The 135,102-nt window shown below is 40.0% G+C and overlaps 3 protein-coding genes across 4 annotated transcripts; 1 reads left to right on the top strand and 2 right to left on the bottom strand.

Annotated features, from left to right (window-relative positions):
* Nucleotides 1-8,439: 8,439 nt before the first annotated feature.
* Nucleotides 8,440-15,838, bottom strand: DYNLT3 (dynein light chain Tctex-type 3). Its single transcript, XM_085049251.1, has 5 exons — nt 15,705-15,838; nt 14,714-14,755; nt 12,727-12,850; nt 11,723-11,800; nt 8,440-10,636 (listed from the first exon to the last, which is right to left on the bottom strand). The coding sequence occupies exons 1-5, from the start codon at nt 15,732-15,734 to the stop codon at nt 10,560-10,562; spliced, it is 351 nt and encodes a 116-aa protein (XP_084905377.1). The 5' UTR covers nt 15,735-15,838; the 3' UTR covers nt 8,440-10,559.
* Nucleotides 15,839-28,661: 12,823 nt separating this feature from the next.
* Nucleotides 28,662-103,366, top strand: SYTL5 (synaptotagmin like 5). The gene is made up of 18 exons (XM_085049238.1): nt 28,662-29,054; nt 53,196-53,694; nt 62,799-63,014; nt 70,957-71,069; nt 71,839-71,971; nt 73,733-73,858; nt 76,597-76,753; nt 78,084-78,213; nt 80,018-80,124; nt 83,988-84,080; nt 87,831-87,896; nt 88,861-89,039; nt 89,889-89,991; nt 92,083-92,244; nt 94,672-94,780; nt 96,390-96,525; nt 97,407-97,615; nt 98,223-103,366. The coding sequence occupies exons 2-18, from the start codon at nt 53,576-53,578 to the stop codon at nt 98,363-98,365; spliced, it is 2,301 nt and encodes a 766-aa protein (XP_084905364.1). The 5' UTR covers nt 28,662-29,054; nt 53,196-53,575; the 3' UTR covers nt 98,366-103,366.
* A 4,312-nt stretch (nt 103,367-107,678) lies between these two features.
* Nucleotides 107,679-128,333, bottom strand: SRPX (sushi repeat containing protein X-linked). Of its 2 annotated transcripts, XM_085049230.1 has the most exons (10): nt 128,176-128,333; nt 124,800-124,859; nt 119,086-119,277; nt 118,303-118,479; nt 115,675-115,801; nt 113,700-113,821; nt 112,860-113,039; nt 112,300-112,433; nt 110,881-111,002; nt 107,679-108,731 (listed from the first exon to the last, which is right to left on the bottom strand). In XM_085049230.1, exons 1-10 carry the CDS (start codon nt 128,243-128,245, stop codon nt 108,551-108,553), a joined length of 1,365 nt encoding a protein of 454 aa, XP_084905356.1. In that variant the 5' UTR covers nt 128,246-128,333; the 3' UTR covers nt 107,679-108,550. The 2 variants fall into 2 exon arrangements, with proteins under 2 accessions (XP_084905356.1, XP_084905358.1); XM_085049232.1 differs by lacking the exon at nt 124,800-124,859.
* Between the last annotated feature and the right edge of the window lie 6,769 nt (nt 128,334-135,102).

Here is a 135,102-nt window from a genome sequence, read left to right as displayed (position 1 = left end):
GAAACAAAAGGTGTTTTTGGAAAAGAAAAAAAATAGGGTCTCATATGGCACTTTTTCTGAGGACCTTGCTCTGTTTTGGAGTGCTCTTAGCAAGACAATATTGAATGCTTTTATTTTTTTATCTTTCAAAGAGTTCTTCGTAGAATTCAGAGCCAAATGTCCAAACACATAGTTATATCTGCTCAAAGGAATTTAGGAGCATACATGAAGATGCTATGGTTGCAAACCTTGGCAGGTTCAAGATCCTCATGCCTGACTGTGTGAAACAGTATCAGGTGCAAAGACACAAACCAGAGTATTTACTTGTCATGAACCAGACATTCACATTTGCATTTGGTACAGACCTTTACAACCAACCTAGCAGTCTCATTTACATTCACCACACACAAACCAGCTGAGACTAACAACAAAATTAATCATAGTGGAGAGGAAAAGTGTTGAAAGACTTGCTGAAAGATTACAAATGTTTTCCAGTCCCATTCTGGAACTCTACTGGCCCCATTTCCTCCCTTTCCACTGCTACTTTTCTGCCTGGCAAACTGGTGTCTTTCTGCCCAGCCAGCTATCACTGATTTCTCTCTGTCCAATTCTTCTAACAATTGCTGCTGCCCCAGCTTCACTCACCCCCTCCTTCCTCCTCCCAGGCTCTGCAAATTACCTGAAAATCTCTATCTCCCATGATCTATTTGCCAATGATGTGTTTGTGCCCAATGCAAGTTCAGGAAGAGGCACAAGGTCTTGGCTTTGAGCTCCAACCACTGAAATGCACATCTCACATCTCATGGTTCTGCTGCAGGCTCCCCTGTCACTACAAACAGACCAGGGCTGTACCCACCTCTGGATTGCCAAACCAGACTTCTTTGGACCACTCCAATAACATTTTCTCCTTCTGCTTAATGATTTTAATGTTAAATTCTACAATGAAAGAAATTTTATGAGCTGATCTTTTCTAGACTTTCAGCATGTGTGAGTCAAATTTTATACATTTATCCTGTTAAAAACCCAATTCATTTGACCTATATTTCATTTTCATTTCTCAGAAATGAGGAACATGGCCAAAACCCCCATCTTACTGCCCCTCAATATACCCAGCCACCTTGTAAAGCATTTTGGCACAGAAATTGTCCAATTTCATATCACAGACTCTTTGCCTCTGTAGACCAAGGAGTTTTCTACCCTGCAAAGCCATGGAGCCAGGGCATAAGTGAATATCCCTGCAGGATGACCCAAGGTTGGGCTAGTTCCCACGAGCAGTTAATGATGGCAATTGCTGCTGAGGTTTTATCACCCTCCCTGCTTTTTTCTCATACTTCCCTTTCATCTGAGGTAACAAATGCTAGCTTAAGCCTGCTTTCAGGTGGTGAATTCACTCAAGCACTCTGAGACCTTACCCTTATTCAGAGAGCAGAAAGGAAATAATCAGCAAAGACTGACAAACCAACTGTGAGAAATACTTTCTAAAGCAAATTCCCCTGAAGAGCAGAAAAAGAGCCCTGTAGGTTGTTAGCAGCCATCTTCTGACTCAAAATTATGAAAGTTCCTCTCAACAACTGTTAGAAATTCGTACAAATACTCTCACTGCAAATGGTTAAGTAAATATGTGGATCATTGTCCATCACTGTTGTTCATCTCACATGAATAAATTAAGGACTTGATAGCAAAGACCTCTTGCAACAAGCCAAAGGAAATGATGATAAAAATGGTGTGTAAAGGACAGCAACACAAGTTGCAGTAAAATTCTGCTTACAGAGGACTAACTGATGCTCAGTTTCCCAGTATCAACTTGTATTCTCTTTAGAGGAAACATCTGAAGATTATAGACTCTGCCACAGTTGTTGCTTTATCTGGAAGTGAGCCATTTCCCTGCCATTTCATGTCCTGTGAGGCAGGCAGCTAATCCTGTGTTGTGAACATAGCCAGGGAATCTTGCCTCAAGTTAGTAACTGTTTTTGGTAATTTAATGAATGACCCAATGCCTGTATTTGCATTAATCTGTCAGATGATCAGCTGGTGCCACTGTAAAAGCCATCATATTGAATGAACTATCTGGGGACTGCAGGTTGGTGTGTTGTGTGTCTTCACATCATTGCCTGAGGCATTCCAGCAGCTTTTCCCCAAGGAAGCACTCTCAACTCCCCAGCCACTCCTCCTGGGTAACCACAGGGATGTGAGTGCTGGCCTGAGCATTGCAGTACAGGGACAATACCTCAGTGTATTCATAGCATTTCTCACTGTTCTGTGTTTATAGCCTGCAAGAAGACAATATCCTTTCAAAAGCCTTTATGCACTGCTGCCCTCTCTAAGTGCTTGTATGCTCTAAAACCTCGCAGGGTGCTGGGGTGGTTAACTGTGAGTGAGCAGGGTACAGGTAGCAGGGACAGATTAGAGAGGAGATCTTAGTAGCAGCATTTGGGGAGGGATCTTGAAGTGAGATGATCATAGAATCAGAGAATGGTTTGGGTTGGAAGGGGACCTTGAAGATCATCTTGTTCCAATCCCCTGTCATGGACAAGCACAGTTTTCACTGGACCAAGTTGCTCAGAGTCCAGTCCAGCCTTGCCTTGAATACTTCCAGGGATGGAGCAGGCACAGCTTCCCTGGGCAACCTGTGCCTCACCACCCTCACAGTAAAGAATTTCTTCCTAATATCCATTCTAAACCTACTCATTGTCAGTTTGAAGTCATTTCCATTTTTCCTGTCACTCCACACTCTTGTAAATAGTCTTGCTCCATCTTTCTTGTCAGCTCCCTTCAAGTACTGGAAGGCCACAATTAGGTCACCCCAAAGCCTTATTTTCTCCAGGCTGAACAATCTCAGTTCTCTCAGCCTTTCCTCATAGCAGAGGTCTTCATCCTTCTGATCATCTTGGTGGCCTTCTCTGGGGTCTCTCCAAGGTCAGTGCTCTTCCTGTGCTGGAACCCTGGAGCTGATGCAGCACTGCAGGTGGGGTGTCACCAGAGCAGAGCAGAGCAGAGCAGAGCAGAGGGGTTGAATCCCCTCCCTCAGCCTGCCCACGGTGCTGCTGATGCAGCCCAGGATCTGTCTGACATGATGACAGACATTATAGGAGTCTTAGCTTGTGAGTCTGGGTAGAAAAAACCAACAACCTCCAACTGTTAACGCTGCGTAAAAAATCTGCATTTCTCAGGCTTAGTCAGGGGGTGATAGATACAGGCAACTGACTACTAGGAAAATTTACTGGGCACAGTTGCATTTATGTGAGCAACAGAAACCAACCCTAACCCAAGAAAATTGTGAAAGTCCTCATGTTACTTTCAAATCATTTGCAAAGACTAAGATGTAAACCATTAAGATGCCACTTCCCCTTTAGAAGTAACAGATGTTCCCTCCTTATTTAGGTAATGCCCACAGCCCTTTAATTTCTTTCAAGCTGCTGGGTCTTCCCCTACCAAAGGATGAAAACACTGTTCATTGCCAGCTAATGGGGACAGCTTTTGCATTTTCTAAGCACATAAAGAAGTGGTATTAGCACAGAAAACAATGGCAGGGCAAGCTGGTAAATAGCTGCCTTACATGCCAAGAAGGTATTTACCCCTCCTGAGGAAAGTAGTGATGGGAAAGGTTGCCCAGGACTTTGCATATCTTGTAAATGTCACACAAGCTGCAGAGAGAACCTCTCACCTCGTTGTCTTGTTCTCCACCCAACTCGAGAATGCTCTCATCTTTCAAAAATAGAAAAAATTCTTGCTAGTACAACTACCAACCTTGCTCCTCTTCCATCTATTCGTGAAAAAGTACTTTGCACTATTGTTGATTCTCCCATTTTCATGTTAAAATTTCTTCTGCTTTACTTGTAGCTCGGTGTGACTCCCAATGCTGTGAGTAAAGTCTCCAAGTAGGAAAGTCCCCTACCCCTCAGTTGTTGTTGCTCCCAAGAGTCACCACCAACATGCTCAGCAATGACCTTCCTCAGAAACCTTCACCTCTGTCCTCATCTTGGGACAACTGCTGGGCTCAAATTCCTTTCTCGGACCACTGAGTTTGGAGTGGCTGATGCTACTTCTTCCTGTTCCTAGGACTGCCTGTGTCCATCCATTTCAGTTTTCTCTCCACAGTCAAACTGAATGGTTTCGAGACTGTAGTTAGGATTTTCTTTTATGTTTGAATAACATCCAGCATAGCTGGGCATTGTTCCAAACTTAGTGCTTCTGGATGATACAAGAATAATACTGTGAGAATAACAACACTACTGCTACCTACTGCTGCTGTGGAATACCAGCGCCACACATTCCAGTGGCTACAGTTTGAGCAATTCTTAAGATCAGTTTCCAAGCTAGGTTTATTTGTTTAATCTGTTTTCCTAAAGGAATGAAACAGGAGTTGAGGGAATCAATGGATTAATGAAAAAGGGAGAGATGGAGACCAGGTTTTTGTAAATTCAGGGGCATTTTGGGATTGGCTTTATTAGTTGGGAGTGTGGAAAATAAAAAGTAAATTGGAAGCTCGATTCATTCTTCAGTTTCTGTTTCAGCTGTTGGTGTTTTCCATGCCCCTCCACACTCCTTCTCTGCTTTTCTTTTCTCGGTTTCAAGTTTGGCTTATAAAGAGGAAAACATGATGCAAGTTTTTATGAGATTGTACAGCCCCTTGACCAGCTGCAGTGGGTGAATGAAGGAGGTTGGTAATATGTAAACTCAACTTTATTTTTAATTCACCAATATCTCTTCCACATCAATAGATATCGTTACTGTTGTGGTCTAACACATGAATCACAGTCCTGTGTCTCTTCTCAAGGGAAGGCAATTAAAGTAGCTAAAATTAAAGTAGCAACATTGATATAAAAAGTATGTCATATCTGTAGTTAAGCATGTATACAAAAACTGAATTTCCTGGGACCAACAAGTAATACCAAAACATCCCAAGTCAGAAAATAGGTGACTGTCACACCCAGCTCACAGCTGCAGCTGCAGCCCTGACTTCAGAATTCCCAGTGGGGAAGTAGGAAGAGGATCTGTGGGGTATCTACCAGCCAGCACAGACAGACAGTTGGCAGCCTCGTGTTTCCTGGAGGCTGTGACAATTTCACAGAAAACATGGGTTTCAAGAGGAATGGCACAACCATAACTGCCCCTGGCTGTTGCTGTTGTGTAACAAATTTCTGTTACGTGCTATAACTGCGACTGCTAAGCCTGCAGCTGGGACATTTCCTCCTTGGCTGTCCCACACTGCCACCGTGTCCCCCTGCCCTCCTCTGGAGCTGTCCCTGCACCCACCAGCAGCAGGACTGCCTGTCCAGAGAGGTCTGGGTTTGCCTCATGTGGAGCAACCCATGGAGACCAAACTGGAAAGCATGCATTTTCCAGTTGTTACTCAAATGAAAGCTAAACTTTGCACAGACACACACACCCCTAAGGCAACTGTGTAAGTCGCTTGTGATGTCAAAGCAATGCTATGAGGAGATGAGCTTGGAAGATCTCAGCTCTGATCCCTAAGCCTCAGCTGATCCAGATACAAACCTTAAATGAAAGATACTCAATTCCTTCCTTTCCAAAGCCAGTTTTACAAAGATTTTCCTTACAAAAAAATCATTTCAACTATCGTTCAGAGGATCTGTAATGAGTGCAATGAAATAGGCAACTATAATTTGCCCACAACATCACCAGACCACCCAGCTATAACTGTGCTTACTGTTCAATTTCCTAAAACATTTAACACAGGCATGAATATTATACAACTTTTACAGCATTGATCTGTGAGGTCCTTACACAGTCTTGAAGACATTTCAGACTAACAAATGACATCACTTGAAACCCTGCAGTAGATTCTTGTGTGATTTGGCCAGACCACTTTCAGCAGCTGCAGTAGAAGCCCACACAGCAAAAAACCCCACAGAGTTATTGACTGAGGTTGGATAAAATCATGAATGCTTCAAGCAGGGTGCTGTGAGCACCAATATATGCAGCCACAGCCTTGCTGTCACCTCACCCTCTCACTTCTGCTGGCTAACATCTAAATGTTGAATTGTATCATCTCTAGACATTTTTGAGTCCTTGTTTAGATACCTTTTGCAAATATGCAAAAAGAGATGAAATTATAAATGAACAAAATTGCCTATGTTTGACTTGACATTGTTAGGGAAATGGATAAATTGAAAGGGATTAACATATCTAGAAATATATATATATGTGTGTATGAAAGTTCTATCGAAAGATCATACTACTTTTTGTCAAATAAGGACTTAATTTCATTCATCCCCTTTCCCCCAGCCTCTAACTTTACCCAGGTGATCATGAACAAACACTGAATGACAGCTGCCTCAAAAGCTGCGGTAAACTCTATGAAATCATAGAGCAAGGAACGTTGAATTCATTCCTAAGAAGATTACACATGTGGATGTTTTGCAGGCAGTATGATAATGTTTCATACTCTAGGAGGTGCTGTTCAGAAATTGTTTTTATTATATCCAACATAAGCCTGTGAGGAGGAGAACCTGCTGACTAGACAGAAGTTTAAATGTGTTGCACCTGAGCCAAGTCCATCTCTCCACCTTCCCCTCTGGATGGGGGATTTTAATGGCTTTGGTTCTAAACTCTGTGGTCTCTATGCTGTGAAACCACAAAAGCATAATTACAAACTCTATCATTAAGTTATAAATATGGTAAAACTGTCTATCTAAAATGGTAGTGCCACTACAAAATTTGCCTTCCATCTCTTTTGCTTCAAGTACTTGTGCTCTTCTACTTGACCCCACTAGATCCTTTGCATGAGAGTAACTCTAAGTGCCTGACACAAAGCATTATGACCAGTGAGGTGTTCCTGTGACTCTGATTCTCCTTTTCAAGTCATTTCAGGTCAGATGCAGGATGGGAGTTTCATGGTGTTTGCAGCTGTGACTCCAGCACGACCCTGTTTCTTTTTAGAAAACTTATGTAACAAATAAAGCTGCTGCCACATATGTTTCCTGTGTCTGAAAACAGATGCTTGGTGGAACATGTGAGCTAAAACCTCCACTTACTCAGTGGTGATTTGCATTCGTTGAAATAGAAAAGTCCCCCTCAGTGGGCATGTGGTGTTTGGCTGCAGCCTCCTTTGAGGAAGGGGGAGAGAGAAACCATTCCAGAGACACTCAGCTGGCAGAGACTCAGCAGGCAGAGCAGCCCACAGGCAACATAGTATAGATGTAACTGCACAGCTTTGGAGCCACAGTACCACTGGGTTTATTGCTGCATGTACAGGATAGCATATCTGAGCTTGGATACTCCCTGGGAGACAAACTGGTACTGGCTTTGAGCTGGGAATATCCTGCAGCACAGAGGCAGAACTTCCTGACTCAGGATATTCTGCTGAGGGTGTAGACTGGCTCTGTACTTGTATCACACCGTGACTGTGCTGAAAAATCCCTCTCCATATTAAATGGGAACAAAATGACCTGGTCAGACTGCACAGCAGGCAGCAAGGCACATCCCAATAAAGGTGAGAAGTGCTCATTACAGGATCTGCTCTCTGTATCAGAACAAAATCTGCATTTCTCTATATGGCAGCCACTGTACTGATGCATACAGGCTACCAGGAGCTAATATTCTCTTTTATTGTGTATTTAAAGTATCAGTGGGCTGACATTCATCTCCAACTCCTCATGGCCTAGCTACAAGCTGGGATTTCAGTAGTTTCTACGAAAAACAAATCTAATTTGAACACAGCAGCCTTTGTCCTCGTTTCACAGATCGGGTGTAACAGGATCACAGCCATCAGAAAGGTAACGAGTCACTGGCAGACACCTGGCAGACAATGAGAAGTGAAGTAACAAATCTGCTCCCTTACTTTCACACTTCATTTACAGTAACAAAACCTGCGTGGGAAGAACAGCAGGTGGCTTTCATCGTGAAATCATCCATGGGAACACACAGCTCCATATATGTGGCTGTACCTTAATACAAAATTTTCTGTCCCGTTAATAAGACCCTCATTGCTAACCATAACTCATACCCCTGATTCCAACAGCAAAGAAAATATGTACTCATAGAAAATACCAGTGAAATGTGGGCTTTCATACTCTGCAATTCTGAGATTTATCCTTGAAATCAACTACTTGGAAAAGCAGATAATGATGTTCAGCATTTGTTAGGAGAGTTAAAAGTAGCTCTTTGTACCCACAGAGGATGTGGAAAAGACGGGAAACAATTTCAGTTTACTAGGATATGATAGAGAATGAAAATACTTTTCCCAGAGTTTCAGAACAATCTTTCTGCAGTAAAAAAGCTTTAACTTGCATCATCAAGACTTGAAGTAGGGGGAAGAAGCTCAGTAGACCAGAGGTGTAAGAAATTAGGCCAAGTCTGGAATATAACTTTGACAAGATCCTGTCTCTAAAATGCAGCTTCAATGTATTCCCCAAGTTCTTACTATTGTATACAAGTGAAATAAGAGGAATATTTTTCTTAGTTAATTTTATATTGATCAAGAACACAAAGCAGAAATACAACTAAGGCAAAACTTTATTTTTTTGGTAGAAAGAAAAATGAAACAGTCATATAATTAAGCAGTATTTTCTACGGTTCTTCTGCACCAGGACCTTCACCAAGCCTCATTAAACTGATAGTCTTACTCAGTGCATCTTGATTTCAAGTAAAGCAAAAATACCAACTGAGATTACAAGTGGCCATGTGGAATATTTCTTCTGATCACCTGAATACCTATGAAAGGGACACAACAGCCACCACTGTTTTTACTCACCCACTTCTTTAACCATACCAATCATACCAAACCTTCTTCCAGCTGCTACCCCACACATTTTTTCACATTGCACAATCCCAAATATGAAACGAATGTGTTTTTGTCAGTTCCTCAATTTGGCTCTTGGATGCTGGAACCTAATTCAGAAATTTCTGTCCTAACCCAAATAATGCTTAATTATTCTACATTTGAAGGTCAGTACAACATACACACACATCTTCACACAACACTTGCCTTTGGCAAATGCAGTATTACAGTATTAATTTTACTTGCACTTCGGTAAAAGCAGAATTTTATTTGCCTGCAAAGCAAGATATTTTGAACAGTACTGTAAATTACACATACACAGGGCTCCTTCTGTAGTGTCACACTAGCTATACGGATACACAGTTTAAGCAGTAAAATATTCTTCAGCTTGCTCTTTGCACAGGACACTTGTTTCATATCCTAATAGTCAGTTATCTGAAAAACAACTCAAACCAAACAAAACTGCATAATAGTGCTTTTCTTAGAATTCAAAACAGCCCTACAGTAGCTGTTAGGTAGTTACCAGTCTCTTTCAAAGACATACAGTATAAACAAAAAATTCTATCCTTAAGCAGCATCTGAGAAAACAACTTAATGCAGCTGCCACTTAGTGGCAGCAATCGTTTAGGCATTTTTGGTATTGATACATCTCTTTATCATATAATTTGTGCATTTATCAACAAAAATGTAGGCCCCAATCCAGCAAATACTTGCAGGTGTGCAAATTATTTTCTTCCACGTGGAATATTTCAAGTTAAGACTCATCAGATGAGCAAAGTTAAGAACTTGCATAAATCTTTAAAGGAGGGGAATTCTTAGTGCTAAAATTTGACTGTTTTATTTCATAGGATTGAGATCCAATTCTAGACTTAGAGAACATAAGAAAAACCCTTATAAAGAACAGATATGTTACTTTGATAAACGGTTTCAAAGCTAACAAGAGCCTCTAGAAATGTGTGTGCCTTCTCATTGATCACTTTAATCCTACTTGGAGTAATGTGGGTGCAGTCATTTCCCTAGCTCCTGGCTACTGCATGAGGAATCAATAAAGTGCTTGTCACAAATTCTGTAATCATGGAATAATATCAAATTTAAGTACCTTTAGAATGTTTTCAGATTTATAAATGATGAATTAAGGGCTGGTGTCAGATCCCCAGCACGTTTCCCTGAATTGCTAACAAATATTATGCTCTTCATTTGAAGACAAATTAGAATTCTGCTAGGACTAGGTATATTGCACCTCTGTCCCAGAGAAGTCCTCCTCTGCCTCCAGGGGAAAAGCTTACCTGGTTTAGTGTCCATGTAAACGTTCATGCTTGACCAAAAAGTGATGCTCATGCAATTTCACAAGCACCAGCATTCAAAGGGAGAGTTTGCTTTGTTGAATCAAGCATGGAGAACCAGTATTGTTTACAGTATATCCACTCTGAATTGTGTTCATAATTTGTTCCCAAAGGCATCATAATGCTGAGAGGTCTTGCTTGCCCTTTGACATTTCCTTTGATTTGATGTTTTTCGCTCCTCTGGAATAAAATATCTTTGATATTAGCTTTGACATAAATTCTACTGATCTTTGTGGCACCTTCTCATTAATATACTTCTAAATATTTAAATTACTAAACTTTCTCTTTAGATAGATACATATATATATATTAAATTCTTTTGCTAGCTTTCAGATAACTAATCTATGAGAACTGGCTTAGACTGTATGCTCTCTGTAGAGAACTTCTGTATGCTCCTCATACAGAAACAAATAATAGTTCGAAATATTTAGCCATATGTTAGGATGATTTTTTTTTAAAGGCTTTGGTGTTGCTTTTATTTCTCTTCCAGTCAGCTACAGGATAATAGCAACAGCAAACACATTGACAATGCAGTTCATGGTTCGGTTTTCCCATCTCACTGTGCACGTTCCTGGAAGAGATTATTACAAAATTAAAATAAAATTCCACTGTCTTTACTACATTCACTTTATTGCAGCGTAAATTATGCCAGATTAGTATGAATATTTCAGTTGTGATTTAAGGGAAATAGGAGTATGTCATCTTGGCCTTTGAAAAGACTACACTCCTCAAAACATTTTCATCAACTTATACATTGTTTGCTACCTAACATGAGCCTTGTATGCCTAAGACAGTTAACAGGAAAACACCATTCCAGTATCTTTCTTTAAAAGCTGGACTTGCAAAAATTCCCATACTGAAACTGGCATAACAATCAGACAAGAAATCAGAAAAGGAAGGAACTGGATCAAATACATTCCAGTGAATTTACTTTCTGTAATTCTTCCTCTTCTGTTGTATCAATGTCTTACAAGCAAGGGAAATGTGAAGATTAAACTATATTTGTTTACTTAACTTCATATTATGATTTCTTTTTAAGCTTGGTTGACTTTTTGAGGTCCTCTCTGTTTTAAACTTAAACCTTGGCACCCTCTTCTCAAAAAAAAAAAAATACTGTATCTATGACAGACAACAGATTATTTTAATATTGTTTTCCTGTGATATTCTCAGCCTGTGAAAAAAAATTTATTTAGAACTAATTTTGAAGCAATACAATGCATCCAAAGCCTGGCTGACAGTTACACAGCTGAAACACATACTATTAGTCAAACTATTTCTATTTTTCACTAAGTTCTTTCTCCTCCAAAGTAGCTGTCCCCTCACAGCAGGCAGATATGTTTAGGGCTACCCACGTGTATTTACTGTGAGCAATGTCTTCTGCCTCTTCAGCTGAGATTAAATGTTTTGACTCTCATTTCAGAATGAAAGGCATTTCTATTCCTGCTTCTCACGATTTACAAAGGAACTGCTCTTAATGCAGGCACTTAATGTAGGCAGTTCTGAAGGTGCTTAATTCCGCTGGGATTGTAAACAAGCACGTAATCCTGAAAGTTACTGCTTCCACAGCTCCTCCTGAGAATGTTCAACACAACTACCACAACAGAGAGAAGTAACATTTCTCTAACTACAGATTTTCTGTTTGGATGGGGAAACTTACCATCAGTTGTGGTATCCCAGAAGCATGAGCTTGCTGTGTGGAGACCAGCTCCACTCCTCTGCATCACCGCACAGGTAACTGCAAGGTACAGCCAGAAAGTCAGGGAATTAATTATTAAAGCAGAAGAGGTGAATCATTCAGCACTTAGGAACTCAAGCCTGTATTACATTTTCAAACCCTTTTTGACAACCCCCTTGCACGCAGTATTTTCCTCAGGAATGTGTTACTCATTTCATCTTTATTTTTATACACATAAACACAACAGCTTTAACGAAATGCTTGCTAATAGGATTATGGTTTTTATCTTGTTAACTTCTTAGATATGGCTTGTGCCCCACAGAATGGGATTGCAGGTGCTGTCCTCACAGGCACAGCAGAAGTCACACCTGATGACAGTTGTTTCCCAAAAATACTTGCTGACTCCTCTCTGAAACTGCACTCCAGTAACATGCTGCTTTTCCTAGACTGACCTGCAATGGTCATAAAACCACTGACAACCTGAGCCCAAGACCTTCAAAATGGAACACAGTGCAAACACTTGCTGTCATCAGCACTCCACAAAAGGACCAAAGCAGGTTAAACTTTCTTATTTATCTTTTTCCTTCCACAGATATAGACATAAATATAATAGGACATGACTGTGTACAGGACTAAAGTCTTCCCAATGTTTTTATTTACAGGTAGCTTAATCCAACTGAAAGTTTTATTTAAGACATAAATTTTTTCCTGAACCAATACTAAAAGGTTGATATAATTGTCTTGATGTTGCTTAACAATCAGGAAAAACCACATAATATGTAATCTTCTGTGTCAAGTGTTGCCAGCATGCTCAGCCCTAAAGGGTAAAACTGCCACAGCTTTACCATGGGTATTACCAAAATTCTGTGCAACAGAAGAGTTCAGGTACCTGCTCTGCTTTATTTGCAGCATTCCCATGAACCTTTCAGCAATTATTTATTGTGACTACACATATATGTGCTACAAGTACAGCTGCTTGTACTTACCAATGTACTTATAGGTTTTCCCAAGTTTTACCAGATGTGTCAGCGACTGTTCTACTATAGCAGCAGTCCATTGGTTGACTTTGTTGTGATTATAATCTGCCTTGCCTAAAACACTTTCTATGCACTAAAACAGAGGGAAAAAATTAGTTACAATAAATATACTTCAAAATGTAGAATCTTAAAGTGTTTTGCATAATCTGGGGGATTTTTTCCTGGCAGTTAGATTAGTTTAAATCACTTGAGCTCATCAGGTATCAGTTGCAGAATGGGAAGTAAAATGACCTTTCTTGGAAACTTATTTTTAGTACATATTTACCACAATATTACAGGTATAAAAATGAGGGTCTGACTAAACATTTCTTGCAGGGAAAGACCTCAGCCATATGCTTTGGATACCAAGTGAATGGATCTATTTACCAATGAAAATCCTAACACTGTTCCTAATGACTGGCTGCTCAGTTTTCAAGTGCTCCTGTAATGAGGATGGCACTACTTAAATCAGTAGTATCAGCTTGGGCTGGACAACCTTTCAGAGCTTATAAGCAAGAATCCAAAACCTTCAGAGCTAGAGTGACAACAGCGGAATGCAGATCCCTGCTTAAAAGATGGGGAAGATATGAGAGATACTCAAGGGTCGTATCATGCAGCACAAGAAACATCTGAACTGCTTGAAAAATTGGATGCTCTCCCACAGCTACAGTTTGGCCAACCATTGCCTATGGGGTTTAAAATGATTGTGAAATCATGATTATGGTTTAAAATGATTGAACAAAAATCCTTTTCTCAAACTGTAGCTCTTAAAATGCTTTCTCTTCTCCCAAAATATTCAGAATTACGTGCTGATGGATACTTCTTAAAACTGAGGAATCCATTTAAGAAACACACACCTGGAAAAGGCAAGCAGAATAAAAGTGTGTTTTCCTCTGATCTAGTAAGATAGATCCTATGCACTAATCCCCCACTAACAGGCTGTGTAAGAGACCTGAGTCCCAGATTTTGAAAAGCCCGATCAGTTCTGATAACACTCTACAAAGCTGCCCAAAGGACTCAATGGAAACAAACATTCTCAAAACACAATAGAAGACAGAAGAGGGACAAAACCCCTCAGGATTTTGGTCCTTCCAGAAATGTACCCAGTGCTAGAGCTCCTTGGTCCTGGTTAAGCTTCCAATCAGATGCAGAAACACTTGGCTTTACTCCCAGTGTCTGGAGACTGTGTCACACCGTGTTTGGCTTTACAAGGCAGGGACAGTTACATAAAGGGCTGAATTGTTGTTTATCTGACATCCAAGAGCTCGCTGCTGTGTACTGGAGCAGCTTCAAAAGTGCAGGTGGGAAAGGACCTGCAGAGCACCTCTAGAAACTCCTGTCTCAAAACACTATTTCCTTGCACAACCTGAGAGCATCTATAAGCCACAGGCTTCTCATTAATCACTTTCTAGTTACTAGACATTTATTTTAGACTATCAGGCTACTCACTTTCAGCCTACTCTTTCTCTGCAAAAAATGTTTTTTAAAAGCTAGAACAAAGAGCTCATGTAGTGCAACCTCCTGCACATGCCAAGGCTAACTTCCAAGTCTGATAACATTGTTCAAGGCCTTGTCCAGTCAAGTTTTAAAAACCTCTAAGGACGGAGACTCCACAAGCTCTCCCTACAACCTCTCTAGTGATTAGATTCTCCCTAGCTGGAAAAAGGGGGAAAAAACTGGAGTGAATTTCCCTTGCAACTTGTGACTGTCAACCCTCCTCTTTCCACTGTAATGCAAATCTGGCTCTTCTCTCATCTGCCTTCTCCTCTTCACGTAGTTGAAGACAGCAATTAGATGAAGGTTAAAGCAGTTCCAAGTTAAACTCTGTCTTTATATAAATACTAATTCTATATAATTTTAGATTTATCCAGGATGCTCAGGGAAAATAACTGCTTTTACTATAGCACAAGGTATGGTAAAGCATTTTTTTGAACTACAGCTGTTAGTTAAAACCTACCTCCTTAACTATGTTGTGGGCTTCATCAGCATTGAAGATCATCTGCAATAGAAGTTATTATTATTATTTTGGTCAGAAAAGTAAACAAATGATAGTTTTACTCGCAGGAACATACAATGATTAGGCCTCATGTCTAATTATTAGCATCGTAGTCTGTCAGTAAAATTTTAAAACCTTACTCATTTTTCCCTGCTCCATACACATGTTATTTAGCATTGCTTTCCTAGTGACGTTTGACTGGGGCCAAAAAACCTTGGACCCCAGCAAACTTTGAAACACTTTACATTTTCTGTAAAGATTACATTCCACCACGTCTATGCTTATCAGGGAAATATTCTCCAGGAAAAACTAAATGACAAATCTTTTCCTCTGGGTCTTAATCGGTGTTTTTACCAGAGTCACAAACTTACTAACCCACAGGTTACATCTTACTTCCCGAGGGTAACACAGGGCTTTCCAAACCTAATATCAAACATGCTGGTTTGCACAGTCATTACCTTACCCAAATACCTTTCTCAAGCGCAGAAAAAGCCAGCAGGTTTTAATGCCTCCTATTTTCTACTGCTCCCTGCTCACGGGCTCTTGGCTCGGCTCCCAAAGGAATCACGGCAGGTTCCCTTGTGCCAACAACCTCCTCACAGCCACGAACCCAAATATTTGGGCAGGGGCAGAAACCTCGAGGGGATTATTTTTAAGTTATTTGGGGTCTTGGTTTATTTTTAAATGAAAACGGGTGGCCAGAGCCCAGACGCGGCGCCGGGGCAGCTACCGGCTGCTCCAGCCCGCGGGCTGACCGGGCCGGCACTTGAGGGGCTTTTCCCGTGGAAATGGGGATTTTTCCCAGGAAAAATGGCCGCGGGCTGCCAGCCCCGGCGGCAGCGCGGCTCCTTCCCAAGGAACACCACCCGCAGCCCGGGCAGCGCCGCTCGGCCCCAGCCCCTCGGGCGGGCGGAGGGTCCCGGGCACGGCGCCGGGCCGGGCGCGGCCCTACCTCGTCGTTGTGGGGGTGAAACTCCTCCATGGCCGCGGCGCGGGCGGCGGCGGTTCCGGCAGCGGCGGCGGCGAGTCCTGCGCGGCTCCTCCTCCGCCGGGCGGGCCGGGCCGGGCCGGGCGGGGCTGCCGCTGAGGGGCCGGAGCGGCCCTGCCCAGCCGGGGAGAGAGGGGAGGGAAGGGAAGGGGAGGATTGGAAAGGCTCCGGGTATAGCAGGGTCAGGGACCTGTTGGAGTGAGGCCAGAGGGCCACCAAGATGGTCAGAGGGATGGAGGAAAGGCTGCGAGACTTGGGATTGTTTAACCTCGAGGAGTGAAGGCTTTGGGGTGACTGAATTGCCGCCTTCAGGACCTGGAGGGAGCCTACAGGAAAGATGGAGCAAGACTATTTCCAAGAGCATGCAGTGACAGAACAAGGGGAAATGGGTTCAAACTGTCAGACAGGAGGTTTAGATTGGATATTAGGAAGGAATTCTTTCCTGTGAGGGTGGTGAGGTGTTGTCACAGGTTGCCCAGTGAAGCTGTGGCTGCTCCATCCCTGGCAGTGTCCAAGGCCAGGTTGGATGGGGCTCTGAGCAACCTGGGATAGTCGAAGCTGTCCCTGCCCATGACAGGGTGGATGGAAGAAGTTGGTGTTTAATGTCCCTTCCAAGAGCCGAGAATTCTTTGTAATGTTGCTACTGTGGGGAAGCACTTTGCTGGATGTTCAGAGCTCGCCCAGGAGCAGCTCATCCACCGGCGTCACACCCTTCTGCGTTCCTGTGTTCTCCTTCTTTCCCCCAGCTTGGAATGAGTTTGTGCCAGTGATCCGCAAAAAGTTACCTTTAGTTATCAATAAAATTGCCACCAAAGTTATGAAAATGGTAAATTTTTATTTCAGGTTCTTTAAATTCTACTTAATTAGAAAGAATTGATCCTGAGTTTTATTTCACTCAACACACACACACACATATATATAAATACATCAGATCTTTGCTGTCTTTCTGGAGTTGCCTGGGAAACAGGAAAGCACCTCATAACTGCAGAATTTTTAAAGGGTGGGGGTTTTGTTGGTTTCGTGTGTTTTTTTAATTATTACAATTCTTTTTATTAGGGCAGGGCACAGGCAGGATCTTGGAATCTTGTGTAGGTTTCTCTCCTGTGATTTCTCCTGCATTTTCTCCTGATTTCTCTTGTATTTCCAAACCAGATTAAACATGACAGGGAAGAGCAAGGCTTCTAGGTTCAGTATTACCTGAATATCTTTGGACATACAGACACCTACCTTACAAAAGGGTCTCTTGTTCCATCTCAATTGTACATTCATTGGAAAGACTGTGTTTGAAAAACATGAAAGTGCAGGGGGAAGTAAAACTAAGCATTTTTTCTTGCCCTGCTCTCAACATAGCTTTCATGTTTAGTATTTGCCAATAGCCATAGAAGGAGAAAACTGAAGATGAAGACTAAACCTCTTCAAAAGCAGATCTTTATGAGCAAGTGAAGATGGATGTGGTCATTGGAAAACACATGAAAGAAAATCTCCTGCAGTATAAAGATTTTTTTTTCTCCTGTGGCCTCTGCAGTATTTTTATGAGCTAAGCTAGAGATGAAATTGCATGCTGGTTTTTAAAGAAATAAAAGCTGGTGGAAGCATTTGTTGTATATGCATTGGCATCCTGTAGAAAAAGATAACAGTTCTTAAATAATGTGCCCTTGCATCCTGGGGATTTTTTTTTTTATCCTCTGTATCTTTCAGAGATCTCACATCTTTACATCTGTATCTTTAGTTGCAGTATAGTATCAAATGAAAATAGTTCCTCAGCTTTTTTTCAGTTCTGTTTAGAAATAAAATATTAGCAATAATTATATCACTGAATCACATGGAGAGTGAAGAGGGTTCCTGAATGACCAATGATTGTGTATGTGTGAGTGTGTGTAGGTTCTAAAGCAAAAAAATTGCTTATCCTTCCTTTCCAGCTACCCTTTGTAGATAGGAGGACAGCAGGAGGTCCAAGAAAATGCTGAGTCCATCAGGCTCAGCTCGACATCCAGAGAGCCATTAGAAAAGCAAAGAAGAAACAGAGCTATATTAACCCAGGAAATGTTTACAAGAAAACGCCCAGAATCACCCATGAGCATTCAACACAGCTATGTCAAGAGTATATGTCAAATAACCTGATTTTATTCCTTGGTAGGACAGTTGGTTTAATGGATGAAGAGGACATGCAGAGCAGGTGTGTTATTTTGTAGTAAATTTGTCTTTTTATTCTCCCCCACATAAGAATGTGTAATCTGGGGGAAAAACTAACCAATTATTCCTAATAAAGGTTTATAAAAGTAGGAGGAATAAATGCAAGAAGATGGATAGGTTTTTGCCCTTAGGGCTAATTAGTATTAGTCACAATAACTTGAATTGTGGAATAAAAAGAGTACTTATAAAAGCTTGTTATTGAAAGCATGTTGAAAGAAGCTGCTAGCATGCTGAATGACGGGATCAAAACTAAAAATACTGAGTAGGTTGGAGAAAACAACAACAAGAGATTTCATAAAAATTGTAAAGTACTGTCTGTAAAACCAGGACATCAAATGCACAACTACACAATGGGGCCTAATTGTCTAGGCAGCAGTGCTGCAGAGAAAAATATGTAATTACAATAACTAGGAACCCAAGTATGATGTTATAAACAACTAAATAAATTGAAGGATACCATGAAGGGCACAGAAAGCAGTTATTTTGCTCTTCTTGGTGTTTATCAGGCATTGAATGTAACTCTCAGCCCAGTGTGATGGTGGGACACACAAAGAGTAATTCTTCCTGAAGGCAGCACCACAAGGAAGCCTAGAAAATATGATTTGTGGAGGAACTGCATTTATTTTATCACCCTTGTCCAGACTTCTTTATAGATATCTCTGACTGCATAGTGATTTACTGGAAAAGGTAATTAATGAGCCAATGTGTGGTGAAAAGTAGGACCAGAAATAATGCCTTTAATTAGAATTCAGGGAGATTTATGTTAAATATTAAGAAAAAAAAATCTAAGGATAAGAATAATAAAGCACTGAAGCAGACCTGCTTTTGAAATCACCTTCTCTGGATCAATAACACATTGTTAACATCTGCCAAGCATCTAGGTAGCTTTTAGAGGGGAGGAAGTATTAAATAATCCTTGAGCTAATTTAAGACGTAGATTTATTCAACTTTCACAACTATTGAGGGGTTCTTTTCCTTTCTTTCCAGATAAATTCACTATTTTTATCTAATTTCAATAACCTAAATCACCATTATTTTCCCCTCTTTTTTTTTTTTTTTCCTGAGAATGACTAATGCTATTACAGATTTCACAAGAGCAATACTAAATTGTAACAAGGAGCCAGCACACTTCAGGAGGAGTTATCTGCTAACATTGCTTAATTCTTTATTACTCTACTGCAAATTGCAAACTGGAAAATGTAAATGGGCTGGCAGTATAATCAGTTCTGAGAACTGTGAGAGGAAATGTGAAAAGTGCTGAAAATAGTGGCTTAGAAATACAACCCTAAATGTGAAAGAACTGTAGGCTTTCATCTTTCAAATGCAGAACAGGAGCTTTTAACAAGAAAGAGAACAAACAGTGTTGCTGAAATTACTTGTGGATTAAAAAGCAAATATTTGAGGAGGATTTGGTGCACTGGAGAGGTGGCAGTCTGTGCAGGCTGTGCAGATCCTACGCTGCCTGAGCACAGCCAGGAAAAAATGAGAATACTGAAGCAGCTAAAATAGTCTGCCTCCTGTCTAGATTTATCCTTTGCATTATTGTGAACATTTTAAACCTCCACATCCACATTAAACTGTGGAATACAAAATCAGTACAGTTTGTTTAATTTTTCTGACAGTTTCTAAGCTACACATGGCTGGATGCTGGAGGAAGGATCAGTGTGTGCTGCTCTTGTTCTTGCTCTCTTCCAACAAACTCACTGCTCAGTACCACAGGGGTTGGATCAATGGATCAGATGGACTCTTAGGATAATCAATGTGGTCGCTCTTTTTCTGGCCAGATCAGCGATGCTTGGCCCCAGCAGAAGCTTTAATTATTTGTTTTTCTGAGGGTTTTGTTGTTGTTTTGGGGTTTTTTTGTTTTGTTTTTTGGGGTTTTTTTTGCTGAGAGTGGTTTTGATGTAACAGCAGTGACTTGCTAGAAGTTCTTTGAAGAGCTGAATGGCCACTCAACAATTGTATTAAAAATTCTTGGTTCTAACACAGCAAATCAGAAGAATTATTGCTATGCCACATGACTACTCAGAAACCACTGAGCTGGAAGGGGAGCAGAACATTGCCTCCTTCACTTCCTAAGCTTTTGCAAACTTCCTAAGCTTTCCTAAACAGGGGCTTGTCCTTGTGTCCAGGAAACTGCACAAACATATTGGGACACACAATATGTACAAAATCTTGGGATAAAATTGATTGGCATTTTAAATTTCTATTTCGTGGGAATTGCTGACATTTCAGATCTTAGAGAATTTTGAACTAAATGCCATTTGTGGGAACTGCTCATCTGCTCACTGAAGGTAAAATATTTGTTGTGGCTTTTAAGACAGGACAAAACAAGCCATGATGGAAACAACTTGATAAAACCAACTTGAACTCTTTCACACTGCATGCACTCACTGGAGCTAGAGCCACCGGCCAACAACAAGCAAATATGGCAATGAAGAAGAAAAAGTGTTTGATGAAGATAGGATGAAGCTCTAAGAAGCTGTAGAAAGAAATTGTCTAAAGAACTGATTGCTGCTGTGCATAGCAGTGATTAATTCGTGAAATGAACTACCACAGGAGAAGCTGTTGCTTGTCTTTAAGGACATTTTCAGGATTTTCATGTTCATATAAACTTCTAGCATCTCCAAAATTAAAGCTGGGGGGAAAAAAAAAACAAAAAGAGGTAAGGATATGAAGAAGAGCTGTCCTGGGAACCAGTTCTTCATTATTTACCTTGGCACCAAACAGAGGAAAAGTTAGTGACATAGCTAATTAAATGTTTCCAGTTTTTAAATATAAACATTTGTTTTAAAGAAGAGATAAAATGTCTTAGGCTTGTTGCTAATACCAGTGGTGGTCCTTGGGAACAGTTCTCTTTCAGGAAGTAGGCAAACTCATGCCTGCAGAGAACAACACACTTATTCCTTAACATAGGAATCTGACTTCCCACTTTGCTCCCTTCTGTGCTGGCACAGAGATCCCAAATAACTGCACAAACCTTCTGTGCTGAGTTTACATGGCACTGTGCTGGCAGTGGCTGAGGGGCTGCAGAGCAGGGCTGCAGACCAGCCAGACCAGGCTGGCAGCAGATTACAGCTCCCTCTGCACATCACAGCTGAAAGCAGCACTTTGCTCCAAGCTGCTGGCTGTCAGCATCATTTTATTCAGTAATACTCAGCAATTAGAGACACGGAAAGGCAGCAAGGTGACAGGTATTACTTGAAGGCCTTTGAATATCAACTTTCTCAGAGCATGAGAGGAAGATGCATTGTTTATCATTTGCTCCACTTCAGTCACTTTCCCCATTATGTGATAAATGCAGAACAGGAACAGCTCTGGAGCAGAATGGTGAAGGAAAAGCCCAGCATATATGACAAGACTAACAATTCTCCATCCTATAGCTTGGGGTTTTTTCTGAAAGTTATATCTTTGTTTCAGTAAGATAAAGAAATGAGAATATATCTAACCAGTCCAAGGCAAGGGACACTGTATTTTTGTTCTATTACTAGATTTTTACATCTGTGATGAAGAATTATAGTGTATTCACATTTTTTTGACAAATTATAGCTGTAACTTCAGGTTCAGAAATTCAATATATAATTGTGTAGGTGGAAAGACTTTATTTCCCAAGATCAAATGAGCACTATAGAATATATTTTACTTTTCCAAAGCCATTAGGAAAGCACTGTGCAAAGCAATTTAATGGGAATTTCTAGTGATCAAAATTTTAAAATAAATGCCTTAAATAAAATAAATTCCATGAGTGTATGGAATTTACACTTTTTTTCCCTTTTTTTTTTTTTTAAACCAGGAATTGGCTGATTTCAACTGAGAATGGCTGCAGATCTATTTGTTCAAAATGTATTCGAATACTTCCTCCTACAAATCAAAATTCCCCACAGATGGTTGAGGAACAATATGTGATCTCTGTATTGAAATCTCAGTTTATTTGATTTACTTAAATACAAGGGTAACCTTCCGAGTTAGAGAACCAGAAATAAGTCTTATTGATGCTATTCACATGACTATGGAGGCTCAGAAATTTGAATGATTTCTGAGACAACTGTTTTATTGGTCAAGATTTCTGTAAATAGTCATATGTGGTAAAGCAAGTGACCTTCAGTGACCTTATTTGTGCAAACATCAAACTGTACCAAGAATGCCTATTCACATGTTTATAACTGTTCATTTCCTTCTGGTAAAAAAAATATTAGATAATCTGTTAAAATACATGGAATACAGTGTTGTTTTAAATGTTATTCAAGCAGTCATCATAATGCTGTTGTAAGATTATAAATTTTGAGAGCTTGTGCCCAAATACTCCTACAACATGTGTGTTTGAGGATGACAGATTTTATGATGTATAAACATTTAAGTGAAAATAAGAACTGTTTTTAAAAGGTTTTGTTTAAAAACATCCAGCCCGTGAATTTTGTTATAATGTGCTGTACATAAAACCATCTTAATCTCAGCCTTAATCTCAGTCTTCTATAATTTAGAAATGCTGTAATATCAGCATTAAAAGCAGGCAAACTGCTATCCTTTTCTGGAATGCAAGACCTTAATTGCATGAAAGTTAAATAAAACATGTGGCTCTTTACCAGGACCAATGCAATTATCTTTTACACTATTATTTGCTCTACTGAGGTGAAAATAACCATTACAGGACTGGCATGCATTCCTGACATTTTTTTGATGTAACTGATACAAAATGCAGTACCATTAGACTTTGAATTACAAACTGGCAAGAACATTACACGGATGCACTTACATTGTGGTGATTTTATGTTTTTTTAGTGGTTTGGGAAAAACCACAAACACGTGTTATTTTTAAGGTGGAGCAAACACCACAAGGTAGCTGAGCTGATGTGGAGGCTCAGTGCCAACAGACAGAGTGATCCAGCCCCCATTCCCTGCCCTGTGCTGCTGGGGAGGGGAGGAGGTAGAGAAAATAGGAGTGAAGTTAAGCCCAGGAAGAAGGGAAAAACAGGAGGAAGATGTTTTTAAAGATTTGGGTTTATTTCTCATTACTCTGCTGTGATTTGGTTGCAAATAAATTGATTTCCCCAATTAGAGCCTGTTTTGCCTGTGACAGTAACTGTTGAGTGTTCTCTCCCTGTCCTCATCTCAACCCATGAGCCTTTTGTTGTATTTTCTCTCCCCTGTCCAGCTGAGGAGGGGAGTGACAGAGACCCTTTCATGTGTACCTGGAATTTCCTACAAGTGTTCAAGGCAACACTTTTGCGCTGTGCTTACAAGTCACTTAAACCACGTTGAAGAAGCACTTGATTCAAAATCATAGAATCACAGAATTATGGAATAGTTTGGGTTGGAAGGGGACCTTGAAGTTCATCCAGTTCCAACCCCCCTGCAGGGGACAGAGACACCTTCAACTAGACCAGGCTGCTCAGAGCTGCCTCTAAGCTTACAGCTTTTCTCTTAGCAGCAATCACCTCACAAGGCTACAGCTGTGAACAAGTGCATTGGGCAAATCATCTGCAAATGAAAGAAACACAAATTAGTGGCTTTTTCCATGTCACTGAGCTTTCTAAAAGGTGAAGAATTATTTTAGAAAATATATGGAAGTACTTTTTGCTGTGAAGATGTGAGTTTGTTACCATAGTCATTTTTCCAAACCCTGTTTTAAATTCAGAATGCAGCATCTCAGTTCCTAAGCAGTGTTTCTTGTCAAGGACAAGTTGAACCAATTTGTTTGAGCTAAAATGACCTTTCAGTTTCTCCCCAGAATGAGAAGCACTAGTGAATAAAGCGTGCCTTTAATGTTTGGTGCTGGTGTTAACAAGAACCTTTGCTTGCAGCAGGATAATTCTGTAGAAAGACAAATCTGAGGATCAACAAGTTGGCACATTATGTTAATCCAATAAAACCCTACAGTTTTATAAACTCATTTTCTGGTTGGCTTATACCAAAATATTGCAGGTGAGTCAGGATGATGCAAAGAAGGTGTGAAATATCTTGGCCTTAGAATAGCTCAGTGGCAGCAAACAGAGGAAAAGGAAGAGTTTTATCTGAAACCCCAGAAATTTCTGTAGTCCATATATTATTAAGAGGCTCTAAGGATCTGTGTATGCATTTTCAGCAAAGTAACTATGGTGACCTTCTAGAGTTTAAGGGAATTTTTTAAAAAATGGCATAAGTCTTCAAAGGTCCAGAAAAAATTTTGAGGTTAAGTGTAAAATAAAAAATTAAGGAGGTAGGAGAAGACTGTTTCTCTTCATTCTTTACTGTCTGAAATTTCAGGAGTGTTCTGGGGTTTTTTTTCTCTGCATCTTCTAAAAAGCCCTGATCTTGTCAACTGATAAGTCATTACAAGATAACAAACATTTACAATGTTTAATAAAGATTGAACTATATTCTTGATGAACCTTACAAATTTTATTTATAGGAAATCAATTGGTTTCATTAAACATTTCGGAATTTTGTAGATGCCTTTAAAATTATTTACAATAAAACATTTGTGGAAACCACAATTATTTTACCGTTCAATTTGCTAATTAATAAAATTGTAGCTAGCTATTTTGAAGTAAAATGAGAATTCTAAAAAGTGCTTTGATAAATTTAGAATGAAAATATATGTTTGAGTCCCAGTTTATGTTTTGCATCATAAATGTTCAGGTTCTTTCAATGGTTTTTTCAGTGTTGCCTGGAGAAATATTTTTCAGCATGGAACACCAGGTACCTGAATATTAACTGATCCTTCTTTATGCAGTATTTCATTCTACAGCCCTGACTCACTTTGCATAGTTCTTTCTTGTGCAAAAAATGGCATAGATGACACCAAAGTAACTGTCTAAATAAATACTACCCACAGTAATGGGGTTTGGAAGAGCATTTCCTTAGCTTGCATGAGTCCATTCTAGGCAGTAATTCAAATATTGGCTTAATATATCGTAGTGAGGCACCAATTAGTGCCTTCTCTTATTCTTCTTCTTTTAAATGTACTAAAGAAAAGCAGGAGAAATTAAATAGATACCTCATTTCATGATGTGAGGAAGGGAAACACAAATGTGTTGCTGCATTTGATATTTCTCTGAGTATGCTTTTAACTTCTCCTTCAAAAGGAGCAGGAGATGCTGTAATTACTCTGAAAAGCTTTTTGTAAATACCTGCTTTTCTGAATCTTTTCAGTGGTTGGAAAAGAAATGGCCTTGTCTCAGAAGAGCTAATGTCATAATGTTCTCCCTTTGTCATTTCTAAGTCTGTGACACATAATTCTTCTGTTGATGTAGTAACTAACACTAAGAAAAACCTCTTCAAAGGGTTGCCCTCTGGTACAAGAGGCTTCATTCTCCTTGTACAACATTTCCTGCATCTTGGTTTTGACAATGCTTGTTTAGTATGGAGAGGAAGAGATGGCTGAGATGACAGTGAATACCTGGAATGAAGCTTGGAAAATTCCACTTTTCTCTCAGAGGTAAGCTTGGATTTGTAATAAGAAAACCTCTCCATGTCACGTAAGTAAAAACAGTGGGGCAAGTAAGTTCAGGGACAAGAAGCTCTGACTTGCCATTGTTACAAAGACAAAATGTAAATCCTGAGAAAAGCAGGTTGGTCTGGATCCCATGGCTACTTGGTTACACTGATCTCATAAAGATTTATGATGTAAACTGAAAAAAAGAGTGTTGGGGCTATGACAAATTCCAAAAAACCCCATATGTCACACACCAAGCAGGAATTGTGAAGGAACTATCTCAAATGAGATTAAATGTATTTTTAAACAAAATTGAAACAGCAGGCATAACAACGTTGATTAAATAAAATTGGCTTTTTTCAAGAAGGAACTCTGAGTGAATGGATGAATGGTTTGAAGAAACATGGTGCTATTGCTCCTGAAAACGTTACTGTATTTCTTCTTGAAATGTTATCTTGCCTTTGTGTTCATTAGTTCATCAAACCAGGCATTTTTTCCAAACATAAATTTGATATTTTCTCCTGTTAGCTGGAAGTGGAAAGAAGCACATCAGTATCACAAGCCACATTAAAATTTTAACAGGGAGCCTTTTTAAAGAAATGCCAAAAAGTTCTTAATTTAAAATGCAGAACATGCAAGAGCTCAAATCACTGAAAAAAAAAACCCTCACAGAAATAGGACACTTTCATTGAAATGTCTTCCTTAAGTTTTTGACTGCTAGAGGGTACTTCTGAGGTCTCTGTTTTTTAATGAATACCTCCAGGAAGTGATAGCTCAAAACCTTGAGGATGGATTTGGCAAAAGGCACACTCCTCTCTCCATGATGAGTGCAATTATACATTTGGAAAATAGCCCAGGGAGTGTTCGGCTGGACAATGAGAACTTGTGTATCTCAGCTCCCTCAAAAAAAAAACAACCCTTTTTGTTTTTTTTTAATTTTGTTTTCAAAATCTGCTCCTAGCATATGTGTTATTCAGGAGAGTAATGTAACTAGTTATCCCAGAGCAGTTCTCACTGTGAAAAGCTCTGGGTGTTTATTGAAAATCTCTTTTCTATTTAATGGCACATGATCTTTCACCCAAAACCTTCAAGTTTAGAAAATTGCATCGATAGCCTATTTCTCTGATATTTATTATTTGATTAGATTGAGGTGAAGAGAACTAAAAGCTTGCAGAGCACTCAATGCTACCTGAAATGGAAGCAAATGAGGTTTTGTTTGTTAATGTTATTGAACTGACCTCTGTGTAATTTGCACAAGTTCTTCGTATTTGGAAGAATTTATGGCAGTGTGAACCAGGATATCAACAAATTGTTACTTTCCTTGATTTCTGGTGCATGGAGTTAGCCATTCTGTATCCAGAGAAGAAAACTGGCTGCAAAACTGCTGTCCCAGAGGACAAGAGAGTTGTCACAGCACTCTGGCAAAGGGCCACGAGCTCTGCAATTCATCCCTAATAAAGCTGCTAATTCTTTACAGCAAAGCAAGTGTTACTGATGGAGATTGGAGTCACCAAAGAAATAACAAGAACACTTGACCTTTGTTTTAAATAGGCCACAGATTTCTGTAATCCTGATTTACAAATCCCTCGGTTCATGTGGTCTCTTATGGATCACAAAGGGTGATTAATAAATATGAGCTGGTGTGGGCAGTGCTACCTGAATTATATGGGGCCTCCAGTCTCTGTGAGTGGCTGCTTTCTGTCCCAGGAGAACCACAAAAGGTCTGTGATGTTTCTCAGAAATTCTCCTTGTACTTGGGTATCTGGTTGCTAGTGCTGTACCTGAGCTCTTGATGTGCAAATGGCTGTCAGCCCTCCCTTTCACCAGCCCCCCAAACAACATTTATAAGATGAAACTGTGAAAAACCCCTCATGAATCTGGAGCTGTTGTTTTAATACTTTAAATTAAATCATGCATTACAGAATGTATTAACTTGTGAAGCTAATGATTCACACTGTTATAGAGAGCAATGTGTTATTCTGGTAATTGCAGGCAGAGGATGTACCTGAGCATTTAATTTAGAGCAGATACCTTCAATAGCTTTGCCTGAACAACCCAAAACCCAATGTTGTGAGTATAAAGTGTAGCAAACTCAAATAATCCTCCAAAGGTGGTGTATTTATATGCTAACCGAGTAAATATTGTACCTCCTAAGAATAAGATTTTTCCAACACACACGTTATTTGGAATAACACAAAACCAGCAATTTAAAAAAAATAGTTGGAAGGCAATGAGTAATGTTATATTTCTATTTTGCATATGCCGCAAATTTTGTGCTAAATTTTTTATGTGAAAGCTGAGCAGGAAATTTTGGTTGTATGCATCAGAATTTTTTAAAAGTGATAAAATTTCACAGCTGTGAAAAAGAAAGGTTCAAGTGTTTTCATAAACAGCCCTACCTCTGTTTATTACACCAATTTCAAAATAGTATTTTAAGATGTAAGGAAGCTCTGAATTAATTTCCTTATCTTTCTTAGGTGCCTGCTATGTGAGCTCTTCAGGTACCCGAGGGCGAATGAATCATTCAATTCATCTGGATGAACTGAGATGCTGTTTTCACTGTCTTACTTTTGAATTTTTGAATGTTTTGCGATACTTGCAAATACTTGTTTGATAAATCCATCTCACTTGAACCGCTGGAAGTGATGGTCAGAAAGCTTAAGAAGTGTTGCCTATAGGTGTAAGAAGGACAGCTATGACAAGTGCCTTTTATTATACCCTTAAGTACAGTTTTACCTTTCGGACACTTCCCTCACCCTGTGCAGATACAGCTGTTGTTTACTAAAGGTTGAAAAACCGTAAAACTTTAAAGTAAAAACCGGGTTTTTTCCCTTTCCAAACCCTTCCTGAGAAGTCACCGAATCGCCCCTTGAGCTGCCAGTTCCACACCACTAAACTCCCGCTGAAAACTAGGAGATGATACTAACGGGATGCACACCCTTCCCAACCCCCTCGGAAGGATGGGGTGACAACCTGGCGAGTTTGAGTCCCCACTGGTTCCCCCGATATGGGACAGAGGTGGCACATTGGGGAGGGCAGCGAAGGGGGAGCGGGAAGGGAGAGGAGAAGGAGGAGACGGGGAGTGGGGGAACAGGGGAGAAGGAGCAGAAGGGAGAAGGAAGAGAGGGGAGAAGGAGGAGAAGGGAAAGGTGCCGCTGCGGAGGCGCTCCGCCCCGCTCCCGGCAGGTCGGGACAGCAGCCCCAGCTCCCGGTCCGCATCTCCCCCCGCATCCCCGCCAGCATCCCATCCCCGCATCCCAGCCCCGCATCCCCGCCAGCATCCCATCCCCGCATCCCAGCCCCGCATCCCCGCCAGCATCCCGGCCGGCGAGAGGCGCTGCGGGAGCGCGGCCGCGGGCTCGGCTCGGCAGCGGGAGAGGTGCGGAGGGACGCGCTGGAGGAGGCTCTGCTCCCGGCGGGGACGGCTGGGCTGGAGCCACCCCCGGGAGCCCCGGGCTGCGGGAGGGGTGACAGGCTAGCTGTCGCAGGGCTGCACCCGCGGGAGTCCCTGCCAGCCTGCCGGTGCCCCGAGTGAGTGCGGGGCTGGCCGTGCTGTGCGCTCCGTGCCCGAGCCAGGAGCACAGCCGGCGACAGGGGGACATCACCTCCCGGCTCCGCCGGGCTGCGGAGTTGGCAGCAGCGAACCCTCGGCGGCGGCAGCGATGCTGCTGCTTGTACATGATTTTCCTCTCCCGCCGCTGTTCCTGGTGAGTCCGTCATTCTTAGCAGCAACTGGTTTGGGGGGTTGTTTTGGTTTTGTTCTCTTTTTTCCCCCTTTTCTTTCCGCCGAGAGAAGGACCCGAGGAGGGAGGCTGCGGCGCGGTCCCGATGGAGAGGAGATCCTCCCGCCAGCGCCCTGCCCGGAGACAGGGAGCTTTCGGTGTGAATAACCTGACAGAGGTGCCTGCATATTTGGTTAGGGCTTGTTTTTTAATGCTTTCTACAATGTGTTACTGGGAGAATCCGAGGTGGCGGATGTTGCCCGTCAGTGATGCCGTCTGGGGTTGCTTGTTCCCTGGGAGGGATGATAAAGAGCAGGAGCCGAGCAGGTGAGCAGATCTGTGGTGCTCAGGTGAAGATCAGCTCTTGCCGTGTACTGCCTAAATTTTTCTTCTATGTTTTCGCTTTAAAAGCTATAGTTACTTACTCTTAAATGCAGTAAAGTATAACTTCAATTTTATTTTATGGCTATACAAAGAAAAGAATAAATGATGGAGGCTGAGAACCATTTACACAGTAGTTTTGGATATTGATAGTTTCTGATGCAGCTAACCACCACTCATTTCAGTATTCCAAGTGTGGAGTCATAGCATGGGAACAGTTAGGGGTTCTGCACCCCGGAGTTAGTAATTCTTGGAAAGCCTTAGCAGGAAAGACTTTATGTGTCTGCCAGGGCAGTAGCCCTTTAAGTGCATGTGAGAAGATAGAGGAGCAGGTGGGACAATTACCTGTGGAGTGCACAAGTGTTAATGTTTTGCTATATGCCCTTCAGCTGGGAGATTTGCTCAAGGTGCAGCCCATTAAGCTTTTTAAAGCCCCTTGTGGTAAAGACGCTTGGAGCATTATTTTCAGTGGATCCAAAAGAAAGAAATGGTTGGATCATTGCCTAAAAAGGTTGAGGTGAGAAATGGCTTCTTTACTCAAGAAAGAAAGTGTCTAAGAACAGCCAGTGCTGGAAATTGAAGTTGGATATCCTGAGACTAGAGAGAGGGTGCAGTTTTTTAAAATAAAAGCATTCATTAGGCTAACAAGTCCTTAGAATTTTTCATCATTAAAAATCTTCAAACCAGAGATGCTTTTTCTCAAGGCAGGTTTATTTATAACAGGACTTAGTATGGGGAAATCTTATGGGCTACATGTAGGGGAGGACAGAACAAGTGATCATAATGAACCCTTATTGCCTCCATCAGGCACGTAATCAGGAAAGCTGCATCATCTCTGAGAGCACACTCTCCATGTATTCTCTCTTTCCTTTGCTTCCCCAACCTCCCTGAGGTAAAAGAGCTCAATAATATTGAGAGCAGCCCTGAGGAGAAGAACTTGAGGGTGTTGTTTGATGAGAATCTCAACATGACCCAGCCATGTGCCCTTGCATCCTACAAAGCCAAAGGTGTCCTGGGTTCCATCAACAGCACCAGGGGCAGCAGGGCCAGGGAGGGAATTCTGCCCCTCTGCTCTGGTCAGACCCCACATGTAGTGCTGCATCAGCTCTGGGGACCCCAGCCTGGGAAGGACATGGAGCTGCTGGAGTGACTGCAGAGGAGACCACAAGGATAATCAGTGGGCTGGAGCACCTCTGAAATGAGGAGAGCTTGAAAGGGTTGGGGTTGTTCAGACTGGAGAAGAGGCAGCCCTGGGGGGACCTGGTAGCACCTTCCAGTACCTAAAGGGGGCTACAAGAAACCTGGAGAGGGACTTTTGACAAGGACATGTAGTGATAGGATGAGGGGGAATGGCTTGAAGCTCAAAGAGGGTTGATTTGGGTTGAATGTTAGGAAGAAATTCTTCACCATAAGGCTGGTGAAGTACTGCAACAGGTTACCAGAGAAACTGTGAATGAGCCATTCCTGGAAGTGTTGAAGGCCAGCTTGGGTGGGGCTTTGAGCAACCTGATCTGGTGGAAACTCTCTGCCCATGGCAGGACGGATGGAACTGGATGAACTTTTAGGTCCCTTTCCACCCAGGCCATTCTGTGTTTCTGCAATATCAATGGTTAGCCTTTCACTGTATGCTTTTCTGTGTATCTGTAATGTAAATTGCTACTGCAATTAGATCCAGGGGTCTCCATGTTTTCTGTCAAAGCAGTTATAGGGAAGATTGGGGAGGTAAAAGTTGCAATGAGAATTTCTAGTCATAGATCTGAGTAAGGTTTGAGGAATGTGGTTTGTAAGGCTCAGGTGTGGGTGCAGACAATAATCAAAGTGTTTAAAGCTATTTAACATGTTAACATTTCAAAGCAGAATTCAGCACTATGTTTACCCTTAAGAAATACTTCCTAGCATGTTTGACTTTTATAGATTCTATGGTGGCTGAAATCTTAAGTTCTTCAGGGATGGAGAAATGCTTATTTAACCAAAATTCTATGTGAATTTTGGGTTGTAGCTGTTGTTTTACAATGGAAAGACAGCAGGGGCAAAGGATCTTACTGAGCAATTTTCAGTGTTATGGTGCAGTCATCTAGTTGTTTGCCTGTCTGCAAAACATATCCTTATTACATAATGTTCTAAATCTCCTTATCAAGAGAGATAAATTTTATATCTGATAATTAACTACCATCTATTAGTAAGACATTTGGTCTCGTGGGGTGGAGGGAGGAAGGGACTGTTTGCTGGAAAGGATGGCTGAGGACATCTGCAGTGCAGGACTGTGTTGTGACTGGGCATTGTTTCCCAGAGTTTTACTGCTCTTTGCCTTGCCTACATTTACTCTGCCTTCTAATCAGACTTCATTCCTACCAGAGATGAGCACTCTCGTGTGTTTGCTGTCCCAGAGCCTGGAAATACAGGAAAGCAGAACAGGCAAGCACAGTGGGAAGAGCAGACCTTGAAGACCAGTGTGGATTTGTTTCCAATGGTGGTAGGTAGGAGGTAATTTGTTGGCATAGGAAACTCTTACGTGGGTATTTCTTTGAATTTTACAGTAACTTTTCTCAATTCTTTATATTAAAGGAATGCATAAACAGATACATGCAATGTATGAAGATAAAGCTTTCTGCATTCTTTCTGTTCCAAACATCCTGGCTCTGCTGTAAAAAAAAGAAAAAGTCTTTTTTAAGCTTGTCTCAGTCTGTCCTGGGTGTGACAGAGTGACCCCATTTTGTGGGTCTTTCCATATGCTGGGGCTCAGCTTCAGAACAGAATCAATTGCTTAGGAACTGAATCTGTCTGCTTTGTTTGTTTTTAATCTTTCTCTGCCTGCACTGAAATTCCTTTATTATTCAATTACTCTAATCTGTACCTTTTTATTTTCTTCGTAACTTTTCCCTGGGTATGCTATTTGTATTGCTTAGAAACAGAAATGGAATCAGAAATGAAAGAAAATTCCATTGTGGTTTGAACTCTATTCCACAGATGAGTATTAAAACGAAGCTCCTTAAATGAGCATTTTATTTATTTTGAAGGGAGTTGCTCTGCATCTTCACTTAAATGCATCTCTGGAATATTTAAATTACCTGGGGCATCCCTCATGGTTGAAATACAACTTTTTTTTTTTTTGTGAGAGATTACCTTTCACCACAACCTAGAGATTACCTTTCACCACAGCCTGTGCTTTTTAGGAGTGGTTGCATTATATGTGTGGATGACTTGTGCTCTGCATGCAGCTGGACATAATTGTGTCTCTGCACTGGGATTCCAGTGACTTTTGGGTTACACTGCCACCTTTTACCTGTACAAACTGTGCCTGGCAAGCTGAGTGAGTAGCAGTGCATCCACAGATGGGAGGAAAACATGTTCACAGCATCAAGGTCTCCAAGTTTTTATATAATTTATAAAATATATACAGGGATGGAGACAATGTAGGAATTGTGTACAGCACCAGTGTATTTCCAGGGCTTGAACAGGAGAATGGAGCATGAAGGAGATGTTTGGGTTTTTTGGTTTTTTTTTTTTTTGTGTATGATACAAAAGTTGCAGGTGTTATCTGAATAATGTGGAATATAATGTCCATGACCACGGGAACATTGTTTCCAAGGATTCTGCTATTGAATATCTGGGGAAAAAGCAGTGTTTGAAAGCAAACCATTTGTCACTTGGAGACTGTATTTTTCATTTGCAGTTACTGCATTACAAACTGATGGCCTTTTGAGCAGCTGTATGTGCTTTGAATCTGAGCTTGCCTCCTTACTTCTGCAGCCATTGCAGAGCTCTATAGAAGGTCAGTCTTGGGAAGAGTTCTACTTGTTATTGGTTCCAAAACCTCATTCATTTTCCTCAATCTTTGCACAAAATCCCTGGTGCCTGGTGAGTCAGGGAAGAGAAAAAAATGGAGGAAATAAGGATCCAAATTCCCATTCCCACAATAGTACACCTGGTTAAGAAAATAAATAAAAAATGAGTAATGCCAAGATTACAGGTGCTTATACACACATGCAAATTTGGAAGGCTGCAGTTAAAATAAATATTCAATTAAATAAAGGTATGGTCTAGGAATCAGCATCCATTCACTGTAGGCATTAGTGCAGCAATGGCACCAACTGCACCATGGAGTGTTAACATTGACAGCCAAGAACATGAGATTTGTATGGGGAATGAGGAATCCTAATCCTGTTTGAAGTAACCCAGAAGACTGAAATACGAGGAAAGTGAGTGTTCTTGAAGGATTTAGACTTGAAATATATTTGGGTTTTGCACTGAAGATTAATAGTAAAAAATTAAAAGGCAGCACATCTGCCTGCAGGGAGATGTTGCATTTCAGAAGACACTTTTCTGACAGTGTTTTCTAAACTAGATATTTCTGTAACATTTTTCCCAGTTGCCAACTATAAAAAAGCTTCCTTGACTCTATTCATGCTCTGGAACAAAAGTGCAAGTATATTTGTCTCTCAAGGAGCATTTCTATCCCTTTTTTCTACAGATACACTTTAAACCTTTTAAATATTTTAAAAATCAGATGCTGCGGTAGTGAAAATGTCTTTTAGCTGTTGGCATCTCTATCCAGATTAGTGCTTTCTTTATTGTTACTATTAATGTGAAGTTTTAGAGGGGGAAAAATAATGAGTTTTTAATGGGAATGTAGTTCTTAACTCTGTCTAGCTTTGAAACCCTCACTGTCAGAACAATATGGATGAGTAGGAAGCAGTTAGGGGGAGAACAGCGATTAATGAACTGAAGAAAAACGATTTATTAGGTAAGACTGAAAATGAATAAGGGAGAAGGCTGTACCTCCTTGGTATTTCGTCTCTGCTGGGGAATTCTGGCAACAAAGAAAGGTGGAGAAGTGTGAGTAAGCTGTGCAAACACCAGCAGAGTCACCTGGCTGGTGCTGGGGAAAGCAAGGAGTGCCCTGGAGGAGGGCTGGGAATTCTGTGTGCCATGGTGTGTTTGTAAATCCTGTGCTTCCATTTGGGAATGTTTGTCTGGTTCTAGTCTTTCTAGATGCAGATGCAGAACCCAAATGGAGTTTATTCAGGCAAATTGAGCTGTTCAGCCTCCCAGTATCTGTAAGCATTTGGCACTAGAAATATTCCTTTGGATTTCCTGGTTTTCCTGAATGTCTTTAGGAAGGGGTTTGTTTCTGTTATGATTGTGAGAACTTTTAATGTCATTATTTACATGGTGTCATCCATGGCAAGGTAGAACCCTGTCTTGATCAAATTTTTACTTAAAAACTTTTTTTTGAGGCAACCTTTGATTCAGCAGGAATTTGTTGTTTTCCGTGAAATCTCTTTAAACCATGACCTTGCCAGTGACATTTCACTTCTGTTGTGGAAGAGAGCAGAAACATGTCAAAATGATTTGTGGTACACTAGTTTTGAAAGTGCAGATTCTCAATTAAGTGTCTAAATAATTAATGTCATAGTCTTTATATCTGAATTGAAATTATGAGCTCACTTCTGATTAATTTTGTGAAAATATTTTAGTGTCATTTTGCCCCACCATATTTCCAAATATGAAAAGACTGTGTTTGGAAGTAAAAGCAATCAAGAATTCAGCTTCAGGCTTTGGTGAAAGACTTGGATGATTGATACCTCTGAAAGTCCTCTCTCTGTACAAGTGCAGTCTTTATTCTGTCCCTTCCTGTGCCTGCTGAGATCATGAAGGTTCTGGATTCAGTCACTGAACCTCCACACTCAGTCACATCTTGGTTGCTGATGGGATTGTTCTGAGCCAGTTCTATTACTAGAGAAAGATTAATTTCATTAACTTCATTCTAAACATACTGCAGATTGATTCAGAGGACATTGAAATGCATAGCAATATCACAAATAATGCTTCTTTTTGTCTGACCTTTCTCCTTTTAATTGAGAAAGTAATGTTTAAAGAGCAATAACTGTTTCTGAACTTTAAATCTGGGCAATACCATATTTCATTAGATAGCAAAACCAGCCATCAGACAATATTGCATGGATGATTGTAAGTTTGTTGTAACCAGGTTGGAGGTTTTTACTGTGGCATTCAAGGAACAGAGGAATGGCAAGAGGGACAGAATAATGTATCATCATATGGCAACCTCACATAGATAGGAATGTGAGATGTTTAGGTTATTTTGTTTTGCTTGCTTGTTTGTTTGTTTGAAAGGTAATTCTAATAACAAAATAACCAGTTACAAGCCAGGGAATAAGCAGGAGGTCAGTGACAACTCAAACCTGTGTTTGAATCTGAGGTTTAGAAAGAATTTTTTTGTTCCCAGTGGGTTTCTGTTTAGTATTGAAAGACCTTGTATACCTAATCAGTTTGTGGTTCATTTTAAACACATGGACAGAAACTTGATCTTTTGGAAGAGTGCCTAAAAATAGCAGCAGAAAATACCTCTAATACTGAAGTGTACTCCCTGTGGTTTGATATTTTTTGTGTACCAGTGACTATGGATAGTGCAAAAAGAAAATGGGCCAAATGCACAGCAACCCTAAAAATGGGAATCTTTCAACTGGTCAGGCACAAGTCACAAATGCCTTTGAATTAGCCAAATGTCATTTCCTTTTGTACTATACAATGCCTGCATCCTTAATTTAAGGGACTATGACCGTATTTTTTTACTATTAATACATTAAAACATTTCTGTTCTTGTTTAAGGAATTCCACATCTTTGATCCACCCAACTTATTACTGCTGCATGTCCAGTTAATACCTGATGGAATGTGAGGATGTTGATTTGATAAATACACAGTATGGTACAGCATAATTTTGGCTTTCTGTCTGTGGGTTATTTCTTCAGTAGTAGAGGCTGACTTGTCCTATTATGTCTTGAAACCCTGACATAAAATGAAATGTAAATAGGTCAGCGTGGTCATGATGGTGTCATAACAAAATGCTATGTGGTACTTGAGAGGTTTTGGATTCCCTAGAAATAAATAGAAATTCTACAATTTATGCTTTTTTTGGATGAAAAGGTGTCCAGCGTTTCTACCAGAGGAAGATTATGCTTTGATGTGCTCAGGGGCTATTCTGGTTTATTACAGTTCCCTGGCTAGCTGAGACCTTTTGGTTTTTCTCTAACAATTGTAACACAACATTGTATTAAAAGTATTGCATGTGAGGGAAACTAAAAATGGAGCTGAACCTAACTGAACAATAAAATAATAATTCATTTTTCTTCAGCAGAGCTGTATGAGTTTATATTACCAGAGGAGATGGATCCCAGTATTTAAAGCAATTCAAAATGGGCTCTTTGTTCTCGTGCAGAATTCTGTCTAGAGTAATGGGTGGGGGAGTTTTTTCAGTGTCCTTCCAGACACAAACTTTAATGGTTCATTCCCTCACATGTGGGCATCCCTGCACATCTGGAATCTCTGGAGGCTGGGAGCAGAACTGGACACTGGTAGCTCTCAATCTTTGATGAACACCCAAATCCTGTGAAACTGAGATATGCATGTTCATGGGGGCAGATTTTAATGTCAGTCTTGAAAATCAAATTGGGCTTTCCAAGGTTTGTGGCAGTTCTGCATTGGGAAAACATCTAAACTGGATTGGTTTGAGTAGGTTTTAGTCCAGAGTGAGTTTGAACAGAATGATTGTTGCAGTCACAATGGCTGAAGCACAAAGGAATTAATATCTTTGAGCTCTAGCAAAACCAGATAGTTTTTCCCAGTTCTAATTATTTCACCCTTGGAGTCCCTTTTCCAACCCCTGGTACAATTGTTCTTCCCTCTTTTATTCCAGTACAGCACGAAGGACAGAGTGACTACTTTGCCAAAATACTGTTATACCTTCCCCACATTAAATAGCTTCAATTATTTATGTGTCTGGAGACCTCAAATAGGGTGGGGGTGAGAGAAGCTCTGACAAAATGAAAAAAAAGAATAAAAAGGGAAGAGCAGTCAGCCAAGTGGAAAACAGCAAAATAGTATTTAAGGCTTACAACCATTAACTGTGATGCATTGCAGTATTTCATGACCTGTGCTAGTGCAGCTTTTCTTGTTCTCTGAGACCAAAGAATGAGCATTCACATTATGCCAGAAAGTACAAAAGGAATGGAGCAAATACCAAGGGGTACTTTCATTTTCCTCCCCACAATTCTCCATAAATCAAAAATTCAATGGAACTGATGTCCCTGCGCTACCTTAGTTGGATTTGTGTCTGGACTGTTGCAATTAATAGACCTGATAGTCTAAAAATCAAAGCAATCTTTCTAAATTCTGTGAAACCTCCCAAATTGAGTTCTTTTTGTCCTGCTACTCCATGGTATCAGTCCTAGCATCCAGTGCCTTGTTCTCTCAGTCTACCAGTTTATTTAACTTTTGCACCATTTATAGTACTGGTTTAGATGAGCAAGTCACCAAATGAATTAATTGTTTTGGTGAGAGTAGTGTTACTTCTTTTAGCTAGGCAAATAATTTCAGCTGTTCCAGAAGTTTGAATTTCTTTGTTTAAGGGATGACAAAGATGGTTATAGAATTCTGGAAGGAACTTCCCTTCTGTTAAGAGTGAGAACAGGAGAACAGATGGAATCAATTGTTTTGGATATACTATAAGTGGCATAACCAGAAATTCTTATAGATCAGGTTGCCCACAATATCTTGCACATAGTATATTTTTCATTTTGTATTTATTTTATTTTGAGGTTGAGTTTGTGTTTTGTTTATTTGTTGGGTGTTTTTCCTTCACATTCCATTCCTAAAAAATCACCCAAATTTGACCATTGGGAAATTTCTGTCTTCACGTACTTGGTAGCATTTGCAAGCCTTTCTTGAACTTGTATGACCTATACCTTCCTCCACAAGCTTAAAGATTGGTTTTAACCGGACATAATTTAACAGCATCTGCAAAAAAATATTCTGACAGAAAATGTTTTCTATCCTTTTATGTCTGAAGTCTGTCCTACAGCTTGTATATGAATTTGTGAAAATGGAAATTAGGTACACCTACGACAAAGTAAAGTAATGTGGTGGTTTTATTTCCTTACTCTTTTCAGAAAATTTTCATCTAAAATATGCCCCAAAACACCAATGTGAATATAATTAAGAGCCCCATCTCTGATAGGTAACTTGGTGAAGTTATTAGTGAATTGACCTTGTACAATGGAAAAAAACCCAGTTTTTAATTGAGAGGCTTCCTGGCCTGCCTAATGTTATATACAAAGCAAGAAAGGAGGCATTCTATCTGCCACAGAAAATAAAAGGAGAATTTAACAATTTTATATAACGTGTGCATTTTAGGGAAATGTCTGGTATACTCACAGTGTCAGTGAGCCTTGTGGTCCTTGATGTGTTTTTCTTTGGCATAACTTCTTGCAGCAAGAGAAGGAGTTCCCCCTGCAAGCAGAAGCACAGAGAAGCTAAGAGATTTGCTGTGGTTTACATGTGTTGGGTGGCAATGATTTCCTTTTTGTACCAGCCTGCTGCTTCTCTTAGAGGATTATCCCTTTCCATATTTTCACATGGGTTTAGGGGGTCTCATAAGCAGTGGTGAACTGACAATTTGCATGCCAATATATCACAGAACAATATTCAAGAAAACAAAGAACACAGAAAAATATTCAAGAAACTTCCCTAGAATTTGGGGATTTTATAATAACTTACATGAAAATTACTTGTATAGATGGAACTTTTACTTTAGAAATCTCTGTAATAAATTACTGAGGAGACACAATCCAATTGAAGAGCTGGAGAGAGCCAAATAATACTAAACCTGTCTTTAAATGCCTTTAAATGAACTGCAGAAAGCTTTGCCTGCTACTACAGGAAAAGTGAATACCTGAAAAGCTGATGAAAATTCCAGAGAGCTCAAGGTGAGAAAGATGTCAGAGCAGGTAAATTGGTGCATGGATTTTGAGAATGGTTTAATGTGGTATTATATACATAAACACACATAAGATGAAATATCAGGTGTTCCCCAGAATTCTGCTGAACCTGGCAGTCTAAATCCTTCTTACCCAGTTCTGTGGCAGCAGGAGAATGAGCAGTCTGAGTAATCTGTGTCAAAGTGGTCAGCAAATCTTCCTTCTCCAGGCTGGAAGGAATGTTCCAGTGTCTAAAAGCATTCATGCACTTCATACTCAATCATATTTTCCCTTTGCCTCCACAGCAGGTCATGAGTAATCTTCTTGTCAACTGGTTTGTAACAGCAATAAGGCACTTAATGCATCTAGGAGCAATGAATTCATTTATTAAACCAGTTTTAGTCCACACCTGGAAATCTAATTGTGCCTCTCCTTTTGCCATCATGGGTAGGACAGCCCTGTTCCCAAACACTTGGACTGTGTATAAATAATTAAGATTTTTATTATTTATTTTATTATTTAAATAGAATATTTTTGAGTATCCTGGCTTACTCACTTCGCAAACAATGAGGAGAACATCCCACATGTGAGATCATCTCCCATACAGCTCCTCAGTGATTAGACAGAGACAGCCTTTCCTTTATCTGCCAAAAATCCCAGGGGGATACTAGTCTGGCCTGGTGAAAAAAATCAGATTTTGTTCACATGTGGGCAAGGTATCCTTGGCCTACACCACCTCCAAACCTCTCGTTTCTCTTGCTGGGTTGTGCAGCCTTGTATCCCTTGCTGTGTCACAGGAACACCTCTGCCCTGAGCTGTGGGATGGATGCTTCCTGTGCACTTTGGGTTGTTTGGAAGGGTTGGATCTGCACAGGGAATCTACACCTGGGGATTGAGCTCCCTGCTGAGCTATGGCCAGGAGAGATGTGTGGTGCAGCACAGTAGATTTAATCCTCCCCTGTTATCCAGATGTGTGGTGAGCTGGCCAGATGTTTGTTCACAACTGGGGAAAATCACTTGGGTTGCTGTGAGGGAGACTGAACAATAAAGGAGCTAAAGGTGGGAGCTGAGTGGATCTTATAGATGAGATTTGACAGCTCTGCATCTCTGATGGTAAAACTCTCCTTGAGACAGAAAAAAAATGGAAAGTTGAGAAATGAAGTAATTTCTATAAAGTGTGTCTGTTTATTGGTTTGCCAAATCTATTGAGTAACATAGCCAAAATAAATCAAAGTTAATCATGTCTTGGTTGGAAAATTCAATTATCTAAAGATTGATCCTTTCCATAGAAAAGCACATTTCAACCTCCAACCCTTTCCCCTGCTATGCCCCAAAAAGCAGTGCTCAAGCTCTAATTTAATTCAAGGAAAGCTTGAAATGTTGTTGTTATTAATGAAGTAGTGTTCCCTGCTTGAGCACCACGTTTCCTTATGGCAGAGGTCTTAGTGAGGATGTTGTGTGCAAACATCTCAGCATCCTGTGGGCTCTCTGTGGATGTCTGAGTTCCTGCTGTGCTTGACCTATGGGCTGGCAAAGCTGCTCTGCAGAGCTGTGCCATCAAACTGCTGCTAAACAACGCTGAGTTCAACCACAAAGTGCTTCCATCTGCCATTCTGAATTGTTTTGTAATGTACTGTGCTTTTCTTTTTAAGAGGCTATTCACTAATGCTACAGGTAGTTTATTTATAAATGTAAGAGTTGAAGGAATAGAGAGAGAGGCTGAGAACCTGAATAGATTTGTTAAAATGTGGTTTCAAGTTTTTAGGGTTCATTATTTGAGGAGAAGTAACTGCCCTTTCTAAGGGTGATCTGATGTATTATTTCAGAAAAGTCCTGTAGATTTCTCAGTAATGGATTAAAGTACTAAACACAATTTCATCTTCAGATATTATTTTGAACAAATATTTAAAAATTAGCCATACAGAGAGATTGAAGGTTGATAAAGAGATCAGGTTAGCCTCTGTTTTTTTCGTGTTGGTCTGTAGGTTTTTGGTTTAAGTTTGAAGCAGCTGAAAAGCTTCAATTATTTGTTTCCAAGTCAAGTCCCCTCATATTGGAGGAAGATATTTATTCGTTCAGTGTGCTCTTAATAGCCTGAGGTGTGTTGTTTACAGGGCTCTGCTTCTCATTCAGTAAATCATGTGAGGCAAAGACAAAGCTATGTTAGTTATGTTTAGCTCCTGGTTATATTTTCAGCCTTCAAACAGCAGTTTGAAACTGTAATGTAGACTTGACCTCCATTTTACTGCTTCTTCTTGTGCATTATACAGCCCTAATAATATTCTCTCTAACTTAAACTTTTTTTTGTTTGTTTTTTGCATCTTTTTAAAATCTTACATGTTTCTATAAGCTTTTCTTATGTGTCCTGTAATGTTTTCTAAGAAGATGCTATCTCACAGCTGGAAAAGCTGTTTAGCTTCTGTGACAGACTTTCTCATTGTCCCTTGCTATTCCTTTGTGTGGGAATTATTAGCTTTAGAATAGTGCTGATGCTTTTAAACGAATGTTTCAGAGAAGAGTTTCAGATTTCCAGTTGCTTTTAGATGCTCTGTTGAATATTAATATGGAAACATAGTCTTGCTACTTCTAACTGCTTTTCCATTTTATCACTTTTCCTAAAAACCAAAACAAAAACACCAACCACCACACAAAAATTACCAAAGTGTTTCCCTTCTTGTCCTGTCATTAACTTGTAGGATTTTGCTTTTCAAAATAAAAAATAATATATCAGAATTGCTATACATTGATCATAGTTTATAAGGTACTTGGATACATGTGCTAAAGTATGATAAAAAATGCTAAAGTCTTCTATTAATTCTGTATTCAGAGTGAGCAAATGTGCCACTAATGAGAGATGGGCTAAAGGCTGAATGGTGCAACTTGGAGGAAATTTTGGGCAGCTGCCTTTCCATTATCTTTCTTGGTTGTTGAATGGAACAGAAATACTGTGGAAAACAAGATTTTTGGTTGTGTATTTTTAAAATCTTTTCATAGTGCCAAGTGAGTGGAATAAAAATTGACACATTTTAATGGTGTTGAAGATTTGAAAGTCTGATGTAGCACTGAAAGCTGTGCCTAAGATTTCCTGATTTTCAGGTTTGGTTTATTTCCTGAAGAATTCCAGGAAAATTATTTACAATATAGCAACAATTGCTGTGGGGGATTGTGCTCACACACACAAACTTAATTGCTGAGGGTTAGAATATTACTGATACTCACAAGTGGTAAAGGTAGGAGTTATTATGGAATATTAACTTAGGATGATCAGAAAGTGTTTTTTTTAAAAAAAACTCTTTTTTTATTTGTGTTTATTTTCTCTGGTTTCCAAAAACATTCCTTTAGGGGCTTTGAACTAAAGAGGAAAAGTATGTTAGAGCTTGCTGGTTTGCAGTAATCATAAAGGAAAGAGTAAAGATGTAGATAGAGTCAAAACCATGGGCTTTTTTTAAACTGGGGAGGCTAATTCTTCTGTCATAAAAGAATCGATTTCCAGTCCTGATGGGTTCTTCCCCTGCAGTCTCTGAGGGGACCCAAATGATTGTCTGTCCCCAAAAGGCTGCAGGTAGGAGCACAGGGCACTATTCACTGCTGAGTGGTGCTCCAAACCAACAGACTGGAAAGATCCCTTGATCTACTATTGAAATAAATGACAAAAAAAAAATTAAAAATCAGCGTTTTTCTTTCCTTAGCCATCTCAATTTACCAAGTAAGGAGGCATTTTTTCCAGAGTATCTTGGAATATTATTCTGCCTCCAACCAGGTGCATTTATGAGCCCTTTTGAGAGTGCCTGCTAGGCTGAGCATGAGCTGTGTGCAACAGCAGGCTGATATACTGGTGTGGGGAAAATAACAAAACCTACCCCAAATCTCTGTGCTCTGAGTGAGTTAGTGATTGAATAGATAAATCTTATTAACCTTTCAACAGCCCCAAGCTCAAACTGTCCTTTTCACTCCTATGTACTCCCTGAAGGCATCTATTAAATTATAGTTGGTGCTTTTACATGATATGTAAGGAGAAATGCTCAGCTGTGGAACATGGGTATCTAGCATTTGATCACAGGAAAAAAGGCAGCTCTATTCACACTGAAAAATTATTAACCAGGCTTCCATAAATATATCCTCAGCTTTTAAAACCTGTACTGATAAAGGAGGAAGTTGGCTTTACAGTCAGGTTGTGAAGGGCTGACTGCTGTAGGGTAGCAAGAGGCAGCACCAGTGTCAGAGATGCCACTTTTGGCAGCTCCTGACTGCATCCCTGCCCTCTGGGAGGTGTTCTGTCCAGGTAAGGATATGGGGCTACAATCCTTTCCATGCTGCCAGACTTTGGTTGCCTACTCTGTGTACACTAGACCATCTCAGAGATGACTTGTCCTGTTCTGCAAGATTTTTCATAGATTTGCTACTGGAACTCTGCATCCACTGTGCTTTCTGTCTCAAACCCTGACCAGTGCGTAGTTTGATCCTCACATAATGATAAATTTTGCTATAATTTCGAGTGGCATAAGCTGTCCACATTGCAAATGCAATGAAAAGGCTGAAACACTTATTATGCAGCTAGCTGCAGTAAATCTTGGCCTAAAGGAAGCAGAAAGATGCTGCAGAAAGGTCAAGTTGTAATTAATATCCTGTGAATGCAGCTCTGTGCAGTCTTTCTCCTGAATAATTTCTCTTTTGCCATTTCACCTAAAAGCTGATGTCCCAGCAGTAGGTTGCTTGTGCCCAGCACTTGGTCTTCTGAAAATTTGCCCTAGGATGGGCAGACAGTCTGGAAGTTCGCTTGCAGGTTCTTCAACCCTTTTGCTTCTAGTGCCACTGGAATTACACATCTAGCTGGAAAGAGGGAGATGTGTATGGTATGGTAACAAGGGAAGCTGTAGTGAAGAGGCATGATGAGGGGTGTTTGTGTTGGAATAGGAGGTGCTTCTTGAGAGCTTCTGGATGTTCCTGCTGTTTGTACAACACCCTCTAGTATTATACCATGGAGCTACCTTGGCAGATCATGGTCAGAAGGGTAGATGAGAAAGCTTTTGATCATTTTCTTACAGTGAGCAAAAAGTATCATAATATAGTGTATATTAGATGCCATTTATGTTCAAAAAATTCAGATTGCTGACAAAGACTGGTCAAGGCCCCAGGTATTTCTGCAATGGACATCTGTATCTTCTGTCATGTTGTAGAAAGTCATTTTTAGCAGTTGCATCCACTTCCTGCCAGTTCTCTCTCACTGATCCAACTCTGCTTCTCAGTCATACTCGATGCAGAGCTGCTCCCCACAGACCATCTCCTGCCACTCTGAGCTCTTCTGGTTAGACATGAGGATACAAATCTCACCTTGGGAGGCAGAGAGAAGACTCCATGTATTCCACTACCTCCTCTGCCCCAGTGAAAGGGATTCCCAGGGCTCTGATGGCTGATGCACAACCCAGACTTCAGACAGACAGCAGTGCAACCTGTGAGATTACATTTTCTTACTAGATTTTTGTGGGGTTTTTTTTCCTGCCTGCCACAAGAATTTTGGAAACTAATATTCTTATATATGCAAACTTTCAGTGTTTGTTTTGAGGCAGATGCTCTGGAGCAACACAGTGATGCATTTCATGGAAGATCTAACAGTCCTGTTAGCTTTATTTGCTGTTTGTGGAGAAAAACATTGTAGCATTGTATTTAATGGAAAACAAAACAAGGCAACACTCCAAACTCATCCCCCTCTCTGATTAAACTGTTTATATCCTCTGGTAGGTTTCTGGATAAGTGGCCTAGTGAACATCTCATTTTATACCAGAAATGAGAAGTAGGACACATTTGCTCACATGTTTGCATGCTGGTGTTTGAGGTAGTCATGCTTCATCTCCTTCACAGTCAGTGGAGAGAAATGGATGCTACCAGACAGGGGCTCCTCTGACCTTTTTAAAGTGCTCCTGTGAAGATGAGTTGAGTCATGCCCTGGAAATGCCTGTTTCTCTCTGCAGTTTGTAGAGGCTGGAATGATTAGGTCAGAAGAAATAAGAGAAATCATGGAATAGACTCATGGCTTGAATCAGAAGGGACATTTAAGATTACCTAGTCCAAAATTCACAAACTCTCCTGACCTCCACCCCAGGCATGTACAGGTGAATCTCCTAAAGACTTTTCACACATCTATAGAGAGAAATCACATAATGTATGATTAGATACCTTTGGTAAGCATAGAGACCAAACTTAGTCCCTTCCATTAGAGTGTGAATCCAGTTGCTTTGTTAAATCAAATAGAAAGTTATTATCAATAATAATTGAAAATGAGTGTTACTACACCCCACTGCTGTGGCAGAAAGGCAAATCAAGCACTTGGCATCCAACAGGCTGAAATAATGGACGACTGGATTTCTCATCTCCTGCACACACACTGCCCAGGCACCTTTCCTCATTCAAAGCACTCACTCTCAAGGTCTGTGTTCCCTTCTCCCCAAGCCCAGAGTGAGTTTCACTGCCTTCATGGATTCCTTCCCAAATGGCTCCTCTTCTCTGGCTCTGCAGCAGTTCCTCAGCAGTCTTCTTGCAGTCCTCTTGCAGAGCTCAGAGAGGATTTAGTTTTGGTTTGTTCATGAAGAAAGCAAAGTCAATGACAGACTTTTTTCAAGTGGACTAAACCTCAGATGAGTCATGAGCTTTTGTGCAAAATGAAATGTTTGATGAAGTGAAGGCACTTCCTTTGGAGTACTCAGCAAATTAGTGAAAACATTTGAATTTGAAGATACAAATAGATTCCTATTGTGTGTTTGAAGAACCCTCATCCATTTCTGTGCAACATGTCAGCTCCTGTTTTCTGGTGAGAAGATTCTGCTGGGGAAAAAAAAATAAACTAAACCTGCTGACATTCCAGTCAACCACTTGCTGCAGTTAACAGAAAGAGAGCCTTTTTTATGAGGGAGTGTTGTTAAGTAATGGAAATGGTGCTCTTGTTCTACAATGCATTTTCTACTGAATATCAGATGAAGCTTCCTGTACCAATGCTGGACAGATCACTGCCCCAGGGGTCTCACAACACATGCTGGTGGATACTGCTTCAAGTCCCAGTGGAGAGGAGACAGGGAATTTAAGGCGGATGAATAAATGTTGTGACCACATCTGGCCAGTAAGGGAGATGAGAGTGGCTTTCAGGTATCCTCTGTGAGCTGCTGCCTTCCTGTGTATCCTGCTGTCAAATGCAATTATGCCATAACATAATATGTATCAATTTAACTTCTTCTAAACGGTGTTGATACTGTAAGAAATGCTAGTGGTTAGAAAGAATTAGGAATCTTGCTGGCATTGTACTTGCTTTCAATTTCTAAAAGAATTCAGTGCCAAGAACTGATTTCTTTCTCCCAAACTGCCATGACTATTTTAATGTGGGGAAAGGGTGCTAAATAACTTTAGAAGTAAAGAACAGATAAACTTCCTTCAACTTGTCTTAGCTAAATTTCATAACTGTGAATCTTAGTTAAATTCATAACTTATGCAGGTATAAAGCAAAATTTATAAGGTGAATACTAGAACTTGATCTACGACTGTGTATAAATCCATTCCGTTCTAGACCTCAATTCACTGCTTTTGTTTCAATTTTATTTCAGAAATTGTAGAGACACAGGGCTTAACTTAAATGTATCAAGGTAAAGTTCAGTGCTGAATGAATTGCTGCCTTCATACACACTGTGACTAAGCAATAAGACCGGGATGACTCAAGCCCTAACTCATATTTTTGTGGCTGATTGAACATTGCACAGATGTTATTTGCTTAACAATAGCAGAAATATTTTTCCTTCATTCATTCTTTGGTTCAGATCTGTTTGGTTTCTTCAGTTTCACAAACTGACACATTGAATTTTATTTCCATTCTTATCCTGAGATGTGTCTTCCTTTCTGGCTAAATGCTCAGCCAGAAAGGTGAACCATGTTTACCCAATGATGAGCAAAACAAAAGAAAAAGATTGCCACCTTATTATGTAATTCTTCCCACTCCTTGCCTCCTGTTTGTAAGTATATTACCTAAAACATGACATATTCCCCTGAATCTTCTCTTAATATAAATATTATTAGATATTATATTTGTTCATTCCAAAGCATCACTGAAGGGTTTAGATTCTTTCACTGTTTTGTAGGATCTCTGAGGAGGGTGGGCTTATGTTCCCAAGTGAATTGCATGGTGTACTCTCTGCCTCCGGTCTGTTCTGCACTTGATCCCTGCCTGAATGGCTGCTGCCTTTCCCCACTGTAAAGCACTTGAAAAATGAGCCACTCTGGTTGGGGTGGCAGCCAGCAGTGTCTCCATAGGGAGCTTTCTCTGGGCAGTGCTGTCCCCTATTCCTGAGATTTGTAACCTGACTGGGCAGCTGAGTAAGGCTACATTTCTACAGCAAGGAAACAGAAAATATAATTATTTTTTTTATGTGTTATTTAAACCTTTTTATCAGGGCTGAAAAACAAGTGGAGGGAGACCTGTAGAAGAAGCAATGTTTAATGAATACTCAGGCTGTCAGTGCTGAGCTTAGTCCTAGCTCTCTTATTTGTACAATCAGGCAAGTTAATTTATTGCTTTCTTACACAGCAAGGTCTACTTCATAGACTTAATGAGCTTTAACATTATGATTGCTTTAGTATTTAAACACTCATGATTTTGGTTTTGAAATATTATTACAGTAATTGCAGAAATTAGATGTAGCTTGCAGGCATTGACTGTGGTTGGAGGGAGATCAGCAGTCCTGTAGGTTGGTACACAACAGCTCTGCCAAGACATTTCCAGACAGCTGGAATTGTGCCCAACCTAAAAAATGAACTGCTGCTGAATCCATTGGGTTTGTTTGATTAACAAATCTGAGTTTTTCTAATTACTCTGAAGTCAAACACACTTGTACTACACTAGTTAGAAAGAAGTGGACTTAAGGAATCATATTTTCAGCTTTTCTCTCAGCCTGTATTCACTCCAGTGCAGTGATACCAGTTTGTATGTGCTTTAAATGACTCTTCAAACAATGCTGCTGTCACTCATATATGATCCTTTCTTTAATGCAATACATGACTTCCCAGTTCATAAATCTTCCAGCTCTTACATCTAAAGGTTTTGAAGTTTGTTCTTAACCAAAGAATCTGCTTACTGTTTGCTTTGTAATACTGATCAGAGCTCTCACTTGGTCTAATCCGTGTGCAATTAACAGAGATCACATTCAACAAGTGTGCTTTGGTTTTCCACTCCTGCCACTTGATTTCAGTGTCTTGACTCTCTCTTTCTCACCTTACAAATTTGTTGATTTTGTGCAACAAGCATTTCCTGGTGCTTCAGTGCCTGCTGACACTTGGTTTGCTCACGTGGGCGTGTGCCCTCTGCAAACACCCTGCTGGGAAGTGAAGCTGGTTTTTCTTGCTCCTGTTCATTGCATTCTGCAAGCAGCATGCTGAGGTGAGAGCAGGAGGAGAAGCCAAGCTGGCCACTAAAGTCTCAGCATGGTAAGCTTTGCATTCGTGCATTTTTATGTCTTTCTGCTGTTTTATTAGAATTGATGTGGGCAACCCTTCCTTTCCTTCCTCCATCATTGGCTTGCCTAGAGCTGTGGGCCTCAGAAAGGAGAAAAACAGCTCTGGATTATGGACCATGCTTTGGTGGCTGCCAGTTGATGCCCTCTTAGGCTTGAATTTGACTTCAGACCCCCATGTGAATCAACTCAGCATACATAGGATTCATATTTTAAGCAGCACATATATGAAATATGCCTTTTAAAAAAAATTTGAATGTCGAAGCTGTGTGCATTGGATTTAGATTCACCATGCTGTGATCTGCAGGGCAAGCACTGAGCTGGGTGGTGGAAACTGTGGCTCCCTGAAGCATGTGGAAGAGTCAGTAATGCCATTAATCCTGTTCCTGTGGAGTTTCCAGCTAGGCTGCTGTGCCTCCTGCAGCTTTGGTTCAAGCAGTGACTGATGCCTTTTCAAGAGATGATCTATCTCAGCTTCTTAAGTGGCAAAAGTCAATTACAGCCACCACACCACGCTGCAGTCAGCTACTCTTGTTATGAATTTCTTTACCAGTATGAAAATACAGTTTATGCCTATCCTAAATACACCCATGCTAATGAATATGTGTAGTGCAAACAGCATTTCTCTGCTGGCAAAGAATTTCCTGCCAGCAGTAGGTGGAGGCTCTATCACTCAAGCAATGTGAGGCAATGCTGTGGTTCCTGTACCAGTGCAGTCAGTGCACGTGGAAAATGTTGCCTCCGTTGCTGAGTCACTAAATTGTTTCATATCCTGGCTTCAGCTAAGTAAACATAATGGTTCAGCCGTGGGAGCAATTTCTTGCATCAGGCAATTTGATGACAGGGCCATTGAAGAAAAGAGGATAATTCCTCTCCCTTCATCTTGCTTCCTTTCAGCTTTGTCTCCAGAGAGCAGGATGCTTCTCCATCTTCCCAGGAAGGTGGGGGAGAGATGAAGCAGAAGGTTTTGGAGTGCAGATGGCTGTTGTCTTGCTGGGCTCAGGAGGATGCCCATGGCAGTAACATCTGTGGTCACTGCACCTGAGATGGCTGCAAATGCCACTGATTGCAGTGGATTCACCATAATTCCTGTGGCTCTGAACTAACATCCCTCATGGAGATTCAGTTTTGAGGGTGCTGTAATTGTCACAGGCAGCTCTGCTGCTAGAATTAATAAAAATAAATGGCACGTTTTTCCATACTGTAATGCTTTTTCTTCCCCTCCCTTTTTTGTGGGGTTTTTTTGTTAGTTTGTTTTTGATGTTGTTTGTTTTGGGTTTGGTTGTTGTTTTTGTTTGTTTTGTTGTTGTTTTTTGGTTTTTAGACAATCTTTAATAATTTCTTTTGTCTCGGGAGGATGAGCAAATGCCCTCTGGATAGACAGGGTACCGTTGTGCAGTGGATGCAGTTATATGCAGGATAAATCACACCTTTTTTATTCATTTTTGTCTAATTTTGCTGCCCTATGCTAGTAAGTGCCTGTTATTTCCAATGTATCTTCCCTCCACAATAGCTTCAGAGAGGAAAACTCTGTTCCAGAAATACATTTCTTTGGGGTTAAGAGAAGTGGGAAGAGCAGGGGGATACTGAGATTTTTTTTCTACCCTTCCCATAAGGCAAGGGAAAACCACCACATACTGGAGAGGCTCATTTATATACAGCCTTGGGATTGTGACACAGTGGAGGAGGAAGGTATGAAGTGGCTCCTTCCTCTCCAAATCCAATATCAGATCAATGCTTTACTGTGACTTAAGAAATTAATGCTCTGTCTATATACTGAATGTAGATTAGAACAAAGCCCATCCTTTTAGGGGAAGTTTGCATTTTTCCCAGCGTCCTAATTCACAATTTAGTGCTCCTCAAGTGCTGTATGGTGTGAAATCTTCACTCACTTAGCATGAAAACAACTGCATTTCCTAATCAGCCCCAGGGCTGCTTAATAAAACATCACAGGTCTGCTAAAAGGAGCATTGTCACTTCCTAAAGTGGCTGGTTTTGTTTTCAAATCCTAGGTTGATTCATGATTCAGCTCTTGTCAGCTAATCTATTCTGGACCATTTAGAGGGAGAGCAAAAGTAAAACAGGAAAGGAGAAGAGCAAATTTTCTTATTAAGTCTTAATTTGAAATACAAGTCTGGCCTCTAATAATGTGTTGTTTAAAGCAGGGAAGCTTTAAGTGGTAGATTATAAAAAACAGTATCTCTTTACCTATTAGACTCCTTTCCTATAGAGCAAGAGTTCCTGCAGGTTGTGCTGTCATTGTTCCCTTGTTTAACAACTTCGTGGACAACAGAAGTGCCCAGAACTTCCCACAAAAGGGCAGGAAGCCAAACCAGGTGGTGTCCTGCTCTGAGGGGATGTTTTGGTATATCTTGTACCAGCACAAGCCACAATGACAGCAGTGTCTTTAGAGTTTCAGCAAAGAATCTGCCAAATTAGGCAGCAGTGATGTAGGATGCAGGACAAAGGATTTTTTACTAGATCTGCTTCATGCGGGGTAAATATATCTGCAGTATCTTCAATCCTAAAAGTTAGCCTGGCAGGGGTAACATTGTCTAAGAATTATAAACGAATTGGGAAAACCTGGTTTATGCAAAGTTAACTGCTGCCTGTGCTTCAGCTAGCTTGGGGTACATTATATCCCCTAGGCAGAGATCATGAGTGTAAGATAGCTAGAAGGAAACCTGTCTGAGCAAAGAGCAGCTTCTCTTGAGGTATTTGCTGAAGCTTCAGCAGAGGGGGAGCATCTGGTTAGGAAATCTTATTTTTGAGTGGCAATTTCATAGAACAGAAGCAAATCCAGAAGGTGAGGTGAGTCTGAACCTTAATGTCAATTAGCTGGAAGGTGCACATGTGTTGGACAGGTGGCAGACAGGAAATCTGGGCTCTTTCAGCACCAGGACTGTTCCTGCAGCCTGAACACAAAACCTGTATTGCTGATGTGCTCAGTGTGCTGAGCCATTCCCCCACCAAAGCAATAAGGGAAATTGGAGAATGCTCCTTCTTCAGACTCTCACTGGTGGGGTTTATTGTGGTCTTGCTAATACTGAGTTTGAGATCATTAAACGAACGGCCATCCTGGTTCCTTAGGAGAATACTGTTGCTAGCTGACAATGTAGTTGAATCTACATAGAGCTGGTTGAACACATAAGCAGGTAGAATTGTATTTTCTGACACCTTCCAAGTCCCTCTGTTAGGTGATAAGGAGAGTTAAAATCCACAGGATTTTTCTCATAGATGGGACTGAAAGATAAATTCTCAGGAATGTTCAGTAAAAAATAGGAAGGAAGCCACACAAACCATTGTGACTAGAGTTCAACTTCAGTTTATTATAGTCATTCTATAAGAATAGAATCTACCACAAATATATTTCTTTTGATGTGGGTAACATGAATGTAATTTACATCTATCTGTCCATATGGTAAACTTCACAATGCTCTTCATTATTTTATTATTGCAAACTCTGACATAGTTTCTGTTGTCTTTACAAAAAAGACTGTAATGATTTCTATTCAAGATTCACACAGTTCACTACAATTCAGTTGTCAGCATGAGATACCAGAATTTTGGGTTTTTTTTTTTCCCAGTTAAAAATAATAAATGCCTTTCAGAATAATGCTTTGTGTCACCTGTGCTACTCCTGCAAGGAAAATCAGCAAACAGGAATTCAGAGCACCTTGACCAGACAAACAATGAGCTTATTTTATTCTCTGGCTGCAGGATGTGGCTCTGTGAGCTTTGTGCTGATGCTCCCTAGTCTGCTGGTGTTAGGATCTGGGCTGAAAATTAGGTTGGGTTGAAAATACTGCTTTCACCAGGCATTCTTCCAGGCAGTTCAAGAAGGAACATGACCTTGATAGTAACAAAGAACTGTTCACATGTTGGATTTCTTCCTTTTGCTTAAAAGTAACTTGGTCTTTATGGTATGAATAGAAACACTTCTTTCAAGAATTTAAGAACAAGCTTAATGGTCCAGTATTGGGGCTTTTGGGGGGAGTGTTGTTTTTCCTATTAAAATAAATGCAGATAATAGAAGTATATTTTTTTACATGTATGTTTTTATTACTTAGCTGTTGTATGTCTAAGACAGCAGTCTAAGCAGAAATAGTTGTTTCTGGTTTGCTTGTTTCCCAATTCTCAGTGATAGGAAACACATAATTGTCAATCCTGATTTGTATTTCTGCCTTGCATTGATTTGTTGTGTGATTCAGTTTGTGTATCACCTTCCTGTGCTATTGCCTGATAAAATGACACTGAGGGTTGGATCTGTATTGCAGAAACAGTGAGATTTGTTTCTCTTTTCTTAGGAAAAAAAAAAAGCAAATGCTTTTATGTCAGTTGTGTATAAGTAGCCACTGAGATAACCTGGTAAGTCTGCAGGTCATTCTTCAGTGGCTCCCTAATCATTACTAGATTAAACCTTTCCCAAATCAGACTCTGATGGTAATTCCAAAATCACCCAGACACGTTTGTTTTGACTTTCAGGTAGTCTGATATAAACACACCCTGCGATTTTGTGGCTCCAAACTACAATTATTCAGGAAGTTGATTCTGCAGCTGCTGTGGATGCAATCTGAAGGCCTGCAGTGAACATCAGCCAGGACCCATGGGCATTCTATAACCAGGAAAATGACTGTTTATCTCGAGGAAGAAACAAAGGAGAAACCTCTATTTCTTGTGTAGCTGCAAGGAAAAGCAATACAGTCTCCCCGCCTGGTTCATTTAAAGAAGCATTTTTCAAAATACCTCCTGACTGTGTGGATCTTATAACTCTGCCACAAACGTGCCTTTGGACTTGTGCAAATAAATCATTGGGAGAATTGTTTGGGCAAAGTGGTCATTGACAGAGGGACTGTTGAAGGATCATGACGAAGCACTTAGAGATCATCAATTTGTCATTTTTGTTGGAACACGAAAGAGAAACAATATTAGGAGTACTGAAGAGAGATGAGTACTTGAAGAAAGTTGAAGACAAAAGAATAAGGTAACTCCTTTTGTTACTGCTTTTAAAAATATGGCTGGTAGATAGTTTTGTGTGATAGTTTTAGAAAACCAGTGAAGGTTTTCTATAAGCTTCACACAAGGAGGATAACAGAGTTGGGAGATAAGAGAGTTAATTATAAATTCAAGTAAAGTCTGTTAAAAAGAAAATTGCTTGCTAGTGTGGCTCTCTAAACAAAAATAATCTCCATTGCTTCAAGACAAAAGTGTAAGAAAGATAAGAAGTGCTTTTAAATGTCATATTGTGTAGATTTAGTGCAGTTTGGCTGAATTTTCCCCTGTGAATGGAAAGCTTTAGTAAGGCTCTTGAACTCTCTTCCTCTGAGAGGAGCTGCCCATGGAATCTGCCTTCAGAGCTGACTGTGGGACAGTGTCTTGGAAGGTGTCAGAGGGAGAGAAATTTGGCATCTGCCTCTGTTCAGGACTCCCTATACATGGGGCAAATGCAGGGTGATGTCCTTTTTCTTCCTGTTGCAGTGCTTACAGAATAGGGAGGAGGGATGCCTTGTTTTTCAAATTATGTAGATTTAATAATAAATAAATAAAATTTAAAATCTGAGGTAGTTATCTCAAAAGTCACTGTTGGGAGAAGTAGAGTCTCAGGGTGTTAATAGAGTCCACGTGTTCTTTTCCTAGTCAGAAAAGTTAAAATCAAAATTCAGAGAACATTGTGTGGAGGCAGGCTGAGTCAGCAGTTTTAGAAGGCACAGTTTGAGTTAGTTCAGCTAAGCATCACTTCTGGAAAGGTTCCTATGCTTTTTCAGGATGGTTTTGCTCTTTTCCTTTCACTTTCCCCCACTGCCCTTTTAAGCTTTCATACAGTACTGGTTCTGAGAAAGAGGCTTGGTGTGGATGGATACAGCACTTGATGTTGGCTGCTGAGTATAATGAATGACAGAAAAAATTCCAGCCTTTTCTGGTTTCTGTCCATGAATTCCAAGGCCAGGCTGCATTGTTCTTCCCTTTGATTTTCTGAAAACATTTTAGAAATGCATCTTCTCATTGCACATTGAGAAGTTTTGTGTTCAGCACCTGCTGAGGCTTCTACTGTGTAAAACTGTTGTTGTGGAAATCTATGCAGAGTTAGCCACAGGTTTTGAAAGCTTTTCTCCTTCAATTGAACCAAGTCTAAGTGCAATGCTCCTCTTGGTGTGCAGCTCATTTACCTGAGGGAACAGAGTGGCTCATCTGAATGGAGGGGTGAAAAGTGGCTGCTGCTGCTGCTGCCAGACTGGAAGGAAAGGTGATTCTTTGAGGTGGTGTTGGCAAATTAATAATTTTTTCTCCTTAAAGATTTGTGAGATGAAGAAGAAAACAGATGGAGCACTGTTTGTTCCAGGCATTGTGCTCTATTTGATAATAAGATAAAAATTTCAAATCAAGTGTTTTGGTTTTCTGAGATGGTGAAATGTGTGATGTGCCAATAGTCATCTGTCAAAGGCATCAGTATGGAGTGTAGCACATCAGTGACTTCCTTAAGCCCCAGAAAGTTTTCCTTTCTACTACTGTCATTTCCCAATCTCGAATGGGAAGTTGAAACTCCTGAGGTTTTGTGAGGTTTTTTAGTTTTGTTCCGTTTGGTTTGTTTGGGACTTTTTTTGTTGCTGGTTTTTTGGTTTTTGTTTTTTTTTTTTTTGTTTTGTTTTTTAATATGGTGTCTTAGCTGCCCAGATGTTCTTTTTTTTGGCCCTACTGGAATTCACTCTGCCAAACCCACTGAGTTGTGGCAGCTCAAGGCACCTCTGAAGGGTTTAGTTCAGTTCACTTGCAGGTGGTATTGGCTTATCAGTGTTCTGGTAAAAATGGAAAAAGCACCCTAAGAAAATGCTGAAAATTAAGTTTATCTGAATTATAATGCTAATTAGAATAACTAATGATTAAATGTGGTGCTTTTGCATGCTTCTAGCACCTGTGTATGAACCAACTGGCTTCAGATTCATTGTCACTAGACCATATTTTGCCTGATATCAGTGGAATGTGGTCTATAAAAGAGTTCCAGGATATAAAAACTATAAAGAATTGGATAGTGAACTGCTTCCTAGGAGACTTTTTAATTTTCCTTTCTCAAAACAACTTGGCAAGGATATATAATCATGGCTTATAAGTATACTTCTGAGGAACATTTGTTGTCTTTAAAATTCCATTTGGTACAATCTGTTATTTATTTTATTGAAGTACTTTGCAAAAGAGCAAGTCCCTTTGTATTTATTTTCAAGGCATTTTTCAATCTGGGAAGATGCTTGCTTGTACATTATACTGAAGAATTTTTATTATCCTGTTCCACTCTTTCTGAATCTATCTTGATAATTGTTTTTTTCTATTCCTGTTAGTTTTCAAAAGCCATTGTAACTTTAAAAGGCCTTTCTATTCAACATGAAAGCAATAGTAAATGCAGGAGGATGTTCTAACAATGGAATTTTTAGGGGTTTTATTACTGTCACTGCTCATACTCATGTTCTGGAGTGCAGGTGTCTCTTGTATTTTTATTTGCTGCACAATTATTTCACCCACATGACAGAGAAACACAGAAGGCAGCAAGTTCTTTTTCTGTGGTCTAGTTTTGATAATATAAAAGATCAACCTCCTTAATAAATGTTATGGTTTGTGTTCTTAAGTCTAAGTGTGCATCTTGCATGACTGGAAGTTTTCTTTGAATGTTGATTTGAAGCTGTTAACAGATCACTTGTGCAAATAAGTGTTCTAAACATTGCTTTATGATGCTTCTGATGACAGTTGAATTATTATCATGATTTTTTCAATTGCTAAGATTATTTGAGTAAAATCATGGATCCTTACCTTACCTATTTTCTTAGGGTTTAAAATACAAAGTTTCTTTCCATTCTTTACAGAGCAAAGCTATGAATGCCATACTTTTAGGGGAGATATCAGAGTAATAATACTCTGCTGTGCTGTGCTGAGAAAGCAAAGAAGGATATCTTCTTCCAAGGATATCTTCTTCCAAGGAAAAGGCTTTAATGGGTTGTTGCTTGAACCTCTCCCTCAGCATTTAGGTTGCCAGAAGCTGTGTAAGAGTTGCACCAGCCCCAGATCTGTATTGGCAAGGAAAGCAGCTAGCATTCCTGTCTTTTCTTCTAACTCAAATGTCATCTCCTAATCAGTCCAAAGAGATCCATGGAAGAAATTCAGGGTATTAGCTTCATTATTATGTAGGAGAAATTGTTAGCAGGGATACCACCATGTGGTAGCTACAGGCAAGTACTTTAGAAAAAAGAAGTTTGAGGACTGGGAATGAGAAGTGGTTTATCTGCAGAGTATACATTCACACCTGTTTTATATAGTATGGTGGATGGTCTGTGCTTTTGCAAAACTGCCTGTAAATGTTTGAAGGAGAGAACCCTCGTGTTGAAGCACATTGCCATCTGTACCTGCAGGGGAAGCTGCACAGTCACTGTCTGGCAGCTCAGTCATTTGTGACATTAATTTAACACAGTTTAACACATCGTTTTTCTTAGAATCAGAGACTTTTCCACCAAGAGTAGTTACAAGTGCAATACTCTAAGGGTAGAGGTGCTTATTTTGTGTCCTGAGTTCTTTGAGAGCCACGATAATCCAGTGGGGAAAGAATTTCTGATGGTGACTAATTCTCATATGCTGGGTAGAATCTATTTTATTGAAGATGAGTAACAAACCAACAGGGGATTTATTTTGGATTGTTTTGCCTCATTTTGTTTTTTTAATATCAGTAAGCCTTTTTAGTTGAGAGGATGAGAGAATTACCCAGAAAAAATGTTCACCTATGGAATTTGGTCATCATTATGATATCCAGTATGATTTCAATTCCCATGCCTCCTTTTCTTCTCTTCCCTGGGCTCTGTTCTGCCACTCGTTATGCCAGATCTCTTTTTCTTTGCAACTGCATGCTTTTCTTGTTTCCTTCTGTAGTCACCAATGTACCTCCATACTTGGGAGTTCTTAACACAGTTTTTATCACACTGATCTGTTACAGAAACAAAATGTGTAAACCTGTGCTTATTGAATAAGTCCAAAAAATACTCCAGGTACTCATATTTTAAAATCCAAGGAGATCTCAATGGAAGTTGGTAATCTTCCAGTTATTTTTGTGAATTCTCAATAATATTTACTGTTATTTTCTGCATACTGTGCCAGACAGTGAAGGGATTCTGTCTGAATTTATAGAAGGTGCTGAGGATAAGTCTGGAAAAGAAATTGCCTTTCTTCCTCATACTCTAGAAGTATGTTGATGCCAATTTCTGCACAGAAAAATTCTCTTATCCAAGTTAACAGCTGCACAGATTCAGAAGGATGTTTCTATTCCTCTGTGCAAGAGCAATTCAATTTTTTTTTCTGCTTAAGTCTTTAATTATAGTTGATTGAGGGAGTGGGAGTGTTGCCCTTTTTTATTTTTAATTCAATTTTTTATGACTCCGAAGTCTGGAAAATTAGAATGGAAAACTGAAATCAGGTATACTTAGATTATGCTGCTCCATGTCTTCAGAGGAAAAAGGGTTTTAGAAATGAAGAGAAGATAGATCCAGGAGAAATTTGAAAATCAAGCTCAGGAATTATGTATGTTATTGCATTTGACAGCATTTTCTTTTAAAAATGGAGAGGAGATGAGGTAGAAAAAAAAGTCAAAATAAAAGGTTTTCTAAAATCCTACTGAAATGGAAAAACCTACTGAAATGGTATTAAAAGAAAAAGTTGCCTAACTTAAAGCAAGTGGATAATGCTTGCAGAGTTATAGGAAATTATGGCATTCATTTAAGTGAATGGCTTGGGCAGGGAAGGTCTTGCCTCTTGCAGCAGTACAGCTATTTTACTTTTGGGGGATAAATGTTCTCTAGGGTAAAGCTCACTTTCAATAAAAATGGATCTGTTAAGGCTTCTCATTTCCTCCTCTTTGCAGCATTATAGGGATTTGAGAATATTTCATCTCCAGAGGTTGCACTGTGAAGCACTTTTGCCTTAGAGCTTTCATCATCAGTAGGGAACAGCCTAACTTTTTTAGGGATTCCTGTGCTTCTGGTAGCTGGTGGGCAGCTGTGCCAAGAGCTAGGAATTCTGGAGTTGGCTGATTTGGTTGGGGGTTTTTGTTTTGTTTCGTTTCCTGCTGTGATATTTTATTTGGGCCTTTTAAGCCACATTTGGAAAGGCTCAGATTAAGAGGCTCAGTGTTACCTGGAATATTGGTTACAACAGAATTCTTCTCCAATGTGCTTAACGTATTTTCTCAGACAGTAGAAGGATCTTAATATAAATTCATAGTTCATAAAAATTCTGTTATCCTTGGCAGAATCAAATTTATTTTTAATAGCTATCTTTTATCAAACAACCATTGTAATAGAAGGTTTAGAAACTTCAATGGATGATAGGATTCTTTTTCTCCAGGAACTTATTAAATTGGCTTCTGCTGAGTTTTATTTTCTCTTTCATATTACCAGGAGAAGACTGATAAAGATTAATTCTTGCTTAATATTTGCAATTAAAAATGTCTAACTCCACGTTTAAATGCATCCCTTTAAAACAACTAAGAGTGCAAATATTAGACTGGCAAGAGAAAATTGGGTGTTTATAATACAGCTGGTTCCTGCCCTGGGAGATAAATGCAGTGGTAAGTCAGTGCAGCTACAGGCTGTACTTTCTATCCCTTTTCAATACTGTGCAACCAGTGCAGCTCAGCTGTGCTTGTTTGGAGGCTGTTCTGGTGATGGATTTTTTCAGATGACTCACCCACCTCCTCCTGCTCTTCCTTGAGACAGTTCATTCTTTATTTTCTTAAGATATGAATATATTTGTTGCAGTCAATCCGTATTTCAGCTCAACAAATAATATAGTGAATCTCACATGGAAGTTCATATCCAGTGTATCTGTCCACAAACTCTTTGCTTGCTTTAATTTTTCCATTTTATTTGTTTAATTGAGTAGAAAAACTGTGGTTTGATTCATTTTCTCTCCCTGGAAGTCATCAAAGGCAATTTATATTCAAAAATCAGAAAACAAACACTTCTCAGAATTCATGCTGCTAGCAGATCACCTGATAAGAATTTTAGACTGAGCATTGCATAAGCAGTGGGAAATAATGTTTCAATTATCACCATTGGATAGTGGGAATAATGCCTTTTTAATGTCAAAAGAATGTTGGTGAGTTTTTCCAACATGTTGACCTCTAAGCAAATTTGTTTTGTTTTGGGTTTTTTTAATGCTATGTTTATTGGTTTGGGGTGATAGAGATTTCCCAAGTTTAAATTGGAACTATTTCAAACAGATTTTGTGCCAAATAATACTTCTAACTAAGCACAAAAGGGCCTGAAAGTTGTAGTGGGGAGGGAGAAGTCTGGAGTGGAAGGAGCTCAGTGGAGGTTTTGTTTCACCAGGTGACACCTGGTTGCAGTCCATAGGACACAGTGATAATTGCCAAAAAGATGCCAACTGCCAATAACTGTCTGTCAAGTTCCTGAAATGCAATGGGTCATGACTGATTTGAATTTTTTAAAGAAAAATAGGCCACTGGAAATAAATATGTTATGAAAAAATGATCCTTTGCTAGTGCTTAGTATTATAACCCTTTTGAGATTTGGGGATTAACAATATTCATCTTCTGAATTACTCTGATATTTGGGTAAGGATCAGGTGCTTGGTTTGCATGCAGATGCTCAAGTGCCAAAAGAAACTGGAACTGAATTATTTGTGCCTCTTTAGTCCTTTAGTATGTGATTTACCAAATCTTTGCAAACCTGAATAAAAAGTGAAAATCCAGTTGTCTCTGAAAGACTCTGTTGAACAGTTGTTGGCAGTTCTGCTGTATAAAAAGTTACAGTTTTGAAAGGAGACCATGAAAAAGATAAGGTTGGGAGAGAATGACCAATGACCAAGCAAAGAAGTGGTGGTCCAGTCTGTCAATCAAATCAGGTGAGATTAACAGGAGAACATTGTAATTGAGAAAATGGAAGCTGAAGGAAGGCCAGGAAAAGTGTGGGATGGAAGAGGACCTAGTGACAAAGCATGTGGGAAAGGCCAAAGTGCACAATGCCTTCTTGGCCTCAGTCCTTACAGGTCAGGCAGGTCTGCAGGAATCCCAGCTCCTGAGGTCATTGCAAAAGTCCAGGGCAAGGTGAATTTGAGCCTGGAAAGAGCTGCAATACCTCTCACTGTGTGAAAGCACAATCAATCTTAACAAATTTCCCTAAGGTCAGCTGGTACTGGAAATGGCAGTGTAGCACAGCACTTTATTCTGACCAATTCACATTGCTAGAGGGGCGACAGTAAATCACCAAGCATTTGTGAATGTTGTTCAATGTTTAGTGAGGCATGAATGACCATAAACTCAGTGGTAAGTAGATGTTTTCACAAGCACTTGAAGGTGTATTTGTGATTCAAGAATATAGATGTGGTGTCTCTTTTTTAAACGGTGTGGTCAAGAGCATTCTGATGGTGGGTGGTTTGGGTTGCCTTCATTTCTCAGTCCAGAAGAAGAAAAAGAGTTCTCTTTTGATGTGTGAAGGCAGACTTGCTTGGAAGGTAGACCCAAGGATGGAGCTGGCAAAAATGAAGATCATCTGCCTTCCCTGAGCACAGTGGCAATACCCAGCACTGCTGGCAGTTCTCACAGCACAACTCACCTGTCTGCATTTGGAGCTGGCTGACTGACAGAAGGAAATGGACACTTTTGTCTGGAACCAAACACATCTCTGCAGGAAGCAGGGAGATGTAAGATGCAATCAATGAACTGCAAGAACAATTAGCAAAGTACCAATAAAGCCTGAGAAGCCTGGATAGACTTTTGAAGGCTCTGGCATGAAAGAAAGGCTGTTTGGATTGGATGTGGGAGAAGGTTCTAAAGCTGGATGAGACAATCAGCTCTGCATAGAGGCCAGCAGAGGAAAACCCTTGACTGGCATTTGCAGTTGTTGCCTGGAGGGATTGGAGATGCCCTTTTTGTAAAGCTGTCAGAGGCTGAGCATCCACAGCTCAGGTGGCTGTAGAGCAGCTGTTGTTCATGGAATCCCACTGGGAAGCAAAATGCTGGCCAACCTTTTAGCAAGGCAGTGTTATCCACAAATAACCTAATTCTGTCAGAGCTGACTCCCTGGTGGCCCAAGCAATGTTTCTGGCTTCTTTACTGGGCTGCAGCCTCAAATCATTTATTGGTTTTTTCTTCCATGTATTTTTCCTCTGACATCTTTGTACTGATCTTCAGGTGAAGTTGGTAGCTGGTTTTTAAAACCCCCTTAAAGCATCTGTGTGTGTGCAGAGATTGTGATTTCAGTGAGCTGGAGTGCTTCATGACTGAGGGACATTGGGGGCCACTAGCTGATGGTGGGCATGAAAGAAAGCCCAGGGAAAGGTGGGGTAATGGGGACACAGCAATACCCAGACATGTAAAACCGGAAGAATTCAGCAGTCACTGAGCTTAGTTACATCTCACAATTATTTTCATGTTAAGGACAAACTGCAGCCTTCAAAATTAGATCTTAAACACCAATATTTTTATTCTGCAGAGTCAATGATAGAACTGGTGAGATTTGACAGTTACACTATTTAAACTGGCATTCTCCTTTTTTACTTTGATTGTGGCATCACAGCATAAAACCACTATCTATTTCAATATTTTAGTTTGGTCTCTTTTAAGGTTTGGAATAGCTGGTGCAGAATTGCATATGAACTCTTAACTAACTCTCCACTGGCATATTATTAAAAGCACACTAATTGAAGGAAAGATTTTCTTCTGTTGCTTCTGTGGAGGCACTGGATAATCTCAGTTCTGAGTTGCTGTCAACCTGAGCTCAGCATGACTTGAATTATTGATGAGGGACAAGCAAAGATGGTTTCTCAGTTGTCCAGGACTGCTCAGCTATCTGCAGTTACTTATACTGATCTACTAGATTTTCCTCTTGACTGCATATCTGAGAGCTGGAGGATAGATTTATTCCTTGTTTTGTGTGTATCAAGAACTACAGCAAATATAATAAAAAAAAAAATTGTACCTACTCATGTCCTGTATTTTTAATATGAAATCTTAATCTGTTAATAAGTTCTTGCAGATAATTGATTTGAACCTCCAAATTAAAAGGTTTTTGTTGTTTTTTTTTTTTTTTTGACTTCTAGGAAACTGAAAAATGAACTTCTGGAAGTGAGAAGGAAAGGCGGGAGCCGTCACAGCCAGCAGGACAACAGCAGGGTCTGTGTTCGCTGCCAGAAAAGCCTGGGCTTGATCTTTGACAGGGGAGATCTGTGCCAGAGCTGCCAGCTGAGAGTGTGCAATGCATGCCGTGTGGTGGGAGCTGACGGGCAGTGGAAGTGCTCAGTGTGTGCCAAGATTGCGTAAGTTGGGCACTTCTCAGTTTGTGGAGGTCACAGCCCTGTTGGTGGTTTTGTGTTGGTGTTTCTGCTGTTCATCCCCTCAGCATAGAAGTGCAGGCATAGAGAATACACCAGGGGAGAGGCTAATCTGAGGGTTTTATTTGCTGCATTACCTCTTTTCCCAATTCCAAGCCAGTTTCAACTAGCTTGTTTCCCAAAGACTTGGTGTATACTTGGAAAGAGGATTCACTTGATTAGTTTGGTTGTTGTAATATGGGATTTTTAGCTTGACTTGAGGAAATAACCATGAAGGGAAGGAGAAATGCGTTGGGCAGCAAAACTCAGTTATGTATCCTGGTGTAAGGACTGGATGATGTAAGAATGAGACACGACAAAAAAATTGGAAGGAAACTATTTTTTACAGATCATCAACCTAATGAGATCAGAAACGTAACCCTTTTTGTAAATTGCTTAAGGGAGTGAACCCAAATTGCTGCTGTGTCAAGAGTTTGACTACCTGGACAGTAAGTGAAAAATTAATACAGCAGGGCATGGAGTTTAGGGTTTGTGTCTTCCAACTTTAGCTTTAGAAGGTTGCACCAATTTTTAAGTATTTTTAAGAGGATGTCTTAGCCTCCTCTGCATCCAGTGGGGCACATCCAAAGGACAGTGTTTCACCTCTTAAAATGAAACATGTTCAAGTGTTTGATTTGTGAAATGATTTTAAATTGGTAGGGGGCTGACTGAGGTAGTTTGCCTCAGGCAGTTCCTGAGATGATGTCAGTGCTGTGCCTCTCAGAAGAGATGGGGTGCAGGTGAGATGACAGCACTGAGAACAGCAAACACAACACTACTCTTCAAAAATGAAGAAAAGAACAAGGGATTTGTTGACCCTGCCACACTACCTTTAATTTTTCTAAAACACTGAAACAAACTGTAGCTGCGTTGTTTGAAAGCTGAGACAAGGTGACAGGATGATGAGTAAGAGCTGGCTCAGGAACAAATAATGTCAAAACCAATTAAATTTCCACCTTTGATAGGGTGACAGAGGAGGATCTGTTGATGTCTTATAACTTGACTTAAGCTAACCTTTTGATACTTTCTTTTGTTCCATTCTAATAGGTTGACAAATTAGGGGAGCTTTGCCCTGGAATAAACTCTGCCACTGTTATTGCAGATTTACCTGGAAAATTATAAAGCTCCATTCTCAGTGTGGTTATGGATATTTCACTGTCAACAAACCTCAAGAAAACAAAACAAAAAAAAACCCAAACAAACAAAAAAAAACCCCAAAAAGCACCACACATACAAACAAAAAAAAAAAAACCTTTAAAAAATCCCCAGTGATATAGGGCAGAATATTTCCTGTCTAATTACTGTTAAATATTTTAGTTAAGGACCTTGATGCAGCAGATAGCTTTGCCATTTACACCTGCAGGTGACATAAAACTGAGAGGTGCTCCAGGCATGCTGAAGGATTAGGTTTCAAAGTGATGCTTATAATTTAGAGAAGTGATTTGAAGGTAAAGCAAGTGATGGCTCCCTATGGACATGTGGAAGTACCACATTTGGGAAAAAATGCAGCTGCAGAAACATAAAATGAGGATAAAAACAGCTTATGCAGCTGCTCCTTAGGAAAGGATCTGGGTATTGTACTGAATGAAAGCTGAATATGAATCAACAGAATTTTCCACTGTAGACAAATCAAGCATCCCACAATGATGTACAATCCAAATTATGGCCTGTGAAATACATTATAAAATCCTGTTTTATGTAGAGTACCTGCCCATTTTTGTGTATCACAATTTATATTGGCCACCTGGAGAAAGTTCAGCAGAAAATAATGATCCCAATCTTAGCAGACAGGATGTCCAGAGCATTGCAAGGAGTTGCAAGTGTTTGGCTTAGGCAAGAGAAGACTGAAAATACCTGAGTTTTAAATCTACAGAAAGCAGCTTACAGGCTGTTCCATGACCTCCTTTTGGGTAAGAAAAATAATGTGATACTTCAATTACAGTGAAACTGTATAGGTTAGATGGTATGAACATTGACATAATTTGGAGAGGCAGCAGAATGTTGTTTTAAGACAGGTTGGATAAACCTCTCTTGGGGATGATGACATCAGTAAAGATGGTTCTGTTTTGGAGCTGAAAGATGTGTGAGGCAACTTCTCAAGAAATGTTTGAGAAGTTTCTGCTTCTCCTGATTTTGCTGCAATTCTTCCTGCCAAGCAGTGTCTTAGCAATCACCTCGACAATTAATTCTGGTTGAATTAGGTTGTTACAAACCATGGTGTAATTTGCTTGTAAAGTGCTAAACTTTGCAAGTGCTAAAGTTCTGTCCTTGCTGAGTTTTCTTTATTAAATTGAAAGCTCTCTCTCTCTCTCTCTCTCTCTCTCCTTTCTTTTTATTCATTTGAAGTGTTTCTACAAGGCTCTATGACAGTTAATGATGTGTAAAATCTCTTTTACATTGCTGGAAGTACACAGAGAGATTATCTTCTGTGTGGGCAGTGTGGAGATGGAAGTTTGGGAAAGGCATTTCAGTTACATCATTGTGCATAGTTCTAGTTCAAATTATTTCAGTTTTGCTTTGCTCTCAAGTGAGAAATGCAGGGGAAATCAGGATTTTCAGGCGTTTTGAATTGCAGTTAAGGGAGGAGCTGATTAAGTTAATGCAAATAGGGACTTTGACAAGATGAAAAGGCAGAAAGCAAGGAAAAGAAAATAATCCAGTGTTAAGATGTATTTATGCTTTGTGACTAGCAAACAAAAGGCAAGAAGAGTGCAAAAATCTTTTGGCTCTTTAGCACTGATCTGCATAAAGTGTTTGTGTCTGTAAAACTGGACTGTTTTACCATGATACTGGCTTTTCAAAGAGTTTTGGAAAACTTTTATATTTGTCAGTCTCCTTTATCCCTCTTTTAGCAGCCTTGGTTACGTTGATACCTGTCTGGACTCTCACACCTGCTGAGCTGTTCTGTTGGCAGAGCCAGGTTTATACTGTTGCTATCATGTCTGAGACCCTTAAAAATCAGGGAAAAATGTTTATGGCCTTTGTGAGCTCTTAACAGTTTTGGTGCTGTGCTAATTCATGGCTGTCCTCCCCAAATTGTCCTCAAGAGTGTCCTTTAAGTGCTATTTAAGGTGATAGCAGTAACTTAAGGTCATAGCAGTAACTTGTACAAGTCCTCTTATGAATTACACCTGCAGGAATACATCCAGAAGATTTTCAGAACTGTTAGAAAACCCAATTATTACATCTGGGGTCAGAGAAGGAAGTCTGGTACTGGGTGGGGAGTGTGTTCATTCAAAGAGACAATTACTGCAGAAATTATTGCAGAAATCACTTGAATTACACAGATAATCCAAAATGGTTGTTGAAAAAAAAAAAACCTTGTGTCAATAAAAAGAATGTAGGTAATACAATCAACTCCTGCCTGTTGCTGCATTTAACACATTTCAACCTTTCTTTCCTTCTGAGCTTTTTGAGTCCTGCCTATCCAGTCCTAACACTGGAGTTTGGGATACCTCTAGTTCAGTGAAAGGGCATTTTGTCACAAGGCATGGGATCAAACGTTATTGCTTTAAAATTTATGGTGGATTTGTGTCCTGCTACCAAAAATAAGTTAAAAAGAAGAAAAAAAAGGTGGCAAACTGCAAGTATGCTGACTTTGATTTGAAGAACAATAATTTCAAGATGCTAATTTTATAAGTATATGGTAAAGCACAATATTATCTGAACAAATTAAAAAACGTTAAACACAACATAGTAACATGATGGTGGCTATAGGGGTGGAGTACCAGTTGATTCAAGAACACAGTCTCTTTGTTCATCTGTCAATCAAAACATCATCTGGCAACAAGAGGATCTGACTTCTATAAAATAATGTTTAGAGCATTTCATCTGCTATTTCTCCAGAGACAGACTTGCCTGAAAAACAGCTTATTGGGATGGGGAAGCTGATAAAAATACATTAATTACATTCTGAAAGGCTTTAAAAAAAAGAGATTTAGTGAATTTGAGGGAAGACATTTGAATGGGAATAGTGAGAGTTGTTCATCAGTGTTTTTAAGTATAACAAGCAGGTTTACATGTGAGTTGTCTTACAGTTTACACTTACTGTAAAAGGATATCTCCTTGAATGTCCACGAAGAGAAAATTACTCAATTGGATTTTGCCCCTCATGGGTGTTATTAGCAGCTAAAAGAAAGTCTCGAGGTAAAGCATTTGCAGGTCAAGAAGGATTAGAGCTAAGTCTTCAGCCAAACTCTTAGTTCTGCAGCTACTAAGGTCAGACAAAAAGTCTTTATCCATCTCAATTGTGTTTGAGAGCTTTTGTTGTGCTGTTTAATGAGGTAAAACAAGCCTGTATGTAGTGATGCACTTGAAGGAGGAACCTTTCTACTCCACTTCCTGCATTCAAGGAACTGAGGTCATCAGGAGCTTTCAAACATGGGTGTTAAACGAGAAAAATTCCATTAAAATCTCTTTTTTCCCCCCCTGCATCTTCTTAAATTATGATCAGTTTCTGTTTCGCATTTGGCAGACAAAATGATCAATAGATTGAGGGAAATAAAGTTCTTCCAGCAGTCTTCTAATGGGCATATTTCACACCGTGATGCTGTCTGTATTCCTTATTGCAAGTGTGTCTAAGTATCAGAGAGCTCTGCCTTTATATATCAAATGCCTAGGTAGTCAAAGTGATTAAAGCAGAAAAAAGCATTAGTGGGAAATTTATCTTCATCTTTGAAATAATTAAGCTGTCTTAATGTGTCATGAAAATTCATCAGTACCTCTTAGTAACATTTATTCCCATTAGGAGCCTAAAAATAGAGGTATTTCCAGTGTTTTAGTATGAAAATGCTTTTCAAATTTCTTATAATTTTATTTTAGTAACTTCTAGGCAAGTTTGCCTTCTTTTCACAGGGTCAAAAATTTCTGTTTAATAGCCTCACAGTGTAATAAAACTTAGAGTGGAATTAGTTTATCTTACAGAAAATACTCTGTGGAACTGAATACACACAAAGATGAGGGTATATGCTTTGGTATGTTCAAGCACAGGCTGCATTTTATCTGGTCTTTGGGTTTGCCGTTTTTTCCACATTTTCCTCCTGAGGAGGAAGAAAAATAACTTGAGGAAGAGGGGATGGAAAGGAAGGTAGGCTGAACATCTTGCCTCTGCTGTGGATGTGAGTTAGACAGGATGACCAAATTGTTTTACTGATGTGGGGCTTTGCCCTAAGGAAATAATTGAAATTAAAATTTGGGACTTTCCATCTTAAACGATTTTGTTATTATTAGTTGAACATTTAGCCATGAAGTCTCTCAAAAGTGAGAGTGGAAGATCTGAGTTTTTGACAGGGACAGCCCATAGGTTATGCTTTGTTTTTAAACTGAGCAGCACATCATTAAAGTTAATTTGTTTAATTGGAGATCACAGAGGGGGAAGAAGCACGGAACCATAACCTGCTCCCTCTCACATGATGATGTGAGGAGGAGGATCAGTAATTAATATAAGGATTTTAGCAGATCCCTAAGGTATTTGGTACTAAACTTAACTGCTTCAATGTGAATTTTCCTAGCTGTTCTGAGCGTAGGAAAGAGCAATCAGGCAAAAATTGCTGTTATTACAATTTATAACACTGTTTTCCTTCTTTCTAAAGCTACTGACTTCAGCATCTGTTGAACACCTTGGAATGCCAGTCTAAATCCTGTTTTGGAAGAAATTATACATATTGTTTACATCATGGGTTACATGCTGACTGAGAAAGTAAAGAAAATGCTAAACACTGTGATCTGCAGTCAGAATGGACCTTGGGCCCATTTTACAAACAAAACAAAACCTGCAAACGCTGATTCAATGTACTCTTACTTTTCACCTGAAACAGTTATTTAGGGAGAAAGGGTTCATTTAAATCCTGTACCTGAAATAGAGCATCTTTCTTCTATCTTAGTAGGAAAGAGACTCCCCTTGTCATAATTGCATGAAAATAATGTTATTATTATAAGACTTGCTCTTCAATTTTTGAATCAGAATGTCAAATGCAATTATGAAATTCAAACTTCAAGTCAGAGACTTAGGCAATCATTTGATCTGAAGTAATTTCTATTAATATGTAGAACAAAAATTCTTTTAATAGATACTCCTGACATGTGTGAGTGATCAAGATAGCATGAACACAAGTCTTTGTGTGAACTGCTCATTATACATGAAAAGTACACCCAATAGTAGTGTTCTGTCTGACTTTGATCAAGTGAAGTATTTCTGGTAAGATATTAGGGATGGGTGAAATCTCCATCCAAGGGGAAAACAGCACTTGTGGAGTTTTATGGTCAAACTCGGTAGTAACTGAAGAAAAAAAAGAATGATCTATGTAGATCATACTGTAATGTGATATTTCATTCACATTGCAGTGGAATTTGATGGTGTAGTGAAAGGTCTGGAAGGTTTATAGTTTGATATAAGATATTAAACATGCTGTAAATCTCAGTGTAAAATAACTTCACAGAGAAGTACATGCTGTAAGGGAATTGTGAAAATACACATTCAGAGAAAAAACATTTTTCACACCAGCCAGGCCATGCATAGTTGCTAATGAAGTGAATCCTTTTCAGTGTTTGGAACCAACAGAAGTCATTTAAAAACTCCCAGTTGAAGCATAGAGGTTTTATTTAATACCTTTCATACTGACTGAGCAATCATGATGATGAGTTATGGAGGATTTTGTCACCAGGAGTCTGCAATAACAAGATAAGGCAATAATCCATTTCTATGCTTGTGGACATGTGTTTGGGATTTTGATTTTTCAAATTGTTTTTTTAGTGAGTCATGCAAAGAATCATGATTCATTAACAGGTTAGGACAAACTGATAATATTAGGGTCTTTTCACCAGTTTCAGGATGTTATTCTGTAATTTTTAGTATTTTCTCAAGTAAGACTCCATTCAGGCATGACTCAGAAATAATTTAATAGTGAAGATATTGATCAGTGCTCCAAATCCATCTGTAGTAATTTTCATGCCCAAGAGACTGGATGATTTCTTTTCCAGTAGAGTTTTGAAAATAAGTTTGCTTATTGAACAGTAAGCAGGAACATGTCTGGAGCTAAATCAGTCTTTAATGTTTGGGGTTTATTAGTTTGTTTATTTGCTTTTTATTAGAGAATTCATGATTAGTAGCTTTTTGCCATCAGTTATGTGTAGTGAGGCAGTAGAAAGGGTGATGCTCTTTCATGCCATAATGAAACTAATTCAGGAAAAGGCTAACAACCAGCATAAAAATATACCCAGGAAAACAACCAGCAGTGCCAGAACAGGTTTTCTTAATTGCTATGATAGGGGAAAGAATTTGAAGCCAGGAAAAGCAGCATTATCCAGAACAGCAGCAAAGACAAATTTTCGTTGCTCTGAGCCTCTGACACAGAGCTAATTCATGTGAAGAAACTGCACATAGTGTCAGCATGTAAAACTAGAAATGAAAAATATCTATGGACTTGCAGGAGCCTGTTTAGGACCACTTTGGGTCCATGAACTGCTGATTCATCTGGCAGGAGCTTTAGTAGGGGATTTTCACCTTCAATCCACTGTTGCTATTTCTATGTCTCTTGTAATTTTGGAGATTTTGAAAACTGTGACATTGAATAGTTCACAAAAGACCAGGATCACAGTTTGTTATGTGTTCTTTACAGAAATCTTGTAAAAGTGGTTGAAATACTTTTTTGCCAAGTAAATTTCCATCTACTAAAAATTCCTTTCTATTCACAAAGTAAGGTGATGTTTTTCTGCTGTGTGTCCTGTTATCCCAAGCTCTACAATCAATCTCTCTCCTCTTTACTTTGAACTGTGCAAGTGTTGTCCAGAATCTGAGATCTTGGCAGTTGATTGATGAACTGCAGTAGCTTTGGTTGGCAAGTTAGTTAATGTGTATTTGTCTCTGGCTGTTTCAATTTTCCCCATGCAGAGAGCTGCGGATAGTGACAGGAGAATGGTTTTTTGAAGAGAGAGCAAAGCGCTTCAAACAATCAAATCTTGGAACTGATGTTGTCAGACAGTCTATCTTACACAAATACCCAGGTACAGACCCCAAGAGGGAGATTTGCTTGTGCTTAATATGTTCAAAACCTTGTTTTCTTGAATGTTTGACTTGTATCTTATTCCTGACTCTGGGAACTCTAAGTATAATCAGTATTTATACTTACCTTTTTATTCGTGTCCTACTATACAGCGATTTGTGAATGATTAATAATCAGGAAAGGTAAGGCCTATATGAGAGAATTATCTCTGTGGAGATAGGGAGATTCTGAAAATCTCACTGTCCAAACAGGTGGGAAGTGTTATTCAGCTGCAAAGCCCAGCAGCAGAGACTCTGAAAGTTCATTCTCAATTTCTTCCAGGAACGTTAGCTGTACGAAGAGATCTAAACTCAGTGCATTGAAGTTTACTTTTCTAATCCTCCTTCACTTTAAATCCTTTCACAAGAGAGCCTTTAGCTCTCTTTTTTTGTGATAGTCACAGGTAAAAACTACTTAAGTTTTCTTTTTCGATTCTGAAGAAAAAATGTGAACTCCTGTGCTGTCTGCCAGAGCAGGGGCTCTATCCAGGTGTTCAGACTTTCCTTTTGCCCAGGTTTGTCCAAAAGCTGCCCTTGCACTTTTGGGTGAACAGTCTGTCAAAACAAGAGCTGATAATGAGGAACACCTCAAGTTAAAGTTTTATTTTATTAAAAGGAAAAGCCAGGGAAATCCCAAGGTTTCCTCATTATAGATTTTTGTGGGTTGTTTGACATGTGCTGTGCTTTTTGTGCAGAAGTTCACTTTTTATTTTCTTTCCCCCTCCACTCCAGACACAGTTTGCAATACAGATGAAGAAAGAACATTCAAAGATCAACCCCAAGAAAATGAAGAAAAGAAGCCAGATGTACCAGCCTCCTCCACAAATGGGCACAAATCTGTCTTTAGCAGACCTAGAAAAATTGGGTAAATCCTTTTGTTTTGTTGTTGTTGGGTTTTGTTTCAGTTTCTGGGGTTTTTTTGAAAACTGATAAATCTGAAAATAGCTGTATATGGTTGGATAGGTGTTCTTTTGAGTTTTTTCAGTCTTCCACATCAGCCTCAAACTTCCTGGGATTAGAAACAGCCTTCATTTAAAGGCATACTTAATTAGATTGCTGTTTCCTAGGAAATGCAGCAGGAATTATTCTTCAGCTATAAAGGTAGCAGAAAAAAAAAGTCAATTTTACTCCTGCATTTTTCTTGTTTCTACTCAGAAGTAACAGAGTGTCCCTAAAGGCAGGCTTGCCATAGAAGCAAATGCAATAAAATAGTATTTGTAAGGCCAGTTTTTGATGTATATTGGTCAGTTTGGCTCATAAGTCAAGTTTTCCTTTAGCTTCCAGCAGTGCAAATGCAGCCTAAGAGTGAGTGTGAGAAACAGTGAATAAGCAGAGCTGCTGCTGCTCCCCTTGCAGGGTTCAAACCCAGTTTGTCTGTGCCCTTTGAGGGCAAACACTTTAAAGGTTCCCCTCTCTCTCTGGGGACACAGGAAAAATGCATTGACTGTGTGGCTGCACAAGTGATGTCTGGATCAAACTTGAGGCTCTTGGGTGAATGGGAAGAAAAATTGGATGCAAGTTCATATCATGTCTACTCCATGGTAGTTGGAAAACTTTGTTTCTGTTGAAAGGAAGAACACATTTTTGTTGGGGATCCTACAGATAGGGCAGGTGGATGCTTTCTACATGTTTTTTTTGCTTCTGAGCAGAGATGGGTATGGAATTACCTGTTCCAGTGACTCCAGAGATCAATACAAGTGATTTATCTCTCTTTAATATAGGGAAAAGGAGCACTGGAATGCCTCTGGCCTCTCAAATTATGGTGAAGAAAGAACCAGCTTAGGGAATCCTCTATAAATAGGGCCTAGATTTTGCTCTGAGTCATGATAAGTGGTAGCTATAGTAAGAGTACATTAAAGTTTACTTTTCTAATCCTCCTTCCATTTAAGTCCTTTAAGCAATTCAATTAGTCATGTTCCCCTATGAGAAACAATTGGTTTTTTGATTGTTGTTTATCTTAGTGGTGCTTTTTTCTGTTTGTGCCCAGAAATGGTTTTGGTGGTGACATTCCCCACAACAGAAATTTAATCTTACAAGAATTCGTCTTGCTTTGCCTAGTCTATTTTGTGGCCTCTTTTAGAAGTATTTCATTACTGTTCCTCTTCCTTGCTTGTTTCTCCCTCCCTCAGGTTCCACATTCATTTATCTCATGAGTGGATTTGTTTTAGCAAGGCTCTTTTGGGGCCAGCTGCTACTGGCAGTGTAATGGGAAAATTTAAGAGTCTATTGTTGTTTTGGGGGAAATGGCATGTTTGTGGCATCTGATGCATACAATTCTAGAAATATCTACAAGAGAAAATACATAGAGCATAATTTTCTAGGGGAAAATACACATACTTAGTCAAAAATACTTTGCTAATTATAAATTCCTAAAAAAATAGAGAGGAGTTTTCACAAAAGGCACTTCTGGTTCTAAGCTTGAATAGTAGGAATATTTTAATGTTTTGGTGTCTTAAAATGCAGTTTTTAATAAATATTATGTTTTTCCCCCCAGGAACCAGTTCCACAACCAGACTTGGTGCTCTGTTGACCCTTATATCCAGAGTTGTCCATAGGTTAGACAGATTAAATTAATGGACTGTGCACATCACACCTTTAAAGATCTTTTATTCCCTTTTTTCAACAGGAAGGTTATCAGGGCAGTTACCAGAGGAGAAATTACATATGGAAGAGATGAAGGTGAAAGGAGCACAGGCTCAGAGGCTGAAAGCCCAAGTCTGCATGGTGGAAAGTCAGCTCTGTGCTCTGAGAGGTGAGCAGGAATGTGGGACAGCTCCTGCTGGGACTGACCTGGGGCTGTGTGACAGTGCCCTGGGCTGCTCTATGTCTTGGGATGCCTAGTTTACTACTGCCTGAGAAACAGAGCTTGTGCTCACAAAAGGAACCAAAAAATACCAAAAAATTATCAAAAAATGCCCAACAAACCTAAAAATTATCTCCACTAGTCTTGTTTTACTCTCCCTGTGTTCAGCTGGTTATTGATGTCAGTATGTTGGATTTTGTTTTCTGACTTTTAACTGATGAGCTGTGTTCTTGTTACAGAACTGAGGCTCTCTGATGCTCTTTTGTAATGACATATTAATTGATTACAATTTATGTTTTCTTCTTTAAATGCTGTTTACCCTTCTCTTTCCATGATTATTGTCCCAAGTATTTCTAGTAGGATTCCATTTATTGTTCTGCTGGGCCCAAGAGATCTCTGCTATTGACTCTGATGGCATTTTAAAATGCCAGATGCAACATTCCTCTCATGTCCTACCTTCAAAATGAAGCCAAAACAACTCACCTTTCCCTTGTTCAGTTGGACAGCCTACACTGGATATAGACCTACATTCTTTGCTCAGGTGCACACACCTAGAAATTTTACAGTTTGGTTTGAAAAAATAATACTAATTTGCTGTAAGTTCCAACAGCAATTTTCATCTCTAAACCAGTGTTTCTGGGAGACTCCAAAGAGATATGCAGGAACAAAGGACAACAGGTAAAAGGAACATCATGGAGTTTAGTATATACATAGGTGAACCTTCTTGTTTAAGAATGAACTTGCTTCTGTTTGTTACCTACAATTCAAAATCCCAGTTTCTAGATGTTCTGCAATGTGCCTAAAGCTGATGATGGCAATCTTCTTGACAGGTGAAAATTTTATTTATTTTTTTTCCACTGAATGCTGCAGCACTTAGCAGCCAATCCAGCTTTCCAGCTAGTTTTCTTCTTTGGTCCATCCAGTTCACAATTTTTTTCACTGAGGTTATTAGGCATTCTGTATCTAATCAGCCTCATACCTGACTTCTATGAGACCAAAAGTAGAATTTTTGCTGGTTTTTTTTATTTCTTTTGCTTTTCATTGAATAGAGATGAGTGAAGGGTATAAGAGACAAAACCTCAGGAATCTGGCATCTGTGCTGCTTAATACCGATTTTATGCAATATTAGTAGCTTTCTCTGAGCGTTTACCAGGATAAGACCAAAGAGATGCTTGTGAGAGGTCTGTAAACTCATTTTTATGTGCCAAACTACAAGAAAGTTGTCGTGCAGTTAAGCATAAATGAAGCAAAATAATCTTGTTTGGGTGGTGGAATTAAGCACCTGATAAACTCTCAGTACAGACTTACAAAGAGTGAAGTAGTCTATAAAGATTGCTTTTATGTTTGATTGCCTTGCTTTACTTTCACATAAATCATAATTTTCTAGCTGTTTCCCAGAGCCAGAGTGCAGGACTTGCTAAATCAGGTATTAAGTAATTATGGCAACTTCTCTGCTTGTCATCTCACTCTCACCTGGTGAAATTGGTGTCCTGTGCCAAACTGCAAGTAACATTGTCAAAATTGGTAATATTTCACCTACCAGCAGGGAAACTGAGAGAGAATTGTTATTTTTTTTACACATTTCCATTTAAGAGAAGATAGACTGAGCTGGGAACAGGGAGACCCAGGCTGTTAATTCACCTCTCCTACTGGTTTATTTCTACTCCAGCAAAAGATGTTTGCTGATTTTGCTGCTGAATGAGCTGGGAAGCTGCATCAGGTCATTTTATTTCTAGGAGAAATAGTGTGGGAATTTCAGGCTCATTTTCACAGGCACCCTACCCCATTGCACTGACATATTGTCTACCACAAGGAAAAGCCTGGCATAGTCACAACATGATTTTTCTCTTGTCTACTTAACCTGTATAAAATATGTCAAATCTTTCTCTCAATAGCAGACTGAAATAGGAACAGAGGACACATTTTTAAATAATTTTCAGTGTTTGAAAAGGTTAAGAAAGTGCAACAGCCTACCCTTTCTAACCCTTAGTGTTCACATGGGCTTACTAGTATTTTCCAATAGAAAATGTCCCGTGGAAAAATTTTCACATAATGTGATGTAAGACAGCAATTAGGGTCTGATATACTGGTCACAGATGATGATTTTTTGTCACTTTTGCTAACATGAAACCTCCAAGAAGACCTGTCCAACTTTCCTGTTTTTCCACACTGGTTGAAAGAATCAGTCAGGTTGGGTCAAGAGTCATTATTGTAACACAAATAGAACAGTGAACAAGTTGGTGTTTTCCTGGAGAAGCTGGAAAGCAGATAGCCAAGGATTTTAGACTTTCTGAAGACAGTGCTGGCATTACATGGGCTGTAGAAGTGTCCAGAACTGTCATGTTGTTTCCCTTCACACCAAGGAGCAGGAAGGGATGCAGAAGCTGACCCAGCTCCTGCTGGGAGGTGAATGAGGTGGATTGAACATGGACAAATGCAGCTGCTGGACAAGAGCTGCCCATCTGCAGTCCTGGGAGAAGTTCTGACAGTGCTTGTATGATTTCTGTGTATAAAGCAATTGTACTTTTGCCTGTGTTTTTCTCTCCAGGTGATCCCACAGTCCCTCAGGGCTATCCAGTGGTCATTCCCATAACCTGTCAGCACAGCACTCTTCCTGCAGCGGTTTGCTGAACGAGCTGCTGGGTTTGCTCAGAGCAATAACCCTTCCTTCCTCTCTGTCCCCACAGAGGCAGCACTCTTTCCCTGGGCAGCAGCAGTGCAGGGGCAGCTGCAGTCCATGCCAGAGGGGCTCTGGGCACCCTGAGCAGGGTCAGCTCTCCCAAGCCCTCCCTGCCGCGCTCTGCGGCGCTCAGCACACGCAGCATGACTGTGGATTACAGCCAGGTAAGCACAGGGCTGGGGCTGCTCCATCACAGCTGCCACCAAACAAGGTGACCTGGCTGCTCTCTGCCCACTCAGATCCATTTGTGGCACAGCAAGGATGAGCCTGACAGAGAAAATCTGGTTTCTCCCTGTGTTCTGCTGGGGCCTGCGGAGATCTCTGCTGGAGCAGAATTTGTCATGCTCTTATCAGTGATGTGGTTTTGGGGTCAGCAGGCATTTCTCTTTTGTCCAGAACTTGCTGATGATGTCCAGCATTGTATAATGAGTTACAGATTCTGAGCTGGGAGCCACAAGGGATGGGGATAAGCATTTTTGGCACTTCAGAGCCTTGAGTAAGTGCTGTGAAATAAGGATGTGATTTTCAAGCATGCACAATCCAGCATTCTCCCACTGACTTCTGAGGGAAATTTTGCAAGTCCAGCACTTGCAGAAAATCAGGCTAAACTGATTTTAGGTTTTTTCTGGCTTTGGACACTGGGCTCTGCATAAATAATTCCATAACACAAAATGTGTGATAAACACATTATCAGAATAATTCCTCCCACATGTTGTTAGGCCTCTTGGGATGTATTTCCCATTAATGTTTGGAAAAAAGGTTATATTAACAGATGACTGTTTAGATCAGAGCCCTATTGAAAGCATCAGTTTTCTTTCTAACTTCCAGACACTTGGTCTAATATGTTGTCTTTCCTAATAAAAAAATAAGTTATTGTATATTAAGGGCAGTTTTGGGAGCTGTAAAGAAATTAATAATTGTTTTATTTATGTTCTTGCTGGCACATAGACTGACTTGTTTTCAAGTGCATTGGATTTGTTTGAAAAATCAATTTAATTTAGATGGAGTTATTTTATTAGCCTTTCTTTTACAGAAAGACAAAAGGTTATAATTATATCAAACATACTGGCTTTATTTAAGGGGTTATACTGGCATAATTTAATTAGTTCAAGTCCATTTGGTTTTGCCTTGGCTGAAATCATTATGCCAGTATGAAAACCATAGGTTTTGTCTTTTCTTCCTTTTTTTTTTTTCTGATTTCTAAGCTGAGCAAACTTTGAACAGATTTGAGTGTTTCTTTTCCCTAATACTTTGCTCTGATTCTTCAGCTGCAAACTCAGAATGTAAGCAAGAATTGCATCTTTGTGCAAATTTTGTGCATGATCAGTGCTAAGCAAAGCAGATTGGATTGGAATCTACATACATTCAATAATAGACTGGATGTTAAAGGAGCTTTGGAGCTCTGTAATCTAATAGAAATCATGTTTTTATAGACTAATAGTGAATAAGCTTTGGTTTTGTATTTATGGCATGTACATTTTTCTTATTGGGCAGGACACTGGCTTAGAAAATGACATGATTATTCCAGCAAGTGAAAGTGTACCTGAAGATTTAGTAAAGAAACACTGTAGGAAACCATCTGGAACACCTTCCATTGCAGTTTCTAGGGTATCTTTGTCGTCAGGCAAGTATTAAGCCTTTTCCTTCTTTCTGCCAGCCTTTATTATCAGAGGACTATGCCTATTCTTGTGACTCTGCTCCTTTTGTGTTTTTTAACACATTGGACGCCAGATGTAAGTTTCATAAATTTGTTCACATTTGTTCTGAAAATACTTTCACTATCCTTTCATTAACCAGATTCATACCACTTCACAAGTTTTACATGGAAAAATGATAATCCTTATCCCAGAAACATTGGTACAATGTTAGTGTAAGGTAAATCACACACTCTTAGAATTGTTAGAAGATTTCATTCACAATGTTTTTCAATTATTCTCTGTGTGCTCACCTGTATAAAATAATACCTGTATATAATACTACTCTGCTGCTGCCATTACATTTCACACCCACTTTGTCCAGAAGCAAATGTGGGAAAGAATCAGTGGTCAGAGAACAAGCCCCTTACAGACTTCTTGGAGTTTCATTTTTCTGTGTGATGCACTGAACCAGTCAATCCATCTGTAATTTGCCTCATTTCATTGGAGGCTGTTAAGTAAAAGACTCACACAGGAAGGTGCTTTCACAGCCATTTTTCAGCAGCAGTTGGAGATCCTTTTTTCCTCTCTGAAATAGGATTCAGGAGCACCCTGCACTCTTCTGCTTCCCCCAGGCACTCAGTCAGCTTCCTACAGGGATAATGGAGAGGGTTTGGGTTTACAGGTTTCTCTCTCAATCACAGCAGTGCTCACTTTATTGCAGCTGGATTTAGCCCAAAGCAGCAGCCTAGTGCTGTACCCCACAGAGCTAATCCAAGGAGATAATGTCCTTCACCTCAGACATTTCAGCTTGAAAGCATTAGAATTTCCTTGAGAATATTGCTCAGTGCAGCTCCAGGCAGAGGTGTTAGAGATGGCTATTTCTTTAGAAAGTGAAAATCCTCCTGTTCCTGATATCTTATAAAATAAAGGCTTTCCTGGTAGGTGAGAATTCACCTCGTGTTACCAAAGCAGGTGGATGCTGAGCAAACCTATGGGCAACTTGGGAATGGAGCTCAGGCTCTGCACTGTCTCCTTGGCAGATCTCAAAGGACATTAAGCTCAGGAGAGTGACATTTCCTGTCACATCAGCTGTAGGCCAGGTAGATGAACAGTTAAAAACTCTTCCGATTCCTACCTGCAGGATCTAAAAAAATTATCTTCCCCCTTTTTTATTTCTAAACACATTGAAACAGTCACACAAAGGATTTATATGGGGAGGACTAAGGTACCTTAGAGAAAGATTTTCTACGTCTTATGCTATAGAGTGGATGAGAGACCTGTAGGACTGAGAGAAACTGCTGGAGCTCTTGAGACTTATTTGTTTCCTCCTAATTTCTGCACAAGGAACACTGTTAATGACAGAAGTACATTCTATGTCCATCTGTATCCCCAGATGCTTGATTCTGATGCAGATGCTGGGGAGGGTTTTTTTGGTGATGGTAGATGTGATAATCACTGTGAACACCTGGACAGAGAGTTCTGAAACATTCCAGGCTGACAGGCCTACCAGGGAAAGTCAAAATCTTGATCTATGGCATCATCCACAGGACAAAAATCACAGCAGATAAATAAATAGTGCAGGGATAAAATTATTGCCCAGAAGGCTGAACAGCATCAGTAAGCATATTTCTCCATTTATCATAATGATATTCAGTTGCCATTTTTGACAGATTGTTTTGGTGGGGTTTTTTCCCTTAAACAATTGGGTTTGGGACAACACTTGTATGGAAGACTAAATGGAATATTTCTGTACAAACTATAGCAAACGTTTTAACTGATTTTGTTTTCCAGACCGTAGCCGATCTGAGATAGATTTGAGCGAATCTTTCTCTGAAGGAAATGAGGATACTCTGAGCATGAGAAGCAAATCTGTACCTAGTGCCTTAGATCAGGAGTTGGTGAGTTAAAAATATGTAAATGTTTATCTGCTGGAAATTCTGGTTACTCAGACCTTGAAATCAGCACTGTATGTGTATCTATATAAAAATATGAGTAAGGCAGAACATTATTTCAGGGATATTTAATGAGTTTTTAAACAGTCATCTTCTGAGTATGTTGGCTATAAAGTGATTTCAATGAATAATCATGGCTCCAGTTTGTTGTTGATGTGCTGGGTTTTTGAGTTCACAGATGATAGAAATCTAGCCTGAAAATAAATCCCAGGCACTAAATTACACATGCTCCAAAATTCTGTTAATTCATGCTTCCACAAATTTTAATTTCCATGCTGAGAAATTCCATACTTTAAAGGCTTTAACCTTTGTCTGGTTTGGTTTTTACCATTATCTGTATTTTAACAAAGCAAGACCCAACTTTCTTTTCTTCCAATGTTGCTTGGCTCTTCTTCCTCTTGACTCTTCCATACATTTCCTTACCTTTTTTTGGTGTGTTCTTTTGGACTGCTTTTCCTGAAATGATTCACAGCTTCCATCTCCTCTTATGCAGACATCTAAGACAGGCAATTTGCTGATGTGCATCAATGCTATAAAAGAACATCCAAGCTTATTAAATATGCATGAGGGAGAAAAAATTCTTTAAACAGTTTTTTATCTAATCAGTTTGTTCTAAAATTTCCAAATGTGTGCTTGTAGCTTATGCATTTTGCCTGGTGTCACAGTCCTTCCCTTCCATCTGCTCTTTCCACAAGAGCATTGGCCATGCAGATGTCTCCCCTTCTTGTAGTGCTGATAGTTGAGCTTTGGTGGAAAAAAATGTGTAGGGATTTCCATCTTTTCTTGGGTTGGTAGCAGTCAGAAAATGTGCCTGCAGCATTGCTTTGGGTTAATCTTCGAGGAATTAACAAAAGATCTTCCTTCAGATGCTGGTGGAAGAAAAACATCAAAAACAAGTGGTTTATTTTCAAATTGTAATGAAGAAAAAAGATACATTCTTTATTAAGAAGCTGGAAAATTGCAGAAGCACAAAATAAAAAATGCAGAATTTATATTTCTTTATATCTGTTCTCTGTTGTAATTGACATTTACTACTTAGATATTTCTCTGAGGCAGCTGCCAGAGATGACAAATCCAGAGAGGTTTTCTGTTCTTTGATTTTTGTCTTCATCAGAGGTTTTGTTTGGCTTTTCTTTCTTGCTGACTCTGAATGGAATTTCAGATTGCATCTCTGCACCTCTGCAGCTTCTTTGCTAGCACAAGAGATCTCTCTTGTGGCATAACCTTGATTTAGCTGCCCTGGAGTCTGAGACAGTGCTAATTCCCCTTTAAAATTCATTCATAACAGGAGTCACAGATCTCTGATTCTACCCATATCCTCACTTTCTCTGCCTTATGAAATGGACTGATTGCATTCATCAGCTTTTGTGTTACCATATTTATTCAGGGTCGTTTGTCTCACAGGAGTCCTTCAGAGTCTTGTCCTGTATTCATTATGGATGCAGTGGTTTGAGATAAAAGCTATATTCCTGCTGGAATTGAGTTTATTTGATGCTTGCATGTAAGAGACAAAAAGCAAGGTATCTGATGAAGGTAACAACAGCTCCTGCAGCCTGAGAAAAGTTGGAGTTATTCCTCCTTTTCTTCTAGCTGAGGCCTTCAGTCTCATTCCTGGGTGATGGGAGCTGACAGCACTGGCATTGGAGATGCCAGACATCAGTAGGATATGCAGATTGCTGGAATTTATCAGCTGAAAGGATGGGAAAAGGATTTTAGCTGCTTTTCTCCCATCTTTATTGGGAAAACCAATTACACATACAAAGAAATCAGCTAGAAAATTGAGTGGATATTTTGCTTCTCTAACTTAGCACTGCTTTGGATAGTGAAAAGGGAGAAGCCCCAAAATCCACATGGAGTGGTACAGATTTATCAAGGAGCACAGGGAACCAGCTAAATCCAGTGTTGTGTTCAAGTGTGAGCACCTTACCTGGAGAGGTGTGTGCTGAATTCCTGACCAAGGAGTGCTCACTGCATGCTCAGCTGCTTTTTTAGGAGTAATTGGATGATGTGCATTTTATAGCCCCCACTGGAGACCATGAGATTAATATCCTACTAGCTCCAGCTTTAATAAGCTAATAACACCAACCAATTATGTACTTGCAGTTCTGTAACACCTCCTGAGAAACAGAATCGTTGTGGTGCAAAATAAATTGAGAGCATAAGTTTAATATTAACTTTTTCTCTTTTTTTAAGTTTTAGATATCTTCTTGCAGACAGAAATTGGTAGTCAGCAGTTGTTAGGACTCTGTGAAGCACTGTTACAATTTGAGTGTCTAGACGTGAAACACCCCAGTCTGAAGATGTTGCCCTACTTTTTTTTCACTGTATTTAATTATTCAGCAGTAAAAATCTAATGCTGTTTATTTTCAAGTTCACTGGTATGCGTACAATAGCATAAAGGAAAGAGTTTTGCATGTATTACCAGAATTGCTTCTTGTTGTATGGGCAAGAAAGAAAATTATATATTCTTGTTTCAAATTTGAAACTGGACTACATCACCTGACATCTGAACTCAATTAGGGCAGTAGAAATGATGGGTGGAGTGGGTTTTTTTTGTTTGTTTGTTTTATTTGAGATTTTTGGGAGGTTTTGCTTTGTAATGATTCAGCTGTCTGTCTCTCTGAAATAGTTTGCTCTGTTTTGCTTGGGTCTCCCAGGATTTTCCCTTTTATTTAGTATAAAGTATCTATTACTTCTTTTATTTTTCTGTGGAGTGGTAAGAGTGCTTTTAATACATTAAAAAGATAACAGAGCAGCAGAGCAAGCTCATGATGAGAACATGAAGCTAAGAGAAATCTTTGCTTCAGTATGTAAATTTTGGTGCTAGCTTGTCCTGATTTCCCTCTGCTCAATATTAAATATGCAGTTACAATTGGAAAACAGTAATAGAAAATCACTTTTAGGTGGTTTCATATCAGTTCAGTCACTGGAGCAAAGGAGAGGAGATGTAACAAGCAGTTTTATGTAAACTATGGCAAATGTGCTGCAGATTTTTTTATGTAAACTGTGACAATTGAACTCTCCAGCAGCATTTCTCCCCTGCTCTTTTTTTGCTGATTAGCACAGAAGTCTTTGAGACTCCTGAATTTGAATACAGTATTTGTCTGTTTAGTTTCAAAGAGTGAGAAAAACTAAGCAATAGAGAATGAGGTAGGTGAAAAGGTGAGGTTTTTATACCTGCAAAGCAGATATAAGGAAGCTGAAAATTTGACTTCCATTAAAAGTAAAAGCAAAGTCTTTAAAAATATACCTACCATAGGATTATAATTGTCTGCTGGCATCTTTTCACGTTATTTTAAGTAAAAGTTAAGAGCCCCATTAGGAGCATCAATCAGATCTAAAGTTTCAGTTTAGATTTTACTTTACTCCTGTGTTTAAACAATGAAATTCTTTTTTCTGTACATAGGATAAAGATGCTAAACTTCAGTCTTGTTTATTAAAACTCGAGCACCTATATGAAGCTGTGAAATTACTGACTTCCCACCTTCTTATTACTAAAAAAATGCAGAAATTTAATAATTTTTAAATGCTCACCAATTGGCTTGATATGGTAAGACATGAAGCATATGTGTGAAGTTCTCCAGTTCTTAAGCAATTGAATCCTGAAACTGTAACAGTCTCTTCCCCTTACACTCTGTGTCTGTGTGAAGATGTGGAAAACATAAATCAAAATTCCTCTACAGAATAGAACTGGAATGCATCCAGCACCATCCTCCTAAAGGGGCAAACTTGTGAAACAAAACTGGCTGACAGAGGCTGACCAAATACAGGGCAGAACATGACAACTAAAATGCCTGTTTGTCATTTAGGGTTATCTGGATGAAACAGAAGAAGATATTGATGACATAGTGGCCTCTCGTTATTCAAGAAAACAGGAAAACATGACAAGTGGATTATCAACAGTAAGATCCTGAGTAGAAAACATGTATTGTCCTTCCACAAAAGACCATATTTCCTCCAAGAAGGAATCTAACTTCATATCACCTATCACATTCATCTTTCATTCTACACTTGAGAAAGATCTTTTAACATTTGGATAGATTTTCTATTATATTATTCATGCTGTTCAAAGCTAAAATGCTGTTCTCCACAGGGCATGGAAAGAGAAAACTGTTTTGCACACTCATTAGCAGATTTCCTCATATGCTGGAGTTATTACCAGGCTTCCATGTGGAGAAGGCAAACCAGAGGTGTTTGCAGTGTGTGACTGCTCAGCTTTGCAGAGGAGCTCTTGATCTTAATTAAATTGAGACAAACAGAACAAGGCTGGGGTGGTGGATTTTCCTTCTCAAACCACTTTCTGGTTTTAGATTCTTGGGACACAAACACTTGTCTGTGTGTTTGCATACATCCCACTTCCATGGAATCATTGTCCATCCCCCAACCCAGCTTCCCCCATTCTTCATGGCATGATTGTCAAGCCCCCCATATCTAGAAAGCATTTACCTTTACAGGGAGCAAAGAGATGCCTGTGGATTTTGGTGACAATAAAAGCATAGCTGCAATAAAAGCATCAAGTGCTTTTGAGGTGCAACAGCTGTTCATTATGCAGTCTCTTACTCACTGGGAGAGAAAATAGGTGATAAAAGCAGCCTTTAACATGTCTATTTTATTACTATCTGTGTAGCTAATTTTTGGGATCTGTGGGCAACTGATAATATCTTCAGAGAGTCCTCTCTGGCCACTGTTCTTTATGACTTGTGCCTAAGAATAGCTCTGGACAGCATAAAGCTGCAACAAACTCAAGGCAGTCTGAGTGCTGAAAAGGAGGAAGAAGGGAAAAGAAAATTTGTTCTATGACAATAACCAAAGCAGTGTCCCTTCCAGATTGCACTCCCATTAGCCTCCATGCAATCAAGGCCAAGGGAATCCCCACTGAAGCTCTTGATCCCAAAGAAAAGGAGTTGGCTGAACCCAAGCTTGGCTTACATGGGGAGGAGAAAGGGCTGACAATATTAACATCACAGAGCATTTTGATGTTTAGATCTGGCCCTGTCCACACCATTTTCCCTCTGATTTGTGCAGTTCACAGAAACACTCAACAGTCAGCTCTTCACCCCAGTCAGACCTGAGCACCTGCAGCCTGTTGACCCTGGACTGATTACACCCATTTAGCCAAGGCTGACAGTGACTCACAGCCTCCAGTGCTTGCTGCTCCCAGGGATTTAATACACAGAATCATTTCCATTTCCTCTGAATATTGATAGGAGGGTAGCAGGGGTGTATGTGCTTTCTCTGTTAGGCCACTAATTAAGGAACTGCATTTGGAGATTTTTCCCTCTGTGCTTCAGGCAGTGTTCTGTCCCTGTGTTGGGTTTTGTCCTTTGCTGTAGATTTCCCTCTGACCTTTCTCTCAGGCAAAGTGGAGCTTTTCCAGTGCTGTAGGTTTGAGCTAATCTCACATCTCAATGCTCCTGTTCCTCCTTATTCACCATGACATGATTTTTAATGTCACTGCCTGCAATGTTAATGGCAAAGTTGTGAATGGCCAGCTGCTTCTCCCTGCAAGAGCAGGTCAGTCTTACAGGTTCATTTCTTTATTCCCCTTAAGTGTGTTGCTAACATTTCCCCACCATATTTTCACTTTTGCTTTGTTTCAAGCCTTCAAGCCTTCTTGAACTGTATGATTTTTATCATGTCCTATCTGTCAAATGACTGTGTACTATTAAGTCACATTGAAATAATATTATTAATGAACAGTAGACTCTAACTGTATGTTTTTTTCTTTTCTTTCTTTTTTTCAAATCTGAGAATTTTAAATATGTATGGCTAGTGTTTCAATGAATATTTGTGGAAAGGGAAGAAATGTCACAAAGGGTAAAAGACACTTGAAATCTACCTGCAACATGAGTGAGAAAAAAATGGAAGTGGAAATGACATTGAAGAGAAACTGTATCTCAGTGTTAATCCTTTATTTTGTGTTTTCCCAAAGCTAATGAACTGTGAATTTAGTTCTCTCTTCATCCTCCACATATTTATGTGGTGTTGTCAAGAGCCACCACATCAATGTGACTAAAATGTTCCTGTGCTTTACTGCAGCAATAAGTTATGATGCAAAACAAATGTAATTCCTAGTGAGATGCTAGAATGAGGCTCTGCATCCTTCATGTGTGGTTGTTGTTTGCTACTTGCTGAACAGGAATATGAGTATATTTCTTTGGGATTTTACATTCAGTGTATGTAATGTCCAGTGTAAATGCTACAGAAGAGAGTCAGGGGGAGGAAAAAGGTGAAGTATATCAAATTCTACTAAATTTATGTGTTTTTCTTTGTGGTTTGTAAGCAATTGAGAAATTGTGTTTGCATACATTCTAGGGTCAGGGGGCATCTATCTGTTTGGGACATTCTGTCGTGGGGTTTTTTTGCCCAGTCATTCATACCTTGCTGCCTGCTTACATAAAGATCATGGAAAAAACATATTGGGATTAGAGAAAGAAGTATTTGGAATAGCAAACAACTTATCCAACTCCTTGTGTTGGTGTAACCCTAGGGGGTTTTTTTCTGAAATGGTCATACAAATTGTTACAGGGATAATTTAGACATTTTTTAGCACATACTGGAATGGTTAAGCTCCCAAAGAGTGTCCAAGGGTATTTTAATGTATTCTAGAGATGGAAATGCATTAAATGGTAAAGACTAGCATTTAGCTCAAGGCATGTTAGGAACTGGAGGAAATATGTCACATTTTTTGGTATATGTCAATAGTTCTCCAGTAATTTTAACCAGTCCTGTTAGTGGAATTCCAGACAATTATACAAAGGAATAAAAGGACAAGTATTTTTATTTCTGGAGTTTTTTTTCCTTAATTAAGGATAAAGAAAGCCAGCAGAAATACATCAAGACCACATTTTTTTGCTGTTTATTATTTCTACATTGGGTATAAAATTAAATTTATGGGTAATAATCGCTTATATAAATACTATTTTTTCCTGTCTGTTGTTGTTTACCTCATTGACACAGAATTGTTTATCCCCTGAGCCTTCTGTGTTGCAGAGCCCTTAGGCAGGGTGCTTGGAGAGTTGGGTTTTGTCACAAACCAATTCTTTCTGTGTGGCTCTTTCCCTGGACTGTGCTCTTCCCTGCAGCTGGCAAGGCAGGAGATCAAGAACAGGGGGTGAGATCCTGCTCTGGCAAGCAGAGGAGGGAAAATGGATCTCCCAACAATCAATTACTCTGTTTTTTCCCAAAGAGCAACACGTTTCAACGTTTTAGTGCAATTGTCATCTATTCTTATGAAATCCACAGAGAAATCCATTTGCACTGATGCTGCAAATACAGGAATGCTTAGCTTTTGACTGACTTCAGGAAGGATTGACATGGACATGTAAATGAGAACAAATCCAAATAGAATCAAATATGAATCCAAACCTGCTGAGTTGCTGTTCTAAACTATAACTTATTTAATGTAATACAGAGGTTACCCCATTTGTAATGACTTTGAACCATGCATCCTTCAAATACTTGAAGTGTATGGAAAACAGAGCATTTCTCTGATTTGGCAATACCTTCTTCTTTCTTTTTCACTATGGCTTTGCAATACAAACTTCCTTTACCTTTCTATATAAATAAATATTTCTCACTGCACTTATTCTTTCTTCTCACAGCAATCTAATGCTCTTTTCTCTTGATCTTTTACACTGCCTTGTTTAAAGAACTCCCCAGAAGGCTCTGACAGGAAATGGACATATTTAAATGTGCCTGAAACAGATGGTGATACTGTGAGTTCTCCTGAATCCTCTGCTCTAGCTTACCTTTAAGATTTCTCCCTCCTTTTTCCCTTTCTGTTGAAGATTGTACCTGTGCACCTTGCAAGGTCCCTATGTCTCAGAATTTAGATGGTTGTATATGTTTTTGAGCAATCTTGTTCAATGACTCAAAAGGAAACATGCAGCAGATTTCTTTAATGCTTTTGGTTCTGGCAGTGTGCATAAGTCTCTAGTTTTCTTTAAAAAATATTCAATTCTTTCCTAATTGTAAACTTTTGGAAGAGGGAATGCTCATAGCAGTACTCTGCATTTAATGAGTGTGAAGGAAAAGGGACTGAGGGGTAATATATTATGCTATATAGGAAAAATTTGTGGTATTATTACTAGAATTTTTTAAGTATAAAAAATTTGCAAAAATGGGGTGGGGGTTGAATTTTGCTCCTTCTTGTAGAATCTCTAATGAGAGGCAGGTATCACTTTAAATAAATATGGTTTTTTACCATCTCCATTAGGAGAAGCATCATTGTAAGTTTTCCTAAGGGCTTTGTCAGCAGTTGTCTTATGAGACTCTGTAAAAATTAGGTGAGCAGCTGAGACAGAGAAGTTGTTTTGTTTTTTTTCTGTTTGGAACTGACATGAGCTTACAATTTATGTAGCCTGTCTGCTCTTCAGTTCATACATTAATTAAAAGGTGGTAATTTAGATTTAGTCATGTTTATAAATACATTTGAGCCTTGCATGGAAAAAACATCTGTCTAGACATTCAAACTACTATTAACTACAGTTTTAATTCGCTTTACATCAAATCATGGTATTTCTATTCCAGGATATATCTGTTTCCATAGCAAGTCCTAACAAGTGTGACAATATTGCAAGGCTGTAGCCTTATGGAAAAAAAAAAAAAGTAAAAAAGAGGCAGATTTTGGAAAAGAGTAATGAGTTTCAGCCTCTAAGCCCTTTTTCTGCTCCCCTCCAGACGAGCATTAACAGCATGATGAGTGTGTACAGTGAAACTGGTGACTATGGCAACGTGAAGGTCAGTGGTGAAATCCTCCTCAGCATCAGCTACATCTACAAAACAGGAGCTCTCAACATCCTGGTGAGGAGCTGCAGGAACCTGGCCATTGCAGACGAGAGGAAGCAAAGGACTGACCCGTAAGCACAGAGGAAAATGTCCTTAAACCCTGCTAGGGCTGTCCCCACCATGTCACACCTGACTGTAAACAGGGCTTGGGATATGGAATTCAGAGCATCCAATTGCTACAAGGAACATTTTGGTGATGGTTTGGTTTGGGTTCCCTGTAGGAAGGGAATTTTCTGAGTGCTTTTTAGGGCAACATGTGCCTGTTCTGGGGAAACAATAAGGTTATTTAAATTCTCAACCTGTTTGATAGCAAAAGGGAAAGAAATGTGAAGGAATAGGGAGGCAACACTGAATTTCTTTTACTTCTTTAATCAAGACTAAAGGATGTGAGAGCAGTGATGTCCTGGAGGCAGGGATTAATGGAAATAACTTGTTTTCATGCTCCCATAGACTCCTTTTGCAAGTACCCTGTTTTCTGAGTTTCTCATCATAATTTTCAGTATAATATGTAAATTCTCTCAGCAGGAAGTAACAATTAATGTTCCTAATCAAGATTAATCTCTAGTATATAAATTATGATGTATTTAATTCTCTTGTATTTTTACTGTCTCTTTTTTCATATGTGACCAGTCAGCAATCGTATATTGCAAAAGGGAAATTGTTAGGAAACTTGCTGCATTTCTGAGTAAAAGTAAATTAATTCAGCTCTGCCTTTTGTTATTCTTATCTTATCTAACAACTGCTATGTTTGTAGGAAAAGGCAATACCTGTCCACGTTTTGCATATTCTCTGTTAGATGTTTACACTGTTTATACTGCAAAAATTAATTTCTTCCTAAGTGTTGTTGAGGCAGCAATGTCCAGTCTTTGCTCAGACTGCTCATTTTCTATTCCTTGCTAATAATTCTCTCTGCTCTGCAGGTATGTCAAAGCCTACCTTCTGCCCGATAAGTCCCGCCAGAGTAAGCGCAAGACCAAAATTAAAAGTAACAGCACCAACCCAGAATTTAATGAGACACTGAAGGTGAGAACAACCCCTCTCTGAGGCTGTGATGAATGTTTCACTTGTGCTCACAGGTAGTTCCTAGATGTGTTTCAGTACAGGGATTAGAATTTGGAAGAGATGCCTCAAAAGGGAAGGTGTTTAAGCAAAGGCATCTACCTAACCTATGAGCTTCAATTTCTGGCTTTCAGCTTTAAGGAAGTGGTTTTGTTTGGTTCTCCCCTTTAATATTAAAAATCCTATTAGTTTCAATAGGTTTCTTGCAAAACCATTGATGTTGCCGTCTAGCCTGAGCTTAGAGTTGTTAAAAGCACCTTAAAGATTTTATATGCCTGATGCTGAAGTAAAGTTAGATTAAAACTTCCTGTGTAACTGATTTTGAAGAGAGAATTACATTTTTATCAGTAAGATCTAAATTCTTCTGGAAGCTTTGACTTATTTCTAAAGCAGAACTAATTTTGACAAGAAAATGCCAACAACTGCTTCACTATTTGTCTCCTTAAAAAGCTGTGGTGAAGTTAATTTTCTGATGGAGTTGATGCACTTGAGGACACAACATCCAGACCCTCTCTTTCTTTGCCCTTTACACACCCCAACGACAGAGGCTGAACTCTTTTGAGCTTCTCACAAGCTGCTTTTTCACCTCCCTGGCTCTGTGGTGCAGGTGGGAAAGGTGGAGTTGCTGTCCCTTTTCTGCCTGTCTGGCATCTTGACCTCAAACCTCCTGGTGACTCCCTTTCCTATCAAATGAAAAGACTTATCCAGCAGGTTGTCATGAGGCCAGAAACTCTTTTAATTTCTCCTGAAATATATATTCTTTTAAATTCAGTTATTTTTTAAAATTATTTTCCTGTCATAGAGGCAAATAGATGTTCCCTGGCCAGAGCACTTGGTTCAGCCTGGCTACAAAACCATTTTGCAGGAACACACTTGGTCTGGCCAGACTGCTTGCCAAGGGAGAGTCTTTTTATAGCTTCATTTTTAAATGGTATAGAGCAAAGTTAAGGTTTGCCTGAAGTGGGAAAAAATAAGGTATTACACTTTTGGTAGGTGAGGATAGGACCTAGGAGTTCCTCAAAAATACAGATTGTAACAAAAGGGGCTTACTTGAACTATGGGTGGGTAAGGAAGAGTTGCTCATCTAAACTGAAAATCCTGTTTAAAAAAGAATAGAAAAATAATCAGATCTGTCTTGAATTTCCCTCTTTGACTTTCACTCCATTGCTGAAGAATGTGACTTTTCTCACAGTGGAAGGGTTGGCATCTAGGATTAAGCATTGTAGATATATCTGTTCATAATTAGCCAAGTGGCTTGACTGTTTTAGCTTTTGGAGAGTATTTGTCCACATCCAGATATTGTTCCTATGCAAAAATAAGACATCTGGGTCTCTTCAGCTAACACTAGGAGAGGGGTGAATGTCAGGGAAATAATGGGCTTTTTGCTAGAAGTAGAGTCTGCAGAGCTACAATTCCAGATGTTTATAATTTTCTGTGTATTTGCTAGACTACAATGCTAGTTTTTTAATAGCTTTGATATATTAATAGCTATAGATGAGGTTTTTAACAGCTTTCAAACCCAACAATGGTTACTGATAGGCTCCTTGCAGATGCTATTGTATGTGTTTTCAGAACAATTTTTTGTAAGCTACAGAGACAAAATTGGAACTGAGAGGATGCTTTCTGGAAAGTAGTGTTCAGCAGACTCTTTAGGGATGAAAGAACCAGCAGGGTTTCTTCTCTTTATAAGCCTTGATGTTGATCTGCTTCTTTTACATAAACTTGTAAGGAATTAACAGGATCATAGTTTTGAGCATCATAATTTACTTTATAATCATAAAAACCCAGTAAACAATACAGAAAAAAAAAAGCCACAATAGTGATCATAACATAAATTATCACTGGATGCATACAGCAAAGAAAGATTTCACATTAACATTATGAGCTTTCTGGCTAGATCAATCTTGTTTGCAAGGAAAACAAATCTCTCTTTCATGCTCCATTTGTTAGCCTCTTTGGGCTTTGTGACACTGAGCTAGAGCTGCGAAACGCTCAACGGAAAATATTATTTCTGCTTATTCTGAGAGTTTCTTTTTTCGCTTTTTCTGCTGGTAGTATGTCATCAGTCACTCCCAGCTGGAAACCAGGACCCTGCAGCTTTCTGTCTGGCACTATGACAGATTTGGACGCAACAGCTTCCTTGGGGAAGTGGAAATTCCATTCGATTCCTGGAACTTTGAAAATCAGGGCGATGAGTGGTTTGTGCTCCAGCCCAAGGTAAGGGTTTCCAGGACTGCTGGAAGTGCTGTGAAGCAAATTTAGCAAGACTTAGTTATTTTTTTCCTTTGGAATTTGTTTGTAAAGCAGGACTTAATAAGTGTCTAATGTGACAATTAAAAAAACCCAAAACCCAAAACTTTGTTCTCAATTCATTAAAAGCTTACTGGTTTTAAAATCTTCATGAAAATTTCACGTGAGTGGCTACTTAAAAACAATGCCAAAAATAGCTTTTAAATAAACCATAAGTTCATCCTGTAGTAAACTCCAACAGAAAAATGACCTAGTAAATACATTATTTTTTTAAAATAGCACATGAAACAAAGAACTTTCCTACCATTCCCCCTACCCAAATCTTAACAGGTTATTAAAGAGCCAAGCTTTTTTTTTCCAGTTCAAAGTGCTTTACACCTTTCAGACATGACAAAATGACTTCTTAATTTCTCATTCACCTTTACTAGAAAGGTACAAGATAAGGTTTCTCAGCCAGCAAATTAATTGGTCTGTGAAACAGGAGATGCACTGTACTCAGTGAAGGATATGGTGACTTCTGTGCCCAGAGCTCTGCTGCTTTGGCAAAGGTGTTTATTTTTGGAAGAGATTCAAAGAGTCATTGTAAAATAGAGGATTAAAGGCTTCTGCCTTGCTTGCTCCTGCAGCAGCCATAATCCCCAGGAATTCCAGGGCTTTAGATTGCCATTTAAGAAAGTGTATTTTTCTAGTTGTGAAAAAATTTAGGGTGTGCAGCAAATGCTGTCAAGATTGACTAGATGTGACTTGCTTTTTGTGTTCATTGCATTTAAAGAAATTGTATTATATTTGGGGTTTCAGGAGAGTGTGTTTGATTTTTGCCTTTTTATCCAGTGGGAGATGGATTTGATTGCTGTCTAATTAATTTCTAGGTAATTTCTTTTAACCTTAACAGGGGAAAATAACTAAAGAATTCATGAAGCTCTTCTGTTCAGGAAAATAAGTAATGAGGCACTAAGCATTTCAGCCAGTCCAGCTGGAAGGTGTTGTCTGATTATTTCTAAACCCATTAAAAGGATTTTTAAATCACTTCTTTTACTGTCAAAGAAAGCAAACACAGAATTGGTCCTGTCAACCTCCTAAGTGGATACAAATAATGTTCCTAAACTTTAAATGCTGCTAAAGTTTTTGATCAGATGGGATGACATTTTAAACAAAAAAAATCTTGCTTTTTGACTTAACAAAAATAAAGCCCTGGTTAATATCCATGCAAAATATATACATATATGTTCTCCTGTGTGGACTGCCTGATAGAGACAGGAATGGAAGAACGACAGTCAAACGTTTTCTGGTTTTTATTAGTGCTTTGTTTTTTTATCATGAATCATTTAGCTGCTTTAATGAAAAAGTTGGAGACTTAAAGTGTTTCTTCTATGAGCACTGAGAGCTCTGTTTTCAAGAGAAGTGTGGTTAAGTCAGAAAAAGCAAAGAAAACAGTTCTGTGGTCAAAGAGGGGACAGAGAACAGAGTCATATTATATGTGGGTTTGGGGGAGAGGTGAACAAATCTTTTCTGACATTAGAACTTACACCATTGCTTGTCCACTGGTAGAACTGAATAAAAAATATTCTTTGATGCATTTGTCCTCTGTCCCATCCTTGGGTGCAGATTTAGCCCCACTGAACATGGTCAGTGCCTCAGCCTGGAGCCTGAGGGGAAGGCAATGCTGACTCTGCATATATCATATGAAGCTCTGGTGGGGATTTTTTTGGGTTGTTTTCTCTTGATAATAGAATTTAGACCTTCATGAGGAGTCAGGAAACAGGCTGAATGCATCTCAGAGATTTAAAAATTTATAAAAAGAAAATATGTAGAAATGCAGAAATAGTTGCTGTGTGTAAAAGGGACACTGGTAATAACAGTTTTTAAGAAGTTTTTCTGTTCCAAAGCTGCACTCTACTCTCCCTCACCTTTGCTCCCAACACATCTATTTCAAAGAATGACTCAGGACTGACTCCTCTACATGAAACTAATTACATTTCAAATCCTAACTGGTGGACAGAAGGGCTGACTATCAGCTTAAATCAGCTACAGTTTATACACTCAGAAATAAGTTTAAGGGTTAGGTTTTTGGGTTTTTTTGCTGCTGGTTCACTTACTCATGCTAGATAACTGTGTCCTCTGTGTGTTCACTGAACAGTGTCTAATGCCACATGGGTTTATTTTTCTGAGAGCTTGCATTCCCTAGCTCAGAAAGTTTTCTAAAATGTGATTGCCTTCAATTTGGAATGTCTCATTGTCTGAAAGTGGGCTGTACATCTTGATGTGTTTAAGAAGTGTTTCAAACATTATATTGATGTATAGATATGTTTCAACAGAATTAAAATCGAAAGGAGAAGGTGAATGATTAAACTTGGCTGTATTTCTGTTTTGTTTATTTGTTTGTTTTCTCCTCAGGCAGAGGTTGTGACAGATTTTGGGCTTCAATACAAAGGAGAACTGACAGTGGTGTTACGTTATATCCCCCCAGACAGAAACCTAATGCTTCCTCTAGGGCAGTTTCAAGGTAAAACAAACATTGATGGACATGAGTATCAAAAATCCTCACCTAGGGTGAAGTAATGGTACTAGTGAAGGTTGAAATCATACTTAAATGTGATTTTTTCATAGAATCACAGAATGTTAAGGGATTGGAATGAACTTTAAAGATCATCTAGTCCCAGCCCTTCCTGCCACTAGACCAGGTTGCTCAAGATCTTTCCCAACCTTTCTTCAATACCTGTGTTTATCTGTGGAAATTCTGAACCATTAGTATGTTTCTTTTGCTCCATCCTTTTCTCTTACACTGAATTTAAGGCAAGAGAAAGGAAGAGGAATATGCAGTCAAAGGTTGATTCATGGCTCTGACTTAATTTTTAAAAAATCCAGACATTAGGTAACATGATCAAGGGCAACCACAGAGGAATAAATTGTCTTTATTGTTGTCTGTGAGTTCTTTGTTCAGCTAGTTATATACAGTATTTAGCTGATCAAGTAATAGACTTCACTCAGTTCTTTATGCTTAATACACCTTAAGCTGCCTCCTCATTTTCACCCTTATTTCACACTGCTTTTCCTCTGCTTAGTCTAACTGTACTACTGCTGTAATTTAGTCCTGTAAAATATTATTTGAGTTCTTTTTGATGAGCCATTGCTTTCAGGCAAAAAGAGTTCCTATCTCTTTGCATTGCAGCAGCATGAGGAATAATAATCCTTTGAAGTGAGAGCAATCACTGGGTGCACATGGATATACCAAATGCAGGTATATCACTGTCTTAGAGACAGTATTGCTTGTTAGCATTTCCATTTGATAGATTAGATTTCTTTCTTTTCCTTTCTTTTTTTTTTTTTTTTTTTTTAATGACAGATTATATTCCCTCTGCTAGCAGTAAGGTCTTCTCAAAGTTTGCTCTCTTAAAAGCTAATTGTTATCAGCTCAGTCCAGACACACTGCTTTCATTTTTTAAAATTAGTACACCTTAGCATAATTCCTCTTTTTTTTTTTTTGCTGATGTTTTCAGCCTGAATCAGTAGGTACAATCTCTGCTGATAAAAGCTTCTTAGAACCTGCAGCAGCAGCAAATGCCTGTGTCCCAAAGGCCAACGTGTCAGGGACCATTGTTCCCTCTGCCATGGTCTCTGAGGAGCAGTGCAGCCCCACAGACAGCATACATGTGTTTTTTTCTGGACTTTAAACTTTAGGACAGAGGTTTTATAGCTTCCTTTGTGGTCCAGGGCTGCCTTAACATCAGCACTGGATGTGGATTGTGAAAAGAGAGCAGGATTTACTGACCATGCAATATTTTTGTGCTCAGCACAGCAATCCACAAATATTTATATTGGGACAGGACTTCACACAGGGCATGTTGTGGTGTCCTGCAAGGACTAGATAACCATGTAGTTATCTAGTTGTAACTATCTAGTTATCTAGTTATAACTATCTAGTTATCTAGTCTTTGGTCAAGTTCTTTATCAAATCTGGAGTGACTTTTCTGCCTCTGCCTTAATAAGGAATGCTTTAATCCCATTGCAATAACTTACTTCTAAAAATCTAAGCAAGACAATTTACATTTCCAGAACATTTTTACAGTGTATATATAATTTCTGATTGTGATGTTAACTTTTTCTATGCATAGGAAAGAAGAGCTTCAAAAAAGGAAAAAAAGGAGATTCTCACCTGCCATCTGGAGGCATATTAGAAGTCCTCATCAAAGAAGCAAAGAATTTAACAGCAGTGAAATCAGGAGGCACATCTGACACTTTTGTGAAAGGGTTTGTGGGGATTTTTCCTCCCTCTTTTTTTTTAATGACTGCACTGGATCTAATTTAAGATCTGTATCACTTACATGCCTATAAGCATGTGGGCACACAAAAAATTACATAGTGTGACAATATATGCATGTTTTTATTAAATAAGCAGCCTTTTGTGTTGGACACTCAACATCCAAACTATACAGAATGCTTGTGTTTGAAAAAAGTGAACACAATCCTGCATGCCTCATTATAATGGATTTCTCATTATGTATTATAAATGTTACATTTAGGAAGTAATAGATATCTTAAAACATTTTTCTTTGCCAGTTTTTGCTCTGAATGCTAGTTTTCAGACTTGCTGATTTTTAGATATGTTCTAGGTCATAGTAGTGGCTTGAGTCTTGTTACTAAACAGGGACCATAGGAAACAGCCTTTCTTTAATTCCCTGGAGGAACTTAGAATTTATCTTGATCTTCTGCTGTGTTTAAAACTATCACTCAGCTCATACATTTCAAGTAGAAAAAGTAATTTTCATTTCTTCCTGGAGGATCTTCCCCTGTGCTTTTAGAAGGACATTGGATGAGATGACTCCAGAGAGCTCCCTTCTAGCCAATGTTTTTATGACTCTCTCTATATTTAGCCTCACTGAAACAAAAAGTTTGTGGTTGTGACTTGGGGCAAGGAGACCTAATTCCAGTTTCTACTTGTGGTAACTGACAGTGTAGCTATGAGAACAAATGGAAAACAAATGCAAAATAAGCACTTCAGGTACATCCTTAACTTGATACCAGTGGGAAGATGGGGTCCTGATCCCATTTGAGCCTCTACATGATTGTAATTCATTGTGAATATTGAGAACCCACACACATATTCAATTTTCCTGTTATTTATCTCCCAGATACCTGCTCCCAGATGACAGCAAAGCTACAAAACACAAAACTCCCATAGTAAAAAAGAGTGTGAACCCCCAGTGGAATCACACCTTTGCTTTCAGTGGCTTGAATTCAAGGGATATAAGGAATGCCTGCCTGGAGCTGACTGTGTGGGACAAGGAGTCACTTTCCAGTAATATTTTCTTGGGAGGAGTCCGTTTGAGCACTGGAAATGGTAAGATCCCATCCTGCTAATGTTGCTTGTCTTATTCTGCTCTCCTCTTTCCTTATCCCATGTGATTCACGTGTAGGGACAACAGAAATGTGGCTGAGTGTTTTGAAACTATATGAGAGGTTGTGGAATTTGAAAATGGAGAAACGGCAACATGTAGATAATCTTTAGACAATTTAGTTCTTTCTTTCATGGAGGGAGACACAAAAATTTTGTGCCCTTTTGTACTTCTGCATGGTCTAAAAGAACTGTGAACCTTGGGAAGCACTCCTTGGCATCCCTGTGAGAAGGAGTCAACTATTCCTGTCCAGCAGCAGTCTTTCTGCTGCTGATGATGGTGTGACCTGGAAAAAGTGTGAATCCTTTCCTAATGTGTTGGGAAAAAGTTTGTGGTGCAGACTGGGGGCATTTATGAGCCCCTGCCCATGGGGCACAAAGGAGTTTAATGACAAACTGGTGCTCTCCAGGAGCTGCCTGTTTTCAGTATAACTCTCTGTCCAAATGGCAAAGAGCTTGTCATTTCTCTTGTACCCTGATGCAGTAAATGAGCAGTGATTTATCTAACTGTTCCCTAAGATGGCAAATTCCTCCCTGTTTCTCCAATTGTCAGGTGTGAGCAATGGCAAGGAGGTTGACTGGATGGACTCCCACGGGGAAGAGCAGCACCTCTGGCAGAAGATGATTGACAGTCCAGGAGCTGCAGTGGAAGGAGTGCTGATGCTGAGATCCAGCATGGGAAAACGCAGACCCTGAAAGACTTTAACTGCTGGGGGTGCCACAGGTACTCCTGGCTTCAGTGGTGTCCAGGCTCTTGTCACTTTGCCCATTTGAATGTCAGAAGGGTTGTACTCTTTGCCTTGGATATTAAGGCACTGAGTGAGATTTTAATGCATTCTGCACTTTCATGCACGTGTTTTTTACCCAGGTTTCTTGTGTGAATTGTTTCTCCTGAAGCCAGTGAGAACTGGACTTTGTACAGAGATCAGACTGTCTTTCTCTGTCCCTTCTAGTGGCTGGTGTGCAGCTGATGAGTATTCTGCCCGAGGGCTGCTCAGAGTGAGCAAATTCTCTCGTTGGTCATTTAGTGAGTAATGCCAGGTTTATGAATCTGCTTCTGGCTCAGAGATGGCCCAGAAGGCAGCAGTGGCACAGGACAAGCAGATCCAGAGTGAGTCTGTGTTTTGGTGTTGGTAATTTAAGAAGCCATAATGATATGAAGGATAACAAACAGCATTTCTTTATCATGTTTGCTCGTTGGGCTGTGCAGAGGTGCAGCACGACAGCCTTGGGACCAAACACCCAACCAGGCAGGGCCAATGCTTGGCTCAGTGAAATCAAAAAGCCTCTAGTGAAAATAAATCATAACAAATCCTCAAACAGTTTCCAGAACTACATGATGCTGCTGTGTTTTTCATTCTGTTGACAGCTCTAGCCAAGACCTTCTGGTGTCATGGAACAGAGGGAATATGTTCACATGCCATCTGATGTGTTGGTGAGATAAGACACCAGCTTTGGGCAGAGTTAGCTAAGACTCGATTCAACAGATTGTGTAGAACAGAATGAGATGAAAGCACATGCCAAAATTATTTGTATTACTGTAAAATTTTCTCTGAATGGGATCTCTGCACAGATCCCATTCAGGCCATGCACATTAACTATTAAGCTGAGTAAGACTTTTTTTCTCCTGAACATCCCTCTGTGAGTTACCAGTGGATTTAATAAAGAGTAGGTCTTGGCCAATTCAATCATTAATCTTATTAACTGTGACAATTGTTCAACAGTAATTTTGTGATTCCTCAAGGTATAAGACAAAGGATGATCCAGAAACAGAGTGAACAGCATTTCCTCTGAATTTTTCACAATTAGAACACAGCTTTCTATTTGCACTGGTAAATTCATCTATAGCCATTCCTACATATTGTTTTCCCCCCGAAGTTTATTGCAAAAAATCTAGATTGGACAAAAGTATATGAACTGATAGCTAAGCAACCACAGTTGGAGATTTTGATATCTGTAGCTGTCCTAGTGTACAAAAAAGTACATGTATATAGAGCTGAATTCAAAACCTTAAAATGTAATGGTAATTTTTTTCTTTGTAAGATATTGTATGCTGGTATTTGTTGGAACAACTGGAAACTGCAGGGAGGTTTACAACCAGTCTTCTAAAATCCTAATAGTATTGGATTTTTTAAAAGTATTTATTTGTGTTAACAATGAAATTTTAATAAAATTATTTGTTTCATTATGCATAAGTTATTTAAAAATTCTGATACAAGTTTTAAAAGTTGTTAGAGGTACTGCTTGCCCAGTTGGAGACTCACCATTTTCAGAAATTGCCAAGTCATCTTTGAAAATGAAAATTTTCCTACAGTATTTCAGACTGGGAACTGAAAGTCAGTGGTTACTCATGAAAACTGACTTCATTTTCCTTCTTTATCTTTTCTTCATTTTCTTCTGAAGTTCAGCTCAAATTGGGCAGTGAGGGAAGTCTGGTTTGGTTTTAGCTGACTTTTAATTTTTCCAACCTAAGCGATTCTGTCATTCTACAATTCTGTGCCGCAGATGCTGTGAGCTGATAAATTAGAGCACAAATATCAAGCACATAACATTTTATGACCTTGTTCTTTTTACAACAGTCTGTCCTTAAGTATTAGATTATTTTTTTTATCAGTATCTTCCATAGTGAAACCAAACCTAACCTCTGGCACCTAAACTACCTCTCTCACAGAATTGTTTTGAGTTGTCTTGGTTGTTTGTCCTACAAACTTGAATTTATTTTGGGAATAATAATATTACATTGACATGTAGGCACAAACCTGATATTTTTTTCTCTTTTGCTAGTTTTTTTCAGACAGATAAAGCTTGTTGAATCTAAAGAAAATTGTTCTTAAAGGTAAAATTCCAGCTAGAGCTGTAGAGGAACATTGGTCTGTTGAATGGTTTGCTTTTGATTCATTTTGAAGGTGAAAATGGCAAAAATGATCACACAAAAACACCTCCAAGTTGGACCTTGGAATGGACATTTTTTCATTTGCCAAACTGAAAAAAAAAATGTAATTGAATTTACTTTTGCATGGAGCACAAGCATTTGCCTAATTTTTGAATGGTACCTCCTAATCTTCTAAGCATCAATGTTTTAGCTAAATCATGTCTTGCTTTGAAACAAAAAGAAATTGTATTTTACTGCTTCAACCTCTGAATTACCTCCTGGGTTAGAGGGACAGTTCTGCAGCATGGTGCCAATATAAGAGGTGTCACACCAAAGCCTCAGAGAGATGATGAGCATCAGATAAACACTGGAGCAATTTGGAAAGTTTTGCTGTTCTGTGATGTTATCAGCTCGTTCTTAGGAATCATCTGATTTATGGAAAATGTCACATTTAATTATGTCTCTCATCTCTTTGTTCTCTTCTTCTGTAAAGATGGTTTGTGGCTTGGAAAAAGCACAAGATGATTAACTGCAGATGTGATTTCTTGTTTCCCGGATATTTGAATTAATTGCCCATAATTGTGCGTCATCATGTACTGTGTGTTACCAGGCTGAACAAAAAGACAGAAAGCCAGGGATTAGCCCAAAGCCTTCCTTTTCTATCTGTGTTTATGGTATTGAAGGTGCATGAATGGTTTATTCAAAGCTACTTTTTAGGAGGAGATAGCCACAATTTTAACATTGATCCACAAACTCCTGCCCTGACTATATAAACACAGCAGAGCTGATGTTTCTGCAGTCTTTTTCCACACAGACCTGAACAAGTGAAGCTGCATCAGTGGAGGAGAAAGCTGTTTGAGAAAATGTGTTGCAAAAGATATTTTACTCTGATACATATATTTCTAGCAAGGTTTGTGATTAAATTTTGAGGGTTCAACCAATTAAAAAATAAAAGTACGAATTTGCTGGAAAAGATGAAGTGGGGCCAGTAAATACATCAATAGACAGTGCCAGTATCTATCAAAAAGAGCTGATTCCCAGGGCTTTCCAAGCCCTGCCATCAGATTTTGCTCTCTGGTGGTTTCCTCTATCAGCTGTAGGGGGACTTTAGGCTTCTAAACCTGCTTGCATGTTGGGATACCAAAAGCAGGTTAAAATAGGTTTGAAATTACCTCCCCATCTCCTCTACCTCCACTATGTTGCATTCAAGTGAGGTGAGAAAAGCTGCTAAGACTGAGGGCTGCTGTTGCCATCTTCCTGTGCTAATCCAAGTGCCACTGCCCCCCTTGGATGCCTTTCAGACACCAGGTTTTCATCCTTCTTTTCCAGATGGAATGGTGAGCATGTTTTGGGCATGGTGCATTAGACTGGAAGCTTTTTCTTCTGTGCCTCTTCCAATATAGATTATGCTGAGCTAGCAAGAATAAAGCCTTTTTATATATTCATTTTTTATTTTTCTTTTCCTATCTGGTTAGGCCCTGCTAAATGCAATTATTCTAAATTGTATTCTGCAAAATATCAACTCAGCTATAGCAGCAGAGCAGCCTTTGAGGATCAACTGGTCTTATTGATAAGAAGTAATGGGGTTGCATTCAGTCTGCAGTAATTTTGATTTCTTTATGGGTCTGCACATTGCCCAGCTTCAGGCACATCAAGTTTGCAGTTTGCCCTGCAGCACCAATGAAGAGAAAGGCTGCAAGGATCTCTCACACCTTTGGAAAAGACATGGGAGCCCTGTTTCCACAGCTGTCTAGTTTGTGGGCTTGCACAAGATAATAGGAGTTGTACCTGAATCTTTGCAAGGGTCTCTCCCCCCTTCACTCCTCCCTGACCAGAAATTTCTCCCTGAACACTGATCTACAGTGTCTGGGAGGAGGCAGAATGCGGAAGTGAATGGAGAGCCCCACTAATTTTCTTCTATTTGAGGTTAAGAATGAAATTTTCTTTTGCTTACACACAGTATTGATTTTCAATACTTTGCCATAATGACAGAAACAAGCATCTTCTGAGAGCTGGCCCATGCACTTTATAAACTTATTTTTAAAAGTAATTAAAAATATATTTTTATTTATTCTTTACCCCCAGAAATGTTAACATTTGAAAGCCCTAGAGAAATGGTGGTGAATTCCAGAACAGGATGCAGACTTATTTGCAGTGATGCCCTTTACCACAGCTCAGCAGGAGATGCTGAGCAGCATGCTAGCAGAACCTTACCACTGTGCCCATGAATTTCCTACCTGGTGATTTCATGTTTGCAAATGCTGTTTAATAAGTGGTAATAATACAGTGTTACTTATACTGTGTATATTGACACTGGAAACTGAAACCTAGCTTGCTTTTTAGGTGGTTTTTTAGGTTGCTTTTGAAACTCACCCTTGATGTATCCTGGCCTTTTATTTAGATTATTTATTTGAAAATTCTACTTTGTGGCAATAACATAGACATGGCTGTATGTTACTGTTCCTGACAGCTCTGTGTATATTTCTGAAGATAGTTCTAATTGTTGAGGTTTGCCTAAAGCCAAGCATAGTCATCTGTTGCAGCAATTAGAGAATGTCACATATCCCTCTTGCTGCCTTTGTTCTGCCTCAAATCTGTTGCTAGCAATTTGTTTAATTATTCTGCTGGACATGAACAGTAGTAGCAGTAAATGGCATTGCAGTATGTTAAGTTCTGCCCAGATTTAGACAAAGCAATGTTTTCTGCTGAGAACATTTTTGTACAGTGCTTTGTACATCGTTTTGTGGACAAAGGTGGATGGTAAGACATTTGCAGCTGTTGTCAAGATTTCTGTTATGTCTTTTAAATTAAAATACTGAAATGTTGCTGTGTCTTTGTCTCTCCTAAAATGAATTACAGCAAACTATGTCTCCCAGGAACATCCAATATTATCCCACTGAGGTAAAGACGTCACTTATATGTGATGACTAATGCAAGAGGCCTGACATGTCTTCAGAGGTGGGGCTCCACGGATGGTGTCTCTGGGGATTTTTGGTCTTAAAAGCACTTAAAAGCATATAAATTAAGCTATTTTTAACTTCATAAGCATTAAATCAGATTTTTTTAATATGCAGTTCTGAGGAAAAGGGACATAGAGCGTTCTCTTCCTCTTTGCTATAGAATTATTTTACATGTACATTAACCCTGACTGTTCATCAGGTCCTCCCCTCAACCTCTGAATCTCCTGCCTCTTCTCTAATTTAAGGTCCTGCCCACCCAAAAATCCAGGTATGTTCCAAATGAATCTTTTCTGTAATTGCTGGTCCTGATTTATTATAAGAAAAAACAACAAGCATTTGACCACTCAATTTATACTTTCAGCTGAGTAACATTCACTTCAACTCACCTCAGAGCTGAGTGCTCTCTTTCTGTGGTTCTCCAGCTCCCTGGGCTCTTGTGTCTTGCTGTGCCTCCCCCAGGATCTGAGAGGAGGCAAACTCTGCTGCTGGGCTCTGGGCTTGTGCTGTCTCTGCTCACATTTTCTGAGAGCTTGGCTCAGTTCCTGTGCCCAGGCAAAGGGGAGACCACCTCAGTGGGGTTCAGGGGTTTCTCTCAGGTGTGGTTTGGGCACAGGCTCTTTTGCCCTCACACCATGCCTGTCTAGCTCATCCCCGGGCTGGTTCTGGCCTTTTTGGGCACGTCAGACACCCCAAAACTGGAAGGCAGCTGCAGGTGGGGAAGAGCCCTCCTGCCATTTCTCTGCTCTTTGTGCTTTTGCTCAGGATTGTACTTAAGGATTTGCTTGGGGGTCTGGAAGACACCTCTGTAACTCCTGGACAATTGAACTGCAGCCCCTCCTCCCCTTCTCTTTGTGGTGATAGATGACAAATTCTCCTTGTAAATTTGAAGTATGGGCCATCCTAATTACTGAAATTGAGGTCTTGGTTCCCTTCTGGCTGTGTGGGTGGCAAGGGGAGATATGCTGGTAACTAGATATGCACTAGCACATTCTGCATGGACACTGGCATTCCCATTTATTTCCTGTGTTTCACAGAGCATGCAGCAGCTGGATCACTGCTTGAAGGAGGCCAGAGAAATTCGTGTGCTCTTCTCAGCTGCCCATGTCCTCAGGGGCTCCTCTAGCCCAGGCAGCCTTGCTGCTCTCCGCCTTCCCTGTAGATGGTTTCCCACTCTTCCCTTCACCAAGCTGCCATCAAAATACCTTCCAGCCACAAATGGGGAGAAATGGGCAGCAGCTACATGTCCTAGAGGAGCTGTGCCACCTGCTGAGGTGTGAAGCACTCTCTCCCTTTTCCCTTTCTGTGGATGTGCAGCAGGAACAGTGTGGTGAGTGGCTGGAAGTGATGAAGTGCTGAGATTGCACAGCCTGAGCTACATTATTCCCTCACTGCAATTTAAAAAGTGGGTTGTGATTGTAAGAGTATTTAAATATACTCCAGGTTACTCTTTAGCCTCTGCATTTTCATCAATTATGTGATGTAGTCTGACTCATGCTCTTATGTAAGTACTGAGCTGTAATGAAGCCCCATGTTGTAGTCGTTTAGTGCAGAGCTGTAAAGGTTCATTGGTGTTTTCATTAAAACACAACATTTTCTGTCCCAGAGGGCTTTGAACTTCAAGAATAGGGATGTGCAACTTCAAATTTCTGCCTCTCCTCTGCAGCTGTAGAGGAGGTGTGTGACAGCAGGGGTTGTTCTCATCTAATTAGGTGGATTATTGGGTAGAATCTGGGGAAAATCAGGCCATTTACCAAATTGCTTTTTGCTGAGAAATTGCTGCCTCCCACACTTTATCTCAATAGTTTTGTTTGTAAAAGCTGCTGCATGTCAGGAATAAGAATTCTTTTCTGATCTGAAATAACTGAAGTCTTCTGGTTCATACTCAGAACCTCCAGATTGATGCAGGAACCTCCAGCCCATGACTGTATCCACACACTTGATGTGTCACATCTCCTGTAATGAACAGCCTGGAGCTGGGATGGAAAGGACAAGACTTAGGGCAGGTCTGATTACTTGTGTTTTAAACCAGATTTGCATTTTGACAGCTGTGGTAGGATTAGACCTACGGCAAGAAAAGCTGTGTAGGTAGCACAAGAGAGACTCCAGCCAGTGTAACTTTCAGGGAAGAGAATTCTGTTAAGCCTTTAATAAAAAAAGAACACTGGAGTAGATACTGACCCTTGCTTATGCAGTGTTATTTTTCTGGGACCAAAAGAGTACAGGATGAATTACAGGAATATATATTTGCATACATAATGCTGGGCTAAAGCCAGAAGTACTAAATCCCTTGTTCAAACACTCCTTTCCCAAAAGCCATTCCAACAAATCCCTGCACACTATACATGCAGGCTGATTCAACTCCAAAACAGAGCTGGCACATAGTATTTTTCACTGTTCCCCACAAAAAATGTACAACAGAAAAAGCCAGAGACCTTGTATTACTAATCAAGAACAGCTTTTCTTAATCACAGGATTTTAATAGATGTTCTGTGCAGAATATAACTAGTAATCCAATCACTCATGCACTCTCCTCCACTTAATTCAATTTCCTGTAACAGCCTGGTGATTGCAATCATTTTCCTGATTGTAGCAATTGTAAAGCCCTGCTCCTGTTCACCCAGTCGTGAAAGATGACTGGATGCACTGACTGTACCTAAATCAAAATGCAGCAGCAGCAGATTGGAACTGCAGCAATACAGGAGAAAAATCAGACCCATTTGAGATTTTAATTTTTTAATAGACTTTAAATCATTAGAAATCAGTTGCTCTGCTTTTTCCAGTGAGAACTGACTTTATTGCTGGTTTGGTCAGGTCTGGAAGAGAAATGCTACTTCTGTGATTTTTGTCACCAATCCTCTTCTTGCCCCTTATTCCTAACAGCAATATTTGGGAAGCTCAGGGCTTCCTTGCCCATCAGCTGCTCATCCTGGCAAACTTGGCACCACTTCCTGCAGAGTTCAGGGTGTATCCTGATCTTCTTGGCCTTTGGCATTAGCACTGCAGGGCCATGCCATGCTTTCCTATCTACCCTTGGGTGTTCAGCAAGAATCTGCTAAGGCTGGAAGCAGATCATCCCGTTCAGAAGACATGGCAAACCCCCACACACCTCCTCCTTGGTGCTGTCATGCTTCAGCTTCACATTCACTCCCACATTAATCCACTTGCAGGACCAATCTTTTTAAAAGAGTGAGGTATTTACTTTTTTTTTTTTTTTATTTGTAATTTCAGAGGACGTGAGAGAACAAATATTCTTGTAAGGACTGCTTTAAAGATGCTGGTAAAACTGTTCTTCTGCTGACATCAGTGTAAAATTTAAAACTCTTAAACCTTATGGTCGAAGTCAAACAAGCATTTGGTTGAAAAAAGCCTGTGTTCTTGAGGGGCAAGAATGAGCAGCATAGACAGTGGAGTGCTGCTTTTCAGACATGTCAAATTATGCATCATATCCTGTAAACACATCCAAAGCTCACAGTTTTCACTCCTCTGATACTTGTGTTCTTCCTGCATGATGAGTATTCTTTGCAGTGGATTGTCAAAACTGTGGGCTATAATAAATGAAAATTTTTTTCCTGTTTTGATTGCTTCCTAATATTTTTTATTAAACAGGGAACTTTTTTTGTTAATTTGAAAGCTATGACTTGCAAACAAGTATTTTCACAGCTCTGTAAGTGACAAATCCTTCATGAAGTTTCCCTGGAGTAATGCTTCCCTGCCATCGAATCAACAGCCTAGTCTGTCTCCAAGGTGAAGAGGAGGGAAAAAAATCTGCTACTCCAAGACTGCTGGACATTAAACGCCAGAAACAGAAGTGCAGCAGGTAAGAGCACATGTTTCTATTAAGCACTGCAGTACATGGTCTTTAGTAATTACTGCCCATACTCTACACTGATCACTGCTCCTTCCTCATATTCCCGGTGGCAATGATTTCCATGCTCCTGCTATCACCAATTTTCTCCTTGCTGCTGCTGAAAATTGATGCTTGTATTGCCTTTGGCTTATGCTTTTTGTCTGTGACTGACCGTATTTTTTAGTGGAACTAAAAGGTACCAGTGAGTTCCTTGTACACTTTCAATGTGAGGCTAATGTCTGTTACAATGGCTTGCAGAAAGGCATTTTGAACCAACTTTTGTATCAATCAACCAATTCTAACCTCCAAGAGGAATTTTAGACAGCTATCTGTTTGCAAAACAATATTTTATTAATAAAAAGAATTATAAACAGTAAGAAAGAAACCCCAATTTTACACTGAATGAAAAACCCAAAATTAACTCCCAGAAAAGCGCCTCAGTTCTTCACTCTCTGTACAAGAAATTCCATTAGGTAGTAATCCCACATCCACATTCATCCAGCTGTGGGGTCCCCAGCAGGAGGAAGGACATCAACCTGTCAGAGCAAGTCCAGAGAAGGCTACCGAGGTGATCAGAGGGAAGGAGAACCTCTCCTATGAGGAAAGGCTGAGAGAATGGGGATTATTCAGCCTGGAAAAGAGAAAGCTCAGGGATGACCTAATTGTGGCCTTCCAGTGCCTGAACAAAGCCCACAGGAGAGCTGAAGAGGGACTTTCTACAGGAGCCTGGAATGACAGACAAGGGGAAATGGCTTCAGAGTGTCAGAGAACAGGTTCAGATTAGATATTAGGGAGAAATTCTTTCCTGTGAGGGTGTTGAGGCACTGGCCCAGGCTGCCCAGAGAAGCTGTGGCTGCCCCTGGATCCCTGGAAGTGTTCAAGGCTAGGCTGGATGGGGCTCTGAGCAACCTGGTCTAGTGCAAGGTGTCCCTGTCCGTGGCAGCAGGGTGGGAACTAGATGATATTTAAGGTCACTTCCAACCCAGGCCATTCTGTGATTCTATGATCTAAAGATGACTGAGAGTACAAAAGAGCATTGTGCACATTCCTATGCAGAGCACCTACATGGCTGGACAGATTTACCAATACACACAATAAAATCACATCAATGATTAAAAAAGCCACGCTTTGTGTAGCACCAAGGGGAGAATTATGTGGATTTTAAAAAATTCACTGACAACTGCAGGCCCTGAAATCCTTAATTAGGGACATGACTGACCAATTTCTGCTTGCAGTTTCATCTCATCTTTTCTCAAGGGAAATTTGTCAATAAGGGCAAAGAGCTCAGCTGGTGTTGCTGGGAAAGGGTAGCGTTCCTTGTCCATCCCATGCTTGTCCATCACCACGATGTTGAAATTGTAATGAGGGATCCTCAGCAGCAGCCTGCAAAGGAAGGAACTTGCTTTGTTAAAGGGCAGGAGCAGCCTCTTGAGGCTGAGCAGAGGAAGGAGGGGATGGTCAGAGGGGCTGACACAGAGCCCACTTGGTTTTGGCATTCAGAACAAGGAGCCAGGTAAAGAGCAGGTGCCTGTATGTGCTGCAGGCTCTACCTCTGCAGTAGGGAAGGGCCAAGGTAACTGCATCAAGCTCTGCTCTCTGCCATTACCTACTGCTATCACATGAGGAAAAAAGGTTAGACAAAAAAAGTAGTATAAACATTGCCTAAAGAAAACCCTTGTGATGAAGCTTGAGTTACAAATAAGACTATTCCCTTTCTTGGCTTCCATTTCTTGGCTTTCCTTGGTACAGAAACCACAGTAAGAAAAAGCAGAACAAAATTATTGGAGTCTGCTTTCATTGCTACCTAATAACAGCCATCTGTGACTCCAATATCAGAGGAACAAAAGCCACTGCTGATCATGGAAGAGCCCTTTTCTTCTGAAGTGATGAAAGTGGTCATTTAAGCTCCTCTGAAGGTACAAGAGTAACAAGTTTATCTGTGGTGCTCTTTTCATCTTTTGCCTGGAGTAATGTACTAGAAGATCCTTAATTATGCAGTCAGTCAACATCATTAATGTGGGCTAAATAAATTCAGGCAGCCCTGAGAGAATGGTGTGAGGTCATGAAAGGTACCATGAAGAAGAGGGTCTGGGAGATGTTGCAAGGGTGTGAAGCATCAAAATTGGCCTTCCTCAGCCTTCTAACAAGTCTGAGTGCTCTTGCTGCAGTTAGGGAGCTTGGCCATTAAATTCAAACTAAAATAAAGATTAAAGGTAAGCAATGCAGATAGAAAAGTACATTCATCTTGTGCCATGTATCACCTAAGAAAAAATGCTTCTAAAAATCCAAATGCTAAACTTGTGTGCTTTCCAAAGTTTTAACTGGAGCACCTGTGCTCATTAGCCTACTGAAATGTCAATTCTGGACAACACCTTTATTCAAGACAGAGTTTAGGAGTGCATTTCTTACTGATTTGAGCACCCTGCAGAACTGAAAAGCTGTAATTCACACACTAAGCAACAGCAAAGAAAAAGTCAATGGAAAACTAACTTTCACTGAGTGCAGGGCAGGTCATACCATACCAATTTCTGAAATGTAGCTTCATTGGAGGTTGCAGGAGAGCAGGAAATGAGGTGTTAAGAGAGCTTATTATTCTCTACAGAGGCACAAGAAAGCCATTTCAACCTTAGTAAAAGTATTTTTATCCAAAAAAGTAAGAGACAGCATTTTTGTGCTCTCTTTTTCCTTTTATTGAGAACAATTTTTTTAAAATACTTTCAGAAAAAACGCTCTCTGCTGTGTCAGCAATTTTCAGTGTCTCTAATTAAAACTTACTCCCTTTCCTCAGTCATATCACAGAATATGTTGCCTAAAATGCTCCTTGACTTTTTTTTCTAAACAACTCTTTCTTGTCCTGCCAATGAGGCCTTCACTTTTGGCTTTTGTTGCCTTCCAATCCCTAGGAAATGCTGGCACTTGAATTCACCCTTTAAAGAGAAAACCAATCCTCTGCCAGTCTAAACCCAAGTCAAAACAGTTTAGGCACCTCAGTAAAACTGCTGCAGTCAGGCTGGGGACACTGAGATAATTTCCTCTTTGAAATGCTGCCTCAGTGCTGTCTCATTCCTATATGTGGGACTTCAACGAGTTTCCCCTACCACTGTCTCTCCTCTGGGCCTGGCCACAATCACCAGCCCTGGTGCAGAGGATGAGCTGTTGCTGCCATTTCAGGCTACCCTGGCAGATGCTCCAGGGCTCTCCTTGCAAAGGAACAACTCCAATACAAACACAGACAGACTTGGAAATGTTTGCAGTGGTAGCACCTAAAAATATAGACCTATATTCCTATGATCATAGGCATATTTAATATATAATAAATAAAATAAATTAGTTATAATGTTTTAATTTGCTGTAGCTATTACACAGAGAGCAAATTAATCCCAAAGTGTGCTCATCAACATCTACCTTCCAGTGTCTAGCTGTGTACATTAGAGCAGAATATGTACATTTAGAGGGCAGGATGCAGGGAATCAAAAGCAATGCAATTTGCAGGATAAAGTGCAAACACAACAGCAGTGAGAGCTTCCTTTACCTGAGCTGCAGGGCAAGTGATGGGGGCAGCAGCTTCACACCTATTCTTCCTATCTGTGCTGGGAAGACACCAACCAACTCCACCACGGTGACGTGTCGGAGATCTAACCCACACTGTGCTGGCTGCAAGGGTTCAAAGGAGAAAGAGGGGTGTTAGTCATCAGTGGGACAACAGGGGAATGTTTTGAGTGCGCAGCAAGTGTTCATAGAGCCCTCTCTTCTTAAGTTAGTAAAATGTTTTAAACCAATTTAAGAGTGTATTTTGCAAACTCCCACGGCAAAGAGTTAGAACCTCATGACTCCAGGGGAGGTTAAGTAACAGATTCTCAGCTACTCTAGAAAAACAACACACAGGGACCACCTAGGAGAAGTATAAACTTGTCTTTGCAGTTATATGAAAAGATGCCAGGATATTAAGCACTGCACCAGTAATCTAATTTGGCAATGAAAGCAAATTATGCGAAACAGAAGTTGACGGCAGAAAGTTTTCTTCCATGCCAACTCATTTGCCCATTGTCAAGAAGTGGAAAATGTACTATAGCCATTAAATTCAGTTTGATCAATACATTGAATTTTCTTGTCCAAGTTTATCTAATAGGGAAAAACAGGTGCTTTTTTGTTTTCCTTTTTGTTAAATACAACTGTAATTTAGGCCAGCAGTTAAAAACATTGTCACATTCATATCTCAATGATTATTTACACTGCATTTTGTTACAAGCTGTGAGAAGAAGAAACAAGATAAAAGCACTTGCAGCTGTGAAAGAATACAGAACTGGTTCCCTTCCTTCCTTTCCCTGAGGACACAGATATATTTTAGAGATACATCTCTAAGAATTCCAAGAAGCCAACAAAAGCGCCACATTTACAACACGTAAGAAGGACAATTACCAGAAGTTCTGGTTTTTTTGGAACAAAACACTCCAGTGTTATCTCCAGCACTCTGGATGATTTCTGTGCTATGTCTCTGGTCCTTTGTTTGCTGGTGCACTTTTTATTTCTGAAGCTATTCACACTTCCTTGCAATGTAGTTGCAAATTCTGTAAGCCTGGTTTGCATGAACTGTGTAAGTGCTGCAGAGATGGGTTTGGTTGGTTTTATTCAACTTCTTTAGCAGCTGGGATAGGGAATTATTATTGAACACAAATTAATTTGGGGAGGGTGGAAGGGCCAGAACTGCCTGGGATTCAGCAACTGGTCAGTCAGAGGCAGCACAATCCAGAATGGAGCTGAATTAGAGACTGGGGGTATATCTTAACCCCTCTGAAAAAGATTAATCTGCAACCATGACTGCTTCAACCAGATGTTCCAGTAGCTGCAATACAACAACTGAAGTTTATGGATTTGTATCCAACAGTGGAGCTTGTCCTCTTGTGTTTTTAAAGAAAAAAATAGTTGCACATCCCCCTTAAATGTGTTTTACCTGCAGCATTCCCAGCTGCATCCTGTAGAAGAAGTTGGCTGCAGTAGGAGTTGAAATAATTAGCAGTCTCCGCTTCTCATAAAATTGATCCAGAAGTGCAGCTGCAGTCCTCACATTCACATTAATATTCATGGCTAGATTTAAAATTAAAACAAAAGTTATGGAGTATACTAAAAACAGATCTATTTCCAGAGGCAGAGTTAGACAGCAGAAACACAAGAACAAGAAACAATAATAAAGAAGACACGGGTGAAATACCAGCCTCATTGAAACCAACAATCTTACTGTAGACTGCTCTAGCTTGCCCAATGGATTAACTCCAGAATGTGACATTTTGTACAAAGCTTTGAGCTAAAACAAACTCTAGGAAAGAGTAGTTTAAGGTGGCAAAGGCTTCAGCTGGAAGTGCAAACTGACAGAGGAGACAAAGATGATGTTAAGTTTCCTACCTCTGGGACACTGCAGCTGTATTCCACCCCACACCCCCTTCCCAAATTCTCACTGCCCTAAGAACCACTGTGCTGGATTCCTCCTGGGAAAGTGGTGAAATACTCACTTACGTGCACAGGTTGGCTCCACTCCTGACCACCCTGAATTGTACTGGCAGACTCGAGCTGGGCTTCCCTGCAGCTCATAGCCACCAATGCAGGAGAACTCACAGGTAGCACCATAGTTATTTCCATCACCTGAGCACTTGATGTAGCCATTATCTGGGGCATTTAACTTCACACAGCGCCTGACTTTGAGCAAGAGGAAAAAAACCAAAAAAAACCATAGCATGAATCACCATTCATTACTAAGACAGCATGGGTCAGTGGAACAGCAGTACCAAAGACATTTTACTGTTTGCTTTCTGCATTATTAGTCACGCACTTAAAAACCCCAAACAACCAAACTGAACCCCCCCAACCCTTACTCACTCTTACGTAAAATGAAACAGATGTGTAGGTGTATACATGTGACAACAGGTTATGGAGCACAAAGGGCTGACACTGAAAACTCAGGTAGCATCTCTGCATATTCAACTGCAGATGTTAAGATCTGGACATGTGAAAGTGCAGCCCTGCTTGACAGATATGAGTCCCAGATGAAAAAATGCCTTCACATCCCTGTTTCAGCAGCTCACAAGCCTGAAGTGACAGGGAGGAGCTGGCAGGAGGGAAGGGGTGTGGAGCTTGAGGCAGGCCTGATCAAAGAAACTCTCCCCAGATGCACAGGAATGCTGCAGACTTGGCCCCCAGGATCTTGAGCAAGACTGAACTCTCCCTTTCAGCATCATCATGGGAGTTTATATACACAGACATATGCAGATAAGTACAGAAATGAGGACATTTTCAAACTGCCTACTAAGCCACATGCAAATCAGCAACTGTATTTGTAGGGTAAAACATAATTCTTACCTCTGACTTTAACAAGAAATTTGCAAGTGCCTTTGTTTTCAGCTCTGTCGTACACAGTATATTGGATTTTGTGGTCGCCTTCTGGAAAATGTGACCCTGGTGGCATGCCTTTCAAAATAACACTAAAACAGGAGATAAAACAGGACAGATGTTCATAAATTCAGTATTTACTTACTGACAGTGCTGTAAAAGCATGAAGAGGAATGTTTGTGGCATGCTAGGATTGTATGGCTGCCTGCAGGACTGAAGACTTGAGAGTAAGCAAAGGAAGAAGCTAGGCAGAAGTGACCAGAGGATTTAAATTTGCTAACTACAGCCCACCCTGCTGAGACAAGGGAGGTAGAGTGGGCATAGTGTGCTCCCTTCCTGTAAGACAATCCATAGTGTAGCCAAGCACATCATGCCCAGGGGAACTAAAGCTTCATTTTCCTTACATAAGAAAAGTCAACACTAAGAAAGAAAACTTCCAGCCTCTCACAGTGGGGATATATTCCATCTGGCTGCTCTGAACGGCTCCTAAGATTGTCATTTGTCTTAATATGCACAGAAATGGAACAGAAAGTAAGATTTAGTGTCACAGCAGAAGGGTGTGGTGACCCACAGCAGCATTTTCACCTGGAACTTGTCCCTGTCCTGCACACAAGGTGGGAGAATACAGGTAAGTCAAACATATCCCCACTACTGAAGCAGAGAGCAGAGAGCACATAACCAAAGAGGTTTCCCTGTCATGGAAAAGCTTAGGTACTCAAGGAATTGAAGGACCCTGTGCATTTAAGAAAAGCACTGCATACTCGATAAAAACAGCACAGTTTAGCAACATTTTATAAAAATAAGAGATGTGATTTATGGAAAAGCTTCCACTGAATGAAGAGCTTCCCTCTTTTGAGCTGACAACAGTTTCTCGTATGACAAAGTCTACATGGAGTATTCCCCAGTTTTTTGCCTATCAGACATTCCTTTGTCAAGAAGGCATTGGAATTTCTTTATTCTGATATTTTATTCTGTTAATTGTCACCAAATTGTTACAGCAGACCTTAGCAGCAATTAAGTTTTTAATTTTGCAGTGAATTATTCTTTATGAAATTATTAAATTATAGCAATAAAAGGGCAATACCAAATTGTGCACTTGAACAGCTTTTTTTGTATTCACATGAAACTGTAAACATCTTCAAGCTTAAAAACTCTGAGCTTTTAAGCTTAACCAGTCCACTAATGTAATGATGTAATTTGCTTCCTGAAAAAAGCAGATTTACTATACTCCTACTATTGTAATAATCCAAATAGATTTAACCTAAATCCTGCATGATAAAAATGGGAAAATCAGTGACAGTAGTGCCACCACAAGTACACCTTCTCTTCTGGAAAATGTGACTGTGAAACCATAGAAAAGGACAAAGAAATTTTGAAGTGTTATGTCTAAAACCCAATGTCTAAATTCACCAAGGTTTCAAACAAGAAATGTTACTTTAAAGGTAACTGCAAAATCCTGAGACATCAGCAGCCAGCACTACTTTAGGAAGAACCCTAAAGATGATTGCAGATACTATTTTGTGACACACCTTGTTTTCCTTAAAACAGTCAAACTTACCTCTTCTGTTACTTCCAATGCACTACTCTGTTTTCACTGTTATGTACAAAAGGTAATTTGCTGTAAGAAAACTTTTAAGAAAGAAGAAAACTTGTTGACTACGAGACCTGCAAAAGAGCTCTGGAAGATTTCACAGGTGCAGTTGTTTATTTCGCTTATTCCACCAGCTCTAAATAATCATGACAATCTGCTAACCAGCTCCTGAACAGTTCACCTCCAAACTGTCAACTTTTCCAGTTAAACACGCAATTCCTTACAGAGCAGTTCCATGTGACAGCTATAAAAAAGCAAATTTGATGAATTAAGGGAAGAGGGTACCTGGCCTGTCAAATTGCTAACAAAAGACTAAGAAGGATAAAATGCAAACATGCAGAGATTTTCACCTACTCTGTCAGAATCCCATCAGCAGTGTCCCGTCCCTCTGGGGTGTCCCAGAACACTCTGGCTGTCAACTTGTTGGGCTCTGCAGTTTTCTCCTTCACACTTGGGCACTGGATCCTTGGAGGTTCAGTATCTGTTGAAATAAATGCCACAGAAAAGTGAACTGGAGCATCTGCTAGAGCTGTGCAGCTCCTGCACAGCTCCTTCCCTGCTGTCAGGGTGACCCAGGAACACCTCCAGCTGGCTTCCTCAGCACTGCATTCACCCCAGCCAAGGCACGTGGAGCCTCTACTTCTCACATTTTTGTAAGAAGAGCTGACTGTGATCAACCCTTTGCACTGCAAAAAAACCCAAGTAGAAAGAGTTACTCTAATTTTATTTACACAGTTCAGTTAAAAAGTAATGTCAACAAATGGACAGCTTCAAACTCCACGGAGGATATCCAAGACTGTACCCAAGGAGCCTAGATGCTCTGTTTATTTGCATTCTTTGTTCATCTGTGCAGCAGATAATGTGATTAAGAGCATTTTTAAAGCACAATGAACATCGACCTCTCTCTGCACAATAACTTTGCATGCTTCTCTTAACATACTGGTTATTTTTCCTGCAGTAACAGCAAAATGAGAAACAACAGAAGACTGGCACAATTATCATTTTGTGGAGAATTGATGCTGTATTTGATTTTTTTCCCAGTTGCTCTTATAACCATGTCTTACATCAGTAGCCAGCACTACTAAGACAACCATTCTATCAATATAGCCTTAGGACATGACAGAAGGATGACTTATCTTGGTGACAGCCATTTAACACAACCTCTGTTATACAATCAGCAGGAAAAGTAAATCTTCCCAGAAGAAAAGACAGTGACATTTTTCAATCTTCTGTAGGAAAGCATTTATTTCAATATATGTTACATTAAAGATATATATTTATCTTTAAAGATATATATATATCTTTAAGTGCATTAAAGATATAATAGAAATATTATTCAAGTGACTATTGGCATTTTTAGCTAACTGATAGCCAAAACCAGCTGTATATTGATCTTTCTTTTAATCGAAATTATCTCAGCTACATGAGGGACATCCTTCCTCTTAACAGGATGGGGACAGAGGACAGTCTGCTTTGTTAGGACAGAATACTAATTGTCTGTAAGGACTTCTGTAAGTGACTGCTAAAACATTTTTAAACAGTCTGCTAACAGCAGACCTCACTGTTTGCATACAGGAACTGTGAGCACACAAGGTTTGAAGGGACCTTCTCCAAACTATGTGGTATTACCACAACTTAAATCTTAGTGTTGTTTTTACTGGGTTACTTGGGACTTGTAATCATACTCTGTGCAACAATTACCCTGCATTTTTGGAATAAAAAAAGAAGAGTTAGTGCTAACTTAGCCTCTTTTCTTTGCTGCTTATGATTTCTCCTTACTTTATTCTGCAAGACAGCATTCTTTGTAATAAGCACACCACCTCTGCAAACAGATGAGCTTCTGGAAGTGCCAGGAAATACAGAGGACAATATTTTATCATTTCCCAACTTAAAAGGCTTGTTTTTCTTCCTCTGCCCACATCACTGAGAAGGACAAAGCTTGTTTTTGCAAATAAAAACAAGAAACACCACAAAAAGTCTAGACCTAAGCAGCTCACTTCTACATTTCTACAACACCAAATAACAGGAAACCTGAAAAACATTTTATGAACATCAGGCCACAGTGGAGAGGCTCCAAAGCCATTTGCCAACCTAGACTGAGCCACAGGCATTCTGAGGAAAACCAAGTTATCATACACACAAAACACTAAGTACAAACCCTCTACCACCCACGTGCTTTAAATTACTGGTATCATTTCAGATGGCCAAAAGATGTTTTCCTTTGTGGGTGGCTGCTGAAGCTTTTATCAGAGGCTTCCCAGAAACAAGGGCAGCAAGCTGAGACTTCCCTATGTACTGAAATTTCATTAGTAGTCAGGAAAGTTAAATCTCAACATTTATTTATCTCTCTTTTGATTTATGTATATAGAAACACTTCCTCCAGCCAAGGTTCCCAGGAGATCACTGACTATGTAATGAAAATTGCTGGCATAACTAGAGTGAACTAGGCTGAAATTTAAATTAGCTCACTGCAACCATGCTGGTAACTACAATCCATTTGCATTCTCTGGATATATTTGAAGACCATGAGCCCAAGGAAGAAAAACAACAGTTCAGGCAACAGGTTTACTTTCAAACCTGTCTTATCATTAAGCAGCAGAGAGTGTGACAGACTCCAGCACAGAGAACATGCTGGAAGAGCAGCACAGTAATCACAGGCTACACAGGGGTCACTCAGGAAGCAGCAAAAGCTGTTATAAGAATTGTAAAGTGCTGGCCATTTACACCAGACTCATCTTTATTACAGTGGTAATGCTTGGAGCTCCTGTGTAAGAAAGATACTCACTTTGGACTGAAATTACTGAGTGACAGACCCTTGAACCACTGGAAAACTGTTCTTTGCCTCCTTAAGAAGGACAGCTTTTTCTCCCCATGAACTGGATAAAAAGGCCTTTTGGAACTTATGTGTGCAGGTCTTTGGCACTGGCAGGTTCCTCACAATGCAGACTTCCCGGGATACAGACCAAATAATTCCCTACTTACCCACGCAGGCTGCCGGCCGGCCGCTCCAGGCTTTGTTGTCCATGCAGGTGACAATGCGGTCCCCCTTGAGCTGGTAGCCTGGGGAGCAGTAGTACTCACACCTCGAGCCAAAGTAGGCACCATCCAAGCACTTGAAGCCCCCGTTGGTCGGCATGGACAGGGTAGGGCAACGCTTTTCTGGAAAAGCAGACAAAGACTTCTGGGAAGCTGCTACCCTCCCTTTATGGTAATGTAAATGTGGGTTATTACAAAGAAATAAAGACACAGCTGGCAAAGAAGTGAGAGAAAGTCTTGTTCCACTTGAGGTTTTTTCACACTCTTATTAGCTGCATTTCAAATTTAACTCTACATAAGCAACAGTGGCCTAATACAATATTTATATGAGAAAAGGGATGACAAATACCTATTCCTCTCTTCTCAGGAAATGTTTTACTGCAAGAGCCCATTTAGACACCTGGTACAAATTGTGTCAACTTAGAAAGTCTAACAAGGGCAGTATTTCAAAACAGCTTTAAAGCTCTGTCATAAAATTATTTTCACAAATAAAAATCACACACTCATAAAACATTCCCTATCTGCTAAGAGTATTTGTACCACTCAGATGCTTATCATGTCATGTAACCCTGTGAGATCCTCAACAACAAACTAATCTATTTATCCAAACATATTTCCAACCTTTAAAATAACAGTAACAATCCAACGATCAGTTTCAAATGCAAGTAAGAATTTACTTGGAACCTGGAGCACAAGTCACACAGACACAGAGATTTTGTAGCCACTTACGTTTGCACAGCACCTTCCCAGACCAGCGTTTGCTTGACTGACAAATCAGCTGGTGAGGGCCATGCAGTTCGTAGCCTTTTTGACAGCGAATATCACATCTTGTGCCCAACACATTCTTGTAATACTCCCCTTGAGGTGTCCTGCAGTTTGCATAACCATGTTTCACTTTAATGGGGGAGCACCACGGTGTTTCTGGCACAGAGAAGAAAAAAACCCCACACAACAGCAATTAGAAAAATGTAAAAATTCAGACACAAATATAAAATCACTTTGCTTAATCAAGGTCACAAAGAAGAAACGGAAAAAAAATCTTATTTAAAAAGCCCCCAGTCCTCAAAGTGGAGAACACTGCAGAGGTGCATGTACACATGAGGTCAGCCCTTTAAAGATTGGCAGCTTTTTTTTTAATGACAAACGTTAAAGATTGTAGCCATTAGACTGGAGGGGTTGGGAGGGCAGGTGGGGTTTTACTAAACTTTTTGTCCATGGAATAAGTGTGCCACCATGTGGGCAGTTTGATGACAACTGGGCTGTTTTTCCCTCTTGTTAACCAGACACATCAAACTGCTCTTTGACAAGAGAAGTTTGCATTAGGAACTACTTAGTCCAGCTGCACTTGTCAGCTTTCAACATTTATCTCTCTTAGTGCTCATTAAAAAAATAATCTTCTGCTTCCATAATAATCTGTGCCTGGCAAAACTCAGTGATGGCTCAAGCTCTCCCCCAGTTAGAATGGATGTCACTCACATAAAACATATTGAAAATATGTCAAGCTGAACCTGCTCAAACTGAACCTTTATTAACTGGCTAGGGATACAGTGTAAAATATTCTGGATATGGGTACCACCACCTCATGAGGATTTAACACCACACTGTGATGCTGATGGGCACAGCACGAAGTAGAGACTTCTCTTCCTAAAGTTTGACATCCTTTGTTTAGCTTTGGCAACAGGGTGCACCAAGAAAATGGGCAGCTTCTCACCTCCTACACAAGGAGTGTCTAATCCTGTCCCCTTCTCACCCCAAAATTTGAAAAGGACATACTGGGAGAGGAGAGAGGGATGAAGGGAGGGATTGCAAAGTGAAACGAGAAAGATGACAAGTCCTGAAATCCTGTGTGACAATGTATGACATGAGGGAGGGGAATGAAAAATCTTTTGAATTTTGCAAGCAAGATGGAAAAACCCTCTAAACAAACAAAACACATGAGTTTTAGCTTTCATATTCACGAAGTCACAAATGTCATTTTAAAAAAAATTCCAGATCGTCTTTGGCAGATGTTCACTTCTAGGTCTTAATTCCTATAGCAATTAAGAACCTTTTCCTATACTAGCTGGATCAGTTCCACACAAAAATAAACAAAAATCAATACAGCATTTCTCATACTTGGAATATTTGTATGCAGTGTACAATGTCTCTAGGACACATTTACACTTTCCTGTTGGAAACTACACTTTTCGTCTGCATTTTGCAGTGCTGGTTCTGAGTCAACACAAATAGCATCTGCAGACTAAAATCAGAGACTAATTCTCAATCTTTTGCCTAGACCAAGGGCACATTCCTCTAGACTAGTCCATTTCTGAAGCAGCTGTACTGTGATATGCTTATTTTTGTCTTTCACCAGTACTTTGAAAACCCTTTACAAAGATGTGTGACATTACTCCCAGTGTCACCAAATACACACTAACTGAGGCACAGGACACAAGCAGGCCAGTCTAACAGCACCCCTCAGTTTAGGGGTAGAGTACAGCTCAGCTTTTTGGCTCAGCCACAATCATCCCACCTCTGTTTCTTCCCACCTAAAAGCCTGTTTTCTGAATCTCAAATACATCCTCTGCTATTTACCTTACAATTATGCAAAGTGTTTTGGTGGAGAGTGGGTTTTGGTTTGATTTTTTTTAGAACTGTTTCCTGTCCTTCACCCTAATCTCCATCCCACAGTTCCCAAAACACATTTAAAAAATCCCCACACCAACTGACTCAGGCTACTTCATTGAGGAGCTGTATCACAGTGGCTCCCATTTTTCATGCTTGCTGCACACCAAATTAAAACTGAGACAACAGATGAGGAGTGGGAGCTGGTGGGAACAGAAGTCAACCAGCTAGTGCTGAAATAATGAGTGATGCCAGCACCCAGCTCTGCCCCCTTAACTGCTACCCCAGTGCCACAGGTGCACCACAGGCATCACCTCTGACCACTCTCTGGGAGAAGCCACACATCTTGGATTCACAGCCTCTGTCTCATTCATCTCCTGAAGAAACCCAACTCCTGAACTTTCCCGTAATTTCCTCTTCAATGGTTTCATCCCCAAACTTTCCAGCTCTTCTGTCCCATTTGTTCTTCCCATGCCCTGAGACCTTCAATTTCACTACATGCCTAAATGTGTAGCATTACCTTAACTAAGAATTAGCCTCAGATTTTCTGCATAAGGTCTTAAACCTGAAGTTACTAAGACAACACTGACTGAAAGGGCAGGATTGGGGGGATGAAAATTCATTTGGGCTGAGTTTTCACCACAGCCAGTTATGCAATCCTTCAGCAAATCAATTCAAGATACTTATGCCTCAGGTTTTCCATGTATATAAACTCCAAATGCACACAGCTGATTTCCTTTGTAAAGGGCGTTAAGACAAATATGCTTTGCAACATGATCAAGAGGCTAATAATAATATAAGAGGGCAAAGAAGCTGTTTCAGATATTGCAAATCGCCTGTTTTCCTGCAAAATTTTGTGGTTTTACAAATATACTTGATTAAACAGCTGCCCGTATATTTAAAAAAATTTAAAAAAAAAAGGTGGCTAAAGCTAACAAATACAGTTTAATGCACTAACACAATACTGAAAAAGAAAAAGCTTTTCCTGTAGTGTTGCAGCTACAGTGGTTTACAGAGAGAAAGAAAGCAAAGCTCCTAGAGAAGGGCAACGTGAATCCTATACTGGACCAAATGATCCTGCCAGAAAGAAAAACAAAAACAAACATGCTTTTGGATGCAAATAACTCGAAGAGCTTAGAAGGAACATCTGTTTGATTTAAAACATTATAATGCTTACTCTAGAACTGATTGTGATTAGAGCAAGTGGGTGAGGCAGTGTTTACAAGCTATTCACAAATATCAGGGTTTAGACCAACTGTTAGAGATAATGTGAAAAGCACATCAAATGATACAATAAAGTTTTAGATCAAAGTTTGTTTCTTTTTAAGTGAAGGCACATACTGTTTTCAAAGGCTAAGCAGCTACATGGAGCACCTGTGGAATATGAGATGTGAGGCCCCAAGGGGTCACACAATCTGTTCCCTGCCTCAAGGCAAGATCAGCCATGTTCCTGAAGGCTGTGGGCATTATAAAAGCTACAGGTTTCCCAGACACCTTTTCTGGAACTTCACAATCTATATCAGGCACTGTTTGCCCACATTAAATTTGAGCTTTTAGGTACCAAGACCTATATACTGGCTTTTTGTTTAACAGAAAGTTTGCACAGAAAGAACTAGAAAGTCCGTCAGAAGTACAATAGCCTGTATTATCACTTAGTAGCAAAACATTTCAGAGACTCAATCCTGTGTTTGAAACCACTGGAAAACAGGCAACAAACAGAAATGGTTGAAGCCCCAATGCTGCCTTTAGCTATAGGGCTACTGCTTGGTCATTACAGCATCTGAGAAACCAGAGCAGAGCCACTGGAGCTGTGATGAACACAGGAATTGCTGTATTAGGGAAGCCTTTCCTCATGAAATATGATCAGAGATGCCAAGTGGCAGGAAGGAAGGCACTTTCTAGAGCATCATCTCCCCCCACCCTTTGGTCCTGTTTAACCACCAGCCCCAGCTGAGCCCTTCCTTCATGAACAGCATGCAAAATGACCAGCTGTACTGTTACTTGCTGCTACAACAGCCAACAGAGCTGATGGTTCACCAGGGAGGAAGGGAAAAACTCCTTAAAAATGCTGTAGGCACAGAAAATCTTGGCGATGTTTCTCTGGAAAGCTGAGCAAGCGGGAAAACATCCAGATGAAGACAAAAGGGTCTAGTAGGAGGTCGATTTTCACCCCTCCCAGTAAACGGCAATGTTTTGTTTGCAGAGAGGGTGAATTTGTGTGCTCGCCTGCACATGTGCGCAAAGAAAAAAGCCAATGCTGCTTACATATGTGAACATCAATGGAGAAAATCCACTTCATTCCCGTTACTGGTAAGTTTTATTTGCCAAGCAATGGGCCACACCCAAAACGCTGGACTGCACATCTGAGGAGAAGCTCTGAAGATTGCTACACAGCCCATTTTTCCTTGCTTTGTCTTTCTCCAGCCCCTTCCCCCAAAACCAACATAAAGAAGTATGCTAATGAAGAGTCAGCCTTTTCTGCTCCCATGCTTTATACTCTTAGATTCACATTGTCTGTTCCTCAACGTTTGGCAGTAAAGCTTCCAAACTTGGGGCAGTTTCTGGTATCTGTGTGAACGAGTCATTATGCTTCACTTACCCTGGTGACATTTTGGCTGACATGAGTATAATCCACTTTGGATCACCATACAAAACAAAAGGAGTTTATACAGAATCCACATTTTAACTACTTGCCTGCCCTGGTATGAACTGGCATTGATTTATCTTCACGATCTCTGAATTCCTTTTCTATGTGTCTGTAGAGGATCCCACATTACAAGGCAAAGAAAAATTACTTAACCTAAATAAAGCTTTAGAGAACTATTTGTGCACATGTCTGAAAGCAAAATTTTATACTTAAGTATTTTACTGGAAGATGAGACATTTATGAAAACAGCAACACAGCCATAACAGCAGTACTTTTCCCTTGGCTGTTCATAAACGTCTGAATTATTTTATGACTTACCTCTCATATGGCCCATTGATTCTTTGCAGAGAATCAATAATGTACAACAAGACACCAGTGACCAGTATTTTCAAGTAACCAAAATGATGACAACTCTAGCATGTCCACAGATCAATTTACTAAAAAGAAATACAGTTGCCATTTGAAGTGACAAATTTAATGCCATGTTTCTTTAATGTCTAGGCTTCTGAGGGATTTTGGCAGAGGAGAGCAGTATTGTGACAGAAGCAGATTTTTAAGAAAATTAACAGAGCAAATGGAAGATTTACTGGTAGTGGCAAAAAACTTCTCAATCTTGCTAAATGGCAAAGTCTTCCAGAACAGGGAAGAAAACCTGAATTTGCGTTATAAACATGCCAGTCCATTCACTCATCCAGCTACGTAATTTGGTTTTGGAATGTACACATTCATCTGTTAAACACACTTCACTTGGCACTTCTGGTAGCAGGTTAGCCTGAAATGCAAGCCATCTTATGGAAAGAAAAAAGTAATGAAAATCAAGCTCTCTTCCATGTACTTCTATACATTACCATCAGTGAGCCCAGGTTTTGAGTACACTTATCATTGATGGTTTTGTTGGCATGTATGGAGAAGAAAGAGAAGCTCTTCCTGATTTTCATGATTCAACAACCTGATCTCCCAGGAGTAAAGGCGATGCAAAAGTTACTTACTCAAGTGCATGAAAGAGCTGTGATCAGTACTTGGTCTAATTTCCATTGTTAAAAACAGCAGAAATTAAATCTTGATCTAAATATCCATGAGAAAAACCATGGAGCTGGATCACCAAGATTTTATAATCCATGGATAGAAAACAGAATGAAGCTTTCTGTCAGCAACCAGTTGATCCTCTTTAGCACATAAGCAAAGCATTCACCTTTATATCTACTGCGTGCATAAACATCCTCATCATCTTCAAGGGGTGAATATCCCGATCCTACAATAGAAAATAAGAGAAAAAAACTGCAGCAAGAAAGGAAATACAAATTAAAAATAAAAGAAAGCTTTGAGACAAGACATGCAAGATTAGGATGCAATAATCTATGCAATGTCACCAGCATGGGCTTCTCTGAAGCTCAGAGTCATAGCAGACGCACTTTATAGTGAATTTGGAAGGGGTAAATTGGTCTGATAATCAAGTGAAATAGTAAATTTCTCTCAGTGCTCCTCGAGCACTGCTGTGCAATGTTGAGTTGCACATGTCCAGTCACATCTCCTCTGTTACAGAGAGCCCACCTACCATGTAGCTGATCCACTGAGCAGAGAGCAGAGCAGGTACAGGTCAAGGGCCACATCAGAGGTTTCACTATAAAGTGGTTCCATAGTGTCAGTGGCTGTTAACAGCCAGCAGGCCAAATGGCAGAAGTAAAATGTAAATAACTCAAGTACAACCCTCTTTAACAACCTGTACAATCCTCACACCAAGAACAAGACATCGAGGCACATTACCTGCAAACTCAAGTTACACTCAAATCAAAAACATGGTTTGGTTTCAAGCATTCTTTTGGAGTTGCTCAAATAAAAAGACAGTATAGCTCCACACTTTTAAAACCCTGTGCAATGGCTGAAAATTTAAGATAAAGGTAAAAGCTGCCTTCTATAAACCAGAAACCGTTTGGAGCACCACTACTCAAATAATCCATCAATAGAACAGTTGGCAAGAAAGCCTTCAAAATTCCCTAAACAACACGTAAAATTAGCAACTGCAGAGCATGAAGTCTAGTCTAATTTCTAGACCAGTCTTTGCTACAAAGAAGGACTCACATAAATTCCCCCTATTGAAAAATCTTTCTAAAAACTTTGCATGCAATAGGCAGGTACTCAGGGGCCACGGGAGCTTTTCATGTGGTATTTCTCAAGTTATAGCATTTGGGGTTAATTCACTGCCATTTGTTGACATCTGAGACCACAGTATCCACAGGCTGCTGCCTAAAGTTAGGCAAAATTATGTAATTCAGGCACCTCAATAAGCTATTGATTTCATGTGCAAAGCACACAACTGTTCTGCAGAAATCAAACCCAGGAGTTTGACTTCTGTCAACATCTGTCAACAGACTCCCTTTCTTACTTAAAAAACCCCAAAATAATCTGCCCAGAAAATGGTGAAACTTGATTTCTTACTCTACCAGACTCAAGAAAACCCAGTCCATGTATTTGCAGCTGTTCCACTGGATCACTGGGAATCCCTTCACCAGTTTGAGCTGGGACCTGATGAAGTGAATTTCCGAACAGCTTCTCCTCTGAAACTGAGAGATTTATATACAACAAAGTATTTCTATCACTTAGAATAATTTCACTGGATTTTTTATATTTATTGTTGAGGTTTTGGATGCCTAAACACTGACATCTGAGAAACTTCTGAACATAAAAACAAACTTTCTGGCACTTGCAATCTGACTGTACAGATAAAGAACAAGGTGTGATCCCTGAGGGCTTCAAGAAGGCTTTGATATGTAAACAAATACCTCTCTAAGCATCAATTTTTCTGTCAGAAATTGGGATACTCTTAGCTAATTACTCACTTGGAGGGTTATAAAATTGTTACCTCAGTGTTATCACTAATAATTGTCCAAAATTTGGTGTGCAATGACTTTAGCATCTAAAATCAGTAAATCTTAGAATCATGTGAGCTCTTATGTATTTCCCTTTCCTTAAACAAGAAACAGTTAACTGCTTTTGAAACTATAAAAAACTGGCATTAAAGAGTTATTTACTACTGTTGCCCTGCTCTATTGATCAAGCTTGACACCTCCCATTTCCAACTCATTTTCTACCTCAAAATGAGAAGCGAGTCAGGTCTCTTTCCTAACAAGCAATGTTTCATTAATAACCAAACAGGTTTGGCTCGAGGAGCCACAAGAGATGTGTCGCCATTTCATCCCCATTTTCTCAGCCACAAATCAAAGTGTTTTTGCTTCACATGCATTCAAAATTGGCTACCAAGCCATGTAAGGACAAAGCATTGTTCTGCGTTGGAAGTGCTGAAATTATCACGGTTAAGGGTAAAGCAGGCTCCTGAAAAAAACCAGTTGTGGACTTTGCTCTGGCAGATGTCAACCAAAATGCATGAAATAACACTTCCATTTTAAGATTAATCTATGGACTTACATGATCCTGTTTATGTCAGGCAAAAAAGATTTCTTCATTCACATAATAAAATTCCCTCCCCACTGCAAAGGTTCACTTGTGTAGGTCTGATGGCAAAATCAGGGCACAAGAACATACTGCCAAGCTAGGCACTGCATACACAGGTGTGTACATGAACAACACTTCACAAGCTATTGTGCTATAAATCCTTTATAAGCGAGAAAAAGAAGAAATGTGACCCATAAGAGGCAGAACACCTATGCACACTTGCCTTCCCAGGACTGACATAGGAATTACTTACCTCTTTGAGTCTGATCAGTTTAAAGGAAGATACAAACAACAACAGTATAGTTCATTAAACCAACCTGCAACTTTTTAGTTTACTGCCCTGAAACAGGACAAGTTCTGGAACACAAGTCCTATAATGAGCTGCTGAGGGAGCTGGGGCTGTTTATCTGGGAGAAAAGGAAGCTCTTCATTCTCTCTAACTACCTGAAAGGATGCTGTACCCAGGAGGGGTTGGTCTCTTCTCCCAGGTAATAACCAACAGGACGAGAGGAAACAGCCTCACCTTGGGCCAAGGGAGGTGTAAAATAGCTATTAGGAAAAAATTCTTCACAGAAAGGGTTGTCAAAAGCATTGGAACAGGCTGCCCAGGGAAGTGGTTGAGGCAGTATCCCTGCAGGTATTCAGAACATACCAAGATGTAGCACTTAGAGACATGGTTTAGTGGAGAATTAAAAAGAGGCATTTTGGAAAATCATTTTACAACTATCATTTTTGGGGGTATAAGCCCGTATCTTTGCCTTCCATAACCTTACCCCAAAGAGCACTTGACAATGCAAAAGAAAGTGTGTCAGGAAAATGACTGATAACTCATCATTTCCTCTACCTTAGTGCACTTTTTACGCTGCTAAACTATCGGATAATTTGGCACCTAATACTCCTGAGAAGAACCTCGAAGGCAGACTCTGAGAAAGTCTGACCTTATGCCACTGCACAGTTCTGGTACGGAACAGGGCGGTGAACACGACTCGTGGGGAAAGCAGAGCTCGGCGCTGTCATTTCTACACCAGATTTTGGTGCAGCGCCCCCGGCCCGGCCCCGCTCCCCGCCCCGGCTCTGCCCGGCCCCGCTCCCCTTCCTCCCCAGCCCTGCTGCCCTACCCTCGTACTCCAGGCTGGCCCGGGCGCCCAGGGCGAGCAGCGCGGCGAGGCGCAGCCAGCAGCTCCCCATGCTCCGCACGGCGCCTCTGCCCGGCCCGGGGCTGCGCGGCCAAGGGGCAGGAGCAGCAGGAGGAGGAGGAGTGGCACGGCGACATTCTCCGAGCGGCTCCCGGGCTCCCCGAGTCTCCTCCTCCTTCTGCCGAGCCCCGCCTCGCCTGCCGGGAAGGCGCTGGGAGTTTGGGATGCTGTGGGGTGCGGAGTGTGCTGTGCCCGCGCTGTGCCCCAGCGGCTCCTGCTGCTCGCTGTGCTCCGGTGTGGCCTCAGGGATCGCCCGGCGCTGCCCTGGCACTGAGAGCTGTGTGGGATCCCCGCCCGGCCCCACCTCAGCCAGGCACCGAGAAGGCCGGGACTGTGTGTCCAGCCGTGTTCCCTTAGGATCACAATTGGAAAGAAGCTCAGAGATCATCAAGTCCAACCTGCCACCGAACACCACCATGTCAACCAAACCACAGAGAGCCATGTCCAGTCTTGCCTTGAACACCTTCAGGGACAGCAACTTCACTACCTGCCTGGGCAGCCTGTCCCAATGTCTAATCACCCTTTCTGTGAAAAAAATTCCTTCTAATATCCCTGCCCTGGTGCAGCTTAAGACTATGTACTCTCATCACTGCCTGCTGGAAGAGACCAACAACCCTCATTTTGCTACACCCTCCTTTCAGGGAGCTGTAGAGAGCACTAGGGTTCCCCCTGAGCCTCCTTCATTCCAGGCTAACCCCAGCTCCCTCAGGGAGTCCTGTGCGACTTCCAGACCCTTCCCCAGCTCCATTCCCTTCTCTGGACACGCTGCATCCCCCCAATGTCCTTCCTGAACTGATGGGCCCAGAACTGGACACAGAACTCGAGCTGTGGCCTCACCAGTGCCCAGTACAGGGGGACAGTCACTGCCCTGGTCCTGCTGGCCACACCATTGCTGATACAGGCCAGGATGTCACTGGCCTCCTTGGCCACCTGGACACACCTGAGCTCACATTCAGCCACTGCTGCCCAGCACCTTCAGGTCCTTTTTCTCTGGGCACCTTTCCAGCCACTCTGCCCCCAGCCTGTAGTGCAAAGATCACCACATTTCCAAGTTTTTGAACACTGGCAGGAAATTGAGAACAGAAAAAAACCCCTAAAAATACAGTGAAAATTGCCAATTTCAGCTGCATGGCAGATTTCACAGAATAACAAAGAAAAAAGACAACAAAAACCAAACAAAAACCACCTCAAAACTATAATGACACTGTGTCTTATGCACACAGAAGCAACATGAATTAAATGAACCTAGGCAGCATCTTCTGTAAGTCTGCAGGCACTGGCCACTCTTGATATTGGGAAGAAAGAAAAAGCTCCTTTCACATTTGACCTATCCTACAAAACAGAAAAAGTGCTTGGGAATTCCTCCCATATTCAAAAAGTTCATCAGTTGAAGCATGTGTAAGAAGAGAATGACCAGTTTCCACCAATAAGTCTACAACATCTGGATTTCGTTCCTCCAATGTTTTGCCTCAGAGTTTTACATTCCACAGTACCTGAAGCCATATCAAATGTGTGCCATATCAAATATGTGAATTTAAAACCTTAGCTCTACTGCAGCAAACTGAAAAGCTTCTTGGAGTATGGCAGGGTCACCCTAAGACCTCAGAAGTCTGGAAGATGCACATGAAGGGGCAGAAAAGGCACAAAATGGTCACTATGTTCACATTTTGTGCATAAAAATACTTGCACTCATTTTATGATGGTAGTTAAAATGGAAAGCTGGGTTTTTCATCTCATTCTTTACTGCCTGAACATTACACCCCAGAGTTCTGCAAAACTCATGTTTAAAAACCATTTGCTTTGGTGGGATCTCAGTATGTGTTTAAAAACTGCCTGCACATTCAGGTGTTTTGTTGCATCTGGTCTGCGAAACTTAAAAAGAATTCTATATATAAATTTTGTTTTGTTTTAGAAATGTTAGAATCTTACAACGGTTTGGGTTGGAATGGACCTTAAAGCACTGAAATAACCCTTTTGTATTCTGCAAGAGTTTTGCTCAGCTGAGACACAGAGGATATCCAGACAATCATGGTATGTTCCTGAGTGCCAACCAAGTTAATAATCCTATGTGCAGTTTAGCAGCCCAAATGATCAACTTCCAGAGATATTTAGGAATTTCCCTGCTCATATTTATGGAAATACACAGGTGTATAGCACAGATTTGAGCTTCTATGCACAGCCACAAGCTCCAGTCCACTGGAGCTTCTATTCCTTGCAGGTGTACAGTCTTTCAGGCACAGAACGTAATCCTATACCAAGAAGATCCCCTCAGGGCTGTACAAAGGATTAATTCACTGTGTCTCAGTATTGATAAAGATGCAAACACCGTGTTTTAACACACAGGTTTTAACTTGCTTCAAGAGAGATGCCTCATACAAGATTCCATCAAAGAACAGATCTTTCAATCATAATCAAAGCACAACTGAAATGAAGAACAGAGAACTTCAAATTATTGAGCTCAAAAGAGGTCAGAGATGCCTGAAGTTTCTCTGCCAGCAGTAGCTTATGCTTTGTGAAATAAAACCACCCAATTACACAGAAATCATGAATCTGATTAGGAAAATGTAGGCATGGGTTCTTTTCCCAAAAGATAATCTCTTTCCTCCTCCCTTGCCATCTGTGGCCCAGTGTGACTATGAAGAAACACTGCAGCTGACACCAAGCCATGAAGGTGTTTCCGAACAGATTAATTACATGTTGAGAAAACTACTGCTTTGCATAGAAGGCAGCTGACAAAATAAAACTTGCTTCACGTGCTGGGAAGTATCGTGCAACAAAAAAAGCACTACTCCTGGCTCAAGGTGTTTTCACCACTTCAATGAAGTCCCATATCCAGAGCAGGTAGCCATGACCACGCAATTTATTCTCAGAAAACTCAGTGGTAGGATGGAAACTGCATGGATACACAAGTTAGTGCTAGTCCAGAAAAGCTCTGCAAAAATACAACTGAACTCTGCTTCCTTTTATGGGCACTTGTAGATATCTTAGATACAGCAAAACCAAAGCAAAACACTTTCCACCACTGATTTTGGTTTAGTTTTCCCACTCCAGACTGGCAGTAAAAGTGGAAGTGGCTCAAGTGGCTCTGACTCAATGCAGGCAGAAGTCCTGTAACACAGCTGCAGTCAAAGGAAAGCTGGCAGACATAACAAGAAGCTACAAATCCCTTTGCCAACACATCTATATGATCCAGGAACCTTAGTGCACTCCCAGGCTGCTCCTGGATACTTTGCTCCATTGCAAATGCATTTGCTTTTTCTGTAATCATGTGTTTAGTGTTAGAACAAGTAGTATACACACTTAAATGACCAAAGGTCTTGGGCAGCTGTTTTTTAAATACTATTCACTTGAAGCTGTAAAAAAAAAATAAAATAATATCCTTCATGAAAATTGTGTCCTTATATTCAGTGAAAACAAATGAGGCATTTCTAGAATACTAATTCTGGAAATTTTAAAGAAAAATTCCAGAATCCTAATTCTGAAAATTTTGGTTTGCCCTGAATTGCTCTCGTGATGTGACATTTTGAGTGATTCAACGGGAAGTGAGGATTTAATTTAATTTCAAATTATCACATGTACATATATCTAAATATTGGGTTTTCAACAGAAAATTAAAGATAATCTAGACCCAAAAAAAGTGGAATATATGGATGAAAGGCCTCTGCTATTGAAATGAAGTGTTGATTACTGTGGGGAAAAAAAATAAGCTCAACAGGCCAATAAAAATACACTTGGGAGTTGACAGTGGTACAACTTCAAGAGAAATACCAGTCATCTCCTGTGCTGTTCCATGTTTCCCACATAAGCCATTTTCCCTTGGTTGCTGAGCAGTATGAGCCCCAAGGTGCCACAATGATTCATCAAGAAGATGGGCTCAAGCTAAGAGCTTGGCTCTAAGAGAAAAATCTGAACATTACATGCATGAATAGTGCCCTCAAATATACTGATTTTCAGCCTCACCAGTGAGTTGGTTTTTGTTTGTTTTGGCTCATTGCCCAATCAAAGTTTTAAATAACTGGGTGCAGAGAAAAAGGAAGAGGTTAGGTTCCCTGATTTTTTAAGGTGTCAAGGGAGGGCCCAAAAGCCTCTCTCTTCCCTTTTAAAGGGTTCCCCCTGAATAAGGACCTTTCAATAAAGCGAAATACAGCAAAGCAAAATAAGAACTCCAAAAAGACAGGCAAACAAAAGAAGTCACTGATCAGTTGGAAAGGCACCTAGTTATGCCAGCAGGGGACTAACAGGGAGAAGGTTGGACAAAAATGTTTCCTTTGTTCAGGCCATGACGAATTCAAAGTTTTTTGCTTAAGGCATTCTTCAATAAATAATGCTAAAAAAATTAGTGGCATCATCTCTCTTTATGATCAGAAACTGTCACAGGCCGTTACCAGAGAATGGATAAAAAATGTCATGAACACTAAAATGCAAATCACTTCAGCTAAACAAAATGTACATTCTTTAATCGATGTTTAAGGAAGGTAAACACTGCATTACATCTACACAAAACGCAGCTACATTGCTGCATACTGCAAAATAAATTTGTATCCTGAACGCAGATGTGTCTGTGCTTTCCTGCTACACTTAAACTCTGGTTAAGCCTTCAATATTTACATCAGCTATGGGGTTGTCCATGGATATAGAAGAATGTCTTCTTGATGTAGAAGAATTTGCACTCTGTGTCTGGCAAACTACAGGAGGCTCTGCAAAGGCTGGTTTTTGCAGTGGCCATGAGAGGGCAGGGCTGGAGCCATGTGGGTGTCTGAGTTCTCATTCCATACCACACACCTCATTGCTGGGGTGAGGAATAAGGAACTCTCACTTCGAGGCAGCAGGGTGTAGCTTCAGGCAGAAAAAAAAGCATGGCAGGGTAGGGAACCCATCAGCCCTTGTTCATTGTCAGGGTCCACGGTGAGCATTTTTGCATGCAAATCACCTTCTTTTTGTATACTTCTTGTTTTAATATTGCTGCTGTTACTGTTCCCTTTCTTATCTTATTGCTGTTTCCAGTAAATTGTTCTTATCTCAATCTGCAATTTTCACCTTTCTGTGCCTCCAATTCTCAACTCCTTCCCTGGGGCAGGAAGAAGGAGGGGAAGGGAAGAGGGGGGGACAAGTGAGTGGCATCTTGTTTGGGAGAGTCTCAGGTGGGGTTGGGTCACTAAATTAGGGTTGAGCCTCTAAATTGGGGGTGCCATTCCTAAACCATGACAATGCAAGCTGGCAAAGCCAAGATACAGAGAAATAATTCCTGTGAACATACTTCCCTATGGGTTTTTTTCCCTTAAAATATTTAGAATCTCCAGCATAGGCTTGCACTTTAGGAGCATGCTGAAAAGACAGAGAAACAGGAGATCACCTACAGAAGGCCAATAAGGGACTGAAAAGAGGTTGAACTACTAGTAAATGTTTAATTAAGTAAAGACCATTTAAGGGGAAAGTCTCCTTAATGACAAGTTCCAGGTCACTTTGGGATAATTTTCCAAAGGAGGAGACAGAAAACTAATCCTGATCTATCCTGAACTGGTGGCAGATGGAAGAATTTTTTTTTTTTAAATGCTGACATTGGAAACTGGCACATCTCAGTTTCTGACTTTTAATGCTACAGTACCAGATACACTGGGGTTTTTAATCCTTGAGGCACATGTTATTTCTGAAGCTCTGCCATTTTAAAAAGGTTTTTGAGATTTTATGGGGAGACTAAAAGAAAGGCTCCCTGTGAAAAAAATCTCAGCTTCAAGTGACTCTACACCAACACTTGAAAACTAGCATCAAGAGCTGCCTGTAATCCATAGGAAACTCTCCAAGAAGTTCCTAGAAAACAGAAGGGGAGTGGAAAAATGTGATGTTACTGACTGTGATCTCCTCCTGCTCTTTAGTTAGTGGAGTCACAGAGTGTCAGAAACAACACAGAAATACTATAAACCCTAAGCTGGCAGCAAACACCCTTCTTTGAAATAAATAGGGACTTTAAGGACTCCAGGATGACTCATGCTTTAGTAGTGCTTTGCAAGGATAGCATAAAGGAGAAAAAGCAGGCATTACACCAGTGAGGAACAGCTGAAGGAACAACTCCAGAGGAAGTCAGGCAGTCAAGAGGTCAAAAACTGAGCAAAGACAACAGAAAAACAGGTGAAACACAAGATTCAGAAAGATGTAAAGGAACTTCAATTTTAATACCAAACTAATAATTGAAGGAAAAAGTAAGCAAGTGTTGTCAAGATTCAGGAGATAAGAATTTAATTTATTTACAAAGAATGGAACTAAAAACAGCCTCACGACAAAAAGCATTTAATATAGCCAAAAGCACAGAAATTGTATAAACCAATTTATGAGAAGCGGCTTGCTCATTTTGTTTAAAATAATCAATGTTAATCATATCCTAAGGTAGAGTCAAAAGTTCTTTTCAAAGACCCAGCATAAAACAGTGCTGATTGGATTTTAAAGGAACATTTGAGATAGTACCTCCAAACCCTTGCTCTTTTTTCATTAATATTCATGTCAGTGGCAAATCCCCATCAGGAGGATGTTCTCACTTCCATCAAAATCAAGAGTGTAAGCAAATTTCCTTCTGAAAGAGTGGTTACCAAGGTCATTTGAGAGGATATTGGCTTAGAAGATCCAGTTTCACTAATGATACACACTGTTTGGAGCACCACAGTAAAAAAGATATAAAAGATATAAAGCTATTAGAGAGTGGCCAAAGGAGGCTACAAAGATGGAGAAGGGCTTTGAGGGGAAGCTGTGTGAGGAGCAGCTGAGGGCACTTGGTCTGTTCAGCCTGGAGGAGACTGAGGGGAAATTTCATTGCAGTTACAACTTCCTGATGAGGGGAAGAGGAGGGGCAGACACTGA

The sequence above is a fragment of the Lichenostomus cassidix genome, chromosome 1, assembly GCF_008360975.1.
Source record: "Lichenostomus cassidix isolate B80296 chromosome 1, HeHo_3.0, whole genome shotgun sequence".
Classification (NCBI taxonomy): domain Eukaryota; kingdom Metazoa; phylum Chordata; class Aves; order Passeriformes; family Meliphagidae; genus Lichenostomus; species Lichenostomus cassidix.
This window is presented reverse-complemented; position numbering and strand designations above follow the sequence as displayed.

What these genes read in the sequence shown, in the direction of transcription:
- SYTL5 (XM_085049238.1), top strand. Translation starts at nt 53,576, where the DNA reads ATGACGAAGCACTTAGAGATCATCAATTTGTCATTTTTGTTGGAACAC. An exon ending in GTGCCTTAGATCAGGAGTTG is followed by an intron (nt 80,125 to 83,987) that starts GTGAGTTAAAAA and finishes TTTGTCATTTAG; the next exon opens with GGTTATCTGGATGAAACAGA. An exon ending in TCTGACACTTTTGTGAAAGG is followed by an intron (nt 96,526 to 97,406) that starts GTTTGTGGGGAT and finishes TTTATCTCCCAG; the next exon opens with ATACCTGCTCCCAGATGACA.
- DYNLT3 (XM_085049251.1), bottom strand. Translation starts at nt 15,734, where the DNA reads ATGGAGGAGTTTCACCCCCACAACGACGAG. An exon ending in CCCACAACATAGTTAAGGAG is followed by an intron (nt 12,851 to 14,713) that starts GTAGGTTTTAAC and finishes CCTCTGTTTTAG; the next exon opens with TGCATAGAAAGTGTTTTAGG. An exon ending in GAAAACCTATAAGTACATTG is followed by an intron (nt 11,801 to 12,726) that starts GTAAGTACAAGC and finishes TGTACCTTGCAG; the next exon opens with TTACCTGTGCGGTGATGCAG.
- SRPX (XM_085049230.1), bottom strand. Translation starts at nt 128,245, where the DNA reads ATGGGGAGCTGCTGGCTGCGCCTCGCCGCGCTGCTCGCCCTGGGCGCC. An exon ending in AGTGGAGCCAACCTGTGCAC is followed by an intron (nt 112,434 to 112,859) that starts GTAAGTGAGTAT and finishes TTTTAAATCTAG; the next exon opens with CCATGAATATTAATGTGAAT. An exon ending in TCACTTGCCCTGCAGCTCAG is followed by an intron (nt 108,732 to 110,880) that starts GTAAAGGAAGCT and finishes CTTCCTTTGCAG; the next exon opens with GCTGCTGCTGAGGATCCCTC.